Genomic DNA, 125000 nt, shown 5'->3' with positions numbered 1-125000 from the left:
TGCGCTTCTTGTTTGTACTGCTGGTTACCAGGGGGCTGGAGGAAAGAGAGAGCGAGAGAGAGAGTATGTGTGTGTGTGCGTGTGTGTGTGTGTGTAGTAGTAGTAGTAGTAGTTTTGTTTGTTTGTCCTTGATAGGCTACATGTTTTGAATTTCACAAAAACTTACAATACAATTCTAACCACTGTACTCTCTTCTCTCTGTCGCAGTGATTTTTGTTTTATTCCTTAGCTCAAAATGTTTGACTCCCAATACAATCCAAACCACTGTACCACCTCTTCTCTTCTCTGTGTTGCAGTGATGGGGCTTGACCAGCGGTTCCTACAGGAGCCCAACAACGTGTCGGTCACCCAAGGTCGGGTGGTGGTACTCAACTGCACGGTGGCCAACCAGCAGGGTATGGTGCAGTGGACACAGAACCGGGTGGCGCTGGGCGGCGGTGACCGCTCGCTACCCGGCTACCCGAGATACTCCATGATCGGATCGGTTGCGCAAAGCAGTAGTAAGTGTTGGGTGGGTGTGGGTGTGCGAGTCGGGGGATGGGTGTGTGTTTGGGGGGGGGGGAGGGCTGGATGGGTTGGTGGTGGTGGGGGGGGGGGGATGAGGGAGGTGTATCTGTGTGGAGAGAAAGGAAGAAAAGATAAAAGGGAGTGAAAAAAAGTGAAGAAAGAGAGAGAGAGAGAGAGAGAGAGAGAGAGAGAGAGAGAGAGAGAATTGTTTTGACCGTATGTTTGTCCGTCCGTTTGTATGTCCACCCGTTGTCTCTCGGTTTGCTTGTCAGACAGAAAGGGAAAGAGGGGGGGGGGAGGAGAGACACACACACAGAGAGGAAGAGAGATTGTCTGACCGTGTGTCTGTCAGTCTGGTTTTACGTCAACCCCTTGTCTGTCTTTCTGTCTGATGAAAAACAAACCTGAATGGATAGACTTTGCAGGCAAACATTCATGAAGCGTATGAAGAAGATGGGAGGAAGGGCAGGAGAGAGAGAAAGGGGGGTTGGTGGGTACATAGAAAAACCAAGGACTGCAAAGTATATCTTGTCAGAAGACAAGGAGGTAGACTTCTGAAATGACGTACTATTTTGGAGGGATTGGGTTTTTTTTTTACAAAGATGCCTGGAAACCTTGCACAAACACAAAGAAACTCCGCAAACTTCTTGTCTTTTAAAACACCAGCGATAGACTTTATTGTTCACCTTTACGCTAAATTCCGCTGGGGACGTCAAAATAAATGAAGTTTTTTTTCTTTTTTTTCTCTCAAGAAGCATGAATACCTTGCACAAGCAACACACACACACACACACACACACACACACACACACACACCCACACACACACACACACACACACACACACACACACACACACACCCACATCCGCACCAAAAAAAACACCACCGAAAACTCCTCGTCTTTTAAAGCACCAGCGATAGACTTTATTGTTCACCTTTCCGCTAGATTCCTGTTGCCGTAACACGCCAAGCGGCAAAGAAAAGATGATTTTTACCTGGGAGAAAGAGAAGATAGATTTTGCAACCGATCCTCGTATGTTTAAGCCATTGCAAGGGAAACGCTTCAGGTGTTAGAACACTCTTCTCTCAGAAACAGATCTGGGGGATGGTTGACTGATATGTTTCTTGTCTGTTAGCCTAGTCTGCCTGCTCGGAGTGTTTTGAGGTATATGATCAAGAGTCGGGGTGGGTAGGTAGTCAGTCAGGTAAGCAGACAGGTAGGAAAATAAGCATACAGGTGAACAGACAGGTAGGTAAAGCTTTTATGCAGCAAGGTAGTTCAACAGTAAACAGAAAACAGGTACGGATGTTAAGATAAGCTGACAAGCGGGCAAATAAATAGATTGACACTTAGGCAGACGGGTATACATAAAACGGGAACAAGAAATTTGGAAAAGTATAAGGTATAAAGCTGCCTGCTTCTGCTACAATATCATCTCTGAATCGGCACCTGCCTATCTTTCTGAACTGGTCTCTCTCTACACTCCCTCTCGCACCCTTCGTTCTTCTGATGATGCTCGACTTCTCTGTCAAGGTCGCTTTAAACGCAAGGCTCATGGCTTCCGCACGTTTTCGTATTATGGACCTCAGTTATGGAATTCACTCCCCTTTCAATTACGTCACTCTCCATCCATTTCATCTTTTAAGTCCAATTTGAAAACTCACTTGTTCCAACAACACTACGGATAGTTCCTTAGTATAGAGTCTGGGGATGTGAGATGTGCATGATGTGTTGTTTGAATCTGACAGTGATTGTATGATTTTTGTATACATGTATTGTTGTCCCGCGCTTTGAACTTTTGATAAGGCGCTTTATAAATGCCCGTTATTATATTATAAAAGTAGATTGACACTTTATAGACAGGTACATAAAACGGCAAAAAGATATTGGGAATAGTAGATTGAAACTTAGGTAAACAAGTACATAAAACGGCAAAAAAGAAATTGGGAAAAGTAGATTGACACTTAGTAGACAGGAACATGATACGATAAAAATGCATTTGGAATGTCAGACATACGACATAATACGACAAAAAGGCATTGGGAAAGTAAAGTTCAGAGATTGTTAGCAGCAAGGAAGTGTACGAACAGATTGATAGACAGACAGACAGATAGACAGACATACAAAAAGATATGTAAAAAGACAGACAGACCTGATTTACAATGAGGTCTAACTTGCATGTAGGCATAATATATAGGATCAGAAAACAGACAGGTAAACAGGTAATGATGTCACGGGCGAGGTGCGTTTGCAGGTGAGCAGTGACAACAACTTGTCTCGTTATCAACACTTTGAACACGTAGCCTTCGCATGGAGTAGGATGCAGTGAAAAACATACATCAGCATGAAGAATAAAAACTACTGAGATCTGACACTAAAACCCGTTGATCTTTCAAGTGTTTTTGTTGTTGCTGGTAAGCTTTGTGAGTGTGTGCGTGATGTTTGTTTGTTTGTTTGTTAGTTTGTTTGTTTGTTAGTTTGTTTGTTTGTGCGTGCGTGATGCTTGTTTGTTAGTTTGTTAGTTAGTCTGTTTGTTAGTTTGTTTGTTAGTTTGTTTGTTAGTTTGTTTGTTTATTTGCATGCTTGCTTTTATTTCAAATATATCTCTGTAAGCGTTTCGAATATTTCTGTTCGCGTTTTAGTTTTTCTCCGTCCACTCTGCCACCGAAGGCCAACGCTTCTTCTCGAAAACATGTTGTAGCCTACTGCTCAAAATGTAAGTGAGACCGTCATGCAGGTTGCTGACGCTTGAAGCGAGTATTAAGTACCAGTACAGTGTCTATAGCTATGAGCTTGCCAGACGCTGCACGCTTTGCGATGATGACAAGGTGATGATGATGGTACAGAGGCTTTGTGAAGGATGCACCCTTCTACCTGGCTTTGAACTGAAACCGTTATTTTCGCACCTCCAGCAAACACCGCTTCTTTTTCTGCTTGATGGATTTTTAACTTGTTTTAATTGGCGCGGAGAGCGGGTATTGTGTGTGGTTGAGGTTGAGGGGGTAGGGGGGTGGGGGCGGTGTTGAGAGCGAAGTGGTTTTGTTTTTTGTGGGTGGGGTGGGGTTGGGGCGGGGATGGAATGAGGGAAGGAGAAGGTGTGTGTGAGAGAGAGAGAGAGACTCACACACACACACACACACACACACACACACGCACACATACGCACAGACACGCACACGCACACACACACACACACACACACACACACACACACACACACACACACACACACACACACACACACACACACACACAGAAGGAGAGACAGAGAGAAATAATATCACCGACATTTCCCTAGAGCCCTGTTAATTTGCGTTATATCCTATAGTCAGGCATATAATAGCACCTGCAATTCATTAGGGTGGTATTAATTGTGTTGATGAGGCGAATACCTGGTGTGGTACTACGGCTTTCTCAAATGCAGCGTGCATGATCATCAACGTATGTGAATCATTTGCTTCGGTGCATTGTTTGCTCTTCTAGTGCATACATACAGACACACACACACACACAAACACACACGGCACAAACACACACACACACACACACGCACATACACACACGCACACACACACACACACACATACACACATATGCACACACACACATGCACACATACACACACACACACACAAACACACACGGCACAAACACACACACACACACACACACGCACATACACACACGCACACACACACACACACACATACACACATATGCACACACACACATGCACACATACACACACACACACAAACACACACGGCACAAACACACACACACACACACATACACACACGCACACACACACACACACACACACATACACACACACACACAAACACACACGGCACAAACACACACACACACATACACACGAGGACGCACACACACACACACACACACACACGCACACACACACACGCACATACACACACACACACACACACACACACATATGAGGGAATGGACAGGGGTTAAGACAAGAAGGAGGGGAAAGAAGAAGGAGGAATATTCAGGGAAGACTGAGAAGATGGAAAGTAGGATGAAATCGATTGGAAGAATATAAAAAAAAATATTCTAAGGAACAGGAGAGAAGAGAGAGAAGAGAGAAAAAGACAAACAGGCAGACTTAGGGACAGACACACAGACAGAAAAAATTAAAGAGAAAAATAGAAAGCTAGCTGCCACAACAATAAGATAACAGCAAGAAAGTGACTGAAGGCAGCTGGCCACGGACGGCCAGGAAATCAGCTGTGCCCAAGACAAACACAGAAAAGGAAGTGGGAAAGAAAAAAAGGTGTAAGTACCTCAGGTTAATCTACCTGTAATCTCGCCGTGATTGGCCGGGTGGTGAGACACGTAGAACGAACAAGCACAGGTGGAAAAACAAATCTGCGGGCAGAAACAGATAAGATGTGCAGAGTCTCTCTCTATATCTAGTCTAAGTTGAAGTACTGTATAAAGGGACAATGCCATTTGCACGTGCACTGAACGAGTCGGATCTTCTTTTTTTCTTTCTTCTTCTATGTTCAAGGGCTGCAACTCCCATGTACACTCGTGTTTATGCACGAGCGGGTTTTTACGAGTATGGACAAGTGTCAGTTATGAGCCGTCATTTCTTCCCATTACAAAACTAGTGTTCAGAATAAGAACAAGAGACTGCAGGTGAGAAGAACTTATATAGAACAAGATTACACTAAAAATGAAACATGGACAACAAACAATATTGCTATATCATATGTTACGTGGATTTCCATTGGTCAATTGGGCAAAACTGAGCTCAGTGCAAAAGTGATATCGACGACATTTCCGTCGATATCAGTTTTGATATCGACGACCTCTTTATTGCTTCCCCACTTCAAAAACAAAAACACCTAAATTTAAAAACAAACAAATATATATGAAAATGTAATTATCCCAGAATTTAGTTGAGCAAGTGACTAAAGACTTTTTGAAAGAAAAGACATTTTGAAATACTGAAAAGTACAAGAAAAGAGTGAACAAAAAGAAATAATAATCAGAGGGAGGGATATGGAACAGCCAAAACTGAGACAAATACTTTTGTAATTTATTTACAGTAAATACAAAATGTCCAGAGAATTAGCATTATATCTAACATTGACTGACTGTGTGATGATATCTTCTGCTATTGGTCTGTTTCGACAGTGATATCAAAATCTCGACCTCCGGTCTCGATTCTGATATCACTGTCTCAACAGACCATAGCAGAAGATATCATCACACAGTCCGTCAATATTGGGTATAATAACATGTACCATTTTTATTGTCATCTTGTTCTATAGTGTTACAAATCTTAAAAAAACAGTCAGCTATACCGTTCCAAAATCCAGAAATGAATGGGTTCTGACACAAAGTTAACTCTGAGATATAAATCTCTGGCTGAACCTGGGATTCGAACCCAGCTGATAGCAATGAACTGGTTATAAAGCCAGCGCGCTTCCGACTAAGCTACATCTCCCGCCCCCAACATTGTGACTGTTACAAAGCAAAATAAAGGTGTGTTTTTAAAGATTCTCGTCAATCCCCACGGACAGTATCCCTTTTAAGAGAGAAAAGGGGGCGCTGTGCTCCATCAAGCCAGTCACTGCCCAAGTCAGTCCGGCTGATAAAAAAGTGTTACAAAAAGTGCCATCTAATCTCCCGCCTAATGCGGAATGTAGGAAGTAAAAATGTCGGTCATCTGTCTTGTGGTGAAGGAGGGAAAACAAGGGATGATTTTTTTGTTTTATTTGCGAGAACATGACTCCCTGTGATTGAAAGTGCCTTTAGATGAGAAGAGGGAGATAAGAACTGGGGTTGGGGTGGAAAAGGAGAGATGGAGGGATGATGAATGTACTTTCTGAGAGAGAAAGATCAAATCAAATCAAATCAAATTTTACGAGAGAGAGAGAGAGAGAGAGAGAGAGACAGAGACAGAGACAGAGACAGAGACAGAGAGAGAGAGAGAGAGAGAGAGAGAGAGAGAGAGAGAGAGAGAGAGAGAGAGAGAGGAAACAGACAGACAGGAGGGAGAGGGAGATTGTGTGTGTGTGTGTGTACGGTGTGTGTGTGTGTGTGTCTGTGTGTGTGTGTGTGTGCGTACGGTGTGTGTGTGTGTGTGTCTGTGTGTGTGTGTGCGTGTGTGTGTGTGTGTGTGTGTGTGTGTGTCTTCTTCTTCTGCGTTCGTGGGCTGAAACTCCCACGTACACTCGTGTTTTTTGCACGAGTGGAATTTTACGTGTATGACCGTTTTTTACCCCGCCATTTAGGCAGCCATACACCGTTTTCGGAGGAAGCATGCTGGGGGAGGGAGGGAGGGAGAGAGGGAGAGATAGTGTGTGACAAAGAGAGAGAAAGAGTGTGTGACAAAGAGAGAGAAAGATTGAGAGAGAGTTTTCGTGTGTGTGCGTATGTCTGTCTGTCTGTCTGTCTGTCTGTCTATGTGTCTGTTAGAGTCTCTGTGTGTAAATGCTTTGCATCAGAAATAGGAGAGAGAGAGAGAGAGGGGTGTGGGCGACATGGGGGATTAATGCAGTTGTATAGAGGAATCATTATTATATTTCCCTACATTATGAACACCCACATTTTCAGTTGAAAGATTGATCACCACGGAATAGTTTGGCAAAGAAAACAGATTGTGGGGAGAAAAAGAAAAAAAAAAAAAAAAAGGAGAAAAAATACTGCACAATGGCAAAAAATAATGAGAAATGGAGAGATCATTATGAGTTAAACATGAATGTAGAAAAATCCATCACAGGCAACTTTTGTCAAGAGATGAAGCGTGGGATGGGAGCGGGTGGAGGAGAGGAGGAAGGGGAGGGAATAAGCTCATAATTACAAAAACCAGAAGATGAAATGGGAAAAAAAAATCAGCAAAAATACCACAGCTGCAGCAGCTAAATTAGGTTGCGGGCCTCTCTCTAACTGTCTAAATAGAAAGATTTTTCCCACTTCATTTTTTTTCTCTTTTTCTTTTATTTGTCGATGGAACTTTATGTCAGATGGGCAGGGAAAAGTAGCAAGTAGGATGTGTAATTGGAGGAAGGAAGAAAGAAAGAAAGAAAGTAAAACAAAATGATACTGCAGGAAAAATAAGACAAGAGATTGTGTGAGATGTAGATTTGTTCTCAGTTGTTGAAGTTTTCTCAGCTGGCCATGAAATGACAGGGGAGGTATGTAGTGGGGGGATGAGTAGAATGTATTGTGAGTGTGTGACAGAGGGAGTTGGGGGGGATCGGGAGAGAGGAACTGAATAACTAGATCTGAATCTAGATAATGGTTTGAGAGAACACTCATTTTAAAGGAGAAGTCATGCTTTCATTTTATTTTTCATGAATATGTGTAATTTTTGTATTTATTTATTTCAATTTTTTATATATTTTTTTTATTGACCTACTAAATGATTTAATTCTAAAGGCACGTTTTCCATTTCTTTTCCACAAATATGAGTCATTTTGTATTTATTTATTAATTTATGTATTTATTTATTACTTTAGACACTAAATGGTCCAATTTTACAGTTATGGTTTCACAAAGATATGTAATTTTTGTAACATTTTTATTTTAATTTTTAATTTTATTTAGCTACAAAATGATATTTTTTTGCGTGCAGGTGAGTGGGCCCTACAAATCCGGGACGTGAGCCTGGAGGACGACGGGGAGTATGAGTGTCAGGCCGGCCCCACGGCCTCTGTGCAGGGGATACGGTCCCGCTCTGCCTTTGTCACAGTTGTCAGTGAGTATGCATGCACACACACACACACGCATGCATGGACCCATGCAGGCACATGCGCGAGCATACACGCACACGCTTGCACACACACACACGCACATTCTCTCTCTCTCTCTCTCTCTCTCTCTCTCTCTCTCTCTCTCTCTCTCTCTCTCTCTCTCTCTCCCCCTCCATCTCTCTCTCTCTCTAGTCTCTCCCTCTCTCCCTTCCTATGGTTTGCCTATCAATTGATTGATTGATTGATTGATTGATTGATTGATTGATTGGGTATAGGGGTATGGGGAGAAGTTGGTTCTGTAAGAGCTATGGGTAGACTGAATGCAACGCAAGAAGCTGTTTGAGCTTGACCAAAAGCCAAATCGTCTGCTGTTTAAAACCTCAGAAAAATAAACTGGTCTCCATTTCTCCTCGACAGTTCCACCCGAGCATCCCACCATCGATGGTGCCCCCACCATTCCCATCGTCCTGCATCGCCCCACCAACATCACATGCCGGGCCAACAATGGGAAACCGGCGGCAACCATCACCTGGCACATGGATGGTGAGAGGAAAATTGAGAAGGTCTACTCTAGAAGGTAAGAGAAGGTGTGAGGTGTAGGGGAATACAGTGGACCCTTCCTTTTCAGACCAGCCCAATTTACGAATAAGACCCCCCCCCCCCTCTCAAGAGTTATCGTTCCTTCCATACGCTACAGTCACTGATCTAAACAATGGCTACTGAACAGCAGAATGTTGATGCGATTGCAAGTACCAAAGTTGCAAAAATACCTCAAAGAAAGAAAACTACAATATTCAGGATACAAGAAACCGAAGCTGATAAAGTTATATTGAACAGACAACGGAGTACCGGGATGGCACGTCATTTTGACGTCGAAGAGAATTCAGCCATCGCTTCACAAGCGCTGGTGTTTTCTGGCTTGTGTTAAAAAAAAAACTCGATCGCATTTCCTTTGTGTACGGGCCATGCTTGGGTACTTTGAATGAACTTTAGGATTATTCTTGCGGCTATCATTGCTGCATCCATTTTCAAGGCGAAGTGTCTGCACTGAAACGCAACCTCTCACAGAGCTATCAAAACATGCCCGCAATCTGCTCTTTATACGTTGATTTACTTTTGTTTTGTTTTTATAATGCAATTGTAAAGTGCCTGGAGTCATTTAAAGGACCTGGGCCATAGAAAAGCTATGTATTATTATAATATTATTATTATCATGATTAATTATGATTATAATTAATATTGTCGTTATTATTCTTTAGGGTAGGTATGATGTGTATATCAACGGGTGATACTTGGGTGAAGTGAAGTGCTCGATGAAAACAGCTTTATGATAGAATTCTCTGGATGGACAATCAAACAGCACTAAATCTCACAAAGTTATTCCCACCTCCGGGACAACCTGTGTCTGGCCTTTCTGAAAACACCTCCGCGTGAGGGGTTTTGCTGCCAGCGCGGTGAAGATAAAGAGGGAACATTTTCTCTGCCCGCACGGCAGCAAGCAGGATGTCTCTGAACTGTCCCAGAAAAGGTATGGGAAGATCGTTTGACCCTTATTAACTTCTTTTATCATACATGTTTTGTGTTGGATCGTTCAACAGTCATCCACGACCAGAAGAGAAGTTTGTGGATACGGTCGGCATGTATACGATCAACGCATCCAAATCAGACTCGGGAAAGCGGATAGAATGCCGCGCCCGCAACCAGTTCATGGATCGCCCAATGTCAACGTTCGCCACCCTGGACGTGCAGTGTGAGTTGGGTTTGACTGAATTCAGTCATGTGTGACAACGTTACCTATCCTTTACTGGTATTTCTAGTGTCTCTTTTGCTACTCTTGAACATGTTACTGTCAATAAGTGAAATCTGAGTCATTACATGTATAATGACTGAGCATTTTAGTCATTACCTGTAATGACTGTTTCTGCATACAGGCATTATGTGTAATGGCTCAAATCTCTAGTGCAGGTTAATTCAAAGCATGTTTGATAGCTGTAGCATTCTTGTGAAAAAAAAGCTTTTTTTAGAACAGTTCTACTGGTTTAAGAAATAAGGTGATTAAACCCTTTGAATCGAGTTCCAGTTCTATACTGCTATAGATATGGAACCTTACATTTGGGGGTGGAATGGAGAGTTCCAGTTCTATACTGCTATACATGGAACCTTACATTTGGGGGTGGAATGGAGAGTTCCAGTTCTATACTGCTATACATGGAACCTTACATTTGGGGGTGGAATGGAGAGTTCCAGTTCTATACTGCTATACATGGAACCTTACATTTGGGGGTGGAATGGAGAGTTCCAGTTCTATACTGCTATACATGGAACCTTACATTTGGGGGTGGAATGGAGAGTTCCAGTTCTATACTGCTATACATGGAACCTTACATTTGGGGGTGGAATGGAGAGTATCGGTTTTGGAGTGGAGGGAGGGGGGAGGAGGGTGGTTGGAGGGGCAATATGGAATGTTTGTGTGAGTCAGGCTCATGTTTTGGATATCTAATCAAGCACTTAATACTTTTAGCTTACAGGGCTATACTAAGTGTGTGCCCCAAGTCAAACCTTGCGGTGTAGTCAGTGTTCTTAAACTCTTGTTATTATGTAAAGAATGCCTCAAGGGCTTGCTTGACCTTTGATCAATTACCATGGACTGTAATGCATGTAGATCAGTGTTACCATAGATATCCTAATGAATAGTGGAACCCCCATTTTAAGACTTCCAAAAGGTCTGACAAACCAGGGTCTTAAAAGGAAAGTTATTTTATGGAGGTCTTAAAAGGGGGGTTCCATCCACTGTATCTGTTTTTATTTTAAAAAAAAAAATTTATTCTTTTTTTGTGATTTTTTTTGTTTTTTTGTTTTTACATATATATGCTATACATTACAGGACGTCACCTAAACAAAGGGACAGAACCATACAACAGAAAAACACTTGAACAATTACAACATACATGGGGTGGGAGGATGGGTGGGGGAGGGGGGGATGTTCAGGGCTTGGTGGTCGCAGTATCAAAAGGATTTAAGAAAGAAAAAACCTAAGGGTTACATCAAAACATGCATATATACATGTATCTGTTTTTTTAGCCTGACCATAGTATTTGTGTGTCAACAGACGCGCCAGAGATCACAATGAGCGTCAACCTGACAGGGACTATCAGGGAGTACAACTACGTCCGTTTCACCTGTGCTGGCGTCGCTAACCCTCCTGAAATCACGTGGAGGTCTGTAGTTTTTCCACCTCTTACTTTCCTGTTCAACTGCTTCTTGCCTGTGTGAAGATCTAGGAATTTGTGCTCAACAGAAAGAATAGACTTTTTTCAGAAATAACTCAGTCAGGATTTTCAACCAGTGTGGCAGAGTAATTAAGTGCCCTAGCCACCGAGGCAAAGGCAACCTGTTGCCAAGCAACAAACTCGCTGCTTGCTGACTCATAGACCTGCCATCGCGATGAATAACTTACTCCTGTTCTAACTATAATGCTTAGTCTGCCACAACGCTTTAAAAATCCTGACCGAGTTATTTCCGAACATCGTCTATTTAGTTATTGCACCGCTTTTGAATTTGAAAGTTTTCTGTGCAACACATTGTTTGCTTTGAAGGAAAGGAAACTAACAGATGTAGACAATAGCCTAACTAGGGTGTGAAATATGAGCATCAGTTCTAATAATATCAGTTATTCGCTTGGAATTGCATGTCGTTTTCCACCAGTTAGGTGCCGTAACTGTTTTGTGGGCAGGTATAAGGGAAGTAACTACTGTCCTCCCAATTCGTTTGTAAGGGAGCAGGTTGTGTCCCTTGTCTAGTCTACCACATTTCTCTGACCTCTCTTGGAAAAAAAAATCACCCTACTAAAAATGGCAAAAATTCATTCCTTCTGGTTTGGAAGGAATGATACTGCGTTTTTTACAGGAGTTTTAAGAATAAGAAAGCTAAAAATAGAGTAAAGATGCCAACCATATCAAATTTCACCGGAATTCCAGATGTTTCAATTAAATAACAAATATGATTTTAACTGAAGAATAGTCAAATGGTTACCGTACTTTCCGGGACTTTACCGGTATACTTTTTTAATTTTGGTGCGCCCTATCGGCAACCTGCGCCCAATGGGTGACTGGATTACAATTTTGTTATGCGCTGTAGCGCCTTGTAACCCGGAAAATACGGTACATATTATTAGTGTGTGTGTGTGTGTGTGTGTGTGTGTGTGTGTGTGTGTGTGTGTGTGTGTGTTTTAAAACCTTCAAAAGTATTCTCTGTCCAGTTTCTATTATTATTATTATTATTATCAAAGTGTAACTGTTTAAATTTCACTTCATTACCATCTAATTTTGTTCTACAGATGGTTCCGGAACAACCAGCTACTGGAGGGCGAGACCAACAACATCCTCATCATCCACCAGATTTCCTACGACTACAACGGAGACACCATAGCTTGCACCGCCGCAAACCGCGTTGGTCGCACCAGAAAGGAAATGACACTCAGGGTGGAATGTGAGTGACGATATTGTGACAGTTTAGAATTAACATTTATTAGATACAGAACTCTTGAAGAACGGAGTTACTTCTTGGCCACATTTATAAGGCCAAATAAAAATATATGTTGGCCACATTTATAAGGCCAAATAAAAATATATGTTGGTTTAGGGTAACCCGACCGACCCTATTTTTTCCCGCCAACCCTAAAACTTTTTTTCATTTCTAAAAAAAACAAAAAAACTTTTGGCCCATTTTGCGAACAATACCAAGACTTCTTTGAAATCGACTAAATAAAAAAAATTAAATTTAAAAAAAAAACGACCTACCGACCCTATTTTTTTTGGTAACATTAATACCCTAAACCAAAATATATATTTTTTTTTTGGCCTAACAGAAAAGACATGATTTGAAGGACTTATTAAAGGCACAGTAAGCCTCCCGTAAACCATCACAGATACTGTCAGGCTTTTACACACAGTACAAACACCCTTTCATTTGAACACTCACCGCTTGAGAACATCTTAGGTGCCCTGTGTAAAGAGCGAGCAATTTTCAAAGAATTTTTTTTTGCGTGGTTTATCTTACCCCTGAGCCATCGTGAACCCGTGTGATCCAGTTTCCTTTTTTTCACAATGTAGTCGTCAGTTTGTAATTTCCAATGCGACTCGCTGTAAGCTTATCTGCAATAGCATGTTATTATGTACCTCTGAATCTAAACGCACCAAACGGGTGTGATTCACACGAACTCTAGCGATGGCTTTTGACTGTTCAGAGGAACTGGCGATAGGCATTACCTGCGTCTGCTACGAGAACCACGAGAACCTGCTTCCGGGCTTTTCTTTTTTCAAACTTTCAAAACTTGAATTGTACTGATTTTGTCTTGATGAATAAAGAATTCTTTTATGATTTATGACAGTATCTGTGATGGTTTACGGGAGGCGTACTGTGCCTTTAACATAGAAAGGTTCCACATTACAGCCTGCAACTAGGTGATCATTTCATTTATTCAGGGAATTGCTTCTTAGCCACACGTATGGAAGAAAAGACATATGATTCGAATGACTTATTAACACAAAAAGACTTGACAACATGACAGCCTAGCTGGTCATTTTACTAGCTCTGCAATGTTTTCCAATTGTTTTGGCTAAGAAGAAACACTTTTACACATAGTCATAGACAATACTGAGGGTGTTTGCTTAGAATTATAGACCTATGTCAGAAATGGAGTAAGTGCTTTTCATGAGCTAGGTATAGCCATGCAATAAAATGTGTTTTATAAGCATGAAAGAATCACTGTCAGGAACCATTATTCCACGCATGCACTTGTTGCGACTGTAGTCATTGATGTTTGTAGATTCTGTGAGTATGAACTGGTTCAGAGGAATAAAGAACAACTTATAAGTAGAACAAACACACACACACACACACACATTGTACAAACACACACACACACACACACACACACACACACACACACACACACACACACACACACACACACACACACACACACACATGCATGCAGACACACACACCCACATACACACACATACACATGCACGCACAAACACACACACATACACACACACACACATACACATGCACACACAAACACACACACATACACACACTAACACACACACACACACACACACACTAACACACACACACACTATTACACACACTAAAACACAAACTTCCCAAACAAGCAAGTTCTGTTGCACGTTAATTCATTTGGACTTCTCACTTTCTCCACTCACCCAGAGGGCCCATGCACACACACACACACACACACATTATAATTATCAACACAACTCTCCTGTCTCACAGACGGCCCCAGAATCATCAACGTGGACCCAGTAGTAGGAGCAGACCTGCAGCGTTCCACAGAGCTACACTGCCAGGCCGACGGCAACCCCCAGCCCCACATCATCTGGACCAGGAAGGACCGCGGTAGTCCGACACCACAGACCCTCTCCACATCCGCCACATATAAAATCGAAGTGGTGACCCGGGCCAGTTTCGGGGTCTACGTGTGTACGGCTTCCAGCACCACCTTTCCTGATGCCAGCAAGGATGTGCTGCTGTTGCAGAATGGTGAGTGACTCGAGAGCTGTTCACATGCAGAGCTGTGAACTGCTATGCTTTCAGTATGCTACGTTTTAAGAGAAATTGCTATGCTGCTACGCCAAGCTTAAAGTTGCTAATCTTCAACAAATAATCTCAAGCAAGCAACAGTTCCCCCTTTTTTTTGTGAGTCCTGGTACTCATTTCTGCTTCCTACTTTGTGGTCACAAAATTGGTCAAAAAACATTGTGTACACTGAAAAGTGGTATAGCAGATACTCTCTGATGGGCATTGTATGTATATACCTGCAGTCTAATGAGAATGATTTTAAACTGTCTATTCTTGAGCAAAATGCGGATGTAGGAATACATTTCAGATAGTGCTACACTTAAACACCATTTGGTAGGCTGAAAAATCCCTAACAATTCTAAATTTCTCCACTGGGGCTTCACAAGAGTTGGCGGGTCTGCATGCACATGGCAGACTTTAATTCCACTGACGTTCCACAAACTTTAGTTGGTTTAACCCATTTGACCGCGGAGCGCCCGCTGTTTTTTTGCAGTGGCTGCTCGCAGAGCGCCTGCAACCGCCCGCCAAACACACGTGTCAGTAGAGCGCGGCCATTGTTGTTGTGATAAACGAGACTCTCGCGAACGAGACTGCCGGTGTTTCGCCACTTCCGTCTGCTTCCGCACGTTGTCTTGCTTTGAAAATTCGTTGACAGTGACAGGAGCAACGATTTTTTGAAAATTTGAAATAAATTCGCGATCGAAAGCAGAGTTTTGGCAAGATGGCGTCATGGCGGACTCGGACGACGAGAACAATGATTTTGAAGGCTTTACGGACCCAGACTTGACTGCAGTCGATCCTGCTGATGCAGAAAGTGACTTAGACATCGACTTCAATGCTTTGGAAGCGGATTTTGACAGTGACGAAAATGGATCGAATGTTGATGTGTTGCCACAATTTCCTCGTGGAGATTTTTGAATGGCGCTTTTACGCGTTGGTTCTTCGGATTTCAAGAACGATGCCAGATTTTTGTTGGGTCGATCATTGTGTGTTATGTTACTGCAAAAAAATGACTTTCCTTTACAGGAACAATGTGTTGTGTATCAAATAAAAACACAAAGGCAAGTCAAAAGTTTTCAGAAGTATTTTATTTTATTATTTAAAAGTGTGTTACTGTGAAATGTGACAGAGTTATATACTTCCCTTTACATGGTAATACAGAACAACAATGGCAGCGGTTGGTCTGGGGCCAAATGGGTTAAAGTCGCTTATGCAGGAGTCACTGAGACCAAGTCGGTGAAAAGTTTGCCATGTGAACGATCACAAGGATTTAGTTCAAATTTAGGTCTGATTTAGCAGCGACTAGAAAACTCAGTTGACACCAAGCATCAAACCTATATGTCCTATCTACGGAACAATAACCATTCACATTCGCCAAGTGTTCACATCTCGTTTCTGTCCTGCAGGCAAGCCCTCCATCCGTAGTGAGAAAGAGCAGTACGCAGCGGAGGGGGAGAAGGGCAAACTGGAATGCATTGCTCACTCCGTCCCCAAACCTGACCGCATGGTGTGGCTCAAGGACGGACGGCCCATCGACTACGCTACGTCGGGCCGCTTCTCTTCTGAGGAGAAAGACTTGCTGTACGGAAGGACCAACATTCTGCACATCCTCAACGTGCAGAAAGAAGACTTTGGCCACTACAACTGCAATGTGGTGAATTCTTACGGCACGGATAATGCTACGATCACACTGGTTGAAAAATGTACGTGGTTTTCCATTTCATTTGTTTGTTTGTTGTTTGTATGTGTTAGCTGTTTGGTTTGCTTCATGAGTCTCATCTAGCTGTGGTATGTGTGAAATATTTTATAAATTCAACTTATACCGAAAAAGCTTACTTCTTTGAGTTCAATGCCCTCAAGTAGTATAACTGCAAAAGAACTGTATTCTGAGAAACTGTTGTGTCTTTGTTAGGTATTTATTTTGTGTTTTTATTTGTGTGTACATGTACTTGTATGTGTTTGTGTGTGTGTGTGTTTTTATTTTTTATTTTTTTTATTTTTTACATGCTTTTAAGATAATTATGGTCTTCAGTAAAGAGCAATTTTCCAAGGATGCTTTCACCAATGCCTTGTCCTTTGCTTGGCAGGAATGCTAATATCATTTTCCTTAATAATTGCATAAAAAATAGGTAGAAAATGTAGGTTCTTTTGCATAACTTATGGTATGTTCTGATTTCTTTCCTTCCAGCTGTGCCCCCCTTGCCGTACATCATCGGAGGGGCTGTGGGAGGCGTAGCGGTTCTCTTCATCATCGCCCTGGCATGCGTGCTCTACCAGCGATACAAGCGTGAAGACTCTGGCAGTGTGCTTGGTGAGCTGTGTGTATGAGTATGGATGTAAATCTGTGCATATACAGCTTCAGTGTGATTAATTTGACCACCGTCTGTCAGTTTTTGACTCTGTCAAGCTGGCAATAATCTGATTTAGCCCCTTTCCAGGTTCACTTTTTAACTGAATTAATCTCAAACTGTCGCTTTTCTTTCAGTATATGTGACGTCGCTTTCACGGGGTAAATTCAGGACTAGGCCGTCAAGTTGATTGTACAGGTGTTGAATCTGTGATAGTTTGGTGCAAGGTTATGAACATGTACTGGGTTGTATTTTTTTTCATTAGTTTTTGTAATTTCTGAGCTTAGATCTTGTTTTCTTATTGATGTTGCACAATGCAATGAAGACCAATGTAAAATGAATAAAAACATTTAAAGAAACAGTGTTTAAACCCAAGACATCCAAGATCCCTTCAGTGTTTCTCCAGGAAGCAAATCTGTTTGGCAGGGTGGGGGTTCGAATATCCTTTATGCACTTTTTTTAAACCTTGTTGAGTTAATGCACCTTAAGAAACAGCATCTATATAAACAATTTGCACAACATGGCAGGGTCTTGAGCAGAAAATTGTGTTTAAATTTCTTTAGTTGAGATGATATTTAAAGTATTATTGTATTGTATTGTATTGTATTATATTGTATTGCATTGCATTGCATTGTACTGTATTGTATTGTATGGCATTGTAGAGACTGACGTGGTAATTAATGTTACCAGGGTCGACAACAGACACGGACAGCAGTGCGGAGAAGAAACGTAAAGACGCCGACTCTCCGTCAACGCTGATGGACCAATGGCGTCAGGACTACAACAAGAAAGACTTCTACCGTTACTCTGCAGACTATGATGAACTCAACTACAAAGTGAGTTTATGATAAAAACATGGGCGAACAGATGAACAGATGTACACATATACATTTGTTTGCTTATTATTCTCTCAGGTACCAGGAGATTGGTTCCACATAAATCTTACTTCTAATCTTGTTTCTTGTGTAACCGAGTGCCGTAACACTACGATCACCTCGGGAGGCGAAGTGCAATCAAACAGGATTGAAATTGTTAGGGCTAATTTCTTAGCCCTATAAAAACTGTTATGCAAACCCGAAGGTTTCCATGAACATACAGACAATCGGAAACCACCAGACCCCATCACAAACAGAATTCCACAATCCACCGGTGTTGACTTAAAGGCCAACAACTCGGGTGCAGAGTCTGCTGTGAAAGGAGCGGTAGCCTCCCCTGTCACACTTGCATGCATTTAGAGCACTTACATCCCTTTGCTTCTCCTATAGTGATCTTAACCCATTTTCCCCTATGCATGGAAAGTGTCTCTGTCAATTTCAAACATGAAAAAATAGCGCAGTAACTCCTGCAAGTTTTACGAAATGACAAATGCTCAAACATCCAAGGAAGCTAGTAGAAACGGAAACGGATATCATAGGTAGCATTGTGTAAAGCAGATGTTTGAGGGATCTGCATATGGGAGCGGGCAGTAAAGAGGGCTCAGCCTCATTTAATAATAATAATAATAATAATAATAATAATACGAGAACTTATAACACGCACATATCTCACCACAAGGCGACTCAAGGCGCACTCATACACAATCATTCGCATTAACAACTCAAGCATACTCATATACACTTACGCATAAATTGCATGAAGATGACAAGGCAACAACACAAACATTTGATTAAGATTCTGCAGAAAATACAAATTAAGTGATATGTGTGTGTTAATTGCAGCAGGAACACACAGGTAACAACAATGCCTACGGGTGCCTGGAGCCCAGCGAGCCGTACAGAGAACCCACAGGTGGGGGTCACTCTCGTGCCATGACTCCATTAGAAAGGTCAGTCCGCATTTTACACAGATTAAAAAACAAAAAAAGTTAAATTATTGAAATCTTTATGTGACAGGTTTCACAGCAGGCTATGCAGAGTTGTCTGCCTGCAGAGAGCATGTTGATGTATATTTATAGTAGCTTAATTGACCTTATTTTTTGGTCGCCGGCTTAGACACCTGTCAATTGTAGAGTCCTGTTTGTGATGGGGTCTGGTTGGTGTTGTCACCTGGTACGCTGTTGGGAACCTTTGCGTTAATTTTTACGTTATTTTTTTTTATTTTTTTTTTTCCCAAATGCCAAAAAAAAGTCTAAGGTCGCTCGAAAAAAATAGGGTTGGTCGGGTTACCGTAAACAGACTATTTTTTTTTTGTGCCTAATACTTTGTGTGTTCTTTGAGAAACTTGAAGCAACAAAATTGTTTATTGAGGTACGTACCACTGTATTGTATTACTTTATACACACTTTGCCTGTAAAAGATTTCATCTGTACCCCTCTGTTCAGCAGGTATGAGGCAGTGTACGGCCCCTCAGCCTACAGCATGAGCAGTTTTCGGGGCCGGGAACGAGTCAACATAGACATGAACGACGCTAAACTGGCCACCGACGTTTAGTGACCTTCACCTTCATCAATGCTGTTCAATGACATGGACTTAGCCCCTCACCAATAATCAGCTGTTTTGCAGCAGTTCTAGCTATTGGAGTAACGATCATCGCACAGTTTGCCTGAAAACAGACGGATCGAGATGTTGCCCTTAGCAGGTCAAATTCTGGTGTTCAGCTTTGGATCATGCTGTGTTGGTGTGACTTTGCCAGCCAGTAATATCAACAAAAATATAACATACATTGCTCCAAGGGGTTGATCTGCTCGACTGAACGTTAGAGGCAAATTCGGGTTCCTTCCCGTATCTTGTGTTTTAATGCAGCCACCGATTTTGCTCTGACTTTGAAACGTGCAGTGAGAATGGAACAAATATGGATGACTTCCACGCGGTCCACGAACAAAGACCATTGTGCTGACTCTTACAGGATGAACAAGTTGGGCCCTGCTTTTGCTGTGGACTGGACAATGCTTTTTCAGTGTGTGTAGCACTGCGAGCCAATTTTTCTTATAACATTTGAATTGTGTTGATGTGCGAAGACAAGAGAGACTAGCTGGCTCTGAGCTGTGTGAGAGTGTATAAAGCGAGCGCTGTCGATGGACATTGACAAAAGTGTGTAAAGAACACGCTATGACTTTCGGGGGCTGATGGAAGTGTGCAGAATATGCAGCCCTGAGTGATGCAAGTGCAAAAAAGTGTAGTCTTCTTCACTGTTACGTCGGCAGAAGTGATGAAAACAAAGCTAAATTATTTGAAAGTTCGTAGCTGTGGACAGATTTGCTTTTCAGGCCAGAATATTAAGACAGATGAAGGAAGGATGGAAATGTGAGAGGGTAGATTCCCCTTCTTTCACTGTTCAGTTGAGAACTGCATGCATGAGGCGGCAGATGAATGACCCATTATATGCACCATCAGATGGCGATCAAAGACCTCGGTTAGGTGATACACAAAGATTGCTCATCCACCACTCAAGGTATCGCTTGTTTTCTTGTGACGTCAGCAAATTGAAATCAGCCGCGGTGGCCATTTTCCATCCCACGCTCAGGTCACGGAGGTCGTCGAGGCATGATCGAGCTTATATGAAACATATGCATTTAAATTATCACATCAGTGAAAGCAACAAATTTTCCTCAACTGAAGATCGAATGGCGGCATCTTGTGTGTTTTCAGTGGTGTACCTGACCAAGTCCTATATATAATATCTATCAGTGAAAAAGAAACAAGGGAGATGATCATGGTTATTTTCAGAGGAACATCAGAAGACTTGTGGTGGCTGTGTTGGCAAGTTCTTCTGTGTCTACCTCAGTGTCCAACGGAGGGGAATTTATCAGGAAGGAATAAATGAAGGACTGCAGTCTGTCCCAGAAATATCTGAAGAACTTCTGTTTGTCTCAGAAATATCTGAAGAACCGCTGTTTCATTTTTCAACGGGCCACTTTTTTTCATCGGAAAGATCAGCTGATCATGCAGTTTTGCCTTGCAATTCACAACTCGAGACTGATATTGTCCTTCTGTCTCAGAGATAATAGTTCTTTGTGGAGAAAACAAAAGAAAAACATGTTGGTAACAAACTCATCGGGATGTTCAGCACACAGACCCCCTGTGATTACCCATAGTGGGTAATCCCCCTTGTGATGATTAAATCACCGCTGAATTACTGTCAGTGTCATTCTGTTTTGTGGTGTTCATTTCAAACCCCTTCCACCATGCATATAAAACTGAACACTGAGCTGTTAATTGTTGTGGAAGGCACTGACCTGGACATAGAAATATGGGGTCAACTTTCTTGTTGGCTAGCATTTATCAGCAATACACATTTGTATATTTGTCCACCGAGGAACAAACGTTACAAAGACTTTGGTACTTGTGTGCGAGTGCACTTGAACAAATCCGACATTCACTTTTAGTTGCAATTAACTGCCATGAATCGTTAAACTCAGGCGGGAAGGAAGATGTTTTAGTGTCTGTGCTTAATTGACTGTTTAAATACAGGAGATCGCATTGCACCTTTGTGTAGAATTTAACTTGAGTTTTGACGGATTTCACTCCAAATATATGTAGTACGTGAGAGAGACCGGAGGAGAATCACCTGACAATGTTTAGAAACAACTCTGTCAGGTTTGTATGGATTGTGAAAGAGTGCATACTCTTGCGTTATCGAGGCAAACTTTACCACAATATGACATTGTAGGCGAGTCACTGTCGAGGGGTGTGTCTGAAACACAACCCCCGGCGGGCTAGGGGGAGTCCCATATTGGTTGGGACGAGAAAGAATTTATCCGATGCTCCCCAGCATGTCGTAAGAGGCGACTAACGGATTCTGTTTCTCCTTTTACCCTTGTTAAGTGTTTCTTGTATAGAATATAGTCAATTTTTGTAAAGATTTTAGTCAAGCAGTATGTAAGAAATGTTGGGTCCTTTGTACTGGAAACTTGCATTCTCCCAGTAAGGTAATATATTGTACTACGTTGCAAGCCCCTGGAGCAAATTTTTGATTAGTGCTTTTGTGAACAAGAAACAATTGACAAGTGGCTCTATCCCATCTTCCCCCTTTCCCCGTCGCGATATAACCCTTCGTGGTTGAAAACGACGTTAAACACCAAATAAAGAAAGTAAAGAAAGAAAGTCTGAAACACATGGGACGAGGAGCATGTGTGGAAAGCTTGCCTCACTAAAAGGGAGAGTATTCTCACTCTTTGACAACCCATACAAACCTGTCAGAGTTATTAGTGGAGTTGGTCTATTTAAGCGAAAGAAATGTTTTGCGATGGTGTTCTGTGACTGTAGTCTGTTGGTTGTGACCTGATAGCCTGGCTGTGTTAATCTTAACCAAATGAGGCGGAGCGCTGTTTAGAGATCTGATAAATAAAGGGAAGTAAGCGCTCTAAATGCATACGACGTGTAATTGAGTGAGTTATTCGGAACCATTCTCCTGGCACCATGAGAGAATAAGAAGCATTGTCATCATTTTCACGAGTTTTCATTCACAAACACCTGGTAAATAAATCTCATGTTCCCCATGCAATAACTCAAGGTGGTGAATGGGTTTGAGCTTTCATGTGAAACGTGGATTGTCAAAGTAAAAGCCAATCAGGCTGATTGTTTGATGTGTGGAACCATCGTGGCTTTGGATTTGTGTTTCCGAGGACAACGATTGTAAGCATTCACTCTCAAAGACCCAATCAATGTTGATAATTACCGCGGTGACTCATGGTCAATTTGCAACTTATCTCTGTAATCGTAAAATCCACAACGAAAAGTCATAAACACTTAAAAGAAAAGAAATATGCTCAACACTTACTGAATTCACAGGTATGATCGCAGCTCTGTACACTTTCAGACTGGAAGAAAAGCGTCAACAAGCTACGTTTGACGTCACATACAAGTTTGACGTGTTATCTCGTGCTACTGTGACGATGCTTTGTGGCCCGGAGTTGGATTCTAAAAACTCGTCTCCCTGTGGGTTATTGTGCATTTTGTTGCACAACCAAAATGATGACAAAAACGATGTTTGGTAGCTTGTTGTCAGACCAGCACTTTGTTGTTGGTCCTTGGGGAGCATATCGCCTTTTGTCTCATATTTATCAACCGCGGCCTTCGGCCTTGGTCGATAGAGATGAAACAAAAGACGATATGGTCCCCTTGGACCAACAAAAAAGCTGGTCTGTCAACAAGCCACCAAACATCTTATATTGCAATGAACAAGCGACTTTTATCCTCCACTCTCACTTACTCTATTACACATGTCGTATGTATTTAGAGTGCTTACTTCCCTTTGGTTATCAGGTCTTGGCCTGTGTTAGTCATTGCTGGTGACAGTACAATGAACTTGATGATGGGACTGTGTGATGTTAAGATGTGAATGAGATTAAGGCGTCCGATTTCTATATACTTTCTGTGAATTCAAACATCCATGAAGTTGACATATATACAGAATGGTTTCGCAGATCTATGCGACAGCAATTCTTCAACAGTGATTTTATAAGGGAAAAAAATTAAAAAAATCATTCACAAGAAACTCTGACCAGTCATAGGGAAGTAATCATGATGAAAACTGCAGCAGAGTTATAATCAACAAAGAATGTCTCATTCAGTAGTATGCTTTTGTGCTGGCAATACTTAATTACTACAGTCAACCTGCCTCGATCTTCACTAATTGTCGCCGTTCATAAGATACAATCCTAATCCCATGCAAGAAATGATCATGTACACCACCATGAATCTGTACAGGCTTTTAATTTGATAAGAGAATCTTTCTACTTGGACACATATTAAGCATATTAAGCTGCTTCCTATGTAGAACCTGGGAATTTTGCAGATAATTTATTCCATAAGGCAAACAAAAAAAAGTTGTATGTTTCTGGTCACTTGACCCTACCTAGTTTTTTCCCGCCGACCCTAGACTTTTTTTTTTATTGCATTTGTAAAAAAAAAAAGCGTCAAAACGAAAGTAACAGACGGCAGACGACACAAGGGGAATAACCCCGCATCCCTTTTGTCTCATTTGTTTTGTAATATGTGTTGTCTTTCTCTTTGTATAGTGTATAGTAAGTCCAGTCTCTTTGCGTCGTGACTGTATAGTTATTTTCTACCCTGACCCAAAAAATTAAAAAAAAAAAAAAATCCCTACCTACCTACCCTATTTTTTTGTAGCCATGTTACCAGAAACATACAATTTTTTTTGTGTGGCCTAAGCGACACCAACGTCAATCTGTGAAATAAATTAATTACCAAAAAAGTCTACTTTTAACTGTAAGCTACCGGACTGTTCATTTTTGGTATGTGACTAACTGGCTGGATGCTCTTATCTCATGTAAAAGTAAAAACCTGAGGTGGCTGACATGACCGTTTACATGGGATGCAAGCTATCTTTATTGTGTACGTCTTGCATCAAAACTTCCCTCAGGCATGGGAATCAAAAAAAGTGAAAAAGGCTGAAAATGTGCAAGTAAGCTCAAAGTCAACGGCGCAAAGCACCTAGCTTTACTAGGGTCGGGGGCATGCCCCCCCGGAAAAAAAATGTTCGCCAAAGAACCCAAATTGTGCAATATGGTGTCATCTGAGCTCCAAGTATGCCATTAAATTCAGTTTTCAGAACCATTTTTGCCTCCCCGATTTATTTTTTTCAGCGGACACTTTAGCTTTTGCGGCAGAAAAAAAAAATCGGCGGAAATTTGCCTTTCGGCGGACAATTCCCGTGCCTGTTCCCTGCAGTCCCCACACGCACCCAACCCAATTTCAGCAGACACATTTGATGAAGTCGCTTGCAGTTAAAAGCCTCATTATTTTGAAGATATGCTTTGCAGGGATGGGAACAGAAAAAAACAAAAACATTTTGACTTGCCATTAATTCACATAAAACTGACCAGTCCAAAGGTATATATATATATGTGATGCACGTGTGTATCTCTGGACAGAGAGAGAGAGAGAGAGTGTGTGTGTGTGTGTAACAGAAAGCAAGAGAGAGTGTGTGTGTGTGTGTGTGTGTGTGTGTGTGTGTGTGTGTGTAACAGAAAGAGAGAGAGTGTGTGTGTGCAGGGGCGGACCTAGGGGGGGGTTCCTGGGTGCCCGGAACCCCCCCCCCCCCCTATCCGTTTTTTTTATTTTATTTATTTTTTTATTTTTTTTAAATAAAGCGCTTGTGCTTTCCTTCCTTCCAAATGCAACATGCTTGAAACTGACGAGAAACTCAAAGACTCCCCCCCCTCCGAATTATTTTTGAAATGATTAGTTATACTGAAATAGTAGTTCATATATAATAGCACATTGCCTTCTCAAAGTCAAAGGTGCACATATTTGTACACGCATATTTACTGAATAGATACCTTGTTATCTTCCAGGAGAGGCCTCCGATTGACCTAAAAAAATAAAATTCCTTCAGCATCTGGGGGGTGAAGCCCCCCAGACCCCCCACCAGGGCTTTGCCCCTGGACCCCACCGGGGCCTGAGCGGCCCCTGGACCCCTGCTCCAATTTGGAACCCCCCCCTTATTCACAACTAGGTCCGCCCCTGGTGTGGGTGCGTATGTGTGTGTGTGTGACAGAAAGAAAGAGCTAGAGACTGTGTGTGTGTGAGTGTGTGTGTGTAACAGAAAGAGAGAGTGTGTGTGTATGTGTGATAGTGTGTGTGTGTGTAACAGAAAGAGAGAGCTAGAGTGTATGTGTGTTATGTGTGTGTGTGCATGCTCATTAAAATGTTCAAATACATGATGTTCCTGTGTGTGTGTTTCTAATCTTAACCTAATGTGCCAATGAATTTTTTCATCTGAACATGAAAGATTATTTCATGATGGAGAAAAGACCTCTTGTTTTCCAATGTGTTTTAGTTTTAGAGTTTGTAGATGTACAACTCATTGTAGTGGATTCTAGCTGACAGTTGAGATGTGTGTAGCATCGAAATATAGATGTTGTACTATGGGCTGTTGACTTTTTCGTTTCTTTTGACGTCGCATTTGAACACTGATGACAAATGTCTGCAAACAGATTATATTTATGGTTTTATGTGTACATATGTACTGCCAATATCTGCACCATTATGTGTAACCTAGAGATGCACGTTGAGGCACCAATCACTTTCATCATATCATGTACACCCAGTTAGGTGTACTAGTTGTGTTCTGCCAATGTACATGTTCCCGTAGTAATAAAAAGGAAGAGTAACTCTTGTATTCCGTCAGCTAAAGGTCAGTTGGTATATATACTGTCCCGGTTGCGGCTCATAAAACGTTTTGGATGCAGATCGAGTGGGGTCATTTTATTAATATTATTTCATTAAAAGATTATGCAAACTCAAAGGATATGACTCGATCTGGTTTCTTCCCGTCAAACTACAGTACAATGAAAGCAAAAATTGTGTGACAAGTCATCAATGTCATTCTATGAATATACATGCATACCTAGTGATTTGGTTTTGAAGTTCTGAATTAGAAACATAATGATTCCAAAACAAAGAATGAATGATTCATTTAATGTCAGGTTTCATTCAATTTTATGTAACTCAGCTTTTATTTGTTTTTGTACCAAAAGCGCTATCAAAAACGTTCCTTATATAACTGTATGATTATGTTCAAGTGGTTTTTATTTCAAAGAGGTTACGTAGGTGTTCTGGGAAACATATTTGTGTCTCAGAGCAGCAGAGCATTTGTTCTTGTAAACAAAAACATTTGATGAACAAATGTGACCCTCCACCACGAAATGAGTCGCATGTCACCTCGCGCGGTTCTGCGCTAGGCTCAATGTAAGTCCGGGGAGTGTCTGGTAACAGTGTGAGGGTCACCTTAGTCACAGGCTAATAACTCAAACAGTTTTCGCTCTTTTCTAAAACGGTTTTCATCACTGGATAGAGCATAAAAAACTCTTTAGGAAAATGTAAAAATATGAAAATCACGCAAAGGAGACATGCGACTCATTTCGTGGTGGAGGGTCACAATTGCGTTTTCTTTCTTCTTTTACCCTTGTTCATATGCAGAGTTTGTACAAGATTTCATTTTATGCTTGTAAAAAGTGTGTGCAATTATTATTTATTTCTGACACTGATTTCTGTTGAAGGTGCTGTTCATGCTTCTCTCAACATATAATCATCTTTGTGGTTTTGACTGTTAATATTCAGTATTCATGATTTTGTTAACCTAATTCAGGTTGAAGGTATGACTTTGATGCATCAGGAAGTGTAACTGTGGGCAATAATGTTTTATTTGTTATTATTTAAATATGTGGGATATGTTTAGCATATTCACTGTGTTTACAAGCGATACAGTTCAGTACATTTATAATACATATGATACACTGATGAATATTCAGTGTAATAGGTCGTTCCTCTTGAATGTGAGACTAGGACATGTTCACTTCATTTATAAAATAGATGTTCTAAGTATTGCTGTAGTGTACGAGTGCTGTTACTTCACCAAGCAATAGTGAGATGTTAGTGTAAAAGTCTCTTCTCTTATCCCACCAATATCTGTACTAGAGCCAGGTAACTTAAAAGTGCATATCAGTCATTGTTATAAAACATTTGATGTCTTATGCCTAAAACTGCCACTTTTGCTGGCTGATCCGTGTTTTTTGCTTTTTCCACATTTTTATATTTAGTCAAGTTTTGACTAAATATTTTAACATCGAGGGGGAATCGAAACGAGGGTCGTGGTGTATGTGCGTGCGTGTGTGCGTGTGTGCGTGCGTGTGTGTGTGTGTGTAGAGCGATTCAGACTAAACTACTGGACCGATCTTTATGAAATTTGACATGAGAGTTCCTGGGTATGAAATCCCCGAACGTTTTTTTCATTTTTTTGATAAATGTCTTTGATGACGTCATATCCGGCTTTTCGTGAAAGTTGAGGCGGCACTGTCACGCCCTCATTTTTCAACCAAATTGGTTCAAATTTTGGTCAAGTAATCTTCGACGAAGCCCGGACTTCGGTATTGCATTTCAGCTTGGTGGCTTAAAAATTAATTCATGACTTTGGTCATTAAAAATCTGAAAATTGTAAAAAAAAAATTAAAAATTTATAAAACGATCCAAATTTACGTTTATCTTATTCTGCGTCATTTTCTGATTCAAAAAACATATAAATATGTTATATTCGGATTAAAAACAAGCTCTGAAAATTAAATATATAAAAATTATTATCAAAATTAAATTGTCCAAATCAATTTAAAAACACTTTCATCTTATTCCTTGTCGGTTCCTGATTCCAAAAACATATAGATATGATATGTTTGGATTAAAAACACGCTCAGAAAGTTAAAACAAAGAGAGGTACAGAAAAGCGTGCTAGCCTTCTTAGCGCAACTACTACCCCGCTCTTCTTGTCAATTTCACTGCCTTTGCCATGAGCGGTGGACTGACGATGCTACGAGTATACGGTCTTGCTGAAAAATGGCATTGCGTTCAGTTTCATTCTGTGAGTTCGACAGCTACTTGACTAAATATTGTATTTTCGCCTTACGCGACTTGTTTTCTTTCATACAAGCCTAGTCATTTTATACACATACATGTGCAGTTGAGATATCCTCATGAGTTTTGTGTTCATGCAATGTCATATCCTGATATTTATCGTGCAGTTATTTCCTTGTTTTGTTTGAAATATTCCCAAATGAGATCATCATTATGCCATCAGGTCGATTTTTTGTTTACTCTCTTTCCATATCTTTTTCTTCATTTTTGGCTCACGAAAGTGTAGCTTGTTTTTTTTTTCCTTCTGCACTCTGAAACTGGGATGTTTCCAGGCCAATGTTGAGATGATAACTGGCGAGGTCTTTGCTTTGTGCATTTTCTAATTATATCAGATCCAAGCATTTTAATTTTGCAATTAATTGTTGAGTTTCTAGTCAGTTCTGTGGCTGTGACAGAAAAATGCATTTTGTGTGACAGAGATATGAGCTGTCTATTGTGTTCACTTCGATTTGTTCACATCAATGTGCTATAAAAATGACCTGGTAATGTCTTGGTTTTAATTCATCATCTCTTTTTTTTGCCTTTAATACAGTTTAACATTCTATCATTTTGCATTTATTTCAGTAAATTATCATTGGTCTAAATTTTGTGACTCATTAGCATCTGTTTTGCCTTTGTTTTCGTTTTGTCTTGCCTTCGACATTTCTGACATAACTGCTTTTTTCACTGTATTTACCTTTTTTTCCCCAACACATAAACTTTAATTATTTTAATTATTTCTAGTACTTTTTGACTTTTACAGGCATCTGCCTTGTACTCTTTTACCGACATCTCCTTAATCCCCCTTATTATTTAATTCAAACTTTAATTTATATTTCTTGCAAAGCTTATTGTAAGCAGATTGAGACTATTATGTTTTCCTTGTGTTTTTGTTTTTACCATGTTGCAATTCTAGAAATGATTATAGATCAGTTATGAATAATTGTAATTGAAAATAATTATCCTGTTACTTTGATGTCATCTTCACTGTACATAGAACCTACACAGGCGTGTCACAGTTTTATCATGTAGAGATGTAATGTGTCGGTTTAACACAGACTGAAAGTACACAATTTGTCACCAGTTGCATCATGTAGTAACATGTAAGGAACATTACATCACTTTCATGCCTGACACTGAAAATAAACTTATTTTACATACCTGAGTGTGTGTGTGTGTGTGTGTGTGTGTGTGTGTGTGTGTGTGTGTGTGTGTGTGTGTGTGTGTGCATGTGTATGGTTGTGTGTGTTTGTGCGTGTGTGTGTATGGTGTGTGTGTGTGTGTGTGTGGCGGATTTGCCAATGCAGTGCTAAATAGTTGGGGGGGGGGGGTGGGGGGGGGGGGGGGTGTGGGGGGGGGGGGGGAGTATAAAGTCAACATTGTGCAAGACATCTGAGGCATGTACAGACTACAAACACTTTTTTTTTTACAGCAAAACTGTGTAAAAATGTTTATCAAAAAGAGATATCATAGATATGTTTTATGTTTTAATCAGAAACCAAACTTTGCAGTCATTTCCAGAAATTATACTTCATATTTCACAGTGTTTTTTTCACAGATAATTGTACAGCACAAGTAGAAAAGGGAAATAAGTACCTGCATGGGGGCAACAAATGTACATTAAAAAAATGACATAAACTAAATGCAAATCCCATAGAACTATAATGAATGTTATTATATAGATATTCATAAAACCAAACTCAGTAGATATTTCCAGAATACGTCATGCTTCTAGTATTTCATTACAAGCATTTTATCACAGACAATTGTACAATAGAATTCCATCCTAAGGCGAACGTATACAAAATGTTTGTAGCAAATTTATAACCAAAGATTTTTTTTTTTAGATTTTTTATTTTTTATTTTTTTATTTTTTTATTTGGTGATGACTCAAACTAAATGCAAAACCTTTCAGAATGTTATCACCTATATTACATATAACCTTGTGGTGGGGGTGGGGCTGGGTCGCATGCTGCAACTGGTGTCTGTTGATGAAGTGAATACATTAAACAAATTGACACTCTGCACGGAAAGCAAACAGGCTGAATGTTGGTATATGCCCAAGCAGAAGGATAGATGCACCTGGATCCTATTGTAATCTCAGTACAAAATGTGAAATGATCTAAACGTGAAGGAAGACGACTTTGAATTCCACAGAGCATTATCATCTCAAGCCCACCCCCTGCCCTCCTCTCCTTTTTACATTTAGTCAAGTTTTGATTTTATTTTTATTTTTACTTTTTTTTTCTTTTTTTTTCTTTTTCTTTTATTTTTTCTTTCTTTTTTTAAAAGCGGACAAATACTCAAGTCCTTAATGGCTTAAAACCGTAGGACTTTTAATATTAATTTTACGAAGACGACTTTTAAGTCCCTGTTGCCCATGATTTTCTCTTCATATTGTTAGGTAAATGTATCTTCATTTCAATTCCCTGCGTAAGAAGACCTCATTTTCTTAGACTCAAAACAGAGGTGTCAATCATGTTATTCTACAATCCCGAGTAGGTTTTTTTTTTTTAGAACACTGGAGTACCAGTTAGGTGAATATATTGATAGCCTGAGTCGTTGTGAAACAGCACAGAAGCTAGGTATAAAATGGGCATATAGCATCAATGTAAAATGTAGACGTGGCATTCCCAAATAACCATGTAATTAGTAAGCAAAGGTGTGGTTTACCTATAGTTATACACATTAATAAACCTGAATTTGACTTAATTAAAAAATAAAAAATAAATTTTAACTTCAGCTGAGATTTTTTAAACTTCTATTTTGACAAAAGATCTTAAATAGGTTTGTTGTTTTCATATTTATAAATGTGTGTAAATTGCATGTATAAGTAAATGGAAATATTTAGACATTGTTTCAACCAAATGTACGTAACAATCTCATGTGTGAAGATGCAGAACACGATAGTGTTAAGGGCAGTGGTAGGTGAGAGGCACGTGGAGAGCGGGGGACTGAGCTAGGTGTCTCAGGGTCGTGGTGGATTGTGGAATTGCATTTGCGCCACAAGCTGCTCTGTGGACCTGGTGCCTCTTGTTCCCTGTACAGAAAGGTCAAAATGAATAAAGGCAGAGTCCCCCCCGCGGGTTATGGGGAAGAATTTACCCGATGCTCCCCAGCATGTCGTAAGAGGCGACTAACAGATTCTGTTTCTCCTTTTACCCTTGTTAAGTGTTTCTTGCATAGAATATAGTCAATGTTTGTAAAGATTTTAGTCAAGCAGTATGTAAGAAATGTTAAGTCCTTTGTACTGGAAACTTGCATTCTCCCAGTAAGGTCATATATTGTACTACGTTGCAAGCCCCTGGAGCAATTTTTTTATTAGTGCTTTTGTGAACAAGAAACAATTAACAAGTGGCTCTATCCCGTCTCCCCCCTTTCCCCGTCGCGATATAACCTTCGTGGTTGAAAACGACGTTAAACACCAAATACAGAAAGACAGAATGAAGGCAGAAGACTGTTAAACAAAAAATAAAACAAATAAAAAGATAAAGAATAAAGAAAGGTATGTACATGGTAGAGTACACTCTGACTCAACGAGAAGAGAGAATTAATTTTAACACTGGAAGTACATGAAACCAAACGCACTCACGCACACAAACACATATATGTGTCTGTGATTCTTTGTGTTTGTGTGTCTATGTGAATGTGCGTGCGTGCTTGACTGTGTGCGTGCGTGTGTGTATTCGTTTGTGTGCGTGCATACTGACAAGTGTGTGTATTTGTGTGCGTGCATGCAAGTGTGTGTGTGTGTGTGTGTGCATGCAAGTTTGTGTGTGTGTGTGTGTGTGTGTGTGTGTGTGTGTGTGTGTGTGTGCATGCGAACCTGCGTGTATGCTTACACACAACGGACATTACAACGCAAGAAAGACCAATCAACCTTTACCCCACTTGAATCCAATCCAATCATGCAAACAAACAGCCAACCAATCTATCAATCAGGACAGAACAAAAATATTACGGTAATAAAGAAAACAGACTAGAAAAGTCCAACAGGAGAACGGACAAGACAAAGACAAGATATAAGAGTAGAAAGGAGAACGGACAAGACAAAGACAAGATATAAGAGTAGAAAGGAGAACGGACAAGACAAAGACAAGATAGAAGAGTAGAAAGGAGAACGGACAAGACAAAGACAAGATAGAGGAGTAGCAAGGAGAACGGACAAGACAAAGACAAGATAAGTAGAAAGGAGAACGGACAAGACAAAGACAAGATATAAGAGTAGAAAGGAGAACGGACAAGACAAAGACAAGATAGAAGATTAGACAGGAGAACGGACAAGACAAAGACAAGATATAAGAGTAGAAAGGAGAACGGACAAGACAAAGACAAGATATAAGAGTAGAAAGGAGAACGGACAGGACAAAGACAAGATATTAGAGTAGAAAGGAGAACGGACAAGACAAAGACAAGATATTAGAGTAGAAAGGAGAACGGACAGGACAAAGACAAGATATTAGAGTAGAAAGGAGAACGGACAAGACAAAGACAAGATATTAGAGTAGAAAGGAGAACGGACAAGACAAAGACAAGACATAAGTGTAGAAAGGAGAACAAACAAGATATAAGAGTAGAAAGGAGAACGGACAAGACAAAGACAAGATATAAGTGTAGAAAGGAGAACGGACAAGACAAAGACAAGATATAAGTGTAGAAAGGAGAACAAACAAGACAAAGACAAGACATAAGTGTAGAAAGGAGAACAAACAAGACAAAGACAAGATATAAGAGTAGAAAGGAGAACGGACAAGACAAAGACAACATATAAGGGTAGAAAGGAGAACGGACAAGACAAAGACAAGATATAAGAGTAGAAAGGAGAACGGACAAGACAAAGACAAGATATAAGAGTAGAAAGGAGAACGGACAAGACAAAGACAAGATATAAGAGTAGAAAGGATAACAGACAAGACAAAGACAAGACAAGTAGAAAGGAGAACGGACAAGACAAAGACAAGATATAAGAGTAGAAAGGAGAACGGACAAGACAAAGACAAGATATAAGAGTAGAAAGGAGAACGGACAAGACAAAGACAAGATATAAGTGTAGAAAGGAGAACGGACAAGACAAAGACAAGATATAAGTGTAGAAAGGAGAACGGACAAGACAAAGACAAGATATAAGTGTAGAAAGGAGAACGGACAAGACAAAGACAAGATATAAGTGTAGAAAGGAGAACGGACAAGACAAAGACAAGATATAAGTGTAGAAAGGAGAACGGACAAGACAAAGACAAGATATAAGAGTAGAAAGGAGAACGGACAAGACAAAGACAAGATATAAGTGTAGAAAGGAGAACGGACAAGACAAAGACAAGATATAAGAGTAGAAAGGAGAACGGACAAGACAAAGACAAGATATAAGAGTAGACAGGATAACGGACAAGACAAAGACAAGATATAAGAGTAGAAAGGATAACAGGCAAGACAAAGACAAGACAAGTAGAAAGGAGAACCGTGACAAGACAAAGACAAGATAGAAGAGTAGAAAGGAGAACGGACAAGACAAAGACAAGATATAAGTGTGGAAAGGATAACAGACAAGACAAAGACAAGACAAGTAGAAAGGAGAACGGACAAGACAAAGACAAGATAGAAGATTAGAAAGGAGAACGGACAAGACAAAGACAAGATAGAAGAGTAGAAAGGAGAACGGACAAGACAAAGACAAGATATAAGAGTAGAAAGGATAACAGACAAGACAAAGACAAGATAGAAGAGTAGAAAGGAGAACGGACAAGACACAGACAAGATATAAGAGTAGAAAGGAGAACGGACAAGACAAAGACAAGACAAGTAGAAAGGAGAACGGACAAGACAAAGACAAGATAGAAGAGAAGAAAGGAGAACGGACAAGACAAAGACAAGACAAGTAGAAAGGAGAACGGACAAGACAAAGACAAGACAAGTAGAAAGGAGAACGGACAAGACAAAGACAAGATAGAAGAGAAGAAAGGAGAACGGACAAGACAAAGACAAGATATAATAACAATAACAATAACAATAACAACACTTTATTGTCCATTAAAATATAACATTAAAATGGAAATTTTTCTTCGGCACACCCTGCCTGCCTGTAAACGATTATAGCGAACATTTCATAGGACGACACGCATACAACATAGGTTAAAAGAGTAGAAAGGAGAACGAACATGACAAAGACAGAATAGAAGAACAGAAAGGAGAACGAACAAGACAAAGACAGGACAACAGAACAGAAAGGAGGAAGATTCAGAAAAAAGGACGGGCACCTTTTTGCTGGGACTATGCGTGGCACCGCCGGGGTTGAGACGACCATCACCTCCCTTCGTCAGGCTCTCCTTCTGGTGAATCTCGCTGCAACCACACACCATCACAGTAAACAAACCACACCATCGCCCACGGGGACAACGCTGGACACCATGCTGTGGGTAAGCACCAAGGACCTCAAACTGGCAGCCCACTTTGTCAACGTCACGGGCCAACGAATTTAGACACAACCATCAACGAACGCTAAAGAAGAACACATTGCATCACAGTAAACACACACCGTCAGAGTAAACAAAACACCCCATCACAGTAAACAACACATACCATCAGAGTAAACAAAACACCCCATCACAGTAAACAACACACACCATCACAGTAAACAACACACACCATCACAGTAAACAACACACACCATCACAGTAAACAACACACACCATCACAGTAAACAACACACACCTTCACAGTAAACAACACACACCATTACAGTAAACAACACACACCATCACAGTAAACAACACACACCAGCACAGTAAACAACACACACCATTATAGTAAACAACACACACCATCACAGTAAACAACACATACCATCACGGTAAACAACTCACACCATCACAGTAAACAACACACATCATCACAGTTAACAACACACACCATTATAGTAAACAACACACACCATCACAGTAAACAACACACACCATCACAGTAAACAACACACACCATCACAGTAACCAACACACACCTTCACAGTAAACAACACACACCATCACAGTAAACTACACACACCATTATAGTAAACAACACACACCATTACAGTAAACAACACACATCATCACAGTAAACAACACATACCATCACGGTAAACAACTCACACCATCACAGTAAACAACACACACCATCACAGTAAACAACACACACCATTATAGTAAACAACACACACCATCACAGTAAACAACACACACCATCACAGTAAACAACACACACCATTACAGTAAACAACACACATCATCACAGTAAACAACACATACCATCAGAGTAAACAAAACACACCATTACAGTAAACAACACACACCATTACAGTAAACAACACACACCATCACAGTAAACAACACACACCATCACAGTAAACAACACACACCATCACAGTAAACAACACACACCATTACAGTAAACAACACACACCATCACAGTAAACATCACACACAATCACAGTGGACAACACACCATCACAGTAAACAAACATGACACCATCAGACCCAGAGACGGTATCCATGTCCCACCCCCGTGTCACCACAGTGGCACGTAAAAGACCTCGGTCATTCTGCCATAAGTGAAAGTGGCTGATACCACCTAAACACGCATACACCTGTGTATCTCATCTAAAGTCGGTGTAAAACACGAGAACATACATGCCCCTTAGGGGCTCCGCTCACATATATATATATGTAACTTCAGCAGGACCGACGACGCAACCTCAGAAACCAAATGTGCCTCCAGACACACAGATCCCTTAGACGGCCGAGGCTGTGGCCTCTAAGGTTCTCTTGTACCAAACCGCCTCCTGACTCTGCATCAGATTGCTTGCGCTGGCATCTGCTTACATAGACCCACATTAAGTCACCACCGAGTGGTAGACACAGACGACATTTGGTAGCACTGACTGCCAGCTTCACGGTAATGCATACCCATAGCGCGGCTCTGCATGGGTGGGAATGTTCTGAGCAAAACACTATGAGATACTCCATACCCCCCGCCCTCCATGGAACTTCTTGACCCCAACAAATTGGGGGGGAGCTTGCCCAGTCGGTAGAGGCGCTGGCTTTAAAACCGGTTGTTACTATCAGCGTGGGTTCAACCCCCAAGTTCGGCGCGGGATGTGTGTCCCAGAGTCAACTTTGTGCAGACTCTCCTCGGTGTCCGAACACCCCCGTGTGCACGCATACACATGCGCACGATAAAGATCCCAGGGTCACAGCGAAAGCCTCAGGCCTTGGAAACACGAATACATGCATGCAAAAATATGAAGCCCGGGTGTCCGTTCGGCCAACAGCCAAAAAAGTAACCATTTCAGCACTGACCCAAGACGACCCAATCCGGTCCCTAGCCCATTTCAGGTCTCCTCTAGCAGCCGGCAGCCAGCTGTCTACATCCCCCCCCCCCCCCCCGCCGCATTTTTATTTTTTATTTTCATACAAAGCCGGGATTTCCCGTGTAACATGCCCCTAATGGCTTTGCCGTGAGGGCGTAAAACTTTCATTTTCTCCACCGACGACGCACTGCAGCTTATCCCAGCCCGCTACACGTTGCATGAAAGGAAAACAGGCCAAGTACTCGTTATAATCCCTATCGCGGCATAAATAATAGGCCGTGCGTCGTCAGTGCCGCTAAAACTGCGCAGGTATATTCTGCCCATAACGGCTTTGTCGTGAGGGCGTAAAACTTGATTATCTCTCTGTGCTACGCCCCCGCCCAGTGACAGAGAGAGAGAGCGTGCAGAGTGGGAACTCACTAAGTCCATGTCTGCCGGACATCAATGGACGTGTGCTGACCACCACACGAACGTTGCAGGCTGTAGAAATCAGGCCCCCCTGTCTTCCCCTCCAGTAGGCTGAAACAGCAAGCACAATCCTATCAAGCTTTTCAAACTACGCACAAGTACCGTCTTGGTGATTCAAGGCTGGATCCTCATGCTGAAACAGTAAGCACAAACCTATCAAGCATTTCAAACTATGCACAAGTACCGTCTCGGCGATTCAAGACTGGATCTAGGGTGAGGTCAGGGTTCCGGAAGCCCACCCCTCCACCCGGCAAATATATAATTTTTCTTCCAAAGAGAGACCCAGAATACCCTTTTAAATGCTTAATTTTAACAGCATCTTGGGGGCAAAACCCTCCACCTCCAGAGAGAGAGAGAGAGAGAGAAGAGAGAGAGAGAAAGAGAGAGAGAGAGAGAGAGAGAGAGAGAGAGAGAGAGAGAGAGAGAGAGACAGACAGACAGACAGACAGACAGAGAGCGAGAGAACGAACGAACGAACGAACTTTACTACTCAAGGATGGAGATTTTAGGCTCACGCCTAGTCTTACAATCTGTCCCTGCTAAACTAAGACATAAAAATAAAGACAATAAAAGGACAATTGTCAATCGCAATCATACAGTATTACTAATTACAACATTACCTATACGAATACATAATGCATGATAGAACATTGAAATGTACATGTATGTCAATATAATACAAAGGAAAAGAAAAGTCGACTCGCACACACACGCGCGCCACATGCCTGCAATCACGTTCGCACTCAATACAACACACACACACACACATACACACACACACACATATGCGCACACACACACAGACATATACGCACGCGCACACACATACACACGCAGACACACACACACACACACACACAGGGCCGGACCAAGTTCGTTTGAGGGGCGGGGGTTCCAACTGAAGGCAGGGGTCCAAAGTCCACATTTTTTTTTTCTCTGAGAGGTACATTGGGTGTGTGTGTGTGTGTGTGTGCGTGTGTATGTGTGTGAGCGTGCGTATATGCCTGTGTGTGTGCGCGCATATGTGTGTGTGTGTGTGTGTGTGTGTGTGTGTGTGTGTGTGTTGTATTGAGTGCGAACGTGATTGCAGGCATGCGGCGCGCGTGTGTGTGCGAGTCGACTTTTCTTTTCCTTTGTATTATATTGATATACATGTACATTGCAATGTTCTATCATGCATTATGTATTCGTATAGGTAATGTTGTAATTAGTAATACTGTATTATTGCGATTGACAACCCCAAGAACCCCCACCCCCCCCCCCCCCAGATCCGGCCCTGCACACGGCACACACACACACACACACACACACACACACACACACACACAGACACACACACACACAACAACCTCATCATCATCGTCGACATCATTATCATCATCAACAGAGAGAGAGAGAGAGAGAGAGAGAGAGAGAGAGAGAGAGAGAGAGAGAGAGAGAGAGAGAGAGAGAGAGAGAGAGAGAGAGAGAGAGAGAGAGAGAGAGAGAGAGAGAGAGAGAGAGAGAGAGAGGGAGAGAGAGAGAGAGATGGGGGCAATACTTTTTTTTGCTCAGTTTAGTAACAAGAACTTAGCTTAATGGAATTTTCGGCCGCTTGCTGGTAAACCACAAGCGAATGAAACAAGATCCATTTGCTTGTGGTTTACCAGGAAGCGGCCGAAAAATCTGTTTTACAATGTGTTATCACTGTGTTATTCAGCTTGAAGTGAAAGTCAGCGAGCACAGTAAGGTTTGTTCAATCCAACTTTGACCTCATGGTTCTCCAATAAGAGGCGTCAGTAAACAATAGCCAAAGTCGCAGAAAAGGTCACAATTATAACCTCAACATTTCGTCAGCTTGACCAAGGCAAGGCAAGACAAATGTATTTAAGAAACCCCATGGGAGTACATGAACAAACTAAAATACATATATATATTTTAGGCAGTTACTAACTGACGTGAGCAACGTTATCAACTTGAGATTCAAAAATAACCTACCTGCGACCATGACGTCGGATGATGTCAGTTTCGTAAACCGTGTGGGGGCGCTGAGAGATGACGGGAGGGAAGGCGCCTGCTTGGGGCAACGTCCTCTCTGCTGGCCTGTGCAAGTTACGAGAGTAAGAGTCAATTCCCTTCTCTGCTGATCTTTGCTAGATACGAGAGTAAGAGTCAATTCCCTGCAAGGGGCAACGTCCTCTCTGCTGGCCTGTGCAAGTTACGAGCAATTCCTTCTCTGCTGATCTTTGCAAGATACGAGAGTAAGAGTCAATTCCATGCAAGGGACAACGTCCTCTCTGCTGGCCTGTGCAAGTTACGAGAGTAAGAGTCAATTCCCTTCTCTGCTGATCTTTGCAAGATACGAGAGTAAGAGTCAATTCCATGCAAGGGACAACGTCCTCTCTGCTGGCCTGTGCAAGTTACGAGAGTAAGAGTCAATTTCCTGCAAGGGACAACGTCCTCTCTACTGGTCTTTGCAAGTTACAAGAGTAAGAGTCAATTCCCTTCTCTGCTGATCTGTGCAAGTTACAACAATAAGAGTCAATAGACGAATTCCAAAAATAACTCTGTTATCTGTGTATGGATCGCGAAAGAGTGTATCCCTTGATTTTGTATGGGGCTGTCCTAACACCTGCAGCCATGCGTTGCTCAGAATCACAATAGCCCGCTCAGAGAAAAGTCGCTCTGGATTGGTCTATGCAACGGGCTCACAACGAGGCAAATCGCTTCACGAAGGCGACAAAGAAAGCACGATTGCTGCGAGATATGAAAAAAGTTGTACTTCTTAAACTAGTAGACGATTCGGCCAGTGAAATCGTCAGAGAGAACGTGGTTATGATGGGAAATTTAGCTGGGGTAGTCCCTGAACCTTGAAAAGCGGTGGATCCCTCGAAAACCACGCCGAGAAGATCGCAACACGCTACACGGCATCGCCTGTGTGAGCTCAGCCGTTGCCGACTGCTGCCGTCTGCTCGCGTTGTACGGATTAGCTGTTCTCTTCTCCTCCCCTTGTTGCATTCTAGATCTTCAGTTGTTTCTCGTTTTCCGTTGATGTTGTGTTTTGGTCTTCTTCATAAGTAGTCTTGTTCAAAATGAAAAAAACTCAAACTTCTTTTTGTTGTATACGAATGAAGAAGACCAAAACACAACATCAACGGAAAACTGAAGAACTGGGATGCAACAAGGGGAGGAGAAGAGAACAGCTAATCCGTACAACGCGAGCAGACGGCAAGAAGTTTTCAGTTTGGGTGAATGGCATTTATACTTGTCTCGTCATGAAGCGAACTTGTCAACCTAAGTTATAAACGACTACATGAATGTTAGTGCCATGGGTTGTACATCAATACTTCAGGGGCCCGGGGGAAGTGGGGTATTTAGTGTGGAGTTACGAGATAAGAAAAGCCGAATGCGAAACTGAGTTTGTGTTAGTCGGCAACTGAGCTCACACAGGCACACAAAAACGGCTGTTCCGTTTTACTCCCCTGTTTGTACTACATCTTTCGACTTTGGGCATTTTGTGGTGTTTTGGGACAGAAAATAATTGGTTTAGTCCTGTTTCCTCGGGAAGTTAGCAGAAAAGGGTATGCTATCGACATTTGTAAAGCTGAAAAACATTCCCGAGAAGAATTTCAAGTTGTCAGTGTATGCTGTTGTCGATAGAAACATAGCCGCGTGGTAAAGATGGGTAAACCGGAACCATGCGTCTTTGTTACTGACAATATGCTTTTGGATATTGAGTCAAATGGCCGACTTCCGTAGCATTATGCTTTGATGATCGGAAGAGACCATCCAATCACAGCCCCCGAATTCCCCCACGTGTTCATCAGAATAGCTATATAGGGTGAAGGTGACAACTCACACTGCAGTGGTGTAGCTCTTCTTGTCGCACGACAGGCAGTTCACCTTGATCTGTCTGTAACACAACACACACAATCATGGGCATTTAGTTCTTCAATCTCCCGTTGATATTTTGTTCCAAGCAGCTCTCCCTTTCTACGTTTTCGGAGTCTTTTAAACTGAATTGATGTATATGTACACATACATGCAAGCACGAAAGCACACACACACACACACACACACACACACACACACACACACACACACACACACACACACACACACACACACACACACACACACACACACACACACACATCAATAGTAGACCAACTACACTGCTGTTTGGACTCTGACGGTCGTATAGGGAAGAAAAACATAAGAGTACTACAGAAAGAACGAAATCAAAACAGAAATAAAGAAAGAAAGAAAGAGAGAAGGGAGGAAAGACAGAAAGAAAGACAGATATAAACAAACAAACAAACAAACAAACAAAACCATACCAACAAACAAATAAACAAACCAACAAACACCCACAGAAATAGGAAGGACTTATTATCGGTGACTGTAGCGCATACCGAGACTGTAAACTTACTATATGCCAGACCATACCAAGCTTCTGTTAAGCCGGTCCCTGATGGAGCCCGTAGTGGACCTTGCGAAGATTTTTTTTACCAAAAACTCACTGGGAAAGCTCCGTGCGGCCAGCTTCGCGAAGTATACTTCGCGTAGTCGACTTCGCCAATTTTCAATCAATCAATCAATCAATGAGTCTTATATCGCGCATATTCCGTGGGTACAGTTCTAGGCGCTCTGCAGTGATGCCGTGTGAGATGAAATTTTATACGGCCAGTAGATTGCAGCCATTTCGGCGCATATTTACCTTTCGCGGCCTATTATTCCAAGTCACACGGGTATAGGTAGACAATTATTAACTGTGCCTAAGCAATTTTGCCAGCAAAGACCCTTTTGTCAATCGTGGGATCTTTAACGTGAACACCCAATGTAGTGTACACGGGGGGAGGGTTCGGACACCGAAGAGAGTCTGCACACAAAGTTGACTCTGAAATAAATTTCCGCCGAACCTGGGATCGAACTCACGCTGACAGCGGCCAACTGAATACAAATCCAGCGCGCTACCAACTGAGCTATATCCCCGCCCTTTTAGGACAGGCCTTAACAATTCTGCCTGACCATACCCAGCCAGCAGACGCGACAATTAAAGTGATGTTCACATGACAAATTGCAAACTGCCAACCAACTTGTGACCAACTTTCAAGCGATTTTAGTCGGCGGCAAGTCAAATCAAAATCGCTGCCCATGTGAACAGCACAAACTCGCAAACTAGTTTTAAGCGGCGAGTCTCGCCAGACTTAGCCTTTCGGGATTGTCCGGTTGTCCTCGTTGTTTTCCGGAGAAGGGAAGGCTAGAGCCACAGAGATGCATACGTCGATCTATAATATATATAACTCAGTGGCTATAGCTAACCAATCAGTAAGCACAATAATTTAAGACAAAATCGCTGACGAGTCACGGCCGAGTCGAGCAGTGCTCAACTGAGTTTCGGAGTCGCTGACGAGTCACGGCCGAGTCGAGCAGTGCTCAACTGAGTTTTGGAGTCGCTGACGAGTCACGGCCGAGTCGAGCAGTGCTCATCTGAGTTTTGGAGTCGCTGACGAGTCACGGCCGAGTCGAGCAGTGCTCAACTGAGTTTCGGAGTCGCTGACGAGTCACGGCCGAGTCATTTCAAAATCGCTAGGGCTGTTCACATGGCAGACTTTTCGCCGATTCGGCCTCAACGACCCGGGAGCGATTTTTAAACGACTAAAGTTGGTCACAAGTTGGTTGCAAGTCTGCCATGTGAACAGCGCTTAACACACACTCACTGCTTGGCCCCTGCAGGTCCGTAAGGGGTACGCTTGTTGACAAAGTTGTACAGCTGTAGTCTGACGGCATCTTTGAACAGCGTCAGTTCTCCGCCGTCCACTTTCTGCGCCAGCGTCTCCGTCACCCACTCGTGACGTCGCTCACATTCCTGCTCCTGTTGTACAGAGAAAATGGAATGAAAACCTCGACAACAAGATGACATCCTTTAAAACAATATTAACACATTCAGTCAACATGTCCGTTAACCACTCGTGACGACGCTCACATGCCTGCTCCTGTTGTCCATAAAAACGAGTCGCGTGAAGCGATATTAAAAGATTCAGTCAATATGTCCGTCAGCCACTCGTCATGACGCTCACATGCCTGCTATTTTTGTACAGAAAAAACACGTCTTCTGAAGCAATATTAAAACAATCAGTCAATATGTCCGTCAGCCATTCGTGACGACGCTCACATGTGAGCTCCTGGTGTATCTACTGAGCGAGAAGTTGCAATTAAAACAACGACAACAAAACTACATTCCTTAAAGCGATATTAAGGGCGGGGATGTAGCTCAGTCGGTAGCGCGCTGGATTTGTATCCAGTTGGCCGCTGTCAGCGTGAGTTCGTCCCCACGTTCGGCGAGAGATTTATTTCTCAGAGTCAACTTTGTGTGCAGACTCTCCTCGGTGTCCGAACACCCCCGTGTGTACACGCAAGCACAAGACCAAGTGCGCACGAAAAAGATCCTGTAATCCATGTCAGAGTTCGGTGGGTTAAAGAAACACGAAAATACCCAGCATGCTTCCTCCGAAAACGGCGTATGGCTGCCTAAATGGCGGGGTAAAAAACGGCCATACACGTAAAATTCCACTCGTGCAAAAAACACGAGTGTACGTGGGAGTTTCAGCCCACTAACGCAGAAGAAGAAGAAGAAGAAGAAAGCAATATTAAAACATTCAGTCAATATGTCATTTAGCCACTTGTGACGATGCTCACATGTATGGTCCTCTTGAACAGATTGAGACGTCAGAAAAACAAAAACAAGCAAATCGCCTAAAGCAATATTGAAACATTCAGTCAATATGTCCGTGAAAGAAAAAAAAACAGTTCGCCTAAATGTATCAGATTTGGTAAGGCTTTTACCTCTTCTGCATGTCTCCCAAGGTACAGACAAAAAAATTCAAATAACACAGTTTGTCTCGGTTACTGTGTCATATCAGCAGTAGAAAATGACTCGTAAGGTCACCGCCAGGCTGTGTGTGTGTATCGGTATCGTACATCTTTAATCATATACGATTAATATTCTACTCCTGCTATGTAAAAGTCGTCGAGACAAACTTCCTTCCCGAAATCATTGGTCACTTCCTCGGGAGACATGCAAAAGAAGTGACAGAATGTGTACGTGACGCCATCATTCATGTTATGACGTCTTTTCGAACTTGCTTTGGCTTTTGACTTCAGAGATTTTACTTGGAAAAAAAAAGGTCAAAAAGATACGTCTTTTTTATGTCTTTAATGAAAAAAACACGTCGACTAAAATAAACAAACAGTTTGTTCTTGACCCTACCATCTCAAGTGAAATCTCTGACGTCAAAAGCGAAGCAAAGATCGAGAAGACGTCATTATTGTGAATACGGTATTGGCGTCACACAAAAATTATGTCACTTCGTCTGCATGTTTCCCGGAGAACTAAAAAAGAAATTCGCGAACATATTTTCTCTAGGTGACTTTTGTTATCACAGGAGTAGTGAATGTAATTAATCATAAGGTCACCGCCAGGCTGTGCATGAGGCGGCATCGTACGTCTTCTATCTATATATATATATATACGACTTGTTTCTGTCTGTCTGTCTGTCTGTCTGTCTGTCTGTCTGTGTGTGTGTGTGTGTGTGTGTGTGTGTGTGTGTGTGTGTGTGTGTGTGTGTCCGCGATGCCAAGCCAAAGTTCTCGGTGGATCTTTTTCAAATTTGGGGACCGTATTCAGCTACACCCCGGACACAACCTCATCGATGAGATATTTCAACACGTGCTCTCAGCGCGCAGCGCTGAACCGATTTTGGTTTTTTCTCTGTTTTTCTCTGGATCCATTCCCAGTAACTCTTCCTTATCTTCTCCAGTGTTTTCAGCGTTTATCTCCCTTCCTTCGTGTGGCGTCAATCCATATTCCCGTTACTACGTTACTATTTTTAGAATGTCACGATTGCACCCGTTTATAAGTTGTCCTTACTGTAAAAGTGAAAAGGTCGAATCAATTTATAGCCACGCGAAAAATACACTGTCATCTATCTCTACATATATTTATAGATATATATATATATACATATGTGAACAGCTCAGATCATGGGTAATTTTAACACCATCACATTTAAATGCTTATTTTATAGCCATCCATTGAATTGAGAAGAAAACAAAGCATACTAAACTGCTAAGCATGAATCAAACAATAAGAAAATAAAAAGAACCAACAGCATCGTTTTGTATGTGTGGGTAGTAAACACGTTTTATTTCCAAAACACGGCGGAAAATGGCGACAAATTTGTTGCACAGCGACAGGTCACTTTTTTCAACCAAGGCCAGTACTTTCATACATGACAAAGGAAAGCAAATATGGCCTGAATAATAAAGTTATAGTGTTCCTTTGCGTGTCTGAGTGATAAACTGTTTTAACCAACTATCTTCTGAAACGTAATTGCACTCAGCAGATTTGTCTTCCGCTCATAACTTTCGTGTCACACGGTCTTTGCGACAAACAGATAGATCGCATTCTCGCAGAAAATCATTGACAACACAGACCAGTCATTTTTAGCATTGTATTTGGGAAGGGCTACTATTATAGTGTGTTTTAAGAAAGAAAAACATTATAGTATCGGCAGAACACGACCAAATGAGTTTTCGTGTCACAGCGTTATGGGCGAGAGATTTTTTAGACTTTTTGTTCTCACACTGTAGCAAAATCATTGACAACACAGACAAGTCAGTTTTAGCATAGACATTGGGAAGGGCTACTATTATAGTGTGTTTTAGGAAAGAAAAACATTATAGTATCGGCAGAACACGACCAAATGAGTTTGCGTTATGGGCGTGAGATTGTTTTTTTTCACACTGCAGATCATATCTCAACAAGAAGGGCAAAGCCCATACGACTCACATGCTTGACCTTGACCTTTACAAATAACTAAACCTAGCAATGACATCATACACTAAGAACTGCTTTACACATTATTCCTACCAAAATACATGTGACCTTGACCCGGTCATCCAAGGTCATACAACACAAAGCTGTTAACTCAAGACATAGGATGTACAATTGTGCTTATTGGCTCTTTCTACCATGAGATATGGTCACTTTTAGTGGTTCACTACCTTATTTTGGTCACATTTCATAATGGTCAAAGTGACCTTGACCTTGATCATATGTGACCAAATGTGTCTCATGATGAAAGCATAACATGTGCCCCACATAATTTTTAAGTTTGAAACAGTTATCTTCCATAGTTCAGGGTCAAGGTCACTTCAAAATATGTATACAATCCAACTTTGAAGAGCTCCTGTGACCTTGACCTTGAAACAAGGTAAACCAAACTGGTATCAAAAGATGGGGCTTACTTTGGCCTATATCTATATATATATGACTTGTGTCTGTGTGTCTGTGTATCTGTGTATTTGTGTATTTGTGTATTCGCCATGCACGGCCAAAGTTCTCATGGATCTGCTTCAAATTTGGTGGGCTTATTCAGAGAGACCCCGGACACAACCTCATCGATGATATATTTCAACACGTGCTCTCAGCGCGCAACGCTGAACCGATTTTGGTTCCACCTCAGCTATTTTGGTTCCACCTCAGCTACCCGGGCCCCCATACCGACACACCATAGCCGCTACACCACATCACAACGCCAAAGTTCTCGGTGGATCTTTTTCAAATTTGGACACCGTATTCCGCTACACCCCGGACACAATATCATCGATGAGATATTTCAACACGTGCTCTCAGCGCGCAGCGCTGAACTGATTTTGGTTTTTGTGTTCATTTCACCATTATAAGTAACTCTTCCTTATCTTCTCCAGTGTTTGGCGTTTATCTCCCTTCCTTCGTGTGGCTTTCCCGTTCAGTTGTAAGTTACTACTATTTTTAGAATGTCACTGCGCTGTCCACTGCGCTGTCCACAACGCTTCCCTTGCACCCGTAAGTTGTTCTTACTGTCAAAGTGAAAAGGTCGAATCAATTTATAGCCACGCGAAAAATACACTCTCACCTATCTCTATATATTTATAGATACAGATATGCATATATATATACGGCTTCTCTGTGTGTGTGTGTGTTTGTGTGTGTGTGTGTGGGCAAAAACCTGTGTATTGTAGAGTTCTGTTTGTGATGTGGTCTAGCGGCTTTTGTCCATCTGTATGAAAATTTATATTGGTGTATTCCCTATTGCGTCCTGTATCTAAAACTATATAGTTTTGTTGTTTTGTATTGATAATTATGCTTAAAGGGCAGCTGTTGGGTTGTGGCTCTCAAAATCTGTTCATCAGAAGGAGTTCTCATGTAACTGAAAATATACTTAAAAGTTACTTGGTGATTTTAACAGCTTGATAACACAAGTCCGAAGATTTTAGACATGCTACAATGTCTTTAATCGAAGAAAGTTTGCATTCTTGGCTGAGTCAATGCAGCCCGCTCGAAAATTACTTCCCTTGGACGCGTGACGTCAGCCGAGGAATCGGCCGGGTTGAACGGCGCTCTCTTTATACCGTGTAGTGAGCACAATCGGGTTGTCTAGTCAAGCCCTAAAGCATACTTCACGGGTAGGTGAAGAGAATCTTAGGATGGGGTGTCTTCTCCCAGGCCAAAATTTCGCAGTAAATAACGGAGTTTATAAAGTGTCTTCCGTCCCCCTCAGTTTTGTTCAGGTGTTCCCACTTGAACCCTGTTTTTGTTCAACTTATTGGCATATAATGTCACGCGTCGAGGGACACAAACACACACACACACACAAACACACAGACACACACATGCACCCACAAACACAAGCACAAACACAAGCACAAACACACACACACACACACACACACACACACCACACACACACACGTGTAATCACACACACACACACACACACACACACGATAACCATCACAATCACAGTTTGACAAATTCATCTTTGATTTTTTTTGCGGCCTCCCCGATTTTCCACAGTAGATCCACTGTTTCATCTTTGTCTTCGTCTCTCTTCCTTTTAACTTATCTCGTCTACCTACTTGAGTGAGTATAACTGAAGAGGTATTGTCATTATCTCTTTCCTAGATTTTCCCACCGACAGAGTTGGTTTTTGTCTTGAATTCAGTACCTCACACGAACACGGTAATTGGCGTGACACCTCAAGCGGACCTTCTTCAGTGTAAAGTGTCTGTTGACCAGGGACACGAGGGTCTGTGGTTGAGCAACTTTATGGTTTAACCGGGTGGACTGGTCGAGTAGCAACAGCATGTGAACCACTTTAGAAATAACTTGTGAAGGTTGCTGCTTGCAGTTGATCAGATCAAAGAAGAGAAGATGGGAACATGGGTCATGAGAAGATACCACCAGCCTAATACTTTACTTTGTGCAAGAATCAATCACGCGTACAACATTACAGATGCCCAGCTGTACTCTGCATTGTACTGTAAACTTCGCAGCGGCCTTACCGGGTTCCTCGGATGACGTCACTGCCAGGCTAACGCTGCGGCGTCTCTTCTTGTGCTGACAGAGTTGTCGGTCGCGGATTTTGAGTCGTTTCGGCCTGACAACTGCTTCGTTTTCTTGCGGATTGTGAGAACTAGCAGAAAGTTTCACTCATTTTCATGGTTTCAAACTAATGATAAAAGTATCTTCTTCTGGACCAAATCAACAGTCTTTAGTTGAATCAACTCGGAAAACTCTTAAACACGTGTTTGCACACGACTCCGCGCATTTTTGAGGCGAGGTAACCCGACAGCTGCCCTTAAAAAAGGAAGAAAACCGGTAAATAACCACTATCTTTATTTATGAAAAAAGACACTTCAAAACAACTTCTATCTATTCCTTATCATTTTCTGATTCCAAATATATATAGTTTCATGGTGTTTGACGTTGAAAATATGCTCAAACTTAACAAACTCGGATCGTTGAATAGAAATTATACTTCCAAGCTCCAAAAGCACGTCATTTCAAGTGTGGAACACGCTCATGACGTCATACTGAAAGGTAATAAATTATGGCTTCACCTTGCGATGTTTCATTTCAAACATGGTAACATTTTTAAATGGGTTTCTTTCTCAGATTTTTGTTTGCCCTCTGTCTGTCTCTCTATGTCTCCGTCTGTCTGACTGATTCAATTAAAATGTGTAATTACTTAGTTTTGCAAAAGTCAAACTAAGTATGATATACCTAATTGATTCAGGTCTCTAAATTGTTATTGTAAAATTGTGAGTTTTATTCAAAACAAATTTAATTGGTGTTTTAAACTCAATAATGGGGCATGCTGTGATGAGCAGAAAAAGCCCATCAAAGTCAAGAATCGTGTTTTTCTTTTTCTATTTTCACCTTGTAGCTTCATACAGACACTAAGCAACAGTGTAGTACCACTTCCAGTGCAATATCTTGTACTTTAATTTTGACCGTCTGTGTAACATTTTATTGACCCATGATCTGAGCTGTTCACATATATATATATATACGGCTTCTCTGTGTGTGTGTGTGTGTCTGTGTTTGTGTGTACGTGTGTGGGCAACACCTGTGGATTTTAGAGTTCTGTTTGTGATGTGGTCTAGCGGCTTTGGTGTGTCTGTATGTTCAGGCCTTCCTTCGAGAAGCCATAACAGTTATTCTCAATCCCGTTTGAGTGGACTTCGCCTTCAAAGGTGATTGTGGTGTTTTGGCACTCGTTTACATTTGGCGTCGTCGACAGCGATGGGACTCGACATGAAAGCGAAGCGACGGAGGGCTTCAATTAGACTTTGGGAGGGCGTCAATTCCCGATGAAGACCGAGAAGTTTCAAATGGAAGCATGTTAATGTTATTTTATCCCCCCCTCTGCTTCTTTCTCTCTGTAAACTTGTAGGGCTAGTTATTTTTCGGTAACTTACCCAACAACCAAAATCACTTACCCAACAACGGGCCTGAATCCTCGATAGCTCATGGGTAGAGACTGTACACATTGTGGATCTACTTTTTGCGACTCAAAAGTTCAGAACACTCTAATGTACAAAATATACATTTCTGGAGCAAATAATACAACCATACCGCATTTAAACCAGCAACTACAGGCTTGAACACATGAATCTCAATATAAAATCCATGAGTTTGGTTGTTTTCTGAATTCAGATCTGCCGTGCACAATCGTTTATCGCTAGCAAGATTCCAAGGAAAAGTAACTCTCATACTTTGTCTAGCGACACGAGTAGTTCCCCTTCCAGATTTCGGCTGTATCGACAAGACTGCAATCCGACGGTCAGTTTTCAACAATATTTCATTTTATAAACAGATCACACGCAATCAATTGCAAACATCTAATCAACTTAAAGAACATGCAGCGGTTTCATACACTATTTCGCCCCAGAAAACTAAACTTCATACAGTTTTTAACGTTGGAACACGGGTGTAAAACTTCGTCTGCTAGTCACATTCGAGGTAAGAACATTTCCTGAGCGATACCAAAACATGAACAGAACACACACTATCTGCCTTTACCGCCACAGCAGAATGACAACATAACTGTGTACTTGAATTTAGTTCAAAACATGGAAACTGACAAGAAGTGTTAACAAAATTGAATGATTTGCACGGAACTATACAACCGCGCATTAATCGATCGCCTGCGCAGGTACACTGGTTGGGTGAATATGATTCGATCAAACTTTCGCACAAAAACTCCTCTTTTCTTTGAATAACTGAAGAAAGGAGGGCTAAAGAGGTTACATACCTCGTCTCAGTGATTATCAAAAATAATGGTCTCAGTTCGCGGTCATGAAAAAGCTCGCTGAAGCTCGCATTTTTCATGATCCGCAAACTTCGACCATTATTTTTGATAATCACTGAGACTCGGCATGTAACCTCTGAGGGCCCCAAAGGGTTTAAAATCGTGATCGTGATTGGCGTTTTTTTACCTTTCTGTGACCGTGATTGCCGAAATTTCCATTTCTGTGATCGTGATGGGACTTTGCCCGTGATCCGTGATGACAAAAAAATCAAGTCTCGTGATCGTGATCGTCATTTGTTTTCGTGATCGTGATGGGCATTATTGCAAAGCATTTTATTTTCAACGTAGATTTTTCAGAGCTGTATCACTCTATGATCCTCTATTCGTCAAGGAGCCAATCCCGATTGAAGGGAAGCAACAACACATTCAGAAATATGATTTTGACAGCGATTGCTTCCCTTTAAGAGAACCAATCACACAAAAACTGAAAGAGATCCAATCAGAAGGCAAATTGCAAAAGTCTGCCAAACTTCATCCAATGGAAGGGCTTCGTGCAAAAGTTTTGAGTGCATTCAGTCAAATTCGAATTCGAAGATCAAAAATGGCGTGCAGCGGTACTGTCATCGAACTTCTGTTATATTTTGTGGATTCAAGCCAGACCAAAGCAGGCGGCGAGAATGCCTTCCTTGGTGGAAAGGTCAGGCTACGGATCGGTCTTTCTGAAGACGAAATATCAAGCTATGTTGCTCTATGACTGTTCTGAATGTAGGCAAAGATCTTGAAATTTGTTCAAGATCTTTGAGTTTGAGTGAGATCATTGACATTGTCGACATTGCCACGTCCGGCTGTCACTCGCTCAGTGTGACCTCGACTGGCTCGAGATCGAGTCTGCGTGTAGCCAAAACCGAAACTAGACTGTGTTTTTCATCCCAGCAACGTGGACACGCTTGGCATAGATTCTAATTGTCGCTTCTTTGCATTAAGCTTGGATTTATTTTAGCGCCTGTAAACTTTAATATCAACAATGGGTTAAATTCAGAAACAATGGCGGGGAGACGTGCCAGTTTGGGTTTTGTCAAATCCGATAAAGCCGTTTTCAAAATCCGGTAAAGTCAAATTTATTCCGGTGAAGTTGAAAAATTTCCGCAAAAACGATCCGTGTGAATATCGCGCAACGCGACCGGGCGCCGGTTTCAATGAAGCCAGCGCACAGTAGTGTTGTTTTCACCAGTTTGGAGGTGTGTTGATTGGTGGTGGGGGGGGGGGGGCTAAAATGGGATTTTTAACAAGATCACAACACTATTACAGCCCTGAAAATGATGCCCAGAATGCACCAGATTGCACAGATTTTAACCGTTTTTTGAAAAAATTTACGGGGGGGCATGCCCCCGGACCCCCCTAGTTGGCTCGCCAGATTCGCAGGCTCAGGCTTGTGGCTTCGCCACTGGCATTGCGCGCTTCTTTCAGGTAAAACCATTTGTGACCCTCCACCACGAAATGAGTCGCATGTCACCTCGCGCGGTTCTGCGCTAGGCTTGTGTCTGGTAACAGTGTGAGGGTCACCTTAGTCACAGGCTTATAACTCAAACAGTTTTTGCTCTTTTCTAAAACGGTTTTCACCACTGGATAGAGCATAAAACACTCTTTCGGTAAATGTAAAAATATGAAAATCATGCAAAGGTGACATGCGACTTGTTCCGTGGTGGAGGGTCACATTTTTGGCCTGTAGCATTCCTGTTTGTTTTTCAAGGCCATGAAACCAGGTGATGGTGTACCTCAAATTGTATGGCAAAGTTGAAAATAAAGAACCCATCACACATACATGTACTTTAATTTCAATCCACCCAATAGTTTTTGAGAAAATCGGTTTACAAGATTTAGCTCTGGAAATGTGAAATTGTGCAAGTATATATTCATGTGTGTGAGTGAGGGTGTGGGAGTTGAATGTGTATGAGTGGAGAGAGAGAGAGAGAGAGAGAGAGAGAGAGAGAGAGAGAGAGAGAGAGAGAGAGAGAGAGAGAGAGAGAGAGAGAACAATGAAAACAACATTCTTGTTACTGATTACAAGTCATGATATTCTATGTGTGTATGAAAGAGAATTAGAAATTAAAAAAAAAGTGCAACAGTTCTCACTTTGTGTTTAATAAGCAATAGATCCAGAGGAGCGAATTACTGTGTGGTTGTGTTTACTTTGACACGTTCTTTCTGTACAACTACATGCAACTTTTACCGTGACCGTGATTTGCCACTGGTGTTCGTGATCGTGAAAACAAAAATCAAGGTAACTGTGATCGTGAAAGCTAAAATGTCCCTTCCCGTGATCGTGATGATACCCCCCCTTTGGGGCCCTCTACGTAATTCAATCTGACGACGATCTCTTTCCTGCTTTCATGCGATGGTAAACAGACAGAATTGGTTCTGTTCTGTTCACACACTACTTTCAGTCCACCTACCTGCAAGGGTCAAGTCCCAAGAAATATGTCTCTGTATTCCTGCTCCTGTTTTGTTTTCTTTCACACACATTTTCCCTTCTTTTTTGACGGGTTTCTGGACAGCAAACTCTAAAACAAATTCTTTTCATCACAAAAGCGATCTTTGGAATTGACTGACGTAGTCCGGAAGAATTCATGCATCAACTTACGTCACGTATTCGACGTCATCACTTCGCATACCTTATGGTCTCGGTATTTCGTTGGCCTTCATATTTCCTACTTGTGAAATGACCCTCAAAGCTAACCGAGACTAGTTGAGGCTGTATCAATGCGCCTCGCCAGCAGGTTGTTAAAGGCATATGTACGCGCTCCCGTGTTTACAAAGTGTAGTTTGCCCATAATCGATGTCAAACGCACCATAAGACCATGTAATGACGATATGTCGCCATGCGCGGACCATATACTTGCATTACAGCTTGTTTTAGAGTCTCAAAAACTTTGGATGTAAACAAAGACGCGGAGTTATTTCCCTTGCGTCAACGCTACCTCTGTTGGCAAATCTATAAATAGGACGATCCAGATCAAAATGAAAATTAACATATCTCAACATTGAAGGGGTCCTAGACCACAATATTTTGCAGGGAACTTAATTTAGCATGTCTCCAGCTGTTGGTAAAGCAATTAGCGTGTATAGTCATCGAGTACATATGGCTTTAATGGATTTTTTAGCGAGTGGTTATCGACAATTAATGACCGGTAATTTTTAATGAGTTGGGGCATTCTGACCAATCACAGGATCTGTTTCATTAAAACGCAAACTTGATTGAATTACAATAAAACATTCTTCCATAGCGCTGTTCACCGCCAGATAGCAGTCACATGGCGCATTACAAATCCATATTGGTATGGTATATCATTAAACTGCTCACATGTTCATCCAAGCGCAGTTTGAGAGCCTCCAGTCTCAAGCCCTCCTGCCTGACCAGTGCCTCGATCTCCTGAAAGTGTGAGTTGACACGTTGTTGACTCTTCTTCTCTGCCTCTAGCTCATCCTCCTCATCCTTTTCCTCCGCATTCTCCTCCTGCACGCACAACAGAAACCTTTTTCTTCCTTTGCGTTCATGGGTTGAAACTGGGGCGGGGACGTAGCTCAGTTGGTAGCGCGCTGGCTTTGTAGCCAGTTGGTCGCTATCAGCGTGGGTTCGATCCCCACGTTCGGCGAGAGATTTATTTCTCGGAGTCAACTTTGTGCAGACTCTCTTCGGTGTCCGAACACCCCCGTGTGCACACATGCGCACGAAAAAGATCCCACGTTCACAGCGAAAGTCTCAGGGCTTGGAAAACACGAAGACACGCATGCATCATCTCTCGTCTCTGATTATCATGATCATATTTTCGATACTTTGACGAGACAAACCCAATGCTGGTGTGTCGAAGAAGACAGCCACAGCGGGCTTGTTCGAATCAAAGTATCACACCATATCTTCAGCGTATTACCTGTCCCAATATAGACCAGTTGGTCTTAGAGGACGTTAAACCCTAATAGTCAGTCGGGTTGAAACTCCCACATATACTCGTGTTTTTTGCACGAGTGGGATTTTACATGTATGGCCGTTTTTACTCCGTAATCTAAGCAGCCTAACGCTCATTTCGTAGAAAGCATGCTGGGTATTTGCGTATTTCTATAATCAGACATGCCCACCCTTGTGAAGCATCAAGTGTAGCAATTTAGAAGAAAAAAAATGCAATTTTCAGCGTAGCGCAGCAAATGATGTTTTTATTGTAAACTTTATTCCGACATCCGCATTTATGTCATCTTGCAAAAGAATTGACATGTTTAACAAAGTTTCATGAGAATGCAGGAACAGAACATGCCCATCAGGGAGTATCTGCAGTGCCACTCTTTAGTGTAGCCGATGTTTTATTACCTATTTGTGACCGCTACACAGAATGGGAAGCGGAAATGAGTACCAGGACTCACAAAAACACAGAAAACCGTTGCATGCTTGTGATTATTTGTTCAAGCGTAGCAGTCTTTCGCTTGGCGAAGTAATTGCTCTTAAAACGTTGGCATGCCACGCAGACAGCGTCGCAGTTCGCAGCCCTGGAGAGGGGATCGACACGGGGTTTGACCTGGTGTGCAGCGGGGGGGGGGGGGGGGGATCCAACATGACGCAGGGGTACAGGGACACAGCTAAAATCAAGAGACAAAGCCTTCATGCCCCACGCGTGAAGAAAAAAGTACACACACACACATATGCACACACTTTTGTCGATAATATTTTAACATTGGGACATACAATCCTGGAACTATCTACTATATAATACTGGTAGGGTTTTCGGTGGTTTTTCGATTCCTGTGACCAAACCGCGCGGATTTGTGCCTTCTCCTTCGGTTGCTATGCCAACGTGACCCAGGAAATCGATTCCGCTAGGTCCCGACTTCCAATTTTGTCCACGAACAAAGTTTGAAGAGGTTTGTCTCGCAAATTTGAGCAGACAACAGTGAACTTTGACCTGAACTTTGACATCGCGGCGAAAGAGATCTGTGATTGGTTCTTCTTCAACTTTCGGTTCGACTAAACACGCGACCGCACCTCAGACGAACCTAGCTGTGTGTTTTATTTCTCTACCCCAGACGAACCTAAAATAATAAGAAGATAGATAGATCTGTTTATCTGTTAATGGAACTCCAAAATATTCCATAGATTTGTTTACTAAATAGTTCGAAACATTATCACCTGATAAGTCGCCGTATAACCTTATAGGTTCCAGCGACTAAATATTTTCCCCCGGTGCAACCATAGACATGTACGTCATCATGATCTCCCCTTAATTTGACCGTTATTTTGGCTGTCTTAGTGAAATGGTAAGATATATCTCTATGTTTTTTACATGTAAGTGTTCGGAAAAAATACAGTTATAGCAGTTATGTACAAAAATAAGCAGCATATGCTCTTTTCGCCAAAGTAAAGTCCTTTTTTCTTCTGGTTTCTTATATGTGTCACAGCACACCGCAAGCTTTTAGGCGAATAGCAAGTGAGTGGTATATATATATCATCAATTTTATAGTAGGTAACGGTGTAAATTAGTTGCCATGTTCATGTCCATTATACGTTTTCCATATGTGTGTTGCTTGATGTTGCTTGATGCCATGTATGTATGTATGTATGTGTGTGTACATGACTTTAAATAAGCATGGATGGATGTGTGCACTCGATTGTGTGTGTGTGAACCATGTATATATTTTCTGTTGTCAATGTTGTCAATTACATATGTTATACTATGCGTTTGAATCATTAAGTATTTTAGACGTCATACTTTTTTTCGTATCTTCACGATGGCTTTTTACCCGTTTAAATTTTAATGCTTCCAACTTTCAAAGCGCTGCACGGCTGGGAAGAGATGCGCACTTTTATCACTGTTGTTCATGTTGACGTAATCATGGATTCATGCAAACGTCATACCTGCTGTATTTTATTTTGTTTGTTTGTATAGTCGCGTGCGGTCGCGCAGTCTTTTTGGTCAGTTCCGATTACCTCCCATTGATGCGAAAACCTATATGACTGTTTTTTGTTATTTTTCTCTCTGTTAATTCACCAGTGGCTATGTAACATGTGTTATACCTTATAGGTTCCAGCGACTAAATATTTTCCCCCGGTGCAACCATAGACATGTACGTCATCATGATCTCCCCTTAATTTGACCGTTATTTTGGCTGTCTTAGTGAAATGGTAAGATATATCTCTATGTTTTTTACATGTAAGTGTTCGGAAAAAATACAGTTATAGCAGTTATGTACAAAAATAAGCAGCATATGCTCTTTTCGCCAAAGTAAAGTCCTTTTTTCTTCTGGTTTCTTATATGTGTCACAGCACACCGCAAGCTTTTAGGCGAATAGCAAGTGAGTGGTATATATATATCATCAATTTTATAGTAGGTAACGGTGTACATTACTTGCCATGTTCATGTCCATTATACGTTTTCCATATTACATATGTGTCATTTAATTGTGTGTTGCTTGATGCCATGTATGTATATGTGTGTGTGTGTGTACATGACTTTAAATAAGCATGGATGTGTGCACTCGATTGTGTGTGTGAACCATGTATATATTTTCTGTTGTCAATTACATATGTTATACTATGCGTTTGAATCATTAAGTATTTTAGACGTCATACTTTTTTTCGTATCTTCACGATGGCTTTTTACCCGTTTAAATTTTAATGCTTCCAACTTTCAAAGCGCTGCACGGCTGGGAAGAGATGCGCACTTTTATCACTGTTGTTCATGTAGACGTAATCATGGATTCATGCAAACGTCATACCTGCTGTATTTTATTTTGTTTGTTTGTATAGTCGCGTGCGGTCGCGCAGTCTTTTTGGTCAGTTCCGATTACCTCCCATTGATGCGAAAACCTATATGACTGTTTTTTGTTATTTTTCTCTCTGTTAATTCACAAGTGGCTATGTAACATGTGTTACAGAATTGCACCGGTGTAAGGGTTAACATTTTATTTGTCACCAAGAGAATATAATTCATTATATGCGGGATAATGTGCGGGGGGGGGGGGGGGGGGGAGGGGTGCAAACAACATTTTCACAAGCACATAACCAACAAAATGACATCGCATGCGCAGCACACAAAGTGCGTAGCACGGGTACCACTAGTGTGAAGTTTTAAAGCTAAATCTTCAAAAACCTTGGAGAAAATGGGAATTTTCCCGTTTTTGACCCGGCTGCGACTTTGAATTTTGACGAGTTGAAGATTATCAAAACCTTTCAGTGTGTGTGGAATTGGATGCCCTATCTTGAAAAAAAAATCAATGTTTTGCGTGAGCGGCTGTCCGGACGGCCTAACTCTATCTTGAAAAGAACATCCGAAAAAAACTCTCAACATTAATGTTTTGCGTCAGCGGCTGTCCGGACGGCTTAACACTGCTCATTACTAAGGCCACACAAAAAAATAGTCTGTTTACGGTATTCCGACCGACCCTATTTTTTCGCGCGACCATAGACTTTTTTTGGGCATTCGGGGAAAAAAAACTTTAAAAAAATAATAATAAAACATAAAAATTAAAAAAATCTTTGTTTTGGCACAATAACTTAAAAATATGTTTTTTGGGAGAAAAAAAATAAAAATAAAATAATATCCCGACCTACCGACCCTATTTTTTTTTTCCATGTAACCGTAAACAGACTATTTTTTATTTTTTTTTGCCTAAGAGTCTTCCGATTACTCAGGCGAGTCAGAAAGTCACCATAGTAAATGCAGTGTAAGGCCAAAAAAAAGAGGTCTGTTTACAGTAACATAGGCCAAAAAAATAGGGTCGGTAGGTTGGGTTTTTGTTTTCTTTTTTTTTCCAAAAAACCATATTTTTACGTTATTTTGCCAAAAAAAAAGATTTTTTTTTTTTTTTTTTTCCCAAATGCCAAAAAAAAGTCTAGGGTCGCGCGAAAAAACTAGGGTCGGTCGGGTTACCGTAAACAGACCTTTTTTTTTTTTGGCCTAATAGACGGTGTTCGGATATATACTAGCGGAAAAAAGTTAGGGACGGGCCACTGATTTCCCCGCTAACTTTCATTTGTTTAAAACACCCTGTTCTTTCGTCAGCATAATCAAATGGCTGTCGCATGCTACACACCAATGGGTAGGTTATGCTGTGTTAGCAGGAAAACTACACGGGACTCCCGGGCGCAGAGCTGCAGCACGTGACTAAAATAGCAAAATCGCCAAAAAGTAGGCTGTTGTTTGGCGTGCGCACGGGTAGAATAAGGCAGGTAACATGGCAAAATTGTTTTGCACATGCAAGGACAATCCTTCGAGTGTGAATTGTGATCACGAACTCGGCTTTATAAGCCGCCGATTTTCTGCGAGCTGCCATCTCCTCACCATGCCTGCCAGACGGAAGCTGACAACATTCAACCGAGGAAGAGCAATTGCCTGGCTCCACGACGGCGTATCCAAGTGCGAAGTGGCCAGGCAACTTGGGGTATCGCATTCAGTCATTGTAAGGCTGAATCAACGGTTCCAGACGACAAACAATGTCGAGGAGAGGCCCAGGTCGGGTCGCCCCAAAAAGACTACTCCTAGGGAAGATCGTTTCATCCAACAGCAGGCGCTGCAGCACCGGGCCACCACCTGCAAGGTCATCAGAGGGCAGTTACGGGTTGCCACTAACATCAACGTTAGTGAGAGGACCATCAGCAACCGCCTGCATGACGCCCGGCTGCGGAGTCGTCGTCCTGCTGTGCGTCCCCTGCTGACACAGGCTCATCGCCGGGCTCGTCTGGTCTGGAGTCGCCGCCACTTGAGATGGACGCGCCGGGACTGGGCTCAGGTCCTATTCAGTGACGAGTCCAGGTTCAACCTGTACCATTCTGACGGCCGGCGCAAGGTCTGGAGGCGTGAGGGCGAGCGTTATGAAGACGACACAGTGCATGAGAGGGTGGCCTTCTGCGGGGGCTCTGTCATGGTTTGGGGGGGGGCTTCAGCCTTCATCAACGCACCCCCCTGTACCATGTGGTCGGGAATCTCACTGGTCAACGCTACAGGGACGAAATTCTCGCCCCTATTGTCTTGCCGACCCTGCAGCAGATTGGCCCAAACACCGTGTTTCAGGATGACAATGCTACTCCTCACAGGGCCAGGCTTGTCAACGACTACATCCAGCAAACCGGGGTCGTCAGGATGGATTTCCCTGCCTGTTCGCCAGACATGAACCCCATAGAGCATGTATGGGACGAACTGGACAGGCAGGTGAGGGCCAACCACCAGCCTCCCAGAAACCTGCAGCAGCTGCTGCAGATGCTCCAACAGGAGTGGCAGGCCATTCCACAGGCCTTTTTCACGAAGCTTATGAACTCTATGCGGTCAAGGTGTGGTGAACTTGAGCGCAAACGTGGCGGACACACCCATTATTGACCTCATGAAAGACTTGTTATGTTTATTTGTGACCCCTCTGCTGTTTGTGGACATGAATAACCGAATCGGCTCGATGAAATAAACCCAAATTTTGCAGTTGCGTTGCACATTGACTGAAGTAAACGTGTTCCAAATTTCCGTACGATATGTTCATTCGTTCTTTTGCTATGATTGCGTGTGTGAACCGTCCTTAACTTTTTTCCGCTAGTATATATCTCTGTCGGGTTTGCATGGGTTGTGAAAGAGTGAATGCTCTTCCTTTTATTGAGGCCAACGTTTTCGCGTGACATTATAGGGCAAGTAACTATAGCTGGGGGTGTTTCTGAAACACTGACTGACTATTGGGGTTTAACGTCCTCTTAGGACCAGTTGGCCTATATTGGTAATACGCTCGAGATATGGTGTGATACTTTTGAGTCGAACAAGGCCGCTGTGGCTGTCTTCTTCGACACACCAGCATTGGGGTTGTCTCGTCAAAGTATCGAAATACGATCATGATAATCAGAGACTACATGCGTGTCTTCATGTTTTCCAAGCCCTGAGACTTTCGCTGTGACCTTGAGATCTTTTTCGTGCGCATGTGTGCACACGGGGGTGTTCGGACACCAACGAGAGTCTGCACAAAGTTGAATCCACAAAGTTGACTCCGAGAAATAAATCTCTCGCCGAAGGTGGGGATCGAATACACGCTGATAGCGACCAACTGGCTACAAAGCCAGTGTCACGATTTCATATTTCGCCTGTGTACATATTTCCCCCTCGACATATACTCAAGACTGATCAAAATGTTGTTTCCTGGTAAAATTAAGAAGTGAAATTATTTATGGACGAAAAGCATGTCAGTTTCTTGCATGTGAAGAAAATTGGTGGTAACATTTAATAGATTTCACCCCCAAAATCGAATTCTTCGAAAACGTGTACTGAGTAGTCACGTCCCTTGAGTAAGAAGGAAAACATTTTAGGATAAATCAAATTTCTAAGTTAAAAAAAATTAAATTGGTTAGACAAATTTGGCCCCATGAATGTAAGGCACACAAGGTCGCTCATCAGTACTATCGAAGGGTGTTTTTTTTTGTTCAGTGTAGAGTTTATACTAGATCAACGAGGCCGAGAAGCGAAATATCAACACGGCGAAAGATGAAAACGTCACACCAGCGCGCTACCAACTGAGCTACGCCCCCGCCCCTTGCCTCTCTAAAAGGTAAAGTATTCACCCGTTCACTACCAATACAAACCCGACACAGTTATTTATGAAATTGGTCTATTTGTTTGTTTGCTTAACGCCCAGCCGACCACGAAGGGCCATATCAGGGCGGTGCTGCTTTGACATATAACGTGCGCCACACACAAGACAGAAGTCGCAGCACAGGCTTCATGTCTCACCCAGTCACATTATTCTGACACCGGACCAACCAGTCCTAGCACTAACCCCATAATGCCAGACGCCAGGCGGAGCAGCCACTAGATTGCCAATTTTAAAGTTCTTAGGTATGACCCGGCCGGGGTTCGAACCCACGACCTCCCGATCAAGGGGCGGACGCCTTACCACTAGGCCAACCGTGCCGGTTATTTGTCTATTACAGCGCATTTACTATTGTGACTTTCTGACTCACCTGAGTAATCGGAAGACTCTAAGTTATGAGCAGTGTTAGGCCGTCCGGACGGCTGATGACGAAAAACATAAACGTTGAGGTTTTCTCGGTTGTTTTGTTGATTTAAACAAGGTTTTATTAAATTTTCATCATGACATAATAAATATGTGGGATTTAGGATTTCTAACTCAAGCATATATAGTGCTTATTTGAAGCAATCCTAGTGAAAACATAACAGTGGTAATTAAGCTAAAGCATGTTGTTTTGTTCAAGATAGGGCATCAACATTCCGGAGTTCGTCCATTGTCGCTCACCAGCGTTTGTTTTTCTTCAATTGACTCCACGGGGTCTGTGATTCGTTGCTCTAGTTGATTCGGAGAGTGATCCGGAGCGTGATACTGAGCGGAAGGTCTCTCGGTTGATGGGGCAGATGGGACAGATCGGGCAGATTCCTCACCAAACCAAAAGGAGTCGGAGGAAGAGGAGGGTTGGTGATGTTTTTTGGATTTCTTCTTCTTGGTCACCAGTGATGACGACTCGCTGCTCTTGCTCGTGCTCCCTTTGATTGCTTCCTGTGACACCACACACACACACACACCACACACACACCAGTACACACACACACACACACACACCACACACACACACCACACACCACACACACACACACCACACACACACACACACACACACACACACCAGTACACACACACACACACACCACACACCAGTACACACACACACACACACCACACACACACCAGTACACACACACACACACACACACACACACACACACACACACACACACCAGTACACCAGTGCAGGCAAGACAAACACACACACAGACAGGTAGACTATCATAATAATAATAATAATAATAATAATAATAATAATAATTGTCAGTAAGTACTGGTGTCACATGACTGATGTGAACCAGTTGATTGGCTAATGGCGATGCGCTAAAACTGTTAGCGCACTCCAAGAGTGCGCTAACTTTTCCACAGAACGTATTCTTCCGCCCTTTGCCTAAGCGAGAGTGTACTCTCATCCTCAGAATTAATTAATGACATGTAGCTTATATTCTCCACAATACAAATGATTATGACCATAAATTTCCTGCTTGCTTCTCAATTAAAGCAGAAGTGGTTTTTTCTGACAGATTGCATGTGCCTGTGCCACAGTTGCCACTGATCTAAAAATAGCACCCGCTGTGTCTAATTTTTCAGTTTCGACTTGCGAAGATTCCTCTCATAATTATGCCATGTTAGTGGCATGTAGCTTATTATCCACATTACCAAATGATGAGTTTGTATACAATTCCCAGCAGATAACAGAAAACACAAGTGTTATTCCGATTACGTAGCAGCTAGATCAGCACGTAGCAGACTACACTGAAATACGACTGCATCTGTTCAGTAAATGAATGTTTTCCGAATTATTATTTCAAAGCAAGAACAGTCGGAATCGAAAACGTGTAGGGTTTAGAACGTTCTTACCATAATATATCATATAAAACTTATTACCAGCCTGCCTCATGCGTGCAGACTCAGTGCAACGTGACGAGCAATTTTTGTTTTTGAAATGAGACTCAGTGCAGTGGTTCGATTGCTATAGCCTAGCAGACGACATAAATCCCGCTCAGCAAATCAACATGTTGCGCAAATGTGAACGATAAAACGATGAGGATTTAATACGTGTAGGGTTCAGAGCATTCTTACCGTTCATATTTAGTACCACACTCCCCGATGAGTGAAGATACCACACGAGAAACATGCAACATTTACTTTTGAAAATGTGCTTACCGTCGACCTTGGCAAGGGGCAACACTCTGCACAGTCAATCTGTCGAAGCTCGATGAAGGTTTCGAATCGCAAATAACTAAGAGCACAGTCCTTTCTCCGAGTTTAAATGAGGTCTCTATGAAATATCATCACTTTTCAGCTTAACGCTACACTGGAATTTACCAACAGAAATTAAAACAAGAGTTTGCGTGTGACGAAAGCACGACACACTTGAGACAGCCCACACAAAAGTAGATCTGACACAAAAACGCCTATCCAAATGCGCGTTGCAAAATGTGCATTTTGAATCTTCTTTTTTCTCTGGCGGTACTGACAATATCGTTATTGAAACAATCCCAGTGCACTAAGGGATTTATAGAGCAAATCTCGAAAATAATTATTGAACTCAGCGCTATGCGCTTCGTTCAATAATGAATTTTCTCGATTTGCTCTATAAATCCCTTAGTGCACTGGGATGTCTCAATAACTTAAATAATAATACTTGTCAGTATGTACTGGTGTCACATGACTGATGTGAACCTGTTGTTTTGGCTAATGGCGATGCGCTAAAACTGTTAGCGCACTCCAAGAGTGCGCTAACTTTTCCACAGAGCGTATTCTTCCGCCCTTTGCCTAAGCGAGACTGTACTCTCATCCTCAGAATTAATTAATGACATGTAGATTATATTCTCCACAATACTAAATGACCATAAATTTCCTGCTTCTCAATTAAAACAGAAGTGGGTTTTTTTCTGACAGATTGCATGTGCCTGTGGCTGTGCCACAGTTGCCACTGATCTAAAAATAGAACCTGCTGTGTCTCATTTTTCAGTTTCGACTTGCTAAGATTCTTCTCATAACTATGCCGTGTTAGTGGCATGTAGCTTATTATCCACATTACCAAATGATGAGTTAGTATACAATTCCCAGCAGCTAACAGAAAACACAAGTGTTATTCCGATAACGTACCAGCTATAGCTAGATCAGCATTTGGAATATCCAGGTTTCCCAATTGCTTTGTTTCCGGCCGATTTATGTGGAGCACGTGATGCGCACAAAAACTATTGGCGGTCTAGAAGTGTCGTCTGCGCAATGATCGCGGCGGCTTTCTTGACCGCCAAGGACGACCACGCACGTTGTGAGACGTCATTCGTTAGACCTCAATATGTAGCAGACTACACTGAAATACGACTGCATCAGTTCAGTAAATGAATGGTTTTCGAATTATTATTTCAAGGCAAGAACAATCGGAATAGAAAACGTGTAGGGTTTAGAACGTTCTGACCATATATAAGACTTATTACCAGCCTGCCTCATGCATGCAGACTCAGTGCAACGTGACGAGCAATTTTTGTTTTTGACATGAGACTGCAGTGCCTAGCAGACGACATAAACCCCGCTCAGCAAATTAACATGTTGGGCAAATGTGAACGATAAAACGATGGGGATATAATACGTGTAGTGTTCAGAGCATTCTTACAGTTCATATTTAGTACCAGACTCCCCGATGAGTGAAGATACCACACGAGAAACATGCCACATTTATTTTGAAAATGTGCTAACCGTCGACCTTGGGGGGGGAGGGGGGGGGGGGTTAGCCAATTCAAGGGGAGTCACTCTGCACAGTCAATCAGTCGAAGCTCGACTGGAAGTTTTGAATCACAAATAACTAATAAGAACACAGTCCTTTCTCCGAGTTCAAATGAGGTCTCTCTGAAAGATCATCACTGTTTAGCTTAACGCTACACTGGAATTTACCAACAGAAATTAAAACAAGAGTTTGCGTATGACGAAAGCACGTGACACACTTGAGACAGCCCACACAAAAGTAGATCTCACACGACCTGACCACACATTCAGCCTATCTAAATGCGCGCAGCAAAATGTGCGTTTTGAATCTTCTTTTTTCTTTGGCGGTACTGACAATATCGTTATTGAAACAATCCCAGTGCACTAAGGGATTTATAGAGCAAATCTCGAAAATAATTATTGAACTCAGGGCTATGCGCTTCGTTCAATAATGAATTTTCTCGATTTGCTCTATAAATCCCTAAGTGCACTGGGATGTCTCAATAACTTAAATAATAATAATAACAAGAAAAGCAAATGCTTTATACGACTCTCCTTCGTCAAGTCCATTAGGGCTTTGTAGGTCTTAAAAGGAGGATTCCACAAAAAGCTGACCCAGCTTCATAAAATAATGTTCAAGAGAACTTTCACATCCAACTGTTTGACACAAACTTGATCCTTATCTGACCTATATCAATCCATTTAGTTATTCAACCCTAAGAATATTTCCCATTTATGTGTAGGTTACAGCTCCGTCCATCCATGGTTTCGCGTGATATTTTGTCGAGACTGGGTCAAATAAATATATGACAAAATATAACGCTATGCCATGGATGAATCGGACCTGTAACGTATATATATGGCATGACCAAAGTAAGGAGAATTTGTCATGGGATGTGGAAACAAAGCATTGGAAATTCACCATGGGCAGAATGATCAACGCAAGCCTAGAAATTGTACAACCATATTTTGTGTCAGTCTTGGCAAGGCCAGTTTGGCCCAGTTCCGGAACAGACATCATGTATTCATTCACCCTGTCGAGACGAAATACCACGCAATTCCATGGATGAATCGGAGGTTTAACGTATATATCCCGTGACGCATCAAAACTAATTTTTGTTTTGAATTGTCTTCACAACGTACAGATATTTTATAACGACATAATCGTCGGATCATCACAAGACAGGTACTACATACTTTGTATGTCGTCTGCTACAAATCTAGTCTTGTTGGTTGACACGTACCCTCATCAACCGGAATACATGCTCAATCCGCTGTCATTTCGCCACTGAACATTGTATCTTTTTTTCACTGTTTGGTTAAACATTGAAACAGCAACCAAAAAGAGTGCTTCAGCTGTTTCAACAAACGGCTAGATACTACTTTCAGTGACTTGTTCCTCAGTCTAAAATGACACCGGAAGTGAAATAATTGTCGCGCATACTGTCATATTAAAAAGGCGTCATGACACGCATAACAAAAGAGACTTAGACGTCATTTGTTTTTGGTTCGGTGGACTCCGGCCGTTGCAAAAATGGCTGGTCCGTGGGTAAAACTTGATAAGGCCGCATGAGTACCCAAAACGTCTTTGTTCTCTGTTGGCATTGCAGCTGTGAAATAATCAGTCTTGTGTCTCAGTCGTGTAGGTACAGAGTTTGCTTCTGCAATCGCTGTGTTCGTGTTGGGCTTCGTGAGACAAATCAGCGAATCTATCGTGTGGAAGAAATTTCTGTACAAAACACACAACCCACCTGCGTTTTAGTTTGCTAAAGAAATTAACTGTATGTGGTTAATTTCATCCGTTTAATGCTTGTCAAAACGAGCCATAAGGCTTTAGAATACAAGATTCCACACATTGCTTGACGATCTGAACACAGACGAGGTCGCAGTTTGTAGGTTGAATCTATGAATCGGCACGACCAGGGATAGATCTGTATCTCTGGTACGACCTTCCAGATCATCAACAGCGGGTTGGTCGGAACCAAGAGGTCAAATTGGCTTGGCTTCCAGTCAAACGTCACCATTTTCAAAAAGGTTTTCTTTTTCTTGTTTCTGCGGCTGCGCAAGTTATTTGCCTAGGTCATGACCGAACTTTAGGTCTACGGAGCACTATCGCGGGATGTTTTCTCACTAGAATAACAGAGACAAAGAAGGGAAGTCATGCTATATTCAAACTTACACAACCCCCAACCTCCTCCCCATCACTATTACTAGCCTGATATACTCAACGTCTACCAAATTATATTTGAAAGAAAAGATTGTTTTTAAACAAGAATCATAATGATTACTTATTTTCTTTCCCAAATTGAGGTTTGGCTAGCCCAGACAAAATATATATACTCAGACACTTGAGTGACCTCATTTCTAAAACTATGACATCATAACATGATGTCATCACCAAGAGTCTAGCCAAGACTGTGACCAAATCAAACAATGACACCATAGCTCAATGAGGTCAAGACTTCTATCCTTAATATCTCAGTGAATATTTTCAGTGGTGAAAATCTTTTCCAGCAAACATGTTCATGCTGGGACACTAAAATTTGATGAAAACAAATTTTGGTCATGTCTGCTGATATAACCCTGCACCTACACATTTCGTGAAATCTAGAGGCTAAATTAATTTTGCTCCTAAAACAACTGAGAAAACCTCAATGTAAAGCTTTTACAAACATGACCCCGCTGTGACCCCAAAATATGACGGGGGTCAACCAAACTACGGTCACGTCGGTAGATTAACAAACCGTTAAAGTGTTCAAAGTTTCAAAGCTCTAGCTACAAAAAGGCCTGAGATAACGTCTATATATATTCAGTTATCATGAATCGAGCATGACCCCCAGTGACCCCAAAACTAGCTTGAAAAAAAAAACCATCCGAGATAATCTAAACGTCCAGCCGGTGTAACACGAAATTTTTACTCCACAAAAAATTTACTCCGGAGTAAAAATTTCGTACGAAATTCTTACTCCGAGTAAATTTTTCGTACGAGAAAAGAACTCCCCAAGGCACGAAAATATTACTCCCTCCACGACATTTTTATTCCCCATTTTTTTTACTTCCAGTAAAAATCTCGTACGCGAAAATGGGATGCGGGCGAAGGGATAATGCCAATATGTGATCTCGCGCAAACGAATGTCGTGCTACCCTCCCTCCACCCCTTCCACCACCAAGACTAACAGGGGACAAGGGAGTATAAATTTCGTACACCTGACATGGGAAGTTAAATTGCTCGTGTTAGGGTGAAGTAATTTATTCGTTTTTTATTCGTCTGGGGAGTAACATTTTTGTACGAAATGTTTACTTGGAACTCACCTGTCGTGGGGAGTAATTTTCTCGTGTAATGGAGGAGTGTTTTTTTTCGTAAAAGGAGTAACATTTTCGTACGAAATTTTTACTCCGGAGTAAAAATCTCGTGGGAGTAATTTTCTCGTGTTACACCGGCCGTCCATACAGACGGACACATATGAGTCCTAATACTCAACAATTACTCAGGTGAGTCAATAATGATAATACAAATATAATAATAATAATGCATAATACTTCTAGAGCGCATAAATCCAGGGTTAAACCCTGCTCAGAGCTCTTTACAATTTCCAGGACATATGCACTTGAACCTACGCCGGAGCTGGGCCGATCTCTGGCCTTTGCAGCGGCGGAGATGACGGCAGCACGGCGATTCTGAACATCCTCCACGAGAATGCTGACTGCAGTCTGCAGTTGTTTCACCTCTTTCTGCAGCTCCAAGATCGTGGCGTCTTTCTCCGACCCCGACTGCACACACCGCACGTGTACACTGTCACATCATGTGCACACTGTCACTTACTGTCACATCAGGTCCTCATCCCAGCTGCTCCTCACAGTTCCTAGAACCAAACTCGAAGATCCTTCAGATTCCAAGTCCCTACACTCCGCCAGTCTCCCTCACTACCATCATTTAAGATAAAACTGAAGACTCACCTGTACAAATCTGCCTTTTACTGAAATGAGCAAAGTAATTAGGACATTGAAGCTGTGGTGTAATGCGTGCATATGACTTGTGAGTGAATGTGCCGAATGATAATTTGCTTGTTGACTGGTTGTTTTTAAACATTCTAGAGTATCAAATGTATCTGGTTGTTGTTTATCAAATGTTAACTATTAATGCTTGTATTGTACGATGGATTTGTAAAGCGCCATGAGACTGTTATCTGGCGGTGAACAGCGCTACAGAAGAATGTTTTATCATCATAATAATTATTATTATTATGTATACTATCATACAGACTTGGGAACCCTTGTTTTGCACTTGGAATATTCTCATCGTATTTCTTTCCACTGACCGTACTGCTCGTGTTCAAGACAATCATGCGTACAAAATACGGCCAAATCGTATGAGTTCCCAGATCTGATCATAATATAAAATATCAGAAGTTGTGAAAGAAACAATTGAAAGTCATCGGAGACTTTCTTCTGAGATTTGTTAAAATCTCTTAGCAGAGCAAAAAAGAGAGAAAAGTATCCATTCACAGATAGCCTATTGGCAACCAGTTTCAGTTAATTCTTTATCACATTTTCGTCAGACAGTTGCTGACTTCATCAGGAGGGTATGGGTTCCAGGGCTGGACCTAAGTGGGGGGGGGGGGGGGGTTCCCGATTGTGGTAGGGGTACATTAGTTGAGGGTGCGAAGCAGCCGAACCTACCAGGGGGGTCCGGGGGCATGCTCCCCCCCCCCCCCCCGAACATAATTTGAATTCTACACTAATCGTCATAAAAAACTGAACACATACATTTACCTGTAGAACTTTGTGATACGGCAAGTTATAGTAAAACAAAGTATATTGCCAGAAAGCTAATTCATTCCCCTATCGTTTGCAACGAAGAGTTTCATGTTTCATCAATTAGTTTTTATGCAGTGTACCGGTGTCACGATTTCATCTTTCGCCTGTGTACATATTTCCCCCTCGATATATACTCAAGACTGAAATGTTGTTTTCCGGTAAAATTAGGAAGTGAAATTATTTATGGACGAAAAGCATGTCAGTTTCTTGCATGTGAAGAAAATTGGTGGTGACATTTAATAATTTCACCCCCAAAATCGATTTTTTTCGAAAACGTGTACCGAGTTGTTACGTCCCTTGAGTAAGAAGGGAAACATTTTAGGATAAATCAAATTTCTAAGTTAAATAAAACAAATTGGTTAGACAAATTTGGCCCCATGAATGTAAGATACACAAGGTCGCTCATCAGTACTATCCAAGGCAAGGGTGTTTTTTTGTTCAGTGTAGAGTTTATACTAGATCAACGAGGCCGAGAATCGAAATATCAACACGGCGAAAGATGAAAACGTCACACCGGAGACCCAGGACACCTCCCAAAATCAAATTCGCAAAAGCAAATTTGCAGACACTAAAATACACACAAAATCAAAATAAGCAAGAGTGACCCCGTTTTTGATCTCAAATTGAAGAACAACTCATTTTTTACCCATACAAATTGATTTGGTTCAGCTGTTGTACCTAGCAGTGTTGTTTTGCCATTTTGAAGAAGACAGGTGTCAGCCTCGTCAGAAGCCGTAAAAGGCCTGTTTTGGCGTCATTTCTTGTGGGCAATGTGGGTAAAAACCCTGTTGTTTTGGAATGGCTCATTGTATTGCTTTTAAATTTGACATGAGTATTGATAACACAATTGCTAAACAGTGTGTAAAATATCATGGCGTTGTGATGAGTTTTTTTGGACGTACTGGAACTTTTGAGAAAAAGTTTGATTAAATTGTAATAACTTTTTACACAGTATGGTTGCAAAAATTCAGCATTTTGCACACTTCAACACAAATGAATATTACAATTGGGGATCAATTTTGGTACAAAAGCAACAACGCGCTTGGATGGTATGGAAATGTGAACGCGAAACAACAATTACGAAAAACAGGTCTTCCAACATCAAAACCAAGTCCGGCACAGCAGACTGAACAGGCACGTCACTCACAGCGATAAAAAGCGTGCCAGTTCAAGTCTGCTGCGCTGGACTTGGTTTTGATGTTGGAAGACCTGTTTTTCGTAATTGTTGTTTCGTGTTCACAGAGTTCGTGTGTGTGTGTGTGTGTGTGTGTGTGTGTGTATGTGTGTGTGTGTGTGTGTGTGTGTGTGTGTGTGTGTGTGTGTGTGTGTGGGTGTGTGTATGTTTTAGTTTTGTTAGACAGCGCAGTTCTTATTTTGTACTAAATGTGATGTATTTAATGTCTGTAACCGCCCGACACTGCACGGCAGTTTTCCTTGTTTTCATAAGGATAGTAACATTTTGAGTCTTTGAGTCTTTTAGTCTTGAGTCAAAACGCAAGGAAGAGACCCGTACCCTGTCGGTGTCAGGTGTGTCAGCCAGAGAGCTGCCGCCATCCTCAACGACAAAAGGGGTGTTGGTGCTGGCGCTCGCCAGGTCTGTCAGCGAGCTCTGTATGTCGTCCAGACGCTTCAGGATGCACTCCTGAGTGTCCTTAAGCTCCTGCATCTTACTCGCCAGGTCGTCGTCCATGCTCACACTCGGCGACCTCTGCAGGCAGAACGGACAACGTTTGGAAATAACTCTGTCAGCAGAGCAGACAATGTTCGGAAATACTTCGTAAATAAATGTCGGCAGAATAGACAGTTTTCGGAAATAACTCTGTCGGCAGAATAGACAATGTTCGGAAATAAATGTCGGCAGAATAGACAATGTTCGGAAATAACTGTCAGCAGAATAGACAATGTTTAAAAATAACTGTCGGCAGAATAGACAATGTTCGGAAATAAATGTCAGCAGAATAGACAATGTTTAAAAATAACTGTCAGCAGAATAGACAATGTTCAGAAATAACTGTCGGTAGAATAGACAATGTTTAAAAATAAATGTCGGCAGAATAGACAATGTTTAAAAATAACTGTCAGCAAAATAGACAATGTTTAAAAATAACTGTCGGCAGAATAGACAATGTTTAAAAACAACTGTCAGCAGAATAGACAATGTTTAAAAATAACTGTCAGCAGAATAGACAATGTTCGAAAATAACTGTCGGCAGAATAGACAATGTTTAAAAACAACTGTCAGCAGAATAGACAATGTTTAAAAATAACTGTCAACAGAATAGACAATGTTAAAAAATAACTGTCGGCAGAATAGACAATGTTTAAAAATATTACTGTCGGCAGAATAGACAATGTTTAAAAATAACTGTCAGCAGAATAGACAATGTTCGGAAATAACTGTCAGCAGAATAGACAATGTTCGGAAATAACTGTTGGCAGAATAGACAATGTTTAAAAATATTACTGTCGGCAGAATAGACAATGTTTAAAAATAACTGTCAGCAGAATAGACAATGTTCGGAAATAACTGTCAGCAGAATAGACAATGTTCGGAAATAACTGTCGGCAGAATAGACAATGTTTAAAAATAACTGTGAGCAGAATAGACAATGTTCGGAAATACCTGTCAGCAGAATAGACAATGTTCAAAAATAACTGTCGGCAGAATAGACAATGTTTAAAAATATTACTGTCGGCAGAATAGACAATGTTTAAAAATAACTGTGAGCAGAATAGACAATGTTCGGAAATAACTGTCAGCAGAATAGACAATGTTCAAAAATAACTGTCGGCAGAATAGACAATGTTTAAAAATATTACTGTCGGCAGAATAGACAATGTTTAAAAATAACTGTCAGCAGAATAGATAATGTTCGGAAATAACTGTCAGCAGAATAGACAATGTTCGGAAATAACTGTCGGCAGAATAGACAATGTTTAAAAATAACTGTGAGCAGAATAGACAATGTTCGGAAATAACTGTCAGCAGAATAGACAATGTTTAAAAATAACTCTGTCGGATTGACATGTGTTGTGAAATTGTGAATACACTATCTTTTAGTGAGGCAAAAGCAATGATACAGAATGGACCATGTTCGGTAATAACGCTGTCGGTTTCGAACGTCTTCAGCTATCGAGGTTGTTACTTCTAATCTTGCTCTGTACACATGCTAACATAAATCCTTATCAAAATCACGGCTTCCCTAGTACTAGCAAAGAGATGCACAGTCAGCGAGGCGCCCCATTGCATAAGACCACATGCTGAGACATCCATCCAGACATCATTAGAATACTGGCGGCATCACGCCGCTAATAATTGTAGCGGCGAAAGACGGGCGCAGTGGTAGGGTGGTAATACATCGGACGGTCGTGAGTTCAAATCCCGGCCGCGGCCGCCTGCATGGTGGGTTAAGGGTGGAGATATGTCCGCTCTCCCAGGTCAACTTATGTGCAGACCTGCTAGTGCCTTATCCCTCTTCATGGCGTACACGCAAGCACAAGACCAAGTGCGCACGTAAAAGATCCTGTAATACATGTCAGAGTTGGGTGGGATATAGAAACACGAAAATACCCAGCATGCCTCCCCCGAAATCGGCGTATGCTGCATGAATGGCGGGGTATAAACGGTCATACACGTAAAAATCCACTCGTGTAGCACATGAGTGAACGTGGGAGTTTTAGCCCATGAACGAAGAAGAAGAGAAGAGTAGCGGCGAAAGGGAGGTCCGTAAAGTTTACAACCGTCACGTTTGTTTGTTTGCTTAACGCCCAGCCGACCACGAAGGGCCATATCAGGGCGGCGCTGCTTTGACATATAACGTGCGCCACACAGAAGACAAGACAGAAGTCGCAACACAGGCTTCATCCCGTCTCACCCAGTCACATTATTCTGACACCGGACCAACCAGTCCTAGCACTAACCCCATAATGCAAGACGCCAGGCGGAGCGGCCACTAGATTGCCAATTTTAAAGTCTTAGGTATGACCCGGCTGGGGTTTGAACCCACGACCTCCCGATCACAGGGCGGACGCCTTACCACTAAGCCAACCGTGCCCAACCGTCACGTGACGTTGGCGGATCGAAACTGGGTTTCATGAATGGCATTAAGGGTGACGTACAGTTAAAACAGCGCCACAATGAGCAGTGGGAAATGACCAGTGTCTAATGAGCAGTGTCTAATGAGCAGTGTCTATTAAGCAGTGTCTATTAAGCAGTGTCTAATGAGCAGTGTGAAATGAGCAGTGTCTAATGAGCAGTGTCTATTAAGCAGTGTCTTCTTCTTCTTCTTCTGCGTTCGACGGTTTAAGCAGTGTCTAATGAGCAGTGTATAATGAGCAGTGTATAATGAGCAGTGAGAAATGAGCAGTGTGATATCGAGCAGTGTATAATGAGCAGTGTGAAATGAGCAGTGTGATATTGACAAGTGTGAAGTGAGCAGTATTAAATGAACAGTGTGAAATGAGCAATGTGAAATGACCAGTGATAATGAGCAGTGTGAAATGAGCAATGTCTAATGAGCAGTGTCTAATGAGCAGAGTCTATTAAGCAGTGTCTATTAAGCAGTGTCAAATGAGCAGTGAGAAATGAGCTGTGTCTAATAAGCTGTGTGAACTAAGCAGTGTCTATATTGAGCAGTGCGAAATGAGCAGTGTAAAGTGAGCAGTGTAATATTGAGCAGTGTGATATTGAGTAGTGTGAAATGAGCGGTGTGATATTGACAAGTGTGAAATGAGCAGTGTGAAATGAGCCATATGAAATGAGCAGTGTTAATTGACCAGTGATAATGAACAGTGCAAAATGAGCAGTGTGAAATGACCAGTGATAATGAGCAGTGTGAAATGACCGGTGTTAAATGAGCAGTGTGATATTGACAAGTGTGAAATGAGCAGTGTGAAATGAGCAGTGTGAAATGAGCTGTGTGAAATGAGCAGTGTGAAATGAACAGTGATAATGAGCAGTGTGAAATGAGCAGCGTGGAATGAACAGTGTCTATTAAGCAGTGTCTCATGAGCAGTGTCCAATGAGCAGTGTCCAATGAGCAGTGTCCAATGAGCAGTGTCCAATGAGCAGTGTCTAATGAGCAGTGTCTAATGTGCAGTGTCCAATGAGCAATGTCTAATGTGCAGTGTCGAATGTGCAGTGTCTAATGTGCAGTGTCTAATGAGCAGTGTCTAATGTGCAGTGTCCAATGAGCAGTGTCCAATGAGCAGTGTCTAATGTGCAGTGTCCAATGAGCAGTGTCCAATGAGCAGTGTCTAATGTGCAGTGTCTAATGAGCAGTGTCTAATGTGCAGTGTCCAATGAGCAGTGTCCAATTAGCAGTTTCCAATGAGCAGTGTCTAATGTGCAGTGTCCAATTAGCAGTGTCGAATGTGCAGTGTTCAATGATCAGTGTCAAATGAGCAGTGTCTAATGAGCAGTGTCTAAAGAGCAGTGTCCAATGAGCAGTGTCCAATGAGCAGTGTCCAATGAGCAGTGTCTAATGAGCAGTGTCTAAAGAGCAGTGTCCAATGAGCAGTGTCCAATGAGCAGTGTCTAATGAGCAGTGTGAAATGAGCAGTGTCCAATGAGCAGTGTGAAATGAGCAGTGTCTAATGTGCAGTGTCCACTGAGCAGGGTCTTATGAGCCGTTAGAAAGTTCAGATAATGATATAGTGAGCTTGATAAACCTGATTTGGTACTGGGTAGTTTCCCTACAATTTGGTAGTTTTTTCGAGTAACATGACCCCCTTAGTGTTTTTATTTACTTCGTCTTCCTGTGTGTATATCGCTTCGTCTTCCCGTGGGTATTCCGCTTCGACTTTCCGTGTGTATTCCACTTCGTCTTCCCGTGTGTATCCCGCTTCGTCTTCCCGTGTGTATTCCGCTTCGTCTTCCCGTGTGTATTCCGGTGTGCATTCCGGTGTGTCTTCCCGTGCGTCTTCCCGTGTGTTTTCCCGTGCGTCCATATACTCTCTCCTACTGCCCGCGCTTGAAGCTGCACAAGATACAATTCCGTCATTATGTCATCAGCAGCAGCCGCGCAGCAGCAGCAACAGCAGCAGCCGCATCATCATCATCATCATCATCATCATCATCATCATCATCATCATCATCATCATCATCATTCTAGTGACTATACTCACATAGAGCTTTGAGCTCCTTCAGTTCCAGATCTCTCCTGGAGCGACTGTCGACGACCTCGTCATAGGCCTACCTAGCGGACTTCTGTGTATCCAACACCACACACACAGACAGACACCATACTCACATAGAGATTTGAGCTCCTTCATTTCCAGATCTCGCTTGGAGCGACTTTCGACGGCCTCTTCATAGGCCTTCCTGGCGGACTTCTGGGCATCCGTCAAGGCGAAGGCCAGGTCCCCGAGCGTCAGGAAATCCACGGTGTAGATGGCGTTGAGAAAGTCCCTCAGCACGTACGGCGTGTTTAGCTGGCTCGCACGGACCAACACTATCAGCTGTGAAAATAAAAACACATGAATGGTTAGTGAATTAATAGATTATTTTTTGACAAAACAACCATTGCCAGGTACATCGAAACAATGGTGCGTGTGTGTGTGTATGTGTGCGTGCGTGCGTGCATGTGTGTGTGTGTGTGTGTATGTGTGTGTGTGTGTATGTGTGTGTGTGTGTGTGTGTGTGTGTGTGTGTTTGTGTGCCTGTGAGAGAGAGAAAGAAAGTGAGAGTTAGACAGAGAAAAGTGTGTGTGTGTGTGTGTGTGTGTGTGTGTGTGTGTGTGTGTGTGTGTGTGTGTGTGTGTGTGTGTTTGTTTGTTTGTGTGTGCATGCGTGTTTGTGTGTCTCTGTGTCTGTCTATCTGTCTGTCTCTTTCTTTTTTGGGGTCTGTCTCTTTGTCTGACTTTGCTGACAATTCCGCCCTTACACACAACTACCAGCCCACTAAGCAGAAACACGATCAGCATAAACTCAGCAGTATATATGAAACAACACAAACTAGTAGTTCAATGGGCCTGACCTTGTCAAACAGGTCCTGTTTGAGGACGCCCGATTTCTTCATCATGTCCAGCAGGTCCTGTATGTTGCGAGGGTTGACCAGCTTGGCCTTCTCGATCAGACGCAGCAGGCGTAAGATGACGTCACTCTTCATGTTCGGACAGTCGACGAGAGCCTGTATGCTTTCTGTGAATGCCCCGATGAAATCGTTGGGTGAATCCCTGTAGAGCCAAGACTTGGTCAATTGAAAGTTTGAAAGAGTGATCAGAGCTGCCAATCCCTGTGTAACAATTGATTATTTTAAGTGTAGCAAAAGGTGCTTAGATGTCGCATTGTCTTAAATTCAACGGCACATCTGCGTCGATGAAACCCTGTATGGTGACTGTGAATGCCCCGATGAAGTCGTTGGACGAATCCCTGTAGAGAAGGTAAATTCAAAGATGTAATTCAAATTGAGTGATCGGAGCTGCCAACCCCTATGTAGCGATTTAGAACGTTCAGTGTAGCGAAATTGTGTTTGAATGTGGCATTGGGGTGTGCACGTTAAAGATCCCACGATTGACAAAAGGGTCTTTCCTGGCAAAATTGTATAAGCATAGATAAAAATGTCCACCAAAATACCCGTGTGACTTGGAATAATAGGCCGTGAAAAGTAGGATATGCGCCGAAATGGCTGCGATCTGCTGGCCGATGTGAATGCGTGATGTATTGTGTAAAAAAAAAATCCATCTCACACGGCATAAATAAATCCCTGCGCCTTGAATATGTGCGCGATATAAATTGCATAAAAAAAAAATAAAAAATTAAAAAAATCCCTGCGCTTAGAACTGTACCCACGGAATACGCGCGATATAAGCCTCATATTGATTGATTGATTGATTGATTGATTGTCGTAAATTCAGCGACACGTTGCTGAGAGCCTGTATGGTGTCTGTGAACGCCCCGATGAAGACGTTGGGCGAATCCCTGTAGAGCCAAGAGATGGTTGATTAAAAGAAGGACTTCAAAAGCGATCAGAACTGCCAGCCAAAGAACCTCCCAAAATCTTCTCACATATAAAGATAAAAACAAACAAAAATATATGTGTGTTTCTGATGACAAGGCCTAAAACGTAAGTGTGGGTCGGTCAAATATAACTTTCTTTTTCAGTTTGTTTTTATTTAAACAGGTGCATGTGGCTTTTTTAAGTCAGAAATCGTGCGAGCTGTCGGAGAAGAGTAACACTACTAACTTCCCTTGTAAAGTCTGTCAAATCGAATTTTGTGAACTAAGTGTTGAAGATAACTCCTCATTATTGATTTTAAATTTCAGTCCCCCTGTTCGACTTGACCGTCCAGACCATCCCTATGGCGGAGTAGCGATCTATGTAAAAAAATATTTGTATTATAAACCCCATCCTGAGTTTAACGTCGTCGGCCTAGAAGCCGTGTGGGGCGAGATAAAATTGAATAAAGAAAGTATTTTGATAGGTGCATTTTACCGTCCACCGAATGGAAATGTTCAATATTGGGAATTAGTAGACGAAAGTTTAAGAAAAGTAAATAGTCAAGTGTTGAAGTTTGTGATCTGTGGTGATTTTAACGTTGATTTTATAAGTTCTCCCTCTCACAATTTTTTTCAATATGTTGCATTCATATCAGCTCTGTCAACTTGTCAATGTTCCGACACGTATAACTGAAACAAGCAGTACCTGCATAGACCTTATAATTACACAAACGCCACAAATAAGTAAATCTGTAGATGTTTTGCCACCAGTTTGCAGCGATCACAGCGTACCACGGGCGATATTAAAAAGTACTGTAAATGTGAGTAACTCCTTTAAACGAACTATTTTCAATTACGATAAATTGAATATAGAAGGGTTTTGTAACGCTCTTTCACAAGTTGATTGGACAGGTATGGTGACGAATGAAATGTTTAATGATAGTATTGATGTTTTTAGTAGAACTTTTATGAATGTTGCAAAGCAGTTCATGCCTGTTAAAGAAGTTATTGTACGCCCTAAAGACGCACTCTGGATTACCCCAGAAATCTTAACCCATATATGCCCAAATTTTTTTTTCAAACAAACATTGCTTGTTTGCATGGTATTTGGTCTATAATTGACCTATTTCATACTCATTTGGAGTACAACTTTGAAATTAGTGATTTAGAAGACAAAACGTTACCGTCCCATATATGGGACAGTGGGCACGAGAGGGTAGGGGTTTTCTTACTTTCTCACATTACATAGAAAAGCAAAAATTACAGATGATCTGAACTTTTATTGAAATAAAATCATTCAAGATAACATAAACAAGTCACACAACTGAATTTTGAGCAATTGTTGCCTTTGATAAATGGGAAATAAACTGTTCATTCTAACATTTTGTACAGAATGAAACAAACTGTGAACACAATTCGACATTTCGTTTCTGACTCTGGAAACAGTCGGTGGCTTTTGTCATTTTGACTTCAATTCAACTGAAGAATAGAGTGTTGCAGTCGTGGTTCACATACGTTGAAGAACATCATTTAGTGTGATATTGCCGGAAGCATCGGTCATGAACCCCGACCTTGCATTTTGAGCAACGATGCTTGGTCTTCTTGCCGCAAGCTCCGCATCTCAGTTGTGTTGGCCATAATTCCACCAGATGGTCCAGTCGGTCAAACCTGATCTCTTCCAAGACCCGCGTGTCCACAGAAACGTGGCCTCTTTGACGGTCAGGTGCTGCATGGTGTGAAGCGCGGCCAAGGTAGACGCTGACAACTCGCCTGCGGATGGCGAGAAGATCCAGCGGGTTGTTTTTTGCAGCCTCAGTTGCTCGGTACAGATGCCACACCTGTTGGATACAGACGTCTAGGCAGTAGGCAAAGATGGCCCACCACCACTTCTTCGAGCGTATGGCAACCCTGTACTTGCCAACGTTCTGATCAGTGCGATCAACACCTCCCATGGTTTGGTTGTAGTGGCGAATCAGGAAGGGCTGTGGGAGTTGAACTTGCCTGGACTCTGACCTTGACCACCTCTTTGCCACCTGGGCCCGTATGCTTATGGGGGAAGTTCGCGACAACTCCCGAAGTTTTGAGTGACATCGGAAGTACTTGCCTCACTTTCGTATGCATGGGCCGGAAAAAGGGTTTACCTCGAAGCAAAGCGAGGAAGTAACTCAGGGTATTTTGCGACTACTTCTAAAGTTTTGAGTGACATCGGAAGTACATCCTCACTTTCGCATGCATGGGACGAAAAAAGAGTTTACTTTGGAAGCTAACGAGGAAGTAAATGAGGGTAAATGTACTACAGCCAGACCCAGTAGTAAACACGCTACTTCCACAGTTTCTCAGTGCAAAAAGGCAGGGCTTTTCTTCAGTTTTTCATGTCAAACCGAGCTGACGCTCCCAAAGAGAGAAAATAGAGGGAAAAGTCGTATCTTCTGCATGCATTTCGTGCAAATTTCCCTGAATACAAACCTGAGTTGCCAGCTTTGACTTTTGTTTGTTCTGGGTCATTGGCCACCACTCTTTCATTCCCGCTTATACGAGGGGGTTACTGTGTTTCTATGAAAATGGGCGTCGTTGTGTGCATGTGTGAGTGTGTGTGTGTGTGTGTGTGTGTGTGTGTGTGTGTGTGTGTTTGTGTGCGTGCGTGCGTGTGTTTGTGTGCGTGTGCGTGTGTGTGTGTGTGTTCGAGTGTTGAAGTGTAAGTTTCTGCTATTTTTTTTGTCATTGCTTTATCTGTGTGTGTGTGTGTGTGTGTGTGTGTGTGTGTGTGTGTGTGTGTGTGTGTGTGTGTGTGTGTATTTGTGCGAGTGCCTGTCTGCCTGTGTGTGCGTGCGTGCGGGTATAATTGTGCGTCTGTTCCTTCATACGTCTGTTTGCGTGTTCGCGCGTGCCGTGTGTGTGTCTGTGTGTGTTTGTGTGTCTGTGTGTGTTTGTGTGTGTGTGTTTGTGTGTGTGTGTTTGTGTGTGTGTTTGTGTGTGTGTGTGTGTGTGTGTGTGTGTGTGTGTGTGTGTGTGTGTGTGTGTGTGTTTTCGATGTTATGTGTGTGTTCGACGGTGTGTGTGTGTTCGACGGTGTGTGTGTGTGTGTGTGTGTGTGTGTGTGTGTGTGTGTGTGTGTGTGTGTGTGTGTGTGTGTGTGTGTGTGTGTTCGACGTTATGTGTATGTTCGACGGTGTGTGTGTGTGTGTGTGTGTGTGTGTGTGTGTGTGTGTGTGTGTGCCCACTCCCCACACTATGATGAGCTGACTATATTTGCGCCTTGATATTTTATTCATGTTCTTACGTTTTATGCTGTTTATTGTGATTCACCACACCCGAGTTTATCGTAATTGAGATAATAAAGTGTTCTATGTCTATGTATTATGTCTAATACACATGCACACACGCACGTAGGCTACAAAAATCCAATCTTGACTTTGAACTTTATATGGACAAACGTAATTTACAAACACCTAAGTACAAAAATTTTTCTGTTTTAAAAATTCGGACACACATTTTCTCAGATAATATGAAATTCGCTGAACTTATCTTCTTTTCACTACACCTTATATCTTGATTCCCCAAAAATGGAGTTCTGCCTTTTTAAATTTACCAGTAACACAAACATTCGCTCTGACCAAACTATTTTTGTCCAGCAGTTTTACCGATACACAATCATTAAAAAAACACTACAAAAAGAGTTTTAAGTTAACCGACTTCGCTACCACATAAACAACCTTTTTTTATTGTCCCCAACATTCTGGTCAACGAAATCATTATTATAGACAGTCATTCTATTTAAGGACAATTATCACAGCTTTCGTTCAACCAGTTAAAAACAACAATTATAGTAAAAGCTACAGCGCGATCAACGTTTGCCCATTTACGAACTCGCGATGAGATTTGTTTCTTCTGGTCACCAAGCCTACCGTTTACAAACGCATGCGCACTAATTGGGATTCCCCCAATTTTCTCGACCTTGACCTCAGAACTCTCGAAGCCACTACTTCGGCGTTCAATTTAGCTCGTGCATACCGAGTAGCTGGCAACTTTGCTTTCGAAGTTCCCACTTCCAATGTCAAGGGCCTCTCGCTTGACACAATTATACGACGATATCGCATCTCAAGGGTCCTTACCCATCCAAAAGAAACCTCCAGCGCATACTACAATTGCAGGACATTCCGTTTTTAAAGGCAGCTCATTGGGAAATTATCTCAGACACAATATCGAAGACGTGAAATGCGTCAATCGAGCAACTGTCGTAACTTGGCTACAATGAGACGGTCTCCTACCTTGCACCATAGACACGGACTGTGACATTCTTGTTTAATTTAGGTGAAATGCTTAAAACAGAGTGACTCAAAAGCGACAGTTCGATGATCAGTTACTGACCGAAAAAAAAACGTGCTCGAGTCATTCGGCGAAGGTGGCGAGCTTTCAAACCAGCACGACTGAATAACTCAGAATGCCTTTTTTCATCATGCCTCTATTCTACACGAGTAACATAGTGCAGTGGTAACGGTTCCGGACTCTCGTTCATTTGCTCCGGGTTCAAGTTCCGCCGGGAGCTATATATTTTTTATTAATCTTTTCCTTTTTAAGCCTCCGCAATTGCATTCCGGCTGCAAAAACCGGGTTTTGCCTCTGTGTTAATTTTATTCATTTGCAAAAGAAACCTTCCTATGCTTTGAAAAAATCATATCATGTCTTGACTTTCAACTGTACGCGCGTGTGTATATGTGTGTCACTACGGTGAGTATGTGTGTGTGTGTGTGTGTGTGTGTGTGTGTGTGTGTGTGTGGGTGTGTGGGTGTGTGACGTGTCACTTGTGTCATCATAGTTTCAGTGTGTGTATGAGTGTAGATTGAGAGAGAATGAGAGAAAGTGAGAGAGAGTGAGTGTGTGGTTATTTGTTTGTGACTGTGTGCGTGCGTGTATGGGTGCGTGTGTGTGTGTATATGTGTGCGCGCGAACGCGCGCGTGTGTGTGTGTGTGGTGTGTGTGTGTGTGTTTATGTGTGCCGTCAGTGTCACTTGTGTCATAGTGTCAGTATGTGCATGAGTGTACGTTTGTCTGTGTGTGCGTGTGTCGTAAGAGAGAGAGAGAGAGAGAGAGAGAGAGAGAGAGAGAGAGAGAGAGAGAGAGAGAGAGAGAGAGAGAGAGAGAGAGAGAGAGAGAGAGAGAGAGCGACACTTCTTTGGCAATTTTGGACCAGACAGCGTCTTTATGTTTAACAGTTAGACTGTTCTGAAATTTGGACAGAATAACCGTTCTTTCGTAAAACACTTCTGTCAAGAGGACAGCAATTTCACCATCTGAAAAAGGCGCAGAACGCCCCTCTGTGTCAATTTTCTTTTTGAGCGGCACACGTGCCTTGCCATTTTCGTTGACTGCCATGTTGATAGAAACGTGCGCATGCGTATTAGTAGGGATTCCCCCAATTTCCCCGACCTTGACCTTAATACTCTCGCTGTCACTACTTTGGCGTTCAAGTCAGTTCATGCATTGTGAACACTTAGAAAGTTGACTTCGGGAGTTCCCACTTCGAAAAGAGGCCTCTACTTCCAGTGTTTCTTACTTCTAGTTCATGCATACGGGCCCTGAAGTGGATGTACCCCAACCTTGTTTGAGACGACGTTCACGATATTGTTGTCGTTCCATCGCACGACAATGAGACCTGACTTTATGTCTGTGGCATAGTCGAAGGTTCCTCTTGGCGTCTTCTGCATGTCTTTCACATCTCTCAGTGGGCAGTCTTCGAGACGATTTGCTCGGATTGTGCCTGTGCACGCGATGTTCTTTTCCGACAGCCGATCCACCAGTTTCAAACTCGTGAAAAGATTGTCAAACGTCAGGTGGAACGAGCATCTCTCCACTTCCTGCAGCTCGGCTATGAGATAAGAACCACCTCCCCTCCCATGCCAACGCCCGGGTACGCTGTCGGTTGTCCTGTGGCTCCTTGGTAGGGCTCGCACTGAACGATGTATCCCAGAGGAGTGGTCAGAACCCACATTTTGAACCCAAACCTGATTGGTTTACCACGAATGAATTGTTTAGCGCCATGCCTGCCGTAATACGGCACCATCGACTCGTCGATGCTGAGATTCTGCGTCTGAGTGGCCTTTACACAAGCTTAAGTCCAATCTTACTCTTTCTTCATCTGAAGACCTGTCATTCTCGGGTTCATAAAGTGGCTAGCGTTGACCATTCCTGACAACTGTGGCAGAAGCAGGCGCCCGCAGCTGACGGCCATTGAGGTTGGAGACTGTCCCTTCCCCGTCTTCTTCTCCGCTGTCTTCATCAGTGTCCTCAGTCACAGGAGGTGGCTCAATGAAGACAGAGGCTTCCTGGACACTGCTGTCATCTTCCAGCATTGATAAAACTTCGTTGACATTATAGAGTCTGGAAGACAAGAGAAGCAAATCTTTCTTTGTATGTGTTAAAAAACCCACCCCTCTCGTGCCCACGGTCCCATATATGGGACGGCACTTCAAACACTCACAGATGCAAGCAAAACTTTTTTTTAAACAATCCGCGAAATCCATATTCAGATAACATCAGTATCTCCATTATTTATTCTTTGTTTGATATATAAAAGTCCTTGGTAAAGAAAATAACAACTTACCTTTTAATGCTTGCCATTCTGCTCATCAATTCAGACCAAAAAATGCAAATGGCTGCACCTGTGTGAAACGGTAAGGGAGATACATCCCGTTCAACACGAAAACTGGACACACGTAGCCTCCCTTGATATGTCTGGGGAATGATAACCACTTTATTGGGTTCAGTTAATTTATAATCTCCACTAAAAGATAGCGTCCCATATATGGGACGGTGGGCACATATGGGGACCAAGGCTCCTTTGGTACTAAAAAGTGGTGGCAGTTGGTAAAGTCATTCAAGGACAAGAAAGGACATGGTGTTGATGTTCTAGGCCCTTTGTTATTCCTGATATATATTAACGACATTGTGAATGATACTGAATCTGTTATAAAGTTGTTTGCTGATGACACGAGCATGTCCATATCCTTAGAAGATCCAACTAGACGAGCGCAGATTTTGAACGCAGACCTAAATAAAATTAATACTCAGGCAAAACAGTGGAAAGTTAAATTTAACGAAGCAAAAACGGAACTGTTAGACATAAAACGTGATAATATATCAACCGAACCAATCATTTTTAATAATATTGTTTTGGAAAACGTGAACCAACATGAACATCTTGGCGTAATCTTGCAGAATAATTGTAAGTGGGACTACCAAGTGAGAAGCATCGTAAAAAAGGTCACCTTATTAATTAATTGTTTAAGATATTATCAATATAGATTAAATCGTAAAAGTCTGGTAACTATGTATAAATCATTCGTTCTTCCACATTTTGACTACGCAGACATCCTGTGGGACAACTGCACCGAGTACTGGTCAACTGCACTGGAAAAATTACATTTGGAAGCCATTCGGACTATAATCGGTGGTGTGCGCGGCACCAGCCACGAAAAACTGTATAAAGAAAGCGGATTTTGCAACCTAAAAGAAAGACGGAGCAGACACAAACTGATTTTATATTACAAGATGGTATATGGCAAATGCCCTCATTACTTATCACATCTCTTGCCACCTTTAACTTCTGATGTTAACCCATATCATCATAGAAGACCATTAGAAAGAAGGGTCCCCATGTGCAAAACTGAATTATACCGTCGATCTTTTATACCATCTACTACTGTCCTGTGGAACACCTTGCCAGACAACATGAAAACAACTAACTCAATCAGCGATTTCAAACGCTATTTATCTACTCCTGATTATAACGTACCTGCCTATTATTACTGTGGTAAAAGACTGGATGAGATTCACCACTGCAGAATGCGCCTAAACATGAGTAATTTGAATTCTGACCTGTGTAAACGCCACTTACAGGGAAACCCACAGTGCGCTTGCGGCTACCTGAACGAAACAGCTGACCATTATTTGACACATTGTCCTTTGTACGTAGATGCTCGCCTGTCTACAATAAACGCACTTCCTGTAAATTACAGACATGTTGAAATATTGTTAAATGGTAGCGAAAACCTTTCTCTTTGCACCAACAAGCTTATTTTTGAAAATGTCCAATCGTTTATTCATGAATCTGGTCGTTTTTGTTGAATTGACTCAGTACCCATACTCATGCCAACAACCCTTATTTTATATGCATTTTTCAAATATGTATTTAGCGAGCTACTGCTTATTTGCCACAGGATTATGATTTGTAATGTACTATGTATATTCTTTTTTGTATGCGCTAACCACCTTCATCTTTTATATGTACCTACCGTTCTTTCCTCCCACCTCCACCCTCCCCCCTCTTCCTCCTGCTAGCTTTTTCTTATTCTTTCTGATTTTCTTTAACTATGCTTTTCATCTAGATAGTTCCACAATTTATAAGTAATGCTTGTCCGACCTCATACAATTATTTGTGTTATTTTCCTACTACGTAGGGCGCGTAATATTGGATTGGATTGGATTGGATAAGATTTACAGTCCAGTCCAGTGAGGTTACCCTCATGGAAATTCGGGCTGCTTTCTCCCCGGGGAAAGCGAGCTGCCATACATACGGCGCTACCCATATTTTATTTTTTTTCCTGCATGCGTGTATAAGCGTTCGCTTGAGTTCGTGACCCTATTGTTTATCGTTGTATTGAATCATGTTTGATTTAATAAAACATTGTTTAAACCAAGTGTTGAAGGGTCAAAAAAGGTCTAAAGTTCAGGATTGAAAAAAAAATGTCGTTCGAAGAATCGGAAACTTTTTTGTTTTTCTTGGTCTAAGAAAACCTTGGTACAACGCATGCAACGCGACAAAAACAACACATATTGCGCAAGACTGAACGAAGCATGGTCATTTGAACACACTAAGAACAGAACATGGAAAAATCTTGCTGGAGATGAGAGCTTTGACTGTTAACAACAAATCAGAACGAAGCATGCAAGGTCATTGCAACATACTAAGAACAACGCATGGAGAACTTTATAAGGGCTTCGACGGAAGACACAAAATCTGAACGAAGCTTTGATGTTTAACACAAAATCAGAACGAAGCATGCAAGGTCATTGCAACATACTAAGAACAACGCATGCAACACTCTTGCCTGGAGAACTGTATGAGAGCTTTGACAGCGTTCATGGAGACCCCGGTATCTCGGGTAGTGAGGGTGAGCACCTCATTGATAATGTCCAGGTCCACGTGCTCTGCGTCTATCAACTGAAACCCATACCTGCGTCTAGCAACTGAAACCCATACCTGCGTCTGGCAACTGAAACCCATTCCTACGTCTAGCAACTGAAAACCACACCTGTGTCTAGCAACTGAAACCCATTCCTACGTCTGGCAACTGAAACGCATTCCTACGTCTAGCAACTAAAAACCACACCTGCGTCTAGCAACTGAAACCCATACCCGCGTCTAGCAACTGAAACCCATTCCTACGTCTAGCAACTAAAAATCACACCTGCGTCTAGCAACTGAAACCCATACCTGCGTCTGGCAACTGAAACCCATTCATACGTCTAGCAACTGAAACCCATACCCGCGTCTAGCAACTGAAACCCATACCTGCGTCTAGCAACTGAAAACCACTCCTGCGTCTAGCAACTGAAACCCACACCTGCGTCTAGCAACTGAAACCCATACCTGCGTCTGGCAACTGAAACCCATTCCTACGTCTAGCAACTGAAAACCACACCCGCGTCTAGCAACTGAAACCCATACCTGCGTCTGGCAACTGAAACCCATTCCTATGTCTAGCAACTGAAAACCACACCTGCGTCTAGCAACTGAAAACCACACCTGCGTCTAGCAACTGAAACCCATACCTGCGTCTGGCAACTGAAACCCATACTTGTGTCTAGCAACTAAAACTCACACCTGCGTCTAGCAACTGAAACCCATACTTGTGTCTAGCAACTGAAACCCATACCTGCGTCTAGCAACTGAAACCCATACTTGTGTCTAGCAACTAAAACCCACACCTGCGTCTAGCAACTGAAACCCATACCTGCGTCTAGCAACTGAAACCCATACTTGTGTCTAGCAACTGAAACCCATACTTGTGTCTAGCAACTAAAACCCATACTGCGTCTAGCAACTGAAACCCATACCTGCGTCTAGCAACTGAAACCCATACTTGTGTCTAGCAACTGAAACCCATACTGCGTCTAGCAACTGAAACCATACTTGTGTCTAGCAACTAAAACTCACACCTGCGTCTAGCAACTGAAACCCATACTTGTGTCTAGCAACTGAAACCCATACCTGCGTCTAGCAACTGAAACCCATACTTGTGTCTAGCAACTGAAACCCATACCTGCGTCTAGCAACTGAAACCCATACCTGCGTCTAGCAACTGAAACCCAGACTTGTGTCTAGCAACTGAAACCCATACTTGTGTCTAGCAACTGAAACCCATACCTGCGTCTAGCAACTGAAACCCATACTTGTGTCTAGCAACTGAAACCCATACTGCGTCTAGCAACTGAAACCCATACTTGTGTCTAGCAACTGAAACCCATACTGCGTCTAGCAACTAAAACCCATACCTGCGTCTAGACACTGAAACCCATACTTGTGTCTAGCAACTGAAACCCATACTGCGTCTAGCAACTGAAACCCATACTTGTGTCTAGCAACTGAAACCCATGATACTGCGTCTAGCAACTGAAACCCATACTGCGTCTAGCAACTGAAACACATACTTGTGTCTAGCAACTGAAACCCATACTGCGTCTAGCAACTGAAACCCATACTGCGTCTGGCAACTGAAACCCATACTGCATCTAGCAACTGAAACCCATACTGCGTCTAGCAACTGAAACCCATACTTGTGTCTAGCAACTGAAACCCATACTGCGTCTAGCAACTGAAACCCAAACCTGCGTCTTGCAACTGAAACCCATACTGCGTCTAGCAACTGAAACCCATACTTGTGTCTAGCAACTGAAACCCATACTGCGTCTAGCAACTGAAACCCATACTTGTGTCTAGCAACTGAAACCCATACTGCGTCTAGCAACTGAAACCCATACCTGCGTCTAGCAACTGAAACCCATTCCTACGTCTAGCAACTGAAAACCACACCCGCGTCTAGCAACTGAAACCCATACCTGCGTTTGGCAACTGAAACCCATTCCTATGTCTAGCAAATGAAAACCACACCTGCGTCTAGCAACTGAAACCCATACTGCGTCGAGCAACTGAAATCCATACTTGTGTCTAGCAACTGAAACCCATACTGCGTCTAGCAACTGAAACCCATACTTGTGTCTAGCAACTGAAACCCATACCTGCGTCTAGCAACTGAAACCCATACCTGCGTCTAGCAACTGAAACCCATACCTGCGTCTAGCAACTGAAACCCATACTGCGTCTGGCAACTGAAACCCATACTTGTGTCTAGCAACTGAAACCCATACTGCGTCTAGCAACTGAAACCCATACTTGTGTCTAGCAACTGAAACCCATACTGCGTCTAGCAACTGAAACCCAAACCTGCGTCTAGCAACTGAAACCCATACTGCGTCAAGCAACTGAAACCCATACTTGTGTCTAGCAACTGAAACCCATACTGCGTCTAGCAACTGAAACCCAAACCTGCGTCTAGCAACTGAAACCCATACTGCGTCTAGCAACTGAAACCCAGACTTGTGTCTAGCAACTGAAACCCATACTGCGTCAAGCAACTGAAACCCATACCTGCGTCTAGCAACTGAAACCCATACTGCGTCAAGCAACTGAAACCCATACTTGTGTCTAGCAACTGAAACCCATACTGCGTCTAGCAACTGAAACCCATACTGCGTCTAGCAACTGAAACCCATACCTGCGTCTAGCAACTGAAACCCATACTGCGTCTAGCAACTGAAACCCATACTGCGTCAAGCAACTGAAACCCATACTGCGTCTAGCAACTGAAACCCATACCTGCGTCTAGCAACTGAAACCCATACTGCGTCTAGCAACTGAAACCCAGACTGCGTCTAGCAACTGAAACCCATACTGTGTCTAGCAACTGAAACCCATACTGCGTCTAGCAACTGAAACCCATACCTGCGTCTAGCAACTGAAACCCATACTGCGTCTAGCAACTGAAACCCATACCCGCGTCTAGCAACTCCCTGCAGCTAAAAAAATAAAGAGAGATGTTATTTTATCTTGGAATTTGATATGATTCCGTGGCAATTTCTAAGCTCAGATGGCACCAGATATCATCATTTTGCTTCTTCTGAAAAAAAATGTGTTCGAGGGGGAGGGGGGGGGCATCTCCGCGCCCCCGCGCCCCCAGCCCCTGCCAGTCTTGGGCGCGCTGCGTGCCCTGGATTACCCTTTCCAAGGGCATCCCCCTCCCCCCCTTACAAACTAACTGATCCGCCACTGCGTGCAATTGCTGTCACCTTATGTTATTTTTTTCAAAACGAATGATGTTCAATAGTTTTAAATTGTCATTATGAACACAGGTGTGCGGCGACTTCAGACAGTAATCAGCTGGTACCTACGAGTTATGTAAGCGCTGCAACGGTTATTAGAATCCATGGGGGGCCCTGTACCTCAGTTGGTAGACCACTGGACTTATGATCGGAACGTCGGAGGTTTGAATTCGGGCCGGGACGGACACGGCTCAACTTTATGTGAAGACCCAGAGACGGAAGCCATGTCCCACCCCCGTGTCACCACAGTGGCACGTAAAATACCTCGGTCATTCTGCCATAAGTGCAGATGGCTGATACCACCTAAACACGCATACACTTGTGCATCTCGTCAAAAGCCGTGAGGGCGAGAAACTCGAATCATGTAACCCATATCTTGTCTTTGAGAGGCGAAACATTTAGCCTGTAGGACATGAAGCCTTATCTCTTTCCTTTTTACGTTTAGTCAAGTTTTGACTAAATGTTTTAACGTAGAGGGGGGAATCAAGACGAGGGTCGTGGTGTATGTGCGTGTGTGTGTATGTCTGTGTGTGTGTGTGTGTGTGTGTGTGTGTGTGTGTGTGTGTGTGTGTGTGTGTGTGTAGAGCGATTCAGACTAAACTACTGGACCGATCTTTATGAAATTTGACATGAGGGTTCCTGGGTATGAAATCCCTGAAAGTTTTTTTCATTTTTTTGATAAATGTCTTTGATGACGTCATATCCGGCTTTTCGTGAAAGTTGAGGCGGCACTGTCACGTCCTCATTTTTCAACAAAATTGGTTGAAATTTTGGTCAAGTAATCTTCGACGAAGCCCGGACTTCGGTATTGCATTTCAGCTTGGTGGCTTAAAAATTAATTAATGACTTTGGTCATTAAAAATCTGAAAATTGTAAAAAAAATAAAAAAAATTATAAAACGATCCAAATTTACGTTCATCTTATTCTCCATCATTTTCTGATTCCAAAAACATATAAATATGTTATATTTGGATTAAAAACAAGCTCTGAAAATTAAATATATAAAAATTATTATCAAAATTAAATTGTCGAAATCAATTTAAAAACACTTTCATCTTATTCCTTGTCGGTTCCTGATTCCAAAAACATATAGATATGATATGTTTGGATTAAAAACACGCTCAGAAAGTTAAAACAAAGAGAGGTACAGAAAAGCGTGCTATTCTTCTTAGCGCAACTACTACCCCGCTCTTCTTGTCAATTTCACTGCCTTTGCCATGAGCGGAGGACTGACGATGCTACGAGTATACGGTCTTGCTGAAAAATGGCATTGCGTTCAGTTTCATTCTGTGAGTTCGACAGCTACTTGACTAAATGTTGTATTTTCGCCTTACGCGACTTGTTATATTTAGTCAAGTTTTGACTAAATATTTTAACGTAGAGGGGGGAATTGAGACGAGGGTCGTGGTGTACGTGTGTGTGTGTGTGTGTGTGTGTGTGTGTGTGTGTGTGTGTCTGTCTGTCTGTGTGTGTGTGTAGAGCGATTCAGACTAAACTACTGGACCGATCTTTATGAAATTTGACATGAGAGTTCCTGGGTATGAAATCCCTGAAAGTTTTTTTCATTTTTTTGATAAATGTCTTTGATGACGTCATATCCGGCTTTTCGTGAAAGTTGAGGCGGCACTGTCACGTCCTCATTTGTCAATTTCACTGCATTGCCGTGCGTGGTGGACTGACGATGCTGCGAGTATACGGTCTTGCTGCGTTGCATTGCGTTCAGTTTCATTCTGTGAGTTCGACAGCCACTTGACTAAATGTTGTATTTTCGCCTTACGCGACTTGTTTTTTTTTAGAATCCATCAAAACGATTCATACGTTACCGTCGCCTGGCTAGGATGATGCATGTTTTGCAGCATTCTTCCTTGTTTATAACCGACACATACGGCACACTATGTAATGAATAAAACTATCGAACATAGGACAATGAAGGGCAAACATATAACGTTATAAAGTCAAATGTTTGTCGATGAACTTGGGGATGATACCTCTGTCGCTAACTTCGTGAATACTCACAAGCTTACCAACCAAGCAGCCACGCTCTAAAAACCAGGCAATCCATTCAAGGAAGAATGAGTTTCAAGAAAAAATGAGTAACGCCGAGGGTCCTGGGAGCCGTGGAGCTGAAGCATTTTGGCCTTGTAAATATGAATCTAACCCCCTCTGGAGAAAGATCAATTGTGCATGTAAAGATAACCACTATTTTATCCCTTTTTCGCGTGAAGCTTTTTGACATTTTTGTTGAAAAACAGAGACAATATCCACTGACCGACTTGAGGAGATGGAAGAAGCCGTTGTTCGTCCTGTTGTCCTTCTCCATAGAGTCGGCGACTTCAAGCGCCTTCTCCATGAACTGGACCAGGTTGCGCTTGCGGTCCGAAGAGTTGACAATTAGTTCCGTGGCCTGGGTCAGCAGTCTTGGGGAGTCGTCCGGCAGAGCGATCAGTCTCTCCAACAGTTTCTGACATCAGGCCAAACAAAACAAGTGCTTAGACGACTCACCTTTCGTCCATAATTATGTAATATTATATATATATATATATATATATGAATTAGAAGAAAAACATATTTATTGTTCTAGCTTCACAAAATAATGCAGTCTGGGGACGTCTTCCGACAATCAGATTAGCCACTCCAGCAGTTTGTAACATTATGCCAAAGAAAACACGTGCTTTGACGGCTCACTTTTCGTCATATATGTAATATCATATATATATATGAATTATACATTATTTTTTGTACTGTTCTAGCTTCACAAAATAAAGCAGTCTGGCGGCGTCTTCTGGCAGGCCGATCAGTTTCTCAAGCAGTCTCGGACATCAGGCCAAAGAAAACAAGTGCTTAGACGACTCACCTTTTGTCATATGTAATAGTATACGAATTACAATTGGGGTTTTTTGGTTTGTTTTTTACTGTAGTAGCTTCACAAAATAATTACAGCCTGGGGGCGTCTTCTGGCAGGCCGATCAGCCACAGTAGTTTGTGACATTAGGACAAAGAAAACAAGTGCTTAGACCACTCACCTTTCGTCATATGTAATATCATATAATTATATGAATCATAAAAACAATTTTTGTTACTGCTCTAGCGAAATAATGCAGTATGTTTGTGACAATAGGACAAAGAAAACAAGTGCTTAGAAGACTCACCTTTTGTCTTATGTGATATTATACGAATTAAATTATTATCCCTGAGTACGCAGTACTAGGGTCCAACAGACTTTAATTGTGTGTCTGTGTGTGTGCGTATCTGTCTGTCTGTCTCGACTTAACAGCTTATTGCTGGGAAACTACTGGGCGCAGTTCGTTCAAAAGTTGATACACTAACTTGATAATAGGTCCGATTGATCGTATTAAAACTTCATAATGTTACCTGGGACCTAAATGCCCCAAAAAACACAAAAGTTCTTGACGGTTGGACGAATTCAATCGGAGCGACAGCCAGCCATTGAGCTGATAGAACAGCCGAACGCGTGCGTCATGAAAAGCATGCGTATCGCATGCGAGATGATTTGCAAGCCAGCCAGCGGGTGGGGATTAATTTGGTCTCGGCAAAGAAACTACAGTGCAGGTTTGGTCTCGGTGAGACTGAAAGAGAGACAGAGAGCACGAGAGAGAGCGACAGGGACACTGTGTCAGTGATTCAAGGTGGTGGCTTGGTGGCCAAAGGGATCCGGGTTCGATTCCCGGCATGGGCGGTCTATTTTTTTTATTTTTTTATTTCTTGTTTACTATTGTTTATTATGAACGTTTTAATGTTTTATTTTACTCTAATAATGTTTTTAATTGTGTAAAATAAATTTAAAATTTTTTTTTAATTCACGTGCACAAGACGAAAACTTTCATACTGTGCCAAAGTGATCCGAGTTCGATTCCCGGCATGGGCGGTATATTTTTTTATTTTTTTAAATTTTTTTTTAATTCTTGTTTACTTTTGTTTATTATGAACGTTTTAATGTTTTATTTTACTCTAATAATTTTTTTAATTGTGTTAATAAATTTTTTTTTTAAATCCACGTGCACAAGACAAAAACTTCCATACTGGAGGAGCGAGCCAGTCTGAAGAGTACTCGGGTCCAGCGCCAGCGTTTTTTATTATTTTTTTTTTACTGTACTAGCTTCTCAATATAATTGAGGGTGGGTGGGTGTGAGAGCATACTGAGACAAGGAACAAGAGTCGGGTCAGGAAAAAACAAGAAGGGCAAAGCCCATACGACTCACATGCTTGACCTTGACCTTTACATGACCTTGACCTTCAGCTAAACCTAGCAATGACATCATACACTAAGAACTGCTTTACACATTTTTCCTACCAAAATACATGTGACCTTGACCCAAGGTCAAGGTCATCCAAGGTCATGCAACACAAAGCTGTTAATTCAAGACATAGGAAGTACAATGGTGCTTATTGGCTCTTTCTACCATGAGATATGGTCACTTTTAGTGGTTCACTACCTTATTTTGGTCACATTTCATAAGGGTCAAAGTGACCTAGATCATATGTGACCAAATTTGTCTCATGATGAAAGCATAACATGTGCCCCACATAATTTTTAAGTTTGAAACAGTTATCTTCCATAGCCTGTTCAGGGTCAAGGTCACTTCAAAATATGTATACAATCCAACTTTGAAGAGCTCCTGTGACCTTGACCTTGAAGCAAGGTAAACCAAACTGGTATCAAAAGATGGGGCTTACTTTGCCCTATATATCATATATAGGTGAGGTATCAAATCTCAAAAACTTCAGAGAAAATGGGAAAAATGTGAAAAATAGCTGTTTTTTAGACAACATTTATGGCCCCTGCGACCTTGACCTTGAAGCAAGGTCAAGATGCTATGTATGTTTTTTCGGGCCTTGTCATCATACACCATCTTGCCAAATTTGGTACTGATAGACTGAATAGTGTCCAAGATATATCCAACGTTAAAGTTTTCCGGACGGACGGACGCCGGGACGGACGGACGCCGGGACGGACGGACGACTCGGGTGAGTACATAGACTCACTTTTGCTTCGCATGTGAGTCAAAAAGTTGGTATGTACCGATTGAGCACTGGGTTTCCCTTCTTTGAACCGTGTGACGTCAGAGGCCGTCAAAACTTCATATTTAGGCTACCATACAAGACTACAAAATAGTGCATGTTTGTGTGCGTTCAATCATGCAAACTTACAGGAATTCTAACCAGTATCGATCGATACATAAATGTTATTTGTATTTTTGACCAAAATATGACCTTTTACAAAGATGAAGAGAGTCATTCATTGTTCCTCCGAGACTGCGAGATCTGTGTAAAATGTCATATTTTGGTCAAAAGTACAAACAACGCTTAACCTCACACCTGCGTGGACAAGGATGGTGCCTTGGGCAGTGAGTACATGAGCTCACTCATGTAGCCCGGGATGGTCAGCAGCATGGCCATCAGCTCCGACAGCTCCATGGGAGTCATCTTGTCCATGGTCTCAACCAGCTCCTGTTGAACACAACATGACACAGTCAGACATCTTGTCCATGATCTCAACCAGCTCCTGTTGAACACAACATGACACTGTCAGACATCTTGTCCATGATCTCAACCAGCTCCTGTTGAACACAACATGACACAGTCAGACATCTTGTCCATGATCTCAACCAGCTCCTGTTGAACACAACATGACACTGTCAGACATCTTGTCCATGATCTCAACCAACTCCTGTTGAACACAACATGACACTGTCAGACATCTTGTCCATGATCTCAGCCAGCTCCTGTTGAACACAACATGACACTGTCAGACATCTTGTCAATGATCTCAACCAGCTCCTGTTGAACACAACATGACACTGTCAGACATCTTGTCCATGATCTCAGCCAGCTCCTGTTGAACACAACATGACACAGTCAGACATCATGTCCATGATCTCAACCAGCTCCTGTTGAACACAACATGACACTGTCAGACATCTTGTCCATGATCTCAACCAGCTCCTGTTGAACACAACATGACACAGTCAGACATCTTGTCAATGATCTCAACCAGCTCCTGTTGAATACAACATGACACAGTCAGACATCTTGTCCATGATCTCAACCAGCTCCTGTTGAACACAACATGACACAGTCAGACATCTTGTCCATGATCTCAACCAGCTCCTGTTGAACACAACATGACACAGTCAGACATCTTGTCCATGATCTCAACCAGCTCCTGTTGAACACAACATGACACAGTCAGACATCTTGTCCATGATCTCAACCCGCTCCTGTTAAACACAACATGACACTGTCAGACATCTTGTCCATGATCTCAACCCGCTCCTGTTAAACACAACATGACACTGTCAGACATCTTGTCCATGATCTCAACCAGCTCCTGTTGAACACAACATGACACTGTCAGACATCTTGTCCATGATCTCAACCAGCCCCTGTTGAACACAACATGACACAGTCAGACATCTTGTCCATGATCTCAACCAGCTCCTGTTGAACACAACATGACACAGTCAGACATCTTGTCCATGATCTCAACCAGCTCCTGTTGAATACAACATGACACTGTCAGACATCTTGTCCATGATCTCAACCCGCTCCTGTTAAACACAACATGACACTGTCAGACATCTTGTCCATGATCTCAACCAGCTACTGTTGAACACAACATGACACAGTCAGACATCTTGTCCATGATCTCAGCCAGCTCCTGTTGAACACAACATGACACTGTCAGACATCTTGTCCATGATCTCAGCCAGCTCCTGTTAAACACAACATGACACTGTCAGACATCTTGTCCATGATCTCAACCAGCTCCTGTTGAACACAACATGACACTGTCAGACATCTTGTCCATGATCTCAACCAGCTCCTGTTGAACACAACATGACACTGTCAGACATCTTGTCCATGATCTCAGCCAGCTCCTGTTGAACACAACATGACACTGTCAGACATCTTGTCCATGATCTCAGCCAGCTCCTGTTAAACACAACATGACACTGTCAGACATCTTGTTCATGATCTCAGCCAGCTCCTGTTGAACACAACATGACACTGTCAGACATCTTGTCCATGATCTCAGCCAGCTCCTGTTGAACACAACATGACACTGTCAGACATCTTGTCCATGATCTCAGCCAGCTCCTGTTGAACCAACATGACACTGTCAGACATCTTGTCAATGATCTCAACCAGCTCCTGTTGAACACAACAGGACACTGTCAGACATCTTGTCCATGATCTCAACCAGCCCCTGTTGAACACAACATGACACAGTCAGACATCTTGTCAATGATCTCAACCAGCTCCTGTTGAACACAACATGACACAGTCAGACATCTTGTCCATGATCTCAGCCAGCTCCTGTTGAACACAACATGACACAGTCAGACATCATGTCCATGATCTCACCAAGCTCCTGTTGAACACAACATGACACTGTCAGACATCTTGTCAATGATCTCAACCAGCTCCTGTTGAACACAACATGACACTGTCAGACATCTTGTCCATGATCTCAACCAGTTCCTGTTTAACACAACATGACACAGTCAGACATCTTGTCAATGATCTCAACCAGCTCCTGTTGAACACAACATGACACAGTCAGACATCTTGTCAATGATCTCAACCAGCTCCTGTTGAACACAACATGACACTGTCAGACATCATGTCCATGATCACAAACAGCTCCTGTTGAACACAACATGACACTGTCAGACATCTTGTCCATGATCTCAACCCGCTCCTGTTAAACACAACATGACACTGTCAGACATCTTGTCCATGATCTCAACCAGCTCCTGTTGAACACAACATGACACAGTCAGACATCTTGTCCATGATCTCAGCCAGCTCCTGTTGAACACAACATGACACGGTCAGACATCTTGTCCATGATCTCAGCCAGCTCCTGTTAAACACAACATGACACTGTCAGACATCTTGTCAATGATCTCAACCAGCTCCTGTTGAACACAACATGACACTGTCAGACATCTTGTCCATGATCTCAACCAGCTCCTGTTGAACACAACATGACACAGTCAGACATCTTGTCAATGATCTCAACCAGCTCCTGTTGAACACAACATGACACAGTCAGACATCTTGTCAATGATCTCAACCAGCTCCTGTTGAACACAACATGACACAGTCAGACATCTTGTCAATGATCTCAACCAGCTCCTGTTGAACACAACATGACACTGTCAGACATCTTGTCCATGATCTCAGCCAGCTCCTGTTAAACACAACATGACACTGTCAGACATCTTGTCCATGATCTCAACCAGCTCCTGTTGAACACAACATGACACTGTCAGACATCTTGTTCATGATCTCAACCAGCTCCTGTTGAACACAACATGACACTGTCAGACATCTTGTCCATGATCTCAGCCAGCTCCTGTTGAACACAACATGACACTGTCAGACATCTTGTCCATGATCTCAGCCAGCTCCTGTTAAACACAACATGACACTGTCAGACATCTTGTTCATGATCTCAGCCAGCTCCTGTTGAACACAACATGACACTGTCAGACATCTTGTCCATGATCTCAGCCAGCTCCTGTTGAACACAACATGACACTGTCAGACATCTTGTCCATGATCTCAGCCAGCTCCTGTTGAACCAACATGACACTGTCAGACATCTTGTTAATGATCTCAACCAGCTCCTGTTGAACACAACAGGACACTGTCAGACATCTTGTCCATGATCTCAACCAGCCCCTGTTGAACACAACATGACACAGTCAGACATCTTGTCAATGATCTCAACCAGCTCCTGTTGAACACAACATGACACAGTCAGACATCTTGTCCATGATCTCAGCCAGCTCCTGTTGAACACAACATGACACAGTCAGACATCATGTCCATGATCTCACTAAGCTCCTGTTGAACACAACATGACACTGTCAGACATCTTGTCAATGATCTCAACCAGCTCCTGTTGAACACAACATGACACTGTCAGACATCTTGTCCATGATCTCAACCAGTTCCTGTTTAACACAACATGACACAGTCAGACATCTTGTCAATGATCTCAACCAGCTCCTGTTGAACACAACATGACACAGTCAGACATCTTGTCAATGATCTCAACCAGCTCCTGTTGAACACAACATGACACTGTCAGACATCATGTCCATGATCACAAACAGCTCCTGTTGAACACAACATGACACTGTCAGACATCTTGTCCATGATCTCAACCAGCTCCTGTTAAACACAACATGACACTGTCAGACATCTTGTCCATGATCTCAACCAGCTCCTGTTGAACACAACATGACACAGTCAGACATCTTGTCCATGATCTCAGCCAGCTCCTGTTGAACACAACATGACACTGTCAGACATCTTGTCCATGATCTCAGCCAGCTCCTGTTAAACACAACATGACACTGTCAGACATCTTGTCAATGATCTCAACCAGCTCCTGTTGAACACAACATGACACTGTCAGACATCTTGTCCATGATCTCAACCAGCTCCTGTTGAACACAACATGACACAGTCAGACATCTTGTCAATGATCTCAACCAGCTCCTGTTGAACACAACATGACACAGTCAGACATCTTGTCAATGATCTCAACCAGCTCCTGTTGAACACAACATGACACAGTCAGACATCTTGTCAATGATCTCAACCAGCTCCTGTTGAACACAACATGACACAGTCAGACATCTTGTCCATGATCTCAGCCAGCTCCTGTTGAACACAACATGACACAGTCAGACATCATGTCCATGATCTCAACCAGCTCCTGTTGAACACAACATGACACTGTCAGACATCTTGTCCATGATCTCAAACAGCTCCTGTTGAACACAACATGACACTGTCAGACATCATGTCCATGGTCTCAACCAGCTCCTTTTTATTTTTATTTTTTTATTTTTTTTTACCTTAGTTGCATGCAGGATGCTTCAACCTATATTATTTGATTTTTTTAATTTTTTTTTTAATTTTTGGTTTTTTTTTTTTTTTTTTTTTTAAGGCGGGGAGCATCCTTCTTCCTTAGTGTTTTTCTGTATAACATAATCAACTTTATATTATACAAAACATAAACTTCTGTCTAATGTTTAACTCTAATTCCAATAAAATACGTAAGTCTAACTTCTTCCCATACTTAAATTTTCCTATAGTCATTTTTGTTATCAAAATACAATAATTTATAAAGAAAATTTGATAGTTTTTTAAATTTTCATTTCAAAAACCAAATAATATATCTGTTTCATTCAAAGTTATATCATAATAAATTTGCTTAAAAATAAAGTCTTTACATAGTTTCCAAACGTTCCTCACCTCTTGACAATGAAAAAAGAAGTGCTCAAGTGTATCCAGTTCATTACAAACTTCACAATTATTAGTTTGACATAAACCCATCTTGTTTAGTAAAATATTCGTTGGGTAAATTCTGTGTAAAATTTTCCAATGAAGCAGACGCAGTCGTTCTTCTTTTGTACAATTAACAGCTAACAGCCAGTGTCTTGATTCCAGAACAACATTATGCTTTCTTTGCCAAAAAGAACGGGCGCTCGGAGTTTGTACCTCGAAATTAACCAAAACAGTTCTTATTTCCCTTGGTGTAATATTACCAATACGAGTCAAACCCTGCAACAGAACATATCGGTATGGCAATGCATTAATCAGTTTTGTTTTAAGTGCTGTACATAACGCATTATACTCAAATTGTCTGGCTGGTTTATAAGCAACCTTTTGACATAATTCTTCAAATGAAATCATGTCACCGATTTCATTCATGACATCCATTACATGATAAATATGACATTTAATAAAATCTTTGAAAAAGAGGCATTTATGTTTATATTGTATATTCATGTTGTTCCATATACATTGATTCATCAATGGAACAGGTGTGGCATCATACTTTTCATACAAAATGTGTTTGTTGTCAAGCCAGGTTAACAATACTTGTCTCCAAAAGACCGATCTGCAGTTAACAACGCCAACCAGCTTCTTGGAGGATGCATTAGAGTCAAAACAGGACAAACCATTACCCAAACTTGAAAAAACATATCTAGGAGTGACAGACCAGTAATTGCCTGTAGAGTTCTGCAGACCAATAGCCCACGACATCATAAATGAGTTGTGCATATCCACAACATTTATCATATTTAATCCACCATTATCTTTTAATTTACACATAATTGTTCGTTTTACTTTTTCAAAGGCCCGTGTATTTGAATATTTTTTCTTCCAAATAAACCTGAACAAAATGGAATTAATTTGATGTAAAACATGATAAGGCACTGCTAGAGACTGGAAAATATAAACGAACTGAGATACAAGGTTTTAACAATGCAAATTTTACCTTGTATACTTAAGTTTCTTTTGGACCAATTAAAAATTATTTGTTGCATACGTTGAATTTTCTTGTCCATGATCTCAACCAGCTCCTGTTGAACAAACCAACATCATACTGACAGTCACTGAACTGTGGTACGAAAGGGTTTTCTTGATCGAGCCCGAAGTCCACTTCAAGAAGTGTTTTTGCCGAACCGTCAATACCCATAGCTTCGTGCGGCGAGCTGCGTGAAGTAGACTTTGCGAAGTCTACTTTGCCTCATTAATAATCATGCTTTACATTGACTGTTCAAACTGGTTTACGGTGAAACTCAATACCTGATGTTCGGAAGTAACTCTGTCGAGTGTGTGTGTGTGTGTGTGAGTTGTAAACGAGTGAATACTCTTGCATTTATTGAGGTCAATTTTGCACACGTGCTCCTTGTCCACGGGTTTCAGACGCACTCTAATGACTGGCTTATAATGTCACGTGGGGAAGTTTGCCTCAATACAAGCACGAGTATTCACTCTTTCACAACCAACAACAACAAAAAACCAGTGTCATTTCAGAACACCGTCTATTATGAGCGACCCATTTTCTCTCACGATAAGAAACAAGTCGCGTAAGGCGAAAATACAATATTTAGTCAAGTAGCTGTCGAACTCACAGAATGAAACTGAACGCAACGCAACGCAGCAAGACCGTATACTCGTAGCATCGTCACTCCACCGCCCGTGGCAAAGGCAGTGCACGTGGAATTGACAAGAAGAGCGGGGTATTCGTTGCGCTGAGAAGGATAGCACGCTTTTCTGTACCTCTCTTCGTTTTAACTTTCTGAGCGTGTTTTTAATCCAAACATATCATATCTATATATTTTTGGAATCAGGAACCGACAAGGAATAAGATGAAAGTGTTTTTAAATTGATTTCGAAAAAAAAAATTTGATAATAATTTTTATATATTTAATTTTCAGAGCTTGTTTTTAATCCGAATATAACATATTTATATGTTTTTGGAATCAGCAAATGATGGAGAATAAGATAAACGTAAATTTGGATCGTTTTATACATTTTTATTTTTTTTTACAATTTTCCGATTTTTAATGACCAAAGTGATTAATTAATTTTTAAGCCACCAAGCTGAAATGCAATACCGAACCCCGGGCTTCGTCGAAGAGTACTTGAGCAAAATTTCAACCAATTTGGTTGAAAAATGAGGGCGTGACAGTGCCGCCTCAACTTTCACGAAATGCCGGATATGACGTCATCAAAGACATTTATCAAAAAAAGGAAAAAAACGTTCGGGGATTTCATACCCAGGAACTCTCATGTCAAATTTCATAAAGATCGGTCCAGTAGTTTAGTCTGAATCGCTCTACACACACACACACACACAGACACACACACACACGCACACACACACGCACATACACCACGACCCTCGTTTCGATTCCCCCTCGATGTTAAAATATTTAGTCAAAACTTGACTAAATATAAAAAGCTCCGTGGAAACCAACCGCCAATGAACTGTGTTTGGAGAAGTGAAACTCCTCTGCAATGTTTAGCAGCCCTTTAATGCTGAAACTTTCCAACGTCTGTAGCTCGCGAATGAATTCAATCAGTCCCCTGCACCTGTTGACAAGTAGATGATCAATCACTTTTTTTAATAGTGTATTAACTTATCAATCAGCCTTATCCCTTTCACCTAACATTCATTGAATGGTTAACCCTACACCTCATAAGTGTGTTGTGAAATAAGTTATCAATCAGCTTTATAACTTTCACTTGATATGCATTCAATGGTGAACTCTACACATCATCAGCCTATGTGAAATCAGTTACCAATCAACTCTATCTCTTTCACCTAACATGCATTCAATGGTGAACTCTACACATCATCAGCCTGTTGTAAAATCAGTTATCAACCAGCTTGATCTCTTTTACCTAGCATGCATTCAATGGTTAACTCTATAAATCATTTCTTTTGTTAAATCAGTTATCAATAAGCTTGATCTCTTTCACCTGACATCCATTCAGTGGTTAACTCTATAACTCATGTCTTTTGTAAAATCAGTTATCAATCAGCTCGATCTCTTTCACCTGACATGCATTCAGTGGTTAACCCTTCACATCATCAGTCTGTTGAGAATCAGTTCAAGTTCAATGAATCAACCTCATTTATATGATATACACACGTGTGAAGATATGGTTTAGATATAAAATATGTGGTCTCTCTCTCTCTCTCATGTATGTATATAGGATAATGTGGAAAAACAATCCTCAACCTGAACATCCAGACAACTTTTAGTTTTAACTTTATCATCTGCACAGTCGGGAGTTTCTTGCGTTCTTGTCAGTCTCGTGACACACACACACACACACACACACACACACACACACACACACACACACACACACACACACACACACACACACACACACACACACGAACATACACATACAGGAACAAAAACAAGCAAGAACACACACACACACACAAGCAAAAAAAAGCACTCACAACCAAACACACACACACTCACAACCAAACACACACACACACACACACACACACACACACACACACACACACGCACACACACACACACACCCGAGACACACACACACACACACACACACACACACACACACACACACACACACACACATGAACAAGCCCATTTACCTGTTCATAAGTTCCAGCAAGCCCACCAGACCAGACGGCGAAACCTTGGTTGCGTTTTTGACGCAGTTGACCAGCTCTTTGAAGGCTTTCAGCGTCAGCTTGGACGACTGAAGAGACACGTGGGTGAACAAGCCCGCCACCGCTTTGGCGTCAAAAGCGGAGCACAGAACGAACTCGAGCACATCTGCAAATGTCTCCGCCGTCAGGCTCTCTTGCTGGTTGATGGCGTGTACGATCAGGGAGAAGAAGTCTACGTCCATGCTGAAAACGCACAAGGCTGTTCGGTTGTATGCGCGTACGAAAGCTTGCACGCAAGCAAACAAGTGTGTGGGCAGGCGTATGTGTGCCTCCACACTGCCTCTTTCTGTGTTATCGTATTTGATTACATAAGCAGCGTATAAGTAATGATTATTATCGTTTGTCTCGTATTTTATATTTTAACGAATTACTGCCTTCCATCAAAAAATTGTTACATTTACTTGAATTTACATGTTGCATGTCTTAGACTTGATGCTCTCTTCCTATGCGCTTTCGTCCTAGTCTCTCCTTGTGGTTGTTAGTACTTTTTTCCCACTCCCCCTCCCTTTTCTTTTTTATCTTCTGTAGATTCTTCTGTTCCTATTTAGTTCCCCATCCCAATTCTTTCAATTTGTTCTTCTGGTTTATTGTTGTTATGTACACCATTACGAAAATGTGTGTAATTTAGTATTGTTCTGGTCACGTGATATAAGCATTTGCTTGAGTGCGTGTCCTAGCTGTGTGTTTTGAACTGTTCATGCGAAGAAATTCTGAATAAAATTATAATCACACTAAGTGACTACTAACCCGGAGAAGACATAAGACATAAGACTTTATTTCAACCATGTGCAGTACACTAGGGACATTTTTTGGCCAGAGTACAATCAATCAATCCATACACGCCCTTCCAAACATCGCTTGCAATCTCAGTCACACACACGCTCACGCACGCCCGCATACATTCCCCACACAAAACCCACAACAGCACACACGCGCAAGCATGCTCCTCCTTAACAAAACGTGTTTAGAAGAGAAGATGATCGTGAGTTCCTGCTGAATCGTGGGGGTTGAAAGTACGCTTGTTTTTGAGGGCGACCAGAAATGAAAATGTCTTCACTCTCACCCAGAAACACAACATCACACAGAGTACCGACCCTGAGAAGATGATGACCATGAGTTCCTGCAGAATCTTGGGGTTAAAGGTACGCTTGTTTTTCAGGGCGGCCAGAAACAGAAATCTCTTCACAGAAACACAAAATCACACAGTCCAGAGAGAATACCAACCCGGAGAAGATGACCATAAGTTCCTGCAGAATCGTGGGGTTGAAAGTACGCTTATTAAGTCTGTACAGAAAAATACAAATGTCTTCACACTCAAACAGAAACAGGAACACACACAGAGTGTACTAACCTGAGATGACCATGAGTTTCTGCTTTATCAGGGTAGCCAGAAACAGAAATTTCTCCACAGAAACACAGAATCACACACACACAGTACTTACCGGGAGAAGATGACCATGAGCTCTTGCTGAATCGGGTCGGCCAGAAATAGAAATTTCCTTACAGAAACACGAGCAGAGAATACTAATGGTGACCATGTCATTGAGTTCTTGCAGAATCTTAGGGTTGAAGGTACGCTTGCTTTTCAGGGTGGCCAGAAACAGAAATATCTTCACAGAAACACAGAATCACACACAGAGAGTACTAACCCGAAGAAGATGATCATGAGTTCTTGCAGAGTCTTGTGGTTTGAAAGTTCGCTTGTTTTTCAGGGCGGCCAGGAATACAACATGTCCTCACACTCAAACAGAAACAGGAACAGGAACACACACAAGGAACCAGCCCGGAGTAGATGACCATGAGTTCCTGCAGAATCTTGGGGTTAAAGGTACGTTTGTTTTTCAAGGCGTCTAAAAATGGACATTTCTTCACATAAACACAAAATCAGACAGTCCCGAGAGAATACTAACCCGGAAAAAGATGATCATAGAAAGTAGAATCTTGGGGTTAAAGGAACGAATGTTTTTCAGGATATTCAGAAATAGAAATGTCTTCACAGAAACACGATCGAGAATACGAACCTTGAGAAGATGATCATGAGTTCTTGCAGAATCTTGGGGTTGAAGGTGCGCTTGTTTTTCAGGGCGGTGAGGAAGTCCTCCACCGAGGCTACGCACTCCATGCCCAGATCAGCCACCTGCTCCGTCAGCTCAAAGAACGGCGTGGAGAAGTCATTCTTGGGCTCCGGGGGTATGGGGATATCCGTTGATACTGTAACAGTACACACATACACGCACGCACGCACGCGATGAAAACGCCTTCCCTTTAGACCCTGTTTTTTTTTCCAGTTTTCTATTCATGACCTCGCTCTGTAAATGAACCCCCATTTCAAGACATACTGTGCACACATACAGGCACGCTCGCACGCTTTGAAAACGTCTTCCTTGTTAAGACCCTGTTTTCTGAGACATACTGTGCACACATACACGCACGCATGCACTCACGCGAGGACACTCCTTCCCTTTAGACACTGGTTTTCCGATTTTCTGTCCATGACCAGACCTCTGTAAATGAACCCCCATTTCAAGACATACTGTGCACACATACAGGCACGCACGCATTGAAAACTCCCTCCTTGTTAAGACCCTGTTTTCTGAGGTTTTCTGTTCATGACCTAGCTAGCTCTGTAAATGTATCCCTCTTTCGAGACATACTGTGCAAACATACAGGCACGTACGCATAAACGCACGCTCGCACGCATTGACGACTCCTTTAATTTAGACCCTGTTTTTTTCTCCGATTTTCTGTCCATGACCAGACCTCTGTAAATTTACCCCCTTAAAAACATACTGTGCACACATACAGGCACGCACGCAGGCACGCACGCACGCTCGCACGCATTGACAACTCCTTCCTGGTTAAGACACTCTTTTCTGAGACATACCGTGCACACATACAGGCACGCACGCGCACACGCACGCATGCACTCACGCGAAAAAGATTCTCCTTCCCTTTAGACCCTGTTTTTTCCGATTTTCTGTTCATGACCTAGCTCTGTAAATTTACCCCCATTTCAAGGCATACTATGCACACATACAGGCACGCACGCATGCACGCATTGACAACTCCTTCCTTGTCAAGACCCTGTTTTCCGAGGTTTTCTGCTCATGACCACTGTAAATGTACCCCCATTTTGAGACTCCCTCCTTAAAATTCAAGACCTGATTCTGTCCCCCTTTTGTTTTCTTTCAGTTTTTTTAAGACCATTTGTGACCCTCCACCACGAAATGAGTCGCATGTCACCTCACGCGGTTCTGCGCTAGGCATAATATAAGTCCGGGGGGTGTCGAGTAACAGTGTGAGGGTCACCATAGTCACAGGCTTATAACTTGAAAAGTTTTCGCTTTTTTTCTAAAACGGGTTTCACCACTGGATAGAGAATAAAAAACTCTTTCAGAAAATGTGAAAATATGAAAATCATGAAAAGGTGACATGCGACTCATTCCGTGGTGGAGGGTCACATTTGTTCTCAGATGTTATGTTCATGTCCTCTGTAAATGTACATCCTTTTCAATTTCAAGACTCCCTCCTTTAATTTAAGACCTGATTCTGTCCCCCCCCCCCCCTTTTTTTTTTTTAAATAATTAACTTTGGGCTAAAAGGGGGTTCCACTTTATGTGAAGCAAGCAAATCTCTGCTGTTCTAGCTTCATAAATATTATTCAGGATAATGTTCACTCCCTTCTTGTTGACCCAAACTTGGTCCCAATGCGAATTATCAATCCATTTAGTTATCAGATCTCAAGAATATCCCGCATGAGGTGAACGTATGCCCAATACCTAAGATGCAGAGAAAAAAAGGGAACTTATGCCCAATAGCTTTAAGCAGCAGAAAAAAAGAAGGGGAACTTAAGCCTTATAGCTAAGCACCAGGGACAAAAAGTAAACTTATGCCCAATCGCTTAGAAGCAGAGAAAAAAAGTGAACTTATTGCCAATAGCTAAGCAGCAGAAAAAAAGGTGTACTTATGTCCAATAGCTAGGCAGCAGAGAAGAGAAAGTGAACTTACCAATAGCTAAGAAGCAGAGAAACGAAATCGAACTTATACCCAATAGCTAAGAAGCAGAAACAAAGAAAGTGAACATATGCCCATTAGCTAAGCACATAAAAAAAGAAAGTGAACATATGCCAAATAGCTAAGAAGCAGAGAAAAGAAAGTGAACGTATGCCTAATAGCTAAATAGCAGAAAAAAGAAAGTGAACGTATGCCCAATAGCTAAGCAACAGAGAAAAGAAAGTGAACGTATGCCCAATAGCTAAGCAACAGAGAAAAGAAAATGAACTTATGCCCAATAGCTAAGCAACAGAGAAAAGAAAGTGAACTTATGCCCAATAGACACGTCGCGTAAGGCGAAATAACAACATTTAGTCAAGCTGTCGAACTCTCAGAATGAAACTGAACGCACTGCTTTTTCACCAAGACCACATACTCGTAGTTTCGTCAGTCCACCGCTCGTGGCAAAGGTAGTGAAATCGACAAACCATGCAGAATAGTGCGGTAGTGGTCGCGCTGAGCAGGAAAACACGCTTTTCTGTATGTCTATTCTTTTTAGCTTACTGAGTTTGTTTTTAATCCAAACATATCATATCTATATGTTTTTGGAATCAGGGACCGACAAGGAATAAGATGAAATTGTTTTTAAATCGATTTCGGAAAAATAATTTTAATCATAATTTTCATATTTTTAATTTTCAGAGCTTGTTTGTAATCCAAATATAACATATGTATATGTTTTTGGAATCAGAATTTGACGAAGAATAAGATGAAATTATTTTTGGATCGTTTAATAAAAAATAATTTTAATTACAAGTTTCTGATTTTTAATGACCAAACCCATTTATTAGCTGAAATGCAATACCAAAGTCCGGCCTTCGTGGAAGATTGCTTTGCCAAAATTTCAATCAATTTGATTGAAAAATGAGGGTGTGACAATGCCGCCTCAAATTTTACAAAAAGCCGGATATGACGTCATCAAAGGTATTTATCGAAAAAATGAAAAAAACGTCCGGGGATATCATTCCCAGGAACTCTCATGTCAAATTTCAAAAAGATCGGTCCAGTAGTTTAGTCTGAATCGCTCTACACACACAGACAGACAGACAGACAGACAGACAGACAGACACACACACACACACACACACACACACACACACACACACACACACACACACACACACACACACACACACACACACACACACACACATACACCACGACCCTCGTCTCAATTCCCCGTCTATGTTAAAACATTTAGTCAAAACTTGACTAAATGTTATAAGCAGCAGAAAAAAAGGGAACGTATGCCCAATAGCTAAGTAGCAGAGAAAAGAAAGTGAACTTATGCCTAATAGCTAAGCAGCAGAAAGAAAGTGAATTTATGCCCAATAGCTAAGCAACAGAGAAAAGAAAGTGAATTTATGCCCAATAGCTAAGCAACAGAGAAAGGAAAGTGAACTTATGCGTAAGGCCCACACACACAAAAATAGTCTGTTTACGGTATCCCGACCGACCCTATTTTTTCGCGCGACCCTAGACTTTTTTTGGCATTTGGGGGAGAAAAAAAAGAAGTCTTTGTTTTTTGGCAAAATAACCTAAAAATATGGGTTTTTTGGAAGAAAAAAAAAAGGAAAAAAAATCCCGACCTACCGACCCTATTTTTTAGCCTATGTTACCGTAAACAGAATTTTTATTTTGTTGGCCTAATAGCTAAATAGCAGAAAAAAGAAAGTGAACGTATGCCCAATAGCTAAGCAACAGAGAAAAGAAAGTGAACTTATGCCAAATAGCTAAGAAGCAGAGAAGAGAAAGTGAACTTATGCCTAAAAGCTAAGCAGCGGAAAAAAAGAAAATGAACTTATGCCCAATAGCTAAGCAACAGAGAAAAGAAAGTGAACTTATGCCCAATAGCTAAGCAACAGAGAAAGGAAAGTGAACTTATGCGTAAGGCCCACACACACAAAAATAGTCTGTTTACGGTATCCCGACCGACCCTATTTTTTCGCGCGACCCTAGACTTTTTTTGGCATTTGGGGGAGAAAAAAAAGAAGTCTTTGTTTTTTGGCAAAATAACTTAAAAATATGGGTTTTTTGGAAGAAAAAAAAGAAGAAAAAAATCCCGACCTACCGACCCTATTTTTTTTTGCCTATGTTACCGTAAACAGACTTTTTATTTTGTTGGCCTAATAGCTAAGCAGCAGAAAAAAAGAAAGTGAATTTATGCCCAATAGCTAAGCAACAGCTGAGGAAAGAAAGTGAACTTATACCAAATAGCTTAGAAGCAGAGAAAAGAAAGTGAATGTATGCCCAATAGCTAAGCAACAGAGAAAAGAAAGTGAATGTATGCCTAATAGCTAAGCAACAGAGAAAAGAAAGTGAATGTATGCCCAATAGCTAAGCAACAGAGAAAGGAAAGTGAACTTATGCGTAAGGCCCACACACACAAAAATAGTCTGTTTACGGTATCCCGACCGACCCTATTTTTTCGCGCGACCCTAGACTTTTTTTGGCATTTGGGGGAGAAAAAAAAGAAGTCTTTGTTTTTTGGCAAAATAACTTAAAAATATGGGTTTTTTGGAAGAAAAAAAAGAAGAAAAAAATCCCGACCTACCGACCCTATTTTTTTTGCCTATGTTACCGTAAACAGACTTTTTATTTTGTTGGCCTAATAGCTAAGCAGCAGAAAAAAAGAAAGTGAATTTATGCCCAATAGCTAAGCAACAGCTGAGGAAAGAAAGTGAACTTATACCAAATAGCTTAGAAGCAGAGAAAAGAAAGTGAACTTATGCCCAATAGCTAAGCAGCAGAAAAAAAGTGAACTTATGCCAAATAGCTAAGCAGCAGAAAAAAAGTGAACTTATGCCAAATAGCTAAGCAACAGAGAAAAGACAGTGAACTTCAACTTACATTTTCGATACAAGGCAGTGACGTTGTTGCGCACTTCCTCAAAAATGGACACTCTCTGGTTTCTGGCTGCCAATGACCTCTTGTGACTGGAGACTGTAAAATAACAAGTTGGGTAAAGCAAAATGTATACATTTAGTCAATCTCACAGAATTAAATTGGACGCACCGCATTTTTTCACGGAGACAATACTCAATAGCTTTGTCAATTACATTCCCCACAGAAGCGTTGACACGTTCTAGCACACAAAGTGACAAGCCAGTGTAGCGCAGTAGCGCAGGGCGCTTTCCAGAGAAAGCGACCTTTCCTCTTTTCTTTTTAACTCTATGACCTTGTTTTTAATCTAAACATAACATATTTATATATAAGGCACACACAACAACAAAAAATCTGTTTACGGTATCCTGACCGAACCTATTTTTTCGCGCGACCCTAGACTTTTTTTTTGGCATTTGAGAAAACAAAAATTAAATAACTAAATAAGTAAATAAATAAATAAAAAAAGTCTTTGTTTTTTGGCAAAAAACTTAAAAATATGGGGTTTTTGGACGAAAAAAAAGCAATAACCATCTCTTAACAAAACCGGTCTGAAATGATCCAATGAGAGTCTGAAATACCGGTATTTTTTTACTGAGGAAAAGAACCGGCCATACCGGTGTAAAACCCCGTTCTGACCCCCACCTGAAAGTGGCCCCCGAGGGAAACTATTGGACACCAAAACTGCCCCCCAGGGGACACTCTTGGACACCATAGTGTTCCCCAGGGGTACCACCTGGGATGGCCCCGACATACTGTATTCGCCGCGCCTGTCCAACGTATATACCCCATCCCAAAAGGGCCCCCACCTGTGTTCACAGTAACGGATCAGTCGCCGGGAGAGATTGCTAATGGACGGTTTATTCATTTAAGGCACAGTAAGCCTCCGGTAAGCCATCACAGATCATACTGTCAGGCTTTTACACACAGTACAAACACCCTTCCATTAGAACGCTCACCAAACGGGAACATCCTTGGTGCCCTCGCGTAAAGAGCGAGCAATTTTCAAAGAATTAATTTTGCGGATTGTGTCAGAGACAATCGGACCGTGGTGCGTTTTGGCGCTAGACCTAACTTTTAAAATCTAAATAATAAATTGACAGCTTGTTACACAAACATTCTTAAATCATAAAAGAATTATTTTTTCATCAAGACAAGATCAGTACAATTCGAAGTTTTAAAAGTTTGAAAAAAGAAAAGCCCGGAAGCTGGGTCACGCAAGGGCGTTGTTCTCGTAGCAGACGACGGTTTATACCTATCGCCAGTTCCTCTGAACAGTCAAAAGCCATCGCTAGAGTTCTTGTGAACCACAGCCGTTTGTTTCGTGCATAGTCAGAGGTACATAATAACGTGCTATTGCAGATAAGCTCACAGCGAGTCGCATTCAAATTACTAACTGACGACTGCATTGTGAACAAGAAGGGCAAAGCCCATACGACTCACATGCTTGACCTTGACCTTTACCTGACCTTGACCTTCAGGGTCAAGGTCAAATAACTAAACCTAGCAATGACATCATACACTAAGAACTGCTTTACACATTTTTCCTACCAAATACATGTGACCTTGACCCAAGGTCAAGGTCATCCAAGGTCATGCAACACAAAGCTGTTAATTCAAGACATAGGAAGTACAATGGTGCTTATTGGCTCTTTCTACCATGAGATATGGTCACTTTTAGTGGTTCACTACCTTATTTTGGTCACATTTCATAAGGGTCAAAGTGACCTTGACCTTGATCATATGTGACCAAATGTGTCTCATGATGAAAGCATAACATGTGCCCCACATAATTTTTAAGTTTGAAACAGTTATCTTCCATAGTTCAGGGTCAAGGTCACTTCAAAATATGTATACAATCCAACTTTGAAGAGCTCCTGTGACCTTGACCTTGAAGCAAGGTAAACCAAACTGGTATCAAAAGATGGGGCTTACTTTTGCCCTATATATCATATATAGGTGAGGTATTAAATTTAAAAAACTTCAGAGAAAATGGGAAAAATGTGAAAAATAGCTGTTATTTAGACAACATTTATGGCCCCTGCGACCTTGACCTTGAAGCAAGGTCAAGATGCTATGTATGTTTTTTGGGGCCTTGTCATCATACACCATCTTGCCAAATTTGGTACTGATAGACTGAATAGTGTCCAAGAAATATCCAACGTTAAAGTTTTCCGGACGGACGTCCGGACGGACGGACGGACGGACGGACGGACGGACGACTCGGGTGAGTACATAGACTCACTTTTGCTTCGCATGTGAGTCAAAAAGGGAAACTTGATCACACGGGTTCACGATGGCTCAGGGGTAAGATAAACCACGCAAAAATAAATTCTTTGAAAATTGCTCGCTCTTTACGGAGGGCACCTAGGATGTTCCCGTTTGGTGAGCGTTCAAATGGAAGGGTGTTTGTACTGTGTGTAAAAGCCCGACAGTATCTGTGATGGTGTACGGGAGGCTTACTGTGGCTTTGAGGCCATAGCCCCATATGACGGGGTGTGTTCAACAAAACGCAAAATATACATAGGAATAATATACATCTCACAAAAATACGGCGAGATATCGCCCAGAGAAGGAGATAGAGGGAGATAGAGAGAGAGAGAGGGAGGGAGGGAGAGAAAGAAAGAAAGAAAGAGAGAGAGAGAGAGAGAGAGAGAGAGAGAGAGAGGGGGGGCGGAGGGGGGAGACAGAGAGAGAGAGGGAGAGACAGAGAGAGAGAGAGAGAGAGAGAGAGGGAGGGAGAGAGAGAGAAGGGAAGGGGGGAGACAGAAAGAGAGAGAGACACACACACACACACAGAGGGAAAGAGAGAGAGAGAGAGAGAGAGAGAGAGAGAGAGAGAGAGAGAGAGAGAGAGGGAGAAGATAGAGACACAGAGAGACAGAAAGAGAGCAAACAGATAGACAGGAGGGAGAGAGAAAGAGGAGAGCGAAAGAGAGAGAGAGAAAGAGAGAGAGAGAGAGAGAGAGAGAGAGAGAGAGAGAGAGAGAGAGAGAGAGAGAGAGAGAGAGAGAGAGAGAGAGAGAGAGAGAAATAGAGATAGAGAGATTAACCACCTGCATGTTGGGTTGGCATGCTCCCCTTGATAGCGGATGTCTCGAACTAAAAAGATACATCGCAGGTTATACACACACAGACACACACACACACACAAGCACACACACACACACACATACACACACACACACACACACACACACACACACACACACACACACACACACACACACACACACCAACGTTTGGTTCATTACAATAACTTCACTGAATTTGATACGTTATTCTTAACATGATAATGATAATGTTTTTTCGCTCTCACGGTAAAACCATTAGGGGCGCCATGTTCCCGGATTTTACCCCGACTTTAAATGAGGTACACAGATGTGTGTCGATCACACTCACTGTGTGCGTGATTAGATGTAAGTAGGATATGCGCCGAAATGGCTGCGATCTGCTGGCCGATGTGGATGCGTGATGTATTGTGTAAAAAATATTCCATCTCACACGGCATAAATAAATCCCTGCGCCTTGAATATGTGCGCGATATAAATTGCATAAACAAATTTTTAAAAAAATATAAAAATCCCTGCGCTTAGAACCGTACCCACGGAATACGCGCGATATAAGCCTCTTATTGATTGATTGACCTGAGCATTTGTTCGTGCCACTGTGATGACACGGGGATGGGACATGGATGCCGTCTCTGAGTCTGCACATAAACTTGACCCGTGTCTGTCCAGGCCTTGATTGGATCCCGTGACCCAAGAACCATAAGTCAAGTACTCTACCACCTGAGCTACCCGGCTCCCCACTTCGAACATAAACAAATACTTTGTACCTTTGACGACTTTTTGCGACCAGATTTATGTTCCAGGCAATCCACCTGCAGCACACAAAGTACTATCATATAATAAACACATGAGAAAGAGAGCGCTATTTTGCACTATCATAATTATGACCCCATAGCTGTCCTTACGAGGCCAAGAAGGTGTGCCTATTATATAGGACATCATTATCCCTCGTCTTGTCTCGCGCTATTTTGAAATCTGAAAAATAAAGGGAGGTAAGCATTGTAAATCTATACACAAAGAAAAAAGCCAAGCACCCCCCTTCAATTTCGCAATGACTGATTTTTAAAGTTCTGGTATGGAAACAGTAAGTTCAGGAGCTCGGTTTGACAAATGTTATCGACAAGAGCAACTCTTTGGAAATAACATCACACAAGAAAACTCCAGTTTTGATTGGTTTTAATCGTGATTTGGTACCTTGCCAAAAAGTGACGTTTTAACCCTAAAACAGTACCCCTGATAAGTATGGAGCTGCAAGCTGAAAAAGACAGGTTTAGGTAAATGTGTCATGAAAAAAATGTAATTGAGAGTGCTCAGATGGCATACGCGATTCAAAAGTTCAATATCGAGTGAAACCCCCGCGTGCCCGGATGACGGCGTCAACCCTGCGTCTCATCCCTCCAGTCAAACGTCGGATCTGTTCACGGGTCACTTGCAACCACTCACGATGCAAAGCTGCCTCCAATTCACGTAATGTCTGCACAGGAGGCTGCAGAGCTTGTATACGACGCCCCAGGATGTCCCAAACATGCTCCAGCGGATTAAGATCTGGACTCATTGCCGGCCATGGGAGTGTTGTTACAGCGTTGTTCTGGAGGTAGTCCACTACTGCCCTGGATCGATGAGGCCTGGCGTTATCATCCATGTACACGGGTCTTGTGGCAAGTGGGTGGTTGTCAAAATGAGTAACGACAACAGGTTCCAGGACATGTCGCATATATACTGATCACCCGTGAGGTTGCCACGTATGGTGACAAGGTCTAGCTTGCAGTCATGGGAAATGCAACCCCAAACCATGACTGACCCGCCACCGAATGGAACAGTTTGTCTGATGTTCCTGGGTGTATAGGCCGTGTTCCTGTGCCTCCATACCCTCAGTCGGCCGTCAGTGACATGGAGAAGGAATCTGCTTTCGTCCGACCAGTGGATCCTCCTCCACGTTCTCAGGTTCCATCTTTGCCGTGCCAGACACCATGCCAAGCGTCTTCTCTTGTGGTCATCTGTCAGTCGGGGACGCTTAATGACTCTTCGGGCTGCCATTCCTGCAGCTTTCAAGCGGTTTCGTACGGTCCTGGTTGACAGATGTCGATTTGGAAGCCATGCTCGTTTCAGGACGGTACTCGTTGAAAATGGCTCACGCCGAATTATTCGGAGAAGTGCTCGGTCTTCACGTTCTGACGTCACACGGGGTCGCCCTGACTGTGGACGGTCCTTCACAGCACCAGTCTGACGATGTTTGCGTACCAAACGGCTGATGACGGTGTAGTGGTAGCCAAGTTGACGACCAATCGCTTTGAAGGATGCTCCTGTAGCATGCATTCCTATAATCTGCCATCGGATCGCCTCTGATAATCGTCTTCTCGCCATGTTCACAGAGAATGTTTGCAAATTGTCGTCGCCCAGTGTTAAATACAGAAATTTGCAGCGTGAGCATACTGCCTTTTTTAACATTCATGGGTTGCATGCTGCACGTGCTTCTCACAGGCAGTGGCGACACAATCTTGACGCGTGAACTTCCCAACCTTATTATGGAAACCCATGTATGTCATTACGAAGAAAACAAGAAGGGCAAAGCCCATACGACTCACATGCTTGACCTTGACCTTTACATGACCTTGACCTTCAGTGTCAAGGTCAAATAACTAAACCTAGCAATGACATCATACACTAAGAACTGCTTTACACATTTTTCCTACCAAAATACATGTGACCTTGACCCAAGGTCAAGGTCATCCAAGGTCATGCAACACAAAGCTGTTAATTCAAGACATAGGAAGTACAATGGTGCTTATTGGCTCTTTCTACCATCAGATATGGTCACTTTTAGTGGTTCACTACCTTATTTTGGTCACATTTCATAAGGGTCAAAGTGACCTTGACCTTGATCATATGTGACCAAATGTGTCTCATGATGAAAGCATAACATGTGCCCCACATAATTTTTAAGTTTGAAACAGTTATCTTCCATAGTTCAGGGTCAAGGTCACTTCAAAATATGTATACAATCCAACTTTAAAGGACCCTTGCGACCTTGACCTTGAAGCAAGGTCAACCAAACTGGTGTCCAAAGATAGGGCTTACATTGCCCTGTATAGCATACATAGCTAAGGTTGCCATTCTCGATAACTTCAGGAAAAAAAATGCGAAAATGTGAAAAATGGTCGTTTTTAAGACAACAATTACGGCCCCTGTGACCTTGAACTTGAAGTGAGGTCAAGTTGCCGCACATGTTTTTTGAGATCTTGTAACCATACACCATCAGGCCACATCAGGTGTTGATAGACTTAATAGTGTCCAAGAAATATCCAACGTTAAAGTTTTCCGGACGGACGGACGGACGCCGGGACGGACGGACGGACGGACGGACGGACGACTCGGGTGAGTACATAGACTCACTTTTGCTTCGCATGTGAGTCAAAAATGGTAAAACAAATTTGACTCAATTATTATCACAAATTCATTCGGGGGGTGCTTGGCTTTTTTCTTTGTGTATATATGACGTGCCCCACAGTAAGTGAGAGTTATGCGGACTATAGTTGAGAATGAAAGTCGCTTGTTCATTTCAATGCCTATTATTACACCCCCGGTATAGGGGTGTGTATAGGTTTCGGTCGATGTGTTTGTTTGTTTGTTTGTTTGTTTGTTTGTGTGTTTGTGTTCGCATATAGATCTCAAGAATGAACGGACCGATCGTCACCAAACTTGGTGAACAGGTTCTATACATTCCTGAGACGGTCCTTACAAAAATTGGGACCAGTCAAACACACGGTTAGGGAGTTATTGGTGGATTAAAATTATACAAGGACTTATAGAGGGACATCTTAATGGTCAAAGGGAAATAACCATTCTCACTCAGTCACTGCCACCAACTGAGAAGGTTATTTCCCTTTGACGGGGGTGTTTTTCCTACCTCGGAGGAATTTCTTGTTCTCTCTGGTACTGCCAGGAGATTGGTTCAGCATACAATATTAACTCTTACTTACAGCGCTTACTTTCCTGTCTTCCCCAGATCTGAAGAGATACAGGTCAGACTGAGAGGCATACATAGCACACCCGTCAATCATTGGTTCACTTTCAAAATCAATGGGATCGTCGTCGTCATTGTCATCATAATCATCATGATCAATCGTCGTCGTCATCATCGTCGCCATCATCGTCGTCGTCATCAATCATCAATCATCATCATCATCACCATCATCATCATCATCATCACCACCACCATCACCACTACCACCACCATCAACATCATCGTCATCGCCGCCGTAGACGCAAACGCCGTCGTCGTCGTCGTCATCGATATCGTCAATGTCATCATCCTCATCTAGTCAGCGGATAAAACAGAGCACCAACCCGATCACGCAGGTCCCCCAAGATCTGAGCAGAGCCTCCATCAATCAGTCCCTCTGAGTGCTGAAACAAGCAGACATTAGCACCTGAGGACAAAGGCAACTTTGTGCAGACTATCTTCGATGTCCGCGAACACCCCCGTGTGCACACACGCGCACTCTTAGAAGATCCCTAGCTCACAGCAAAAGTCTCTGGGCTTAAGAAAAACACATGCAGGCATGCATGCATCATCTCTCGTCATCGTGGCCGTATCTCGATTCTGTGGCGAGAGAAGCCTATAATTTATACTTGTTAATAGAGACAGCCGCATTGGGCTTGTTCAAGTCAATATATCACACCATGTCCTCTGCGTGTTACCAATACCTGTCCTAATATTGGCCCAGTGGTCTAAGAGGACGTTAAACTCGAACAACCAGTCAGTCAATCAAGACAACTTGCTAAATGTCTAACAACTAAGGCCTATGGCAAAAGAAGGTTACAGTTATTTGTCCAGAGAATATCTCGGATGAAGACTTCATATTCTCACTCTAGCCGTAGCGTGCATAAAAATTAAAATAATGTGCACGATGCAGGGCTGCACACTGTTGGTGAGTTCGTTAGTGCTGTCACAGTGTGTGTGTGTGTGTGTGTGTGTGTGTGTGTGTGTGTGTGTGTGTGTGTGTGTGCGTGTGCGTGCGTGTGTGTGTGTGTGTGTCTGTGTGCGTGCGTGCGTGCGTGCGTGTGTGTGTGTGTGTGTGTGTGTGTGTGTGTGCGTGTGTGCGTGCGTGCGAACGTGTGTGTGTGTGTGTGTGTGCGTGTGTGTGTGTGACCGATATAGTTTTAAAGAGAGTATTTGTGTAAGCGATAAAGTTTGAGAGAAAGAGTGTGTTTTAGCGGTAAAGTTTGAGAGAAAGAGTGTGGGTGTGAGCGATACAGTTTGAGAGAAAGAGTGTGTGTGTGAGCGATACAGCCTTTTAGAGAAAGAGTGTGTTAGCGGTAAAGTTTGAGAGAAAGAGTGTGTGTGTGAGCGATACTGTGTGAGAGAAAGAGTGTGTGTGTGAGCGATACTGTGTGAGAGATAGAGTGTGTGTGTGAGCGATACTGTGTGAGAGAAAGAGTGTGTGTGTGAGCGATACTGTGTGAGAGAAAGAGTGTGTGTGTGAGCGATACTGTGTGAGAGATAGAGTGTGTGTGTGAGCGATACTGTGTGAGAGAAAGAGTGTGTGTGTGTGAGCGATACTGTGTGAGAGAAAGAGTGTGGGTGTGAGCGATACTGTGTGAGAGAAAGAGTGTGTGTGTGAGCGATACTGTGTGAGAGAAAGAGTGTGTGTGTGTGAGCGATACTGTGTGAGAGAAAGAGTGTGTGTGTGAGCGATACTGTGTGAGAGAAAGAGTGTGTGTGTGAGCGATACTGTGTGAGAGAAAGAGTGTGTGTGTGAGCGATACTGTGTGAGAAAGAGTGTGTGTGTGAGCGATACTGTGTGAGAGAAAGAGTGTGTGTGTGAGCGATACAGCCTTTTAGAGAAAGAGTGTGTGTGTGAGCGATACTGTGTGAGAGAAAGAGTGTGTGTGTGAGCGATACTGTGTGAGAGAAAGAGTGTGTGTGTGAGCGATACTGTGTGAGAGAAAGAGTGTGTGTGTGAGCGATACTGTGTGAGAGAAAGAGTGTGTGTGTGAGCGATACTGTGTGAGAGAAAGAGTGTGTGTGAGCGATACAGTGTGAGAGAAAGAGTGTGTGTGCGTGCTTACACGTGTGCGCCCGCGAGAAAGGGGAAAAGAAAGGTAGGGGGGGGCTTACCTCATCTAGCTGATCTTGCAGGGACTGTATGTTATGCGCCAACATATCGATACTGTCAGAGATGATGCGTTCATTTTCTTTTAGCTGCTCCACTTGCTCTTCAAACCTGTTGGCCGCCTCTAGTAAACTGGTCATTGATTGCATCTACACCACGCAGGTAAAGACACCATGTCACCAAGATTAATTCATTGATTTTGACATATTTATTGTTCTATGTTCCAGATTCAGACAATAATTAACTTAATTAAATTGAATTAATCAGAAAAACACAGCGTGTCTAGAGAATAACTAGCATCAACCCGACCCCCCCCCCCCCCCCCCCCTTCAAAAAAACATTCGTCTAAGGATTAATTTTAACGAAAGGAAACAAAGTTACAGACGAACAGCAAAAAAACGTACACACTGACACGGGCACACACATATACACACAAACACCACGCAATCCCGCACACACACACACACTTAACCTATACACTAACAAAGCATGTGCAGCCCACTGGGTGCATGCACTATCGTCACACACACACACACACACACACACACACACACACACACACACACACACACACACACACACACTTAAACTGTACATTAAAAAAAAAAGTAAATTTTAAGGGGCTTATTGTCCGTCAGGTCTTAATTGCCTATATTGGACATGAATTGGTTTATACGATTCGAGTTTTTACGCCCGTGATGTATGCGTGTTTAGGTGGTATCAGCCATCTGCACTTATGGTAGAATGACCAAGATCTTTAACGTGCCATTGTGGTGACACGGGGGTAGGAGATGGATACCGTCTCTGGGTCTGCACATAAAGTTGACCCGTGTCCGTCCTGGCCCGGATTCGAACCAGCGACCTTTCGATCACAAGTCCAGTGCTCTACCGGTGCTCCACCACCTGAGCACGTGCAGCCCACTGGGCGCATGCACTATTTCTATGGACTGGTGTTAATTAGTTGTGTAGTATACCAATTAATCGGAAGTCTCGGAACCCAACAAAATGTGATTTAAATGCCGTTTGGATGAACAGGTTGCAATAGCCAAACAAAATGTGATTTAAATGCCGTTTGGATCAACAGGTTGCAATAGCCAAACAAAATGTGATTTAAATGCCGTTTGGATCAACAGGTTGCAATAGCCCAACAAAATGTGATTTAAATGCCGTTTGGATCAACAGGTTGCAATAGCCAAACAAAATCCAGTTTACAATTCTGTGTAATTGGTGCTAACCAGATAGCAGTGAAGAAGGAGAAAGTCGTAAAAGAAAACTGTAAAAATCAGTATTTCTATAAATGTTAAAAATGGAAAACGGCCAAACGTGGTAAGGGAAGCAACCGTTACAGTTCTCAAAATGTAATTGAAATGGTTGCTCCCCTTTTGCCAACTGATAGTACCGACAACTACATCCCACTGACAACAAATGTATGGGTATCTACTTGAAGACACGACTAGTTGTGTCATGCCTTATTTCTATCTACTTGAATATAAAACTAGTTCTGTCAACCTTGACGCGAGATTTAGCTAAAATATAATATAATTCGAACAAACGAATGAAGTTTTTTTCTTAACCAACCCAAAAATCTGATCATTCCCTTACAAGTTACATCCTTTTTTCTTTTTTTTAACCCCCCCCCCCCCAATCCTCAACCCCCCACACCCCCCCCCCCCCCCAAGCTGCACCTATCCCCGCCCCTCATTCCTTCCCTGCACAACCTGATACAATGTTAAAAGTGCCTGGAGTGTAAGAGTCCTGTGGGTTACCTCATTATCCAGTTGCCTGATATCAATCTGCAGAGCTTCCACTTCAAGTACCAGCCTGTCATTTGAGGCCTGCAAGGAAGAACACACACACACACACACGCGCACGTACATGCGCACGCACGCACGTACGCATTCACGCACGCACGCACGCGCGCGCACACACACACACGCACACGCATAGACACACACACACACGCACGCACGCATCCACACACACACACACACACACACACACGCGCGCGCACGCACGCACGCACGCACGCACACACACACACACACACACACACACACACGCACAGACGTACACACACGCACGCACGTACACACACACACACACACAACACACACACACACACACACAAACACACACACACACACACACACACACGATGTACGTTGAGCACTTATGTGAACTTTACACTTAGTGACTTACAGTTTTCACACCCAGAATGAACTTTGTTTGTGCTTCGCCCTCCAAAAAAAAATGCAAACCACCAGTCGAACACAACTTGTGTCTTGTGTGTTCCCCTTTAGCTCACGGCGAGGGGAACACTTTCGTCTCCAACCACACAGTAGCAAACTTGGGTTTCGACCCATTAAAGTCCGGAGCATATAGATCTAGCGCGAGAGGGATGAATTGACTTGCAATGTGCACTCGTGTTCAGTTAAAGAAAAAAACGAACAGAATAATCAACGCAGACAGTAAAGATACAACGATGGCAAGGACTGTGCCAGTTCTGTTGCAAAAACTAGTCTGGAGTTTTCAGTGTATTTGAATTTATAGTTTCTGTTACACTACGATCTCTTCTGCCAAGTTCTGGCTTGTCGGATACGCTTGTTTTTCCTACCCTGCTTTGCAAAATATATCGCACAGCTGCAGCAATGAATACAATATCACAGGTGTTTTGCTTTTCTTTGTTTCAGTATGTACACTAGGCATAGTAGCTACGAACATTTTATCAAAGTAGATCTACTTTCAATCTTGGAATGGAACACTCCAGAGGCAAACGTAATTTTCATGCAGGTCCCGTAGATTTGTTCAAATGAAAGTTTGCCAACAAACGAAAAGCTGAAAGCAGTGCGCATGTGGGATCAACAGCTTCTAATACATTTGAAAAAAATAAACAAGCGAATATCACGGAAAAAATACTGATAGCGAACGGGGAAGCCGAGGTGTCCAAATACCTTTGAAATAAGCGTTTAGAGTTAGATCTACATCGTACACGAGACACTTTTTTGGCTACGTTGAATTCCATTACCCACCTTTAGACTACTGTGGGGTCCTTCGCCTGACATCTTTAGCATTTGAACAATTTCACAGAGAAGTTGTCGCAAAGCCCCCGCGTCAATATGGAATACTCCAGGCCTTGATGGAGCTTCTATCGCAGACTCCAACAGGAATTCTAGACCACCCACATTAGTCGCCATCTTGGTATGGCCGCTCAGTCTTTCTTTCCCGGCATTCCTTTAGGGCGGTTGGTATGGCAACGATCATTGGCCAAAGCGAAAAAGTGAAACTCTGGTACCACAGGCACCGGAAGCAAGGTGTTGAAGAACGTGAGCAAGTGGATGAGTTTCGTTAGGAGGGAGTTATTATATGTAATGTTTTGACTAACCAATTTACACGTTATAAACCGCTTCTGTCAGAAAATAAATCCAAAAACAAAGAGACTGCCAACGTTCCAAAATTCAGAATAAAAAAACCAAGAAAGGTAGGTTGTTGGAACGTTTGTTATTGACAAAACAATACATTCACAAATATAATTATATCGACCCAGCGGTCTTTTAAGTGCACAGACAAACAATTAATGACAAAAACTTATCTGGCTTATAAACCTTAAAACTTATATATCGTTTCTGTCAGTTTCTTGATTGTTTTCCATCGAAGGAATAATAAACATATAATAAGAAATATAAGCTTTTACCATAATAGTTTGCAGTATTGTCGATGTACTTTGCCTAATATATGGACCACCTTTTATTTTATGCTAATTACCATAGTTTGTTTTCTTACAAAGAAGTTTTATTTTGAGTTTGGTAGTCGTTCTCGTTTTAGTTAACCATTAGGCCTAATTAGAGATAATTAGCTTTGATAGACATTCAGCAAAACTAAAATACAGACAAATTCCCAATTGGTCCATATCAGGAGCCTGAGCGCCAAATATGGACCAGTGAAAAGGGCTTCACGCATCAACGCATCAGTTTAAAAAAAAGCCTCTTTTACTTCAAAATAACATGATACAACTTAGTGTGCAAGTCAGACTAATTCAAATATGCTTTAGATTTATCTGTTTCGGTTAGACGAGAATGTTATATTATGAAGCACAACAGGAATCTAAAGAAACTTAGAAACAGAGAGAAAATCAATAAAATTATCAACTTCATCGGTATATGAGAAGACTGTTATATTTTTTTGAAAGCTCGAGGGCTATAGTTATAGGCGATTTTCAGCAAGCTTCTTGATAAATTAATGAAACCGGCCTCTATCTTTCATTTTCTTCAATTTGTTGAAGGGGATCGATATCAGGGGACACACACATACTTTGAGATTATGCTATTATTTTTTTGTATGCAGT

At 42.1% G+C, this 125000-nt stretch overlaps 2 protein-coding genes across 5 annotated transcripts in view; one reads left to right on the top strand and one right to left on the bottom strand.

The window, feature by feature from the left end:
* LOC138974644 (kin of IRRE-like protein 1) overlaps positions 1 to 19628 on the top strand; it is a 60083-nt gene extending 40455 nt beyond the window's left edge. The window contains exons 2-13 of the mRNA XM_070347369.1: positions 297 to 500; positions 8125 to 8247; positions 8660 to 8819; positions 9841 to 9992; positions 11352 to 11460; positions 12579 to 12730; positions 14546 to 14812; positions 16258 to 16554; positions 17040 to 17162; positions 17890 to 18035; positions 18918 to 19024; positions 19523 to 19628. Coding sequence (XP_070203470.1) covers positions 297 to 500; positions 8125 to 8247; positions 8660 to 8819; positions 9841 to 9992; positions 11352 to 11460; positions 12579 to 12730; positions 14546 to 14812; positions 16258 to 16554; positions 17040 to 17162; positions 17890 to 18035; positions 18918 to 19024; positions 19523 to 19628 — 1946 coding nt within the window. The remainder of the gene's footprint in view (positions 1 to 296; positions 501 to 8124; positions 8248 to 8659; positions 8820 to 9840; positions 9993 to 11351; positions 11461 to 12578; positions 12731 to 14545; positions 14813 to 16257; positions 16555 to 17039; positions 17163 to 17889; positions 18036 to 18917; positions 19025 to 19522) is intronic.
* Positions 19629 to 30423: 10795 nt separating this feature from the next.
* LOC138973506 (uncharacterized) lies at positions 30424 to 123874 on the bottom strand. 4 transcript variants are annotated; one of them, XM_070346212.1, is made up of 26 exons: positions 123688 to 123874; positions 122425 to 122493; positions 120664 to 120807; positions 118890 to 118949; positions 115310 to 115354; positions 114528 to 114573; positions 111439 to 111531; positions 106557 to 106746; positions 104458 to 104718; positions 103292 to 103406; positions 95811 to 95942; positions 92743 to 92934; positions 87143 to 87255; positions 77074 to 77272; positions 76349 to 76556; positions 75846 to 76075; positions 71611 to 71805; positions 68898 to 69050; positions 62241 to 62498; positions 54340 to 54492; positions 43059 to 43213; positions 41195 to 41248; positions 39334 to 39438; positions 37309 to 37407; positions 34802 to 34886; positions 30424 to 31587 (listed from the first exon to the last, which is right to left on the bottom strand). In XM_070346212.1, the coding sequence occupies exons 1-26, from the start codon at positions 123850 to 123852 to the stop codon at positions 31516 to 31518; spliced, it is 3591 nt and encodes a 1196-aa protein (XP_070202313.1). In that variant the 5' UTR covers positions 123853 to 123874; the 3' UTR covers positions 30424 to 31515. The 4 variants fall into 4 exon arrangements, with proteins under 4 accessions (XP_070202313.1, XP_070202314.1, XP_070202316.1 ...); XM_070346213.1 differs by lacking the exon at positions 120664 to 120807; XM_070346215.1 differs by lacking the exons at positions 30424 to 31587; positions 34802 to 34886; positions 37309 to 37407; positions 39334 to 39438 and adding an exon at positions 39493 to 39544.
* Positions 123875 to 125000: the final 1126 nt, after the last annotated feature.

The sequence above is a fragment of the Littorina saxatilis genome, linkage group LG8 (assembly GCF_037325665.1).
Source record: "Littorina saxatilis isolate snail1 linkage group LG8, US_GU_Lsax_2.0, whole genome shotgun sequence".
NCBI lineage: Eukaryota > Metazoa > Mollusca > Gastropoda > Littorinimorpha > Littorinidae > Littorina > Littorina saxatilis.
This window is presented reverse-complemented; position numbering and strand designations above follow the sequence as displayed.

Coding starts and splice junctions, on each gene's coding strand:
- LOC138973506 (XM_070346212.1), bottom strand. CDS start 123,852: ATGGCGACTAATGTGGGTGGTCTAGAATTCCTGTTGGAGTCTGCGATA. Junction 120,808..122,424: donor TCAGGCAACTGGATAATGAG/GTAACCCACAGG, acceptor TGCGTGGTGTAG/ATGCAATCAATGACCAGTTT. Junction 71,806..75,845: donor TATACACACAGGAAGACGAA/GTAAATAAAAAC, acceptor TTCTGCCTGCAG/AGGTCGCCGAGTGTGAGCAT.